Source organism: Pygocentrus nattereri, chromosome 18, assembly GCF_015220715.1.
Source record: "Pygocentrus nattereri isolate fPygNat1 chromosome 18, fPygNat1.pri, whole genome shotgun sequence".
Taxonomy (NCBI): domain Eukaryota; kingdom Metazoa; phylum Chordata; class Actinopteri; order Characiformes; family Serrasalmidae; genus Pygocentrus; species Pygocentrus nattereri.
Window position 1 is genome coordinate 9,517,508 of NC_051228.1, and position 144,179 is coordinate 9,661,686.

General features: G+C 40.0%; 5 protein-coding genes across 8 annotated transcripts; 2 read left to right on the plus strand and 3 right to left on the minus strand.

Moving 5' to 3' along the window:
* Nucleotides 1–7,111: 7,111 nt before the first annotated feature.
* On the plus strand, nt 7,112–44,790 carry glis3 (GLIS family zinc finger 3). 2 transcript variants are annotated; one of them, XM_017710749.2, is made up of 11 exons: nt 7,112–7,332; nt 10,637–11,027; nt 15,877–16,045; nt 16,162–17,329; nt 24,885–25,046; nt 29,694–29,801; nt 32,211–32,352; nt 32,501–32,636; nt 35,365–35,522; nt 38,246–38,425; nt 43,175–44,790. In XM_017710749.2, the coding sequence occupies exons 2-11, from the start codon at nt 10,688–10,690 to the stop codon at nt 43,306–43,308; spliced, it is 2,697 nt and encodes an 898-aa protein (XP_017566238.2). In that variant the 5' UTR covers nt 7,112–7,332; nt 10,637–10,687; the 3' UTR covers nt 43,309–44,790. The 2 variants fall into 2 exon arrangements, with proteins under 2 accessions (XP_017566238.2, XP_017566239.2); XM_017710750.2 differs by lacking the exon at nt 29,694–29,801.
* A 7,282-nt stretch (nt 44,791–52,072) lies between these two features.
* On the plus strand, nt 52,073–84,923 carry rfx3 (regulatory factor X, 3 (influences HLA class II expression)). 2 transcript variants are annotated; one of them, XM_017710751.2, is made up of 17 exons: nt 52,073–52,222; nt 65,671–65,795; nt 66,289–66,377; nt 68,977–69,244; nt 70,605–70,679; nt 71,270–71,451; nt 71,544–71,663; nt 72,491–72,612; nt 72,693–72,808; nt 73,581–73,696; nt 73,801–73,955; nt 75,545–75,642; nt 76,021–76,170; nt 76,610–76,818; nt 77,084–77,237; nt 77,739–77,781; nt 80,015–84,923. In XM_017710751.2, the coding sequence occupies exons 2-17, from the start codon at nt 65,676–65,678 to the stop codon at nt 80,284–80,286; spliced, it is 2,289 nt and encodes a 762-aa protein (XP_017566240.1). In that variant the 5' UTR covers nt 52,073–52,222; nt 65,671–65,675; the 3' UTR covers nt 80,287–84,923. The 2 variants fall into 2 exon arrangements, with proteins under 2 accessions (XP_017566240.1, XP_017566241.1); XM_017710752.2 differs by lacking the exon at nt 70,605–70,679.
* A 788-nt stretch (nt 84,924–85,711) lies between these two features.
* Nucleotides 85,712–95,280, minus strand: smad4a (SMAD family member 4a). Of its 2 annotated transcripts, XM_017710753.2 has the most exons (12): nt 94,939–95,280; nt 92,699–93,053; nt 92,123–92,297; nt 91,998–92,027; nt 91,101–91,310; nt 90,772–90,897; nt 90,399–90,506; nt 90,265–90,315; nt 89,471–89,654; nt 89,224–89,392; nt 89,001–89,139; nt 85,712–88,173 (listed from the first exon to the last, which is right to left on the minus strand). In XM_017710753.2, the coding sequence occupies exons 2-12, from the start codon at nt 92,936–92,938 to the stop codon at nt 87,962–87,964; spliced, it is 1,644 nt and encodes a 547-aa protein (XP_017566242.1). In that variant the 5' UTR covers nt 92,939–93,053; nt 94,939–95,280; the 3' UTR covers nt 85,712–87,961. The 2 variants fall into 2 exon arrangements, with proteins under 2 accessions (XP_017566242.1, XP_017566243.1); XM_017710754.2 differs by lacking the exon at nt 90,772–90,897.
* A 4,486-nt stretch (nt 95,281–99,766) lies between these two features.
* Nucleotides 99,767–102,636, minus strand: LOC108435142 (bone morphogenetic protein 10-like). Its single transcript, XM_017710755.2, has 2 exons — nt 102,056–102,636; nt 99,767–101,044 (listed from the first exon to the last, which is right to left on the minus strand). Exons 1-2 carry the CDS (start codon nt 102,411–102,413, stop codon nt 100,038–100,040), a joined length of 1,365 nt encoding a protein of 454 aa, XP_017566244.1. The 5' UTR covers nt 102,414–102,636; the 3' UTR covers nt 99,767–100,037.
* Nucleotides 102,637–116,227: 13,591 nt separating this feature from the next.
* npffr1l3 (neuropeptide FF receptor 1 like 3) lies at nt 116,228–132,296 on the minus strand. The gene is made up of 4 exons (XM_017710728.2): nt 132,285–132,296; nt 128,629–129,009; nt 126,088–126,187; nt 116,228–117,540 (listed from the first exon to the last, which is right to left on the minus strand). Exons 2-4 carry the CDS (start codon nt 128,996–128,998, stop codon nt 116,598–116,600), a joined length of 1,413 nt encoding a protein of 470 aa, XP_017566217.1. The 5' UTR covers nt 128,999–129,009; nt 132,285–132,296; the 3' UTR covers nt 116,228–116,597.
* Nucleotides 132,297–144,179: the final 11,883 nt, after the last annotated feature.

Genomic DNA, 144,179 nt, shown 5'->3' on the forward strand with positions numbered 1-144,179 from the left:
GGGCTGAAAATTACATGTGAAAAGATCTGGTTCCATTGACTTACATTAAAAGTAAAGTAGGTTTTTTCCTCCTCCTGTAAAGTTACCACTTTGGACATACAAGGTTTTGTTCTGACAACATCAAAGTGCTGTTTATCTGAGGGTGTTAGTTTTGGTGGTCTACCAGGTTTGGATGGTTGTCCCATTTTGCAGGAAACTCCTGTTTCCTTCATGTTTAACTTTCTCCTTATGTAAGTGGATGTACCAGTCACAAGTGGCCCCTCCCAGTCTTGTCCACGTGTTCGTGTTGTTTTGGTTTAGCCCATGTGCGTTTGTTTTGGTTTTCTAGTCCGGCCCCTTGTTTTGGTTACTCTGCCCCTGATTGTCTCCACCTGTGTTTCCACCTGTCCCTCGTTGACCCTTATGTATTTAAGCCCTGTTTTCCCCTGTCTGGTTACTGGTCTTTGTTTGAATTGTCTGAACTGTTGGATGTATTGTATTCTCGCGGTGTTTGGTGTTTGATTCAGTGTTCATTTCGTCATGTCTGTCCCTCCTGCTCTCCGAGTTGGATGTTTGACCCTGGACTGGCTTGACTATGACCCTGGATTTGCCCTTAATAAACGTCGCTTACCTCAGCACATGCGTCCACCTCCTCGCTCCCAACCGTTACAGTACCTATCTGACCTCCTCAGAAATCTCCAGAAAAATTAATAACTAGTACTTTTGACTGGAAACTGAACAAACTGAACTGGTGTCTAACTTATCATAGTGTATGGCCTGTGTGTGGGTAACTGAACACCTGAATCCACTAATTAAAGGAATCTGGATCATTCTGATCATACAATGTATGACATTCATTATTAGCAATGCTAGCATGATGGAGGTGTTCCTGGACAAATAAGTGACAAAGAAAAAAAGGTGAAGAAGTGGAACTCGTTTTCCAGCTTCGTTTCTTCCTTGATAAGGTGGCTGAAACATGCGGCGGGCAGAGCACCGCTGCTCTGTCTCCTCATTACCTTGACATTCACCCAGCAGGTGACATTAGCCATGCTCGAGAGAAATTAAGCTCTCTGAACCTTTAAAAGCGGGGGTTGCTCTTACTGCTAATCACTTTGAAACCCGGTACTGTTTCTTCAAGGCCTGTTTTTGGTGCCTGTAGAAAATCTGCAGGAGACATACATTACAAGGCCTGCAGATAATGAGGAAGAGACCTTTGGCTGTGAAAGGGCACAAGCTTAGCTGACAGCAAGCGAGGCAATTGAGAGGTCAGTCTGAAGTGCTATTCGTGGCTTGTCTCTGGGCAACTACAATGTCTTTTGGAGCTTTCCTACAAATCTCAACCCACAGTCCTATCAGAACCACATCTAAAGGGGCTTACGGCTCAGATCTGATGAAAGAGACTGAAATGAAGAAATTAATGAAATTGATTAGTTACCCCTTTGGTTGAAATAGGCAATTTGAATTTGATGCAGACAATAGTTCAGACTAGCCATCTTCATTTGATGCAGACCAGAGTTGGATAATTACAGCCTACATTTTTGAAGGGTGTAGATGCCCAGTACTCTGGGACATATTGCCAATGGCCTTTTTCATTAACACAGGAATGGACAGGCAAGATGACCGGCCACTTATAGAAATAACACAACCAACATAACACCTCTATCTCTCTGTCTCTCACCCTTTCTCCCTATCTAACACAATCTCAGTGCCATAATCCCCTGCTGAGGTATGTGTGGACTTTAGCAGGTGATGAGGTGGTCACAGGGTACCCGTTCGATTTGGCTTGTTTCTGTACTTATACTGCACTCTGCTGGACAAGCCTTTTAGTGTCAGCCCTGAAAAAGCATGGCTGGGATTCTTTGTGTGAAAATATTACGTAGCCACTAGCAACAGAGAATCAGGCTACTATCTTTCCAAATTTCAGCAGCTTAAAACATAAAAATGTATGACTTTATGACTGACCTATAGCAGGGCTGTCCAAAGTGGGAGGCTTGGAGGTTTGAATAAGCCATAATTAAACCATTTTTGTGCAGCTTCTAATTTGTAGCTTATTTATTTTCTTTAATTATTGTTACTAATTTTAAGTACTGCTACATACGTGCAATGCTTTAAAATAAAATGTGAAAAAATGTATGACCCTCAACAAAATATGATTCTTACTGACTGCTATGCAAATGTAACAACATATAGTTAGCAATTACAAGCTGATAGAGCAAAAGGAGATTTGGAGACCACCAGTGTGAAGAATATTCTTTTCACTGAATTATTTAAAGGATGCAGTTTCTCCATTTATACTCACAAAGTCTGAAAATGTGAGGTTAATAAGTCCCTTTTTGTGTTTGGAAAACAAAGCTAACACAGTCTTTTTGGAAAATGTAAAGTTTACAAGTAATTTGTCTTTTAGGGAAAGTATATAAAGCTAACAAGTTGCTAGCTGTATTGTACTTTTGGAAAACATAAAGCTAACAAGTAATGACTGCTTTTTTCTGGAAAATAGAAAGCTAAGAGGCAAAAGCTGTCTTGTCTTCTAGGGAAAATATGTATAAATATAAATAGTATAAAAATATATAGTATAAAGCTAAAAAAATCACTAGCAGTTTTGTCTTTTCAAAAAATGTGGAGCTAATAACTAACCAGCTGTTCTATTTGGCAAAATGTAAAAACCTAACAAGTAACTAGCAGTTTTGACTTGCTACCAAGCTATTTTGTTTTTTGGACAATGTAAAGCAGACAATTAACTAGCTGTTTTGTCTACTTGGGAAAATGTATAAAGCTAACAAATCGGTAGCTGTTTTGTCTTTTCGGAACTAATAGTTAACCAGCTGTTCTGTCTTAAAATAATGTACAAAGCTCACAAGCAACTAGCAATTTTATCTTCCTGGTAAACAAATCTAACAAGTTGTTTTGTCTTTTTGGACAATGTAAAGCTAACAAGTACTAGCTGTTTTGTCATCATGGGAAAATGTATAAACAAATTACTAATGGTTTAGAATTTTTGGCAAGCATAAAACTAACTACCTGTTCTATTTGGAGAAGTGTAAAAAGCTAAAAAGTAGCTAGCTGTTTTGTCTTTTTGAGAAACATAAAGCTAACAAGTTGTTTTGTTTTTTGGACAATGGAATGCTAACAATTAACTAGTTGCTTTATTTTAACAATTAACTAGTTGTTTTATTTTAACAATTAACTAGTTGTTTTATTTTAACAATTAACTAGTTGCTTTATTTTAACAATTAACTAGTTGTTTTATTTTAACAATTAACTAGTTGTTTTGTATAGATACCAAACAAAGATCTTTGAAATACATACAGATAACAAGTCAATATCTGTTTTGTTTATATAGGAAACATAAAGATAACAATGTAATGCTATCATTCATGAGCTATTTAAACGTTTAGGCACCCCAGTCTATAGTAATACTGCAGGAACTTCTGCAGGATTCTCATTATCATTCTTATAATAATAAATCTTATAAATTCAATGCAATTACTATAGTCTACAAATTATAGATTACAGACAGTATGACAGGAATAGTTTAAGAAGACAGACATATTGAAGTTTATTATAGAAGTTTAAATATAGAAATCTTATATTTCTGTATACAGTGAACTGCAGTAAGTGGTGACTACACAGGCCTGGTCTGCGGCATCATTCATTCGCTGCTGTATGAAATTATACGGAGGCAGAAAAGATAAATCTGCTTATTTTAATGATTGCTACTGAGTGAATCCTGACACATAACACAGGGTGGGTGGGTGACTTTGCACTGCTAAGGAGCATAGATGGATCATGGTTTTCCAAGACATCTGGGGAAATGTGAAAACTGTGATTAATGTGTTGTGGAAACCTGTTCTCGTCATCTGTATGTGCATTATTTTGAGATATTGAGTCAATATTTTGATGTATTGCTGCCAGAAGCATATAATGATTATCATTGTTATATACAGGATGAGTCAAAAGTGACAGGACAGCGTTTTATTTTATTTTATTTTTTATTTTGTTATCGACTTTTATCTCTGGGGTCATTTCACATGACAGCATTTCTTCAGAGATTCTCATGCGGGTTCGTAACGATTGGATCCTGCGCCTTCAGCTCTGTGTTCAGCGCCAGGGACAGCACAGTGAACACATCAAATAGCTGTGCATCACAGGCAATGTTCCCAGTTGTTGTTGCAACTTTCTGTGTTGATAATTTTGAACCACAAGAGATATTGAAAACCTGATTGCGGTAAATGATTTCTGACAATTCTGGACTTCTTTGATATGCTACATGACCAACTTCCCATTGGAAAAACTTGCCCAAGCCAAGCCAAGTCATCTTAGTGTAAAATTAAAAAAATAAATAAGGTTTAAAAATCCCTCGAATTGATAAGTCATATGTAGTTATTTCAACAGTCAGTGTTATGTAGGCTATTCAGGGGCTATTCGCACATGTCATGTTTACATCATTGCAGTGGATGGTCCTGGGTATACGGCCCACCTCCACTCTTGTGCTGCAAGGCCCCCTCGGGCCCCCTCGTGGCCCCCTCGTGGCCCCCAAGGCCTGGTCAGCAATCCATCCCTTCTGATATGACACTGAATTAATGATGTAATCCCTCAGCTGTAGCCCTCAGCACTTTCCACTAGAGACTACCCTTCATTTCAAACACGGCCATCAAGCTTCAGGGTTTTACAGCCCATGGTGTGGTCAGTCCAGGCCCGTCCCAGGATCTGCCCACTTTTTTTGGCCTTCATTCGCATCAAGCTCCTCTCCATTAGAGTCACGCGGCCGGTGCTTCACAGTTTTCTTGCCCGTTTGCTGAGCAGGTCCTCCCGAGTCACCCTAGAATAAACAATGACGTCGCCATGACAACACGGAGCAGCGCTCGCTGTGTAAACACTCGAAGCGCGCGCAGAAAGGCCGTTCACAATGTGGCGCGCGCACTGCTCGCGGGCGGGCCAAGGCAAAGCGCCATTAAAGCAGGTAGCCGCTGAATAAGACACAGCGTTGCTGCTCCAACTGCCTGCAGCCCAGTCAGAGCTCAGCACAGCCACGTGGCAGCCCGGTCAGAGCTCAGCACAGCAGCCCGGTCAGAGCTCAGCACAGCAGCCTGGTCAGAGCTCAGCACAGCAGCCTGGTCAGAGCTCAGCACAGCCACATGGCAGCCTGGTCAGAGCTCAGCACAGCCGCGCGGCAGCCCGGTCAGAGCTCAGCACAGCAGCTCGGTCAGAGCTCAGCACAGTAGCCCGGTCAGAGCTCAGCACAGCCACGTGGCAGCCTGGTCAGAGCTCAGCACAGCAGCCCGGTCAAAGCTCAGCACAGCAGCCTGGTCAGAGCTCAGCACAGCCGCGCGGCAGCCCGGTAAGCGCTCAGCACAGCCGCGTGCCAGCCCGGTCAGAGCTCAGCACAGCAGCCCGGTCAGAGCTCAGCACAGCCGCACGGCGGACAGAGGCAGGGAAGCTGTCAGACCTGCCTGCTGTACCTACACCTGACTGTCCTGTAACCTTACATAGGAAAAACAGCGTGCAATTACTTTGTCTCACATCAGTTTGAAGGATACTTTGAGGGCATTTTAAATAAAGGGGATGACATGAGGAAACGCATTAGGCTGATAAGTATAGGCCATATCTGTAGTTGAATGCAGCAGGTACTCCTGCAGTATGGTCGAAAAAATGGACAATACCCTGCTATTGGCAACGTCTAGGCTGAGAAAGCTCACATACACACACGCTTCACATATATATGAGCACAGTGGTGCTTGAAAGTTTGTGAACCCTTTAGAATTTTCTAGATTTCTGCATAAATTTGACTTAAAACTTCATCAGATTTTCACACCTAAAAGTGGATAAAGAGAACCCAATTAAACAAATGAGACAAACATATTAGACTTGTTTGGTTATTTACTGAGGAAAATCATCCAAAATTACATCTCAAATACGCCCCTCTTTACATTTACATTAAAGGTTAGATGGCTTGATGTGAATTGTTATATATAAACAAACACGTATACATATGTGTGTGTGTTTATGTGTGTATATACATACACACACACGTATATATCACTGTTGTCGAAAGAAAACCTTATATCTCCATTTTTGACATTTTTCAGTTTTTGACATTTTTTGAAAATGCCTGTTTTCCCTTTACTTTGTGTGTACATTTCACGACGAATGGACTAAATGAAATGACCCAAAATGACCTGGAAAAAATTCTGGTTCCATTGACTTACATTAAAAGTAAAGTATGTTTTTTCCTTCTCCTGTCAAGTTTCCATTTTGGACATACAAGGTTTTGATCCGTCAACAGCGATATTCATCTTCATAAACTTGGTAAGCAACGGCCATTACAAACAACATTCATCAAGTTTTCCGAACCATCAATCAAAAATATCATCAACCGAAGGAATAAATGGACCATAAACAACTCTATCTGAAAAAGCTAAATTGAGCTCAAATACACAGCCATGTAGATGCCTTCATTATTTCTATGAAGTACTGTTGAAAAGTTTGGAGTCAGTTGTCAGATTAAGAACTGCCATTATTTTATCCAATCATTCCAAATGGTGTTTTAAGATTTTATTTTTCAGTATTTTTAGTTTTTTGGTGAGGAACATCAACAATATATACATATCCATCGTTTTTGTGTTAATGTCTTTTACATTAATGTTAACATGTCATGATGAATGGATCCAGAGAAATGCTCCAGAACTGCCCTGTGGGGGTCCAGTTTGTGCTGGTCATCCTCTAGTCCTTCATCAGTGGTCCCAGGACGCTGTTGGCTGGATATTTTTGGCTGGTGGACTATTCTCAGTCCAGCAGTGACACCAGCGCAACACACACTAACACACCACCACCACCACGTCAGTGTTACTGCAGTGCTGAGAATGATCCACCACCCAAATAGTACCTGCTCTGTGAGGGTCCATGGGGGTCCTGACCACTGAAGAACAGGGTAAAAGGGGGCTAACAAAGTATCAGAGAAACAGATGGACTACAGTAACTGTAACTGTAGAACTACAAAGTGCTGCTTAAAGTCGTAAAAGGGCAGAAGGGGTAAAGGGTAGAGAGAGTGGACACCCCCCCCCCCCCCCCCCCCCCCCGCCCCCCCGCCCCCTGGCAACACCGCGCGCTCCTGTAGTGACGCAAAGGTAGAGAGCGCGAGCTCTAACTCCCAACTTCAACTCAGCGCCGTTAGCACAGCAACTTCTTTCCTTCTCTTTTCCCTGAAAGAAAATCCTTCCGTTCTTTAAAATAACGCTGCAATCCCACGACTGACATGTCTAACTCGCTGTCGGCGGCATCTTCTCCCCTCCTTCTCCACCAAGGTGCGTCCACTCTTCACCTCAACTCCTGCTGACGACGCTGAAGACTTCTCAGGTGAGCGGCTCGAACTTTTTACCTCAGAGTTTAGCCGAAAACACGAGGGACATGTCGCTATTTCTGAGGAGAAACTTCTAGATTAGCTACGTTTTCTTTTTCTCTACTGAAACTCACTGAGACTCTGACAGACTAAACAAAACGAGAGGACGCTGAAGTTCATCATGAAGCCAGCTTGTTCGAATTTCTCCGTTCCACCTTAAATGGTGCAGCAGTTACGTTCTGGCGCCTGAGGGGCCAGAACGTAACTGCTGCACCATTTAAGGTGGAACGGAGAAATTCGAACAAGCAGCTAGCGAATAGCAAGCCAACTTTATCCTCGTCTCAAGAAGATACTTTCTACTGTTTAAAGCACTGAAACGGTCTCATGTGACGGTCTTCACAGAATCTTCTCAAACGTGTGGAAACCCCCTACAGATCATCTACAGATGTTCGAATGATTAACAGGCTGGTGCTGATTCTCCAGAACATTACAGTTAAAGAGGAATCTGACTCAGATTTCCTTACAGTGGTGCTGATAGGAACCAGAAGTCGTCATCACTGTATATCCATTTTATTTACTATCCAAAACCACCTGTGAACCTACATGCATCAGCTGAGTTTTAATAAGTAATGTTGATGATGGTAACATATTCGTAAGCGTAAAAAAAAAGTTTTTGAGGGGGTCTGTTTTGAGGCATTAAACTCTTCAGACGTCTGGTTCCTATCACCACCACTGTAAAGAAAGGGGTTGAGTTTCTCTAAGATACACCACTTCACACCAAACCACACTGAATGACTCTGTTTACATTTAAACCTGTTAATTATGAAGAATCTTAGGGAAAAAAAAATAATTCAGTGGTTGAGATGTTAATAAAGTCATTCAGGGTGGTTTGATGTGAAATGGTCCAGTGGTGGTGATAGGAACCAGGGGTCACAATGTCTACAACACAGATATAGCCATTTCATCTACTGTCCAGAAGGACCAGTGAATTTACACTCTCACACCTTCATGTTCCTCTCCATCAAAATTCAGTCGAATTTAAGGTTAGATCAAGGATTGAGTTTAGGTTTTGGGCTGAGGATTGGGTTAGTGTTAGAGGCTTAAATTAAAGTGATATCAAAATATTTTTACCTGGGGCGCAACCGCCTAAGCGTTGGCTCTATCATCAGGAGATCGTGAGTTCGATCCCTGGTGATGCTACAGCCGTCCGTAGCCGGGAGTCCAAGAGAGCACAATTGGCCTCGCTCTCTCTGGGTGGGTAGGATGGCCCCCCCTTTTCCCCCAATCACCCAACGCGATGATAGTCAGCTCAGGCGTCTGTTAGCTGACGTAACAGATCTGGCAGTTCGGCTGTCCTGTGACGTTGCATGAGTGGCAGATCAAAAAGAAGTGGTGGCTGGTTTCACAGGTCTCGGAGGAAGCCTGTGCTGGCCTTCACCCTCCTAGCGTTGGTAGTGTCTCGTGACTGAGGGAGTCCTAAGTAGCAGGTGGAATTGAAGACGACTAAATTGGGGAGAAAATTGGGTTTTTACGTGAGTGTAAGTTACAGACAAGGTAAGCGTCTACAGAGTGTCTACATTGGACGATTCAGATGCAGTTCTATCATCTGCTGGTTTGTGAAAGGACATTATTTGACCCCTTAAAGGGGAATTCCATTGAGTTTTTAAAATGTCGGTGTAATTCTCTCTTTGACATGTAAACAAAGTCATTCAGGGTGGTCTGATGTGAAATGCTCCATTCCAGAGAAATTTACTGCCTTAGAATTTCTTTGAAATGGTGCTGATGGGAACCAGAGCTCACAATGTTTACAACACAAATGTAGCCATTTAATTTACTATCCACACCATCCAGTCCCTGTATGTGCCTCTTTACCATAAAATGGATTTAAAAAATTTGGTTTTAGGCCAAAACCTTTTGCAAACTGTTATAAAACAGCGAGTGTGTTTACATTTACTTAATAATCTGATAACTGCAGAAAATCAGATTTTGTCAGTAATCCAGTCAACATTTTTACATGCACTTGAGTAATCAGATAATGGGAAACTCCTAGTCTACATGAGTCAGATAGTAATCAGACTTCTGCTTTGCGACCAGCCAATAAACTCACAGAAGAAGACGTGACGAAAAACATAGTGTAAAACTCAAACTTCACCTTCCACTTTACCTAAAATATGAACAGACATGATCTAGAAGTTAAGGAATGTTTGAATCCTTCATTTCGTCAAGCATGTATTTATTTATGTCGCTCCAAAAGTGTTTTCCTGCCATCTCGTGCCAACACTGCTCACTTATTTCCAGTACCACCATCTGTTTCGCACATGTGCAGACTCAGAAATCTGAAAGAAATCAGAGTAAGAGTTCACATGCACTGAGAAATCTGATTACTGAGGTAAAATCCAGCCTCTTTATCGGATTTCTAGACCTGAATATCTGAATATGATCGGATTAATAAGTGCATGTAAACACACTCAGTGTCTCAGGAATCAGGTAAAGTTTCTGTACTAACTGCATGTAGTAACTTTGTGTGAGGAAACTGTCCCAGTAGCTTTGTTTAGAATAGAGCGATTTGCATCAAACCCCTCTGAATGACTGCTTAAAGACTGAGTTATACAGACATTTTACAAGCATGTTGGAATACATATTGTCTAGACATTGATCCTAAATGTGCACTTAATCTCTTTCAGCCTCATCTGCAGCATGTGGTTGGTTACAATCAACTGCCCATATATATATATAGACTTCAATAGTACAATAGTGCTTATAATAATTGAGTTCTACACTACAAATTATTATTCAGTATCTAAAATGAAACTAAAGTGTAAGTTCTATAGTTATGAGCACCAGCAGAGCTAAAGAAAGATTGCGAAAGTAATTTGGAGAAGAATTGGAAATGTAATCCCAAGAAGAATGCTGAATCTGAACTGAGGGTCTTTGAGGAAAAGCATAAATAAGCTTGTATCTTATTCTAATAATGTTACTTTCAGTGACGCAAAGCAGAGCATAATTAAAAAGCCTGCGTGTTGACAGTGAACTACTGAAATATCATGGATGTTTGCAGAAGCATATTTTTCATTTTCATGTATGAAAAGGCTTTTCCTTTTCTCATATCCTGAGGTTTAAATTATACCAGTATGTCAGCTTTACCACCAATCGCAATAAGATCACAGGCATTGAGGGGTCAAGGGTAATATGAAGTTCTGGCTGAACTTCACTTTAATGCCTTTTTGTTCATATATAAATTTATTTAGTCATAACTTGTGAAAACCCACAAGCACAATGTCCATTCTGTGTTATTTTAGCTTTGTCATTTTGTCTTCACAGCATGTTGCCTCTGGCCCACTGGTATATTTGCCTGAAGCAGCACTGAGAGAAATGAATGGAAAAGCTTGCAACCTCCTGGTTTCTCCCTCCAGCATGCCTCAGTCTCTGGGGACTATTACAGGGCAGCAGGTTCCTCACATCCGAGTGCATGCTAGTAGCTCGGGGGTTTCCTCAAATCATGGCACCCCAGGCCCAGGTACTGGAGTTTCGACATCTGGAAGCACAGTCCTTCTACCTGCCCTGAGTCTGCACAGGCAAGTGTTGACCAATGGGAAGCACCACAGCACCTTCAGTGTTCCGCAGTCGTCATGGAAACAAGCAACGTCCCCTCCTGTTCCTCCCACCAACCCCAGTGCAGTGAGATCCAGTGGCCTACAGAGTGGTATCAAAGGTAATAAACATAAGCGCTGATGCTGAAACTACGCAGTGGTACTGAAAAATGAATGAAAAGCTGTGCCACATGTTTCAGTCAGCTGACCTTTACATCACGTGAGCATTTCAGGACAAATGGACCTATAGAGATTCAAGTGTTACATAAAATAAAATAAAAGTTACATAAATAGATGTTAAGAATGTTTATTACCTTACTTTATTAAGTTAGCAATTTGGTGATACAAGGTTTCATAAGTTAGTAGAACTAAAAATAATAAGTTCATAAAATCAAAAGCCAGACATTTGTAGAACTCAGAGGTTTTGGGTTAATTACATATACACTAATGAGCAAAAGTCAGAGGCCCTTAATTTATTTCATTTCCAGTCAAAACGGCAATTAAGAGTAAGTTATTCATTTTTCAGCACCTGGAAAAAAGAAGAAATGTGAACACAGAAGCTTCAGCAACTAAATATAATTCAAAAATGTTCAGCGTGTAGTGTGTCCACCTTTTGTCTTTATTTCGTCCTCTGTTCTTCCAAAGAAATCTGCAGGGAGACCTGTCCCCACTTTCAGGTTCAGTCTTATGGTTGCATTTTCCGAGTCATCCCAAACACATTCAGTGATGTTGAGGTCTGGACTCTGGTGTGGTCAGTATATTGTTCTGAGAAACACCAGCAGCTTTGCGATTTTTCTTCTGTTTTGTTTATTCCCTTTTTTTCTTGACAGCTACACATCCTTTCAGACCCAGAGTGTTGAGCTGTCTTCTCACAGTGGTGAAATGGCCAGAAACACATGTGGATTTCTTCAGATCTGATTGCACAACGATGAAAGCTTCAAGTGCTGTTTGTCTGATAGGGACAGTTTTGTTCTTTTACCTAGTGTTCCAGGTGGTTGTTAGGCCTCCCATTTTCTTTACTGAACTGCAGTTTTAGAAATTCCCTTTTTTTCAGTTATTTTACTTTGACTTTACCTTTTCTTACTGGATTATCCTTTATCTAATCCCCTCAGAAATGTCTCCTAAATAATAAATAACTTATGTTAATACTCATTTCTGACCAGAAATGAAATAAAGGAAGGGTGGCCTCTGGCTTTCGCACAGTGCTATATCATTTAATTAGCGCTACATGTACATATCGAAGAACTCTAATTAGTACATTACTCCACAAGTAGCAACCAGTTGGTCAACTAATATGGTGTTATTGAAGAGTCAGTAGATCTATCAGTTCATTTTACAAACCCAGTGGGTTTGGGTTTACAGTGTATAATGTGATGTGCTTATCAGCTGTGGAGATTAAATTTGCCATTTCTAAGTTAAAACGACCCCAACAACCCAGCACAGTGTGATCCAGTCATCCAGAGTGTGGCATTAAAGATAATAAGCATAACCACTGATGCTGATATTAAGCAGTAACACTCTGAATGTCATCATCATCAAATTAAACCGTGGTACTTTGTTTGCTTTTTAGAACTTGGGTTTTTTAACACCACTCCAAAATGTTGCCTTTTATAAAGTGTGAACATTTCATGATGAATGAACAAAACAAAAATTTGAGAAAAATTACATTAACAAATAAGTTTAGGATGTTTTTTCCTTCCATAAAGTTACTGTTTTAGTGATTAACAGAACAATGACACGTTTATAACGTGGAGATGAAATACTGCACGTCATTTCTGAATTATAAGCCAACATTTTTACATGAAAGATTGACTTTTTACACACTCAAGTTTTTCTTGCTCTGTTCATTTAACATCCGTTTTGAAATACATAACCGTGTTTGCTTGCAAGGGTAGACAATGTTCATAATTCATGAAAAGGAATACATCAACACTGTCTAGTTTCAAAGAAAATGGGCAATCTCCGTGCCTTTGCCTATGCACCGCACTCTCCATATTTCTCAGCCCAGTGAGCTGGAACATGAGACATGATGGTCCTCGAGAGATACGGAACATCCCCACCCTTTTTAAACACAAACCTCACCTCTCAATATGTCATATAAAACAGTGTGAAGATTTATGCTTTGACCGCCATCAGGTACAGCTGCTGGTGTGCTTTAGCAGACTTCCACAGATACCAGATACTGAAATCAGCACTCTATAGCTGCTCGATATGGACATAAAATGTGATAATTGATAAAGCTGTTGGATATTGTGATCACGACGTGAAGATCGATCAATTAGTATTAAACTGACAGGCAGGATTCCCTTAACAGCTTTTGCTATTCGTCCTTGTAAACACAGTTTTGATGAGTTGGACACACATAAATTCATAATTTTTTCATTAAAACAAAAACAAATCACTAACTGCCGAAGAAATGTGTTCGGGTAGTGACAGTTCTTAATGTTCCCCTTGATTTTAGACTTTGGGACACTTTTACTATAAAACAGTGGGATCTAACCACTCTCCATGTGGTCATGAGGGACAGAGATGCAGTCTTACTTCATGCTCTTAAATAAAGGGGTGTGAAATAAGCCTCTGCCTACTGACTAAAACTCTGTTTCAGTAGCAACATGAAAATGTCGGAAGCCAATTTTTGAATGATGTTTTTTTTTATTTAAAAATTAAACTCATAATGCATCTAAATAAGCTTGATGTCAGAAGATATTTTCAAAAATGACGTTGAAACAAAAGATTAATTTCAAATTATTTTCAGTGCAAATTTAGGGTCTTAGGCTTTGGGACAGACACCTCCCAATAGAAAGTACCATATGAATGATGATTTTGTACATATTTAGTTTCTTACTATCGCAGTTAACGCCTTGGATTTAACTCCCTACCAAGCCATTGTTGCACACTTCTATAACCTAAGAAAAGCTCCATTAATCTGCAATGAAGTTCCTGTAGTTAATGATAATCAGATAATAAGCCACAGTGTGTAATAAGCCTGGAATGTTAAGGGGTTAAAAAAATCACAACAAAAGTTTGAATACTTTATTGTTTCTTTTAAATAGTTTCATTTACTCTGGGACTGCAGTTTTAACTCAGTTTAGTGGAATAGGTCATATATTTATTCCTAATACCAATATTACTGCTGTTAATATTAGTAATATAATCACTTGTAGGTAGTTTGACCAGAGGAGGATGGGTCCCCCCTGGTGAGCCTGGTTCCTCCCAAGTTTTTCCTTGCCACTGTTGCCCCTGGCTTGCCCACTGGGGGGATCTGTACATTCTTACAGTTCTCTTGAAACTTTTTCTTTTCTGAAATTCTGTAAAGCTGCTTTGTGACAACATCTGTTGTAAAAAGCGCTATACAAATAAATTTGATTTGATTTGATTTGATATATTTAAAAAGTCCCTTATGATGATGCAGGTTTGTTGGAACAGTGAACATTACTGCTTCATACATTTTACCATACACTCTACTTATTTTACAAACAACCTTGAGAGTGAGAATAGTAATCATGTTTAAAGCATTTTTACAGGCTAGTAGTTCGGGATAGTTTAGAGTGCTGCATGTGCCTGTTTTATAAATGACCATTTGGTTAAATGGTTAAGTTGGGGTTCAGGCTCACCACAGGGAAGCACTTGCTGGGCTTTTAATGCTCTGTCCCCAGCAGTCTATTTACTTTACTTCAAAGTAAGGTAATTTGATCCGTTCTGGCCATTAACAATGTGTTTATGGCATTCATATCCATTTATTGTGTTTTTTTGGGGGGTTTTTTTGTGCAGGCCTGTTGCGCAATGAAAAGCATATCTTTGACATTTTAGCATTAATCCTGTAAAGCACTGTTCCATCTTAGTGAAAGATTACAGACATAACCAAAGTGAGATATCTTTATAAAGACCTCTCTCCAAACATCTTCTTGTCTTATCTTCTCAGAATAAGCGCACTGTTGATTTACATACCGGAGTTCATACTTCACTTCACTTCAATATTGTCCGGCGGCCCCTACCTTGTCTTCTCCCTGAAACCCTTTCTTTCATATTTTTTGATAATTAACCAAGCAGAAAGCTTGCTCCTAAACGAGCTATGGCCCAGGCAAAAGAGAGAAAGAAAACTCATTAGTAATTAACAGAGCAGAAAGTGTTTCCAAGCTCCACAGGTTTGGGAATTTCATGAGTATTCATGTGTTTCTTTTAAGGAAGACAAAAGGCATGTTTATATGTGGAGAAGACAGTTTTATAACTCTGCCAGCAAAAGTTTTTTGTAGATGAATTGGGAGAAATATATATATTGAACATAAATCTAGCAGCAAGGCCAGCTGAGTCTAGAATGGAGATGGCTAGTGAATTAATGTGCTGGCAGTGCGACACCATCTGTGCCTTAATAGAAAAAGGTGTTAGCAGTCCTGTAATCATGCTGTATGGCACAAAGTGACATTATTTAGGCTAGTACTTCACTAAACGACTCGAGCATGACTTTAAAAAGGATATTGCTCTTGATGCTTTCTTTTTATTCAAGCAGTGTGAAGTTTAATATTAACTTACAAAGAGCAAATGGGTTGCTCTGTCATAGTCTGCATTCTTAATCATTAATCTGTGGAAACGCAGACAAGCGTACACAAACTGTAGTGTGCAAAGTAAAAAAAAAGAATGCATAGATCTTGATAGGGAAGAGCAGGGTATATATAAATAAATTCTGTCAGAATCGAATGAGAAAATGACAAATGACTGCTCCATCACAACAAAGGTTATCAGGTCTCTGGCATGTTCTTGCTCAAATACACCTGCTAAACCAGGACCTACCAATGTGATTAAACATTTTTTATACACTTTTACAACCTAAGAATAGTCCATGTAGTTACTGAATAACATCTGAGTACATAACATGCCATATTTAAAGGCATATTATTGATTAGTTGAATCACTAAAACAATTAAACTGTCCTTGGCCCCCCAGGCCAGATTTGATGACTCTACTGCTTTGCAGGTTCTCATAGAAAACTACTGGGACAATGTGGCAGATCAAACCTCCAGATGACGAGCAGTGCTATGGTAGTCCAGAGTCTGAGCCCAGTGTCTACAGCGACTGTGCAGTCCTCTGCTGGCCACTGCCCTCCTCATTCTCTGGGCCTTTTTGTACCCTTCACAGATGCCAGGTAAACTAGTCCAAAAGGCCTGCAAGCTGTCAAACAAACTAGCAAAAAATGGCAGTCACAAGCATTTTTTTAATGTTGTGGTTCTGAAAGTTGTTTATGGACTTGTGCTGATATAGGTCCGTGCTGTCCAGAGAGTCCCTGGCCTCCACCACCCTCAGCCTTGCAGAGAGCCAGTCGATACGCAGCAGCAAGCTGGACTGGCCTTACGGCTACCGTGTTTTACCACCGCTGGGGGAGCAGAACAGCATCAGTCAGATGGCTGAAGGGATGGAGCTACTGAATCTTCCTCCAGGCACGTCCATGTCTGGAGCCACCAGTATCTCTAACCCGAACTCTCTCCCTGCTTATCTGTTTAAGGAGGACACCAACAGTCCCCGCCATTCTGGCCGTTGCAAGAAAAGAGCCCTGTCCATCTCGCCTCTGTCTGATGGTATCGGCATTGATTTGAACTCCATCATCCGGACCTCACCCACCTCATTGGTGGCTTACATTATTGGTTCCCAAAATTCTCCAGCTTCCCAGCCCACCTGTTCACCCCTGCAGTCTGATGTATGTGGACATTTCCTTGGAGTCAGAGGAAGCTGTATTCCCAATGCTAGCTTTGCTAACTCTAGTGCAAAAGTCAGTTCTTCACGAGGCCAAGGCTTAACCACTAACCCCCACCCCCCTGACAGACTGAGCGCCTGCATGCAGAGATTGGAAGAAGGGGGTGCATGCAACAGCCAAAGAGGAGGGACTAATCTGGTAGTGGAACATCAGCTTCTACCTGAACAAGAGATTATCATTGCAACAGCAGAACATGTTCCTTATAGTAACTTTGCAAACTCTCCACATCCCCAGTTTGCAATGGCAGCCATTGTCAAGGCTTCTAGCCCTCCTAGGGGTCCTCCACCACCATATCACTCACACCATGTACATCGATCACCTGGTGGTCACCTGGGGCATGGTCAGAACCTTGCAGATCTACACTCTGTGCCTCATATGGACAATCCCAGTGTTCTGGGACAGTCCCAAGCTCTATGCCCTATGCTGGAGGAAGAAGAGGGGGAAGTCGATGATTTTAACGGTGCACACTGCTGCCAGTGGTTGGACTGTAGCGCCACCTACAGCCACAAAGAGGAGCTAGTCAAGCACATTGAGAAGCTGCATGTGGATCAGCGCAAAGGAGAGGACTTCACCTGTTTCTGGGCAGGATGTCCCAGGAGACACAAGCCTTTCAATGCTCGTTACAAACTCCTAATCCACATGAGGGTACACTCTGGGGAGAAGCCAAACAAATGCACGGTATGCACAGTACAGCTTACTATTGAAAGAGTACATCTAATACCATGCCAAAATGGGTAGAGTAGCTGAAATATCAAGTAGAGATATTCTTACTTAAATGAAAATAATGATTCAAGTAGAAGGTTAGCTAAAAATGGTCCAAAAATTTCTCAAGTCCTGTGTTCTCCATAGAATTGTGTAGAGTTTCTTATTCCATCCAGGAACTATCAACATAGGGACTAATGTTTGTTAGGTGCCGTTCTACTTTAGTAATACTAAAGCTCCTAAGTTCAAAAAGGGTGAATGAACTAAATTAAACCAAATTTGAATGACTAAAGTATAATTTGACATTTTTACTTACTTACTTTACTTTACTTACTGTTAAGAAGAACCATTTTGTCCTTTCCACAACATTTTATGTCCATTTTACCATCTTGGCTCTAAATGTGTCTCAGTAAGTGTTAATGTACTAATAAAGGCTAAAAAAATATAATGAATAAATAAATATAACAAAAACACAGACTTCCTTGCTCTGTTAGTTTTAGCTCAGATATAGCCACTTTTCTCACATCTCCAGCAGGAAACTTTCCCTCAAAAGTAGAATGTTTACTTGTAAAATGGCTCTTAAAGTTTGACTTTTTTTTACGAGACTTAAGTCAGCTTCTCATTCGCCAGCTTCTTGTTCGATTTCTTTGTTCCACCTTAAAAGGTGCCCGAGGCAACAGAATGAACAGAACTGCTGCACCATTTAAGGTGGAATAGGAAAATTCAAAGAAGCCGACCTCAAGCTTTGCAACTTTGTAGTGTTTGACAGTTTCTTGCTGTGGATTAAACATATTAGGAAACCAGCTGGAGTGCTTATTAAAGTCCTTTTGTGTCCAAATTATTGATGTTCATCTGGAGTTTTTCTCTGTGCCTTTTCATTAGCTACTAGCTAGGCGAGATTGTTGTCTGTGTGGGTTAAAGGGTGAATTAGCAGTTATTCATTAACTCCAGCGTTTAAGACCAGGTACAGTTAAAACCATGTTGGAATGATCAGCAAAACTTCATTTTACTGCAAAGGAGGATTCTTTTATTTTCACCTAAGAATCTAATTCTGCTGTGGAACAGCAACAGGGCAGTACAAGAGCTGCATGGAGCTGAACCCCAGCTCTTGAGTGAGATTTACTGGTTTAAAGAAAAGAAAAACCACTTTCTGATGATGTATCTTGAAGGTGGGAGGATCTTTTGAAAAACTACAACCGATTTGAGGTGGATTTGGGGTGATTAAGGTGTTTTGAAATGCTTTTTGAAATGCAGAAGGAAGGCAGATTGCTGCTAGGAAGCCGTGTAACTGTAATAACTGTCTTTAAAGCATCCTTGCAATGGAAAGAATGAAAAACTCAAACGACAAAAATTACTCACCAGATGAGGAGGACGACTTGCTAAAAGCTAAAGATAGCAAGGTAGGGTATCTAGACTCTTTACCTCATTTTGTCTTCCTTTCTCTGGCCACAAACTGGTGTCCATTTGGTTCTAAGTAAGGAAGGAAGGTTTTTTTACTGTTCAGAAACCAGGGCAAGAGTAAAACTATTGCTAGCTGGCTGTATTTATTAGCCTATAGATCAGTGGATTTGCTAGCAGTGACGATCAGGTGGCACCACAGGGATTCTCAGTGATGTATTTGCATGGTGCATGCTGGGTATTGTAGTGAAAGAACATTTGTGAATGAAAACATAAAACAATATAAAAGTGGTCATTCTTCATTGTTGCACTACAGAATACTGCATAATACAGCAAATGGCCTAATCTCTAGTTTTAGGCCAGAATGCCCATTGAACTGAGTAAATTTAGCTACCCAACTCTGTTACTATCTATCTGCAGCTCCTCTGTTTTTCATATTGAGATATTTAGCATCCAAAGGAAAAAAACAGATTTAACGTGCAATCATCTCTTCCACGTTTCTTAACAGTCCAGTGGAAAACAGTCCAAAGGAACTCAAATTAAATGGCCTTTTTGACAACGCTGCCAAAGCATCTCAGTCCGTTTTTAGCAAAGAAAAAAGGTGGCAAGCAGTTTAAAGTCCCTTGTGTGCTTTGATATGTTTTCATGCTGAGGCTAGGCAGAACTTTGCTTCAGCTGCGGAGGTATTTTCCTCTTGTAGCGCTGGCCGTCAGCTAATTAGTAAAAGTCTCTGATGACTGACAAGGGAGTTTACACAATTATGCTGTTATTAAAGTTGCACAAAGGGCCTACACTTAAGCGCTGGCAGAGAAATGGTCCACTTCCAGCCACCAACTTCTCTCAGCTGGACAAGCTGTCAGCAGTCAAGAGGCTGCCAGCAGGCGTGGCACAGCCTGAGATGGACTGCTAGGTACAATCCGTATGGCGAGCTTAAAGAAGCCTTAAAGAACAGACTGAGCTATTTCTGTGGACAGAGCTTCACCCTGCCTAAGAGGCAGTGGCCTACGAGTCTAGACACCAGAGGGAGGAGAGTGACCCTCTGGCTTAGTACCTGCTGTGATGGTACAGGAGTTCAGGTTAGCGAAAGGGCGATCTATGGCCATTCCTCTTCTCATCTGATCTTGGCAATCATTAATGGTGCACATACCTGTGGTCGACCTTTCACTCCAAACACTTACTCATTACTTAAAACCGCTCCTGTTGCCATGGAGCCTGGAACAGTTGGATGGTTTTGTTGAGCACATAATCATAGACCAAGAAGGGAAGAAAATGGTCACAGCCTCTACCCAAGCTGAAAAATTCTCTGCTTGCTGCTTGTTGTTCATGGAGTTTTTCCTTCACCGTGCAAATGCCACCATCACTTGCCTTAGCTTTGCCAAAGTCAGGCCACTTGGAAGACTGACAGACAGACGAGCCGTACTGGAACAGATTTGCGCTCTTTGAGATCGTAATTAAATAGATCCTGTTACGCTTCACAATCGCAGGACGTTAGCACAGCGTGCCTGAACCTGTTCCTGTTCCGAGCGTTGATCTGAGGATGAAGGTTTAAACGTTTACATATGGATCCATGTTTTGTTACCGTTCAAAGAGAAAGGCTATACTTTCTACACAGTACATTTTCCTCACGAGCTTCACTTTGGAATCGTTTTTGTAAAGATAGCATTTCTGATATTTCTTAGTAGATATTATCATATCGATTATTGGGTCTTGTTCTTTGTAGGAGTCATTAATTAAACTGTATAAAGACAATAGGCTGCAGTGAAGGAATGACAACTCGCTTTCTTTTTTTTTTAATCAAAAGAGCAGGTATTCGTGTTGAGGGTTACCATGGAAGCCAGGAGAATTGCTGGGCTGGCCACCAGAAATAGCAGCTACAAAAGCATGCTATCAGGAGGTTTGGCAAGGATCTTTAAGTGTCGTTTTTAAGTTGTTTGTCTGATCCAGCAGCTGTTACCTTGTGGTTTTAAACTGCCTTTGCTCTCCTTCAGCAACTCAGGCGTGCTTTGTTTCCCCTGACAGGTGGACAATATGAACTCCTCATCTTGCATACTTCTAAAAATGTAGGTGCAAAACAGGTTTTTGGAGTGAGGAAATTTGCCTGTTTTGGCAATTTTTGTGCATAATTAAATGGTTAAGATGTAACTAAATGGTCATTCAGAGTGGTTTGGTGTGAAATAGTGACCAGAACCAGATAGGAACCAGATGTCTTCTAAAAGCTCCCTTAGAGAAAGCTGTTACATGAAATGGTAACAAATACATGGCACAGTAGCTGAGAGATTGTTTCGTAATAGTTCTGAGATAAAATTGTAGCCTAAAATATATATTTTCAGTCCATTCATGGCAGAGAGGTACATGCAGGGTATTGCAAGGCAGAATGGTACCACAAAGATGGTTCTTCAAGGGTCTTTAGCAAAGAAAATGGGTGTATACAGAATCATGAGCACCCTTTTGAAAGATTATATGGTTCTTTGCATCATGAAAGGGTTCTTCAGACTGTTGGAATATGTGCATCAATGTGTTACAAATGATTCTATATATAGAACCTTTTTTGAAAAGGGATCTAGATAGCACCCAAAGGGGCTCCTCTATTGTTTCAAGCTCGACACCGTGTGTTATATAGAATCCTTTTCAAGAATGTTCTATATGGAACTATCCACAGCACATTCTCCATCCATCTGAAGAAGACTTTCATTATGCAAAGAGCCCTGTATTCTTGCAAAAGGTTCTTTGAGTGCTCATGGTTCTGTATAGAGCAAATGTCTTTACTAAAGAACCCTTGAAGATCCATCTTTTTGAGAGTGTGCCCAGTGAAAATGAATAGCTTACACATATAAAAACCATGGATTGTTAAATTAGATGCTGCATGTTTATTGAGAAGTCCTGAAGTAAAAGCCTTTGTTGTAATCTGGCCAGTTAGTCCATCCAGAGAAACTTGAAATTCTGGCTCTCTGTCTATGGTACTGAATACTACGCTGATCACGTGACCCGCAGGACTTTTGGCGGGTAAGGAGGGAAACTGCACTGGCATCTACAAGAGGGCTCCTTTTGTCTCTGTAGTTACGTGCCTTTGTTTTTGCAAGCGTGGGTGTAGGTGTGTAGGTCTTCTTGCTAAACTGAATGAACCTTACTTTGAAACACTCTCATATGACAGTTCTGATTACACTAGCTTGTCCTGTTTGCCTCTGGATGATTGATCTTGACATTGCAATCCATTACTTCATTTTCCATAAGGGAACATTAACTGTCTACTATTGATGGGACATGTCCAAAAAACCACTGCCATGGCAATGAAGGCAGAGAAGAATAATATAAAAAACAGCATTTGTTGTTGTTGTTGTGCTGGAGATGCCAGGGCTTTGCGTAAGAAAGGGGCAAACAAAAGGGGGAGGTGAGGGAGAGATGTTCGCAGCCTGACTGCTGGCATGGGACGGAGCTGCCATTATGTGGCGGGGCATGGCGGGCTGCCACGGCCTGTCAGGGGCTGGCTGCGGCTTTGAGGCGCGCACAGGAGCCGCGTTGCTGTCTTTTTAGTTCCTTCGGCCTCTCTGCGGAGCCAGCAGGGTCCGGAGCTTTATTAAATAAATCTGAAAGGCTACTCCAAGTGCACCGAGGCACTCCCGTCTGATGTTGCGTCTGTTGTTTTCTCCACAGCCCTGAGCTGAATGCTTATTGATTTGGCTCCTTTTCTCCCGCCTGGTGTTCCTCTTATCCTCGCTGGGCAGTCACGATTGTGCAGGGCTGGTTTAGCACCCTAATGAGTAAACGGTGATTAAAGAAGACAGCGGTTGTAATTTCTGGCTCTAATGGCTCTTGTCGTGCACTTAAGAGACGTTTGCAACAAACATGACAATGGATAAAAAGCTCAATACAGTGGGCCTATTATATTTCTTCTTTTTTGACCTTTTTTGGTGACTCAATGCAAGCAAACATGCAGTGCAATCAATAGCTTGCAGTTGTCATATACAAGCAGACATTAGCAGAATATTTGCAGGTTTTATTCAAAATGGGTATTTCTGAAAGATAATATTCCATTGGCGTGAAGCGACTGTGAAATAGCGTTGCCTTCCTCCAGCTCCTTTGATAAGCAAGCGTTTAATCCCAGGCCCAGACACTCAGCTTCTTAAACAAACCCCGTGTAATTAGAGGCTGATCTAAGGGAAGCCACTGTGGATGGCGTAGGAATTGAGTGGCGACTGTTGGCCAGAGAACTAAATGCCAAGCTATAATAGTACTTGCTTTTAGAAACACATCCAACAGGAGAAAACAGTATACAGCGCCGTGCAAAAGTCAGAGACCACCCTTTATTTATTCCTTTATTTATTTAGTTTCCAGTCAAAATGGCTGTTAAGGACAAGTTAGTCATTTTTTAGCGTCAGGAAAAAGCAGAAAACATATACTTATGACAAAATTACACAGATGCCGTTTTCCGTTTTTTTAAAGAAACCCGGAAGGACATTTTTCCACACCTCCAAAATTCAGTCTAAGAAGTTGGTTGTATTTTCTGAACCTCATTATATAATCCCAATTACAAGTTTAGACACATCGGTCCATATAGCCTTACTTCACATTTCAGCCATCTAGATTCAGTGTTTTCTCAGTGAGGTTCTTGCTACACATCCTTTCAGACTCATAGTGTAGAGTTGTCTTCTCACAGTGGATGGATGGACCCAAACGCCTGTGGATGTTTTCAGAGCTGAAGCAAAAGTGGAGCTTGATTTTCTCCTCTGAAATCTTTAAGGGCTGTTTTTCTGGTGGGTACAGTTTTGATGTAATACCAGGTCTCGTATAGTCGTTATGAGTCAAATTTTTGAATAATTTTTTGGCCTCCAGTTTTGGAAACTGGTTTTTCCACTTGTTTTCCTTAGACTTTCCTTTTCCATATGCAAATGGCTTATCTTATATCTAATCTCCTCAGAAATACCTCCTGAAAAAATAAATAACTTGTGAGAAACAAAAAATACAACCACCTTCTTAAGACTTTGGAGGTGTGTAAAAATATCCCATGCAGATTTCTTTGAAAAACTGAAAACAAGTCTCTTGAAAAGAATAGAAGCAGTCATGAAGGCCAAAATGCTGGGAAAAGTCTATACTTAGTGTTGGAGGCTTGTGTATAATTTTCTGTTAAATATGTTTTCTGCTTAAAATGAAAAATGTGTACTTAATGGCCATTTTGACAGGAAATTATGTTTATTATGTGGAAATGATGTGGTCTCTGACTTTTGCACCATACTGTATTTTTTTAATATAATAGTAAATGTGGACATAATAGATTTGTATAATAATATAATTTGTATAGTAATAAAATATCTGCAATCACAGCCAATCGTACGGAAGCCTACTCTCACAGTCCGAAGCACTTACTCGTCCTTAGCCAGCTGAGCTGAACGGCCTTTGGGGGAAAAGGGAATCAGGAATATTTGACTAAGGATCAAAGCGCATACAGGGAAGTAATGAACGTTTCCAGACTTTGAGGACCTGTTTCCTCTCTAGGAAGGGGGGGGGGGCAGTGGTGAGAGAATCTCAGCTATTCTGGTGTCATCACTCACAATTGGACACCAAAAATCAATGGCTTGTTCTTAAAAATGAAGTAAGGTCACCAGTTCTGTTAGCAACTCACGTAATTTCAGCCAAGTTGTAGACCTACGCATTCCAGACTTGGCCATAGAGAGGACAAAGGGCATGGGACATACATGCCTCAAGGGTGAGCTCATTGGGAAACAGTGCTGAAGCAGTTTTTTTTTTTTCAATGCTTCACTAATGAGGCACAACGAGACCTTCTGCTTGGCATCATTGTTTAAGGCTGTTTCTGTGCATTAGCAGCAGCGGAGGAATAAAAAGGGACTTTTTATTCCATTCTATGTCAGTCACAGTGGTATACATATTCAGAACCTTTTAGATCTGCAGGGAGCAGGTAATGGGCTCAGGGAGGGTGTGGAACCAGAGGAGTCATGGAGAGATGGTTGATTGACTTGAGCAGTAAAACACTGACCCCTCCTGGTTGAAGCATGCGGATACGCTGCTTGGCCCTTGGGTCCAGCTGGAGCGCTCCCTCTGTTCTATGCATAATTGACGTGTATCCATATTTGAAATAACAGTCTCTCTTTCATCGTCTCTTTTTTATCACCCCGGACAGTTCGAGGGCTGTCAGAAGGCGTTCTCACGCCTGGAGAACCTGAAGATCCACCTGCGGAGCCACACCGGAGAGAAGCCTTACACGTGCCAGCACCCAGGCTGTCAGAAAGCCTTCAGCAACTCCAGCGACCGAGCCAAGCACCAGCGCACACATGTTGACACAGTGAGTATATAATAGAGCTGCAGGATTAATCAGACATTATGAAAAAAAGCACAGCACTACTATTTCTGTAGGATTCTAATAGGAATCCTAAAGTAAAGAGGGTACAATAGTACAGGTATTACACAAGTAGTATAGATTATTGTAAGTCAGGGATATTGCATGGATGGGAAAACATTCACTATTTGCAGAACTATAGAGATTATTATAGGAGGCATGTGCCAATCTAAAAAAAAATGAATGTCACTGTAATTACTCAACCATTTATACCAGTTCACGTTATTATTGCATACTGTAATTAGAAATAAAAGGCTGCATGTTCAACTACTGTTCAAAAGTCAAAGCTCACCCCTCATTTATTTAATTCCCAGTCAGAACAGCCATTAAGAACCAGTTATGAATTTTTCAGCATTAGGAAAACATGTATTTCACACAGAAACCTCAGCAACTAAATATAGCTTCCATTCTGTTCATGTGACTTGCTTTCATATTCTTCTACATCTCCAGAGTCCTAGAAATAGGTTACTTTTTTCTGCTTCTTGCAATCCAAGTAATTACAAACTTAGTCTCATCAGTCCATGAAACCTTATTCCAGATGTCCAGTTTAAGTGTTCTAGTACAAATGTTCTTCTTTTTAGTCTGTTTCCTTTTTTGTCTTGACAGCTACTCATTCTTTCAGACCCATAGCAATAAAGCATTGTCAGTGAGTATTTTCAGATCTGAAGCATAAGTGGAGTACTGCTTTTCTGACAGTGACAAGTTTGATGGTCTACCCAATCTAGCACAGCTGTCAGAAGCTCCATTTTCTCTATATCCTTTAGGAATTCTGAAACTCCAGTTTTGGAAACCCTTCTTTTTTCCATTTTAGTTACTTTCAGTAACATTTTATTTGAATAGTTGACTTTAGATGCACTGTCATTACTTCATTTACTTTCAAGTTACATTCATCTAAATTATCTACTAAATTCACCATCATTTTCTTTAACTCTAAACCTGAGTCTAATCCTAACACTAACCTTAACCTCAACCCAAAACCTTAACTCAAGCCTCACCCTGGTCCAAATCCTAACCCCAACCCCACCACTGTGTAGAATCAACAGATCATTTGTTAACAGTTAGAACATCTGTAGATACTCTGTAGGGGACTATAGTGGACTGGTGGTCTAAAGTGAGACCTTACTTTCTTTTTCCTTATGCAGGTGAATCATTTTATCAGAATCTCCTCAGAAATATCACCTGTAAAATGAATGACTTGTGCTTAGTGTCTATTTTGACTGGAAATAAATCAAAAATGAGTCTGATTTTTGCACAGTACTGTACACGTCATATAGTGTTGAGAATGTCATATTTAAAGGGGACCTATTATACTCATTTTCAATGCTCATAATTTTATTTCTACAAAGATTTACATGTTTCACTGTTTCAAAAACACATACACTTTCTCATACTGTAATCTCTATTCACTGTCTGTCTGAAAAGCTCGTTAGAGCTCCTGTGTCTTTAAGCCCCAACTCCCAGTGAGCCCAGTGTTGTCTGATTGGTCAGCTGTGGCTAGTCTTACAATGAGGTCAGCTGCATGAGTTTGAGTACATCAGGTACGCAAGTGAGTGCACGTGAGTACGTCAACCTCTAAGTCAGGTAGGACAAGTCAGTAGACCTGATTCACTTTCACGAGGACGTTTCAGAGCAGTTAGTTATTACTTTGTAGCTCTCTTGTGTGAAGGTGTGCCAAGCTTGCCGGAAGGCGGGTAGTAAGGATTGTATTACGAGATTACATCATCTTGTAACAAAGACAGAGGACTGGAATTCCTACAAGGCATTTCAGACAGCTGAGAAAAGTGGTTTCTGTAGGAGAGAGTTTCTCGCTCTGGCAGGAACTTTGGGCTTTGTGACACTAAAGGAAAGGAAAACGGATAATAGCAGTACGTTTTAGTGGTTGTCCATTTTGTCTTGTTGGCACTTTGTATAATGGCACAGCAGAGTCTCCAGTCATTTCTGAAGTCTTGTTTTTTTACTGTTTTAATAGGCATCATGTCCTTGGTTTCTACTATGTTTCAGTCCAGGTGGTAGATAACACCCTCTGGTGTTCTAGATAACACATGGAGTGTGAAAAGACAGCATTGCAACCTTTGCCATGAGCTGTGAAGGTGTTCAAACCAATAACACACTTTAACAGCTGTAGAAACTTCGAAAAAAGCTTGAGCTCCCAATGTGACAGTGTGGCGGGATCTTATTAAACCAGGCTACACTGCATATCTAAAAATCTCAGAGTAATAATATTGTGTGTGTTGAATATTTTGGAATACCTCATTATTGAATATTTGGCACATCACTACTACACTATAGCTCGTTTTATAAGGGGTATTTTAATTCTGTTTGCTTTCCTCAGTTAATTAAATCAAAAACAATTACATAAGCAGCTGGAACAAGGATGAAAATTTAGTCTGACAAGCGGAAGGGACTAATGTCAGGAGGCTGTAGTTTACAAATAGCAATTCAGAAATTCAAGCTTAAACTGTATAAACAAAAAAAGCACACATTCAGTTACACTTTTCATGTTGATATAACACAAAAAGCATATATATATATATATATATATATATATATATATATATAGTTTGTAGATAAAATTTTGTTGTTTTTTAAAATGCCATTGTTTTGAATGTCACAAAATTCTTAGGCTGATCTGCATATTATTATAAATATTTTAGCAAAATACCCCAAAAATACTAAATATGAGGATAATTAATTTAAAAAAGGACAATTACTAACTGTTTGACATAAATCAACACATAAACAATTTGGGGGCAGTCGTGGGCTGGAGGTTAGGGAACTGGCCCTGTGATCAAAAAGTTGCCAGTTCAATCCCCTTGGCTGACAGTCCATGATTGAGGTGTCCCTGAGCAAGACACCTAACCCCCAACTGCTCCCCGGGTGCCGTGGATAGGGCTGCCCACCACTCTGGGCAAGTGTGCTCACTGCCTCTCTCTTGTGTGTGTGTGTGTGTGTGTGTGTGTGCGCTCACTAGTGTGTATGTGGTGTTTCACTTCACGGTTGGGTTAAATGCGGAGGTGAAATTTCCCCGTTTGTGGGATTATAAAGTATCATTTGATCTTAAACGGTCAAAGTATCAAAGTGTTGAAAACGATTCCAGTCATGTACATTTTTTTAAACCGTCTTGCAACCCGCAAATATATCTTGTGCAATTTTAAAAAGGTGGGAGGGACATGCCCCCCTTCCCTGTCTTTTCACCAAGGGTCTCTATTGTTAATAAACTTAGCTAAAGTTAGCTAATAAGCTGAAGTTAGATTGTTTTTATTGCACCCTTTATTGCAGCCGTCGCTGTACAAAGGAAAACAAGTATCTCCAAAATTGCAGCTTAACAGGAGAGGATAAAAATTTTCCTAACCTTTAGTGTAAGATTTTAATTCTGTTGGTCCATCATGAAATTTTCACACAACGTGAAGGACGGCTGATGAAGAAAAATGAAAATCAAAAATGGAGATACTTGTTTCTGGCAGATAAACCTGTGAATGTTTGGGTACATACTGCGTTGGCACATTTTTTTATATGTAGCATTCAAAACTTAATGGCTAAGCACTTGTTTTGATGTAAAGATGTACACTTATAATGTGAAAAACAGTTCTGTAGTACTTGAGACTGGTCTTGAGACAATAAACAAGCGGCCTCTGTCCTGTCTTGTTGTAAGGTGGACTGGGGAATTGTTCTTGAGCCCAGCCGAGTGTGATGCCTCTGTTTGAGGTAACGGGAAGCTGAACTATTATTGAATATCAACAAAACCAGAATAAACAGATTAAAACAGTTCTTTCTCTGTATCAGGAATTCCCAGACATTTTCAAGTCGCCCACACAAACGGCCATTAAAAGCTTCCGTGGCTTTAAGTGATCAGATCGTCTTTTTCTGACTCACCTAGTGAGAAGACTGACTGGGCAGCTAAGAGTATCAGGCTGAACAGAGGGAAGAAAGTAAAGCTGAAAACAGGGCTGCGGCTCGATTCAGCAGGTTTAGATAATGAATGGTATTTGTCATCGTTTATTAAACAAATCAACAGTATTTGTCATATTTTAAGTTACATTTGGTTAAATGTTTGTATTGTAATGATTTTTTTTTTTTTGCGTTTAAAAAAAAACCTGCAGTACCACCGCAGTCCACAGGTAGAAAAACACTGCTGTGTATTTTTTAATAAAATACTGTTCATTTTACTTTAGGTGGTGATTGTGAATATGTTTTAGAGAACAGAATAACAGAGAATAACATCACCACTGCTTTCAGTTACAAAGCAAATAACAATTAAGACGTTTTAGTTTCTATATTATTTATTAATAATAAATATTATTCACGAAAAAACTCATAAAAATCTTAATCTTGTCCGGATCTTGGTTACAACTTAGAATTGTAGCACTATGAATCTGCTGTATTTTGTTGGTTTTGTTCTAAACAATCACAGCTTCAGTGCAAAATAATCGTGCATCCATAGTCTTTGAAAAAAAGACTGTGAGCATGCAGTGAGCCTGTCATTTACACTAACATCTTCATTGCAGCCCACCCACACAAGACGCCACAAAGAAGCTGGTGCAGGTGCACTCCTGAAAATACCGCACTGCTACCTGTGTGTTTCTATCTGTGCAGAAACCGTACGCGTGTCAGATTCAAGGGTGTCTGAAGCGCTACACAGATCCAAGCTCCTTGCGCAAGCATGTCAAATCACACTCCACAGAGCAGCAGGCCAGGAAGAAGGTGAGAGTCAGTGGAGTATTACTTTACTGTCACCTCAGCAATGCATATGTTCCAGTCCATGTATATGTAATATAGAATATATAGAAGACTATGAAATCCTTTATAGGCATACGCAGAGAAATGAGTTTCCGTGCTACTAGTGGTTCCTTCTTAGCACCATTAACCAAGAAAAAGCAAATACCCATCATACAATGAGGTGCAGACAATATAGAATATACCATGTAGTGCAAATATGCAATTTTGTGCAATGTTTACTGAACAAATACATCATTTAAGAAGCTCTTTCTCTCTTCTACAAAACAATCTGATCATTCAGACCCTATAATAAACACATTACTCATAGCAAGATAACAATCCAGCATCATTTTCCCTTAACATATACGATTATGTGCTTATGATACACAACATATGACAGTTTACAAGAGCGTTGTTGATAAAACTGGTGAACTTGTAACTGGTGTAGGAGCTCATTACTCATTATCACAGAACGAAAACAAATCACATCACCATAGATACCACTGCTTACTGTGTGCTGCTTCTTGACTGGAAGAGGGAAAAAATAGCCAGAAATTATGTGTAGCATCTGTTTTATGCATTTAATGCCACTGATGTGATTAAAATACATCAGCATAATTCTAACATGAGCGCTACACCATCTATTTGGCAGACTATATATGTACACGCACTGTAGATGTAGCTTATGTTGAACAGAGATTAGTTGAACAGGTTTTGGATATATCAGTAACGCACAGTATTAGCGTTATATATGAATAGATTGTGTCTGTATATACGCCGATTTCGTTTTTCTCATGTAAAAGTGAAAAAACTACAAATTCTGACATTCATTCTGACACATTGGTTTAAACTCAGAGTGGAAAACACATTGTGGACTTTTAACTGACTTGGTCTTTAGACTAAAATCCTTTGTCATGAGTGACTCTATATCTTAATCATTTTTATTATATCAAAAGAAATGATTTAACCTTGTTGTCACTAAACAATGATGTTTTGAGCACAGCTCAAAAAACGCTACACAAAATGCAGTTTTTTAAATGATCGCTCCCTTTATTAAAGATTTATTGAGATTGAGGATTTATTCAAAACCTGTATCATCCTTGTGAAAATGTAATTGCCCCCTTGCGATGAGTCTTTTGCATTGCTGTAGAGAAATTTTGGCCCACTCTTCGTTTTAATTTGGCTAAATTGGAAGGTTTTCAAGCATAAACCGCCTAAGGTTTTGCCGCAGCATCTCAATAGGACTGAAATCAGGACTTTAACTCAGCCACTCCACTCCACTGTTGGTATGATGTTCTTATAGTGGTTTGTGGTGTTATCTGTAGATGTCAGACGTAATAAGGACCCATGTCAAATGTAACAGACCCCATGTCTTCCAAAAACTTGCAACTTTGACTCATCAGTCCACATTTTCTTATTGTAGAATCGTGTACATTGACCTTAAATCAAGTGTCAAGTGAGGCCTGTAGTTCTTTAGATGTTCTTTTGTGACCTCCTGGATGAGTGGGTTATGTGCTCTTGGTGAAATCTTTGTAGGCCGGCCACTCCTGGGAAGGTTCGCCACTGTTCCAAGTTTTCTCAATTTGTGGATCATGCTTCCCACTGTGGTTTGAGTCCCAGAGCCTCAGCAATGGCTGTCTAACCCTTTCCAGAGTGATAGATTTCACCGACTTTGTTTCACGTTTGTATCTGAATCTCTTTAGAACGTGGCATCATGTGCTGCTTTAATGAGACCTTCTAGCTGCTTCACATTGCCAGACAGGTTCTATTTCAGTGATGTTGGCATTCAGCAGGTCTGGCAGTAATCATGCCTGGGTGTGGCTAGTGAAATTGAAGCCAATTGAAGCAAATTGAATTTGGTTAACTGGTTGATTTAGTAGCTGAGGGGGTAAATATTTTTGCACATAAGGACAGGTAGGGCTGAATGGCATTTTTCGCTTCAGTAAATGAAGTTATCATAACAGCATTTTGGGTTTAATTGCCTAATTTTGTCCAATATTAAAAGTAGTTGGTGATCTGAAACATTCAAGTATGACGAATATGCAAAAATAGAAGAAATTGGGACTGGGCAAATACTTTTTCACAGCCCTGTGTATATAAATACATATAAACGGCCCCTTAACATAGGCCCCAGTCCCCAGTTTTAAAAGCAGCATTAAAAGTATTCTCACTATTTATTAATCAAATGGGTCAATTAATGTCCACCAGGGAAAATCCTCAGGCTAAATGCTCTGGTTGCATACTTAGCCCTAAAGAGGAATTATATTTGTTCAAACAGCAGTTTGATTAAAATCCATTAAGCAGAGCTACTTACACAAATTAGAAACCACAACTGTTATAACTATTTGGGCCAATATGATTACAGTTCATTGTGTTCTCTTTTCTGTTAAACAGCTGAGATCCAGCACAGAGCACTACCAAGACGGACTCTCAGAGTGTTTAACTATACAGCCTTTGCAACACAGTCTGTCACCACTGGATGTAGTTGATAGCAAGTTGTACCAGTCTCCTGGTCTAGCCACTGAGCTGTATACAGGTACACTGCTTCAAACATTCCATGAAATACCCATATCAAAATGAAAAATACAGCATGTATTTTTATATTTTGTAATATACTGACATGTTGCAATGCATTCCATTCTAATATGGGTAGGCACTTCATTTCATTTCTGTCTGTGTGGCAGACGTGTTCTCCCTCAACCAGTCCGGCCAAGTGACCAGTCTACAGAACCCCATGCAGTGTCCAGCGGTAGGTCAGGCTCATCCCCCTCCCAGCAGCTCCCATCACCCACTGCCTCCCTTACCTCCAGCCAACAGCAGGTACTCAACTTATAGCCTTTTTTCCATTGTAACATGTCTCTTGATGGGACATCTCAACCAAATAAAGAATAAAAGTTCATATTTCTACACCTATAGCTTTGGGTAGCAGTGTGACAAAAATATAACACGATACCTGAAAATATTTTTACAGTATACAGTTGGTTTCATTTGCAGTTATTCATTTGGAAGATGCTCTAATCCATAGTAACTTTCTATATAATCATGTTACAAAAGGTTGGAAAGTGTACAGTCATATGCAGGCGTCTGGGTGCTGAATCTAACAAGAAATAAATAAAACATTAAATGTGGCCTGTGCAATAGTTTCTTTTTTATGTTTAATTTTCATTCAGTACGTTAAACTCATAAACTGTGAAATCAAATTTGCTGAAAAATTCCTTGAGTTTGTTCCCTATAGAGGATGTGTTAACTTATTTCTTTAGAAAATCAACAAAACATTTAATCTTGCATGACTGCAAAGTTAGGAGTCTTGCCCAAGGACTCTACACTGATACAGCATATTATGCTTGGCCAGGCACGGTATCGAACTCCAGACTGCAACATGGGGAGCAGCTGGATTAAACATTATGCTGTAACTTATATTATAACTGCTAGTATCGTGATATAGTTTTTATGTGGTTTGTGAGCGATTTGTAACACATAACATGCACCAGAAAGTGGGGGAAAACACAAAAACTGGGCTCCTGAATGGTGCAACCATCTTAAGTGATGACCCTGTCATCAAGAAATCATAAGTTTGATTGAGTGCCACAGCTGCCCATGGCTGAGAGTCAAAGAAAGTATAACGTGGTCTTGCTCTCTCTATGGGAGGGTAGAACATCCCTCCACCTCCCCCATGAAAGCCAACGTGGGAGTCTGCTGTAACGGAATTGGCAGTTTCTATACCAAGTGTGTTGTGCTGTTTGAAAAGATGCAGTAGCGTTTCACGTGTCTTGGAAAAAGGCTTTGCTAGCTTTCACTCTCCTAGCTTTAGCTTTGTAGTGTTGTGTGATAGCCAACAGGTGGGAATCGGCCATGAATACATTGAGGGGAAATTGAAGCAAAAATAATGATTAGGAACAATGATTTATTTGTAAATTGAGTGTGTGCAAATGGAAAACCAGAACTAAATAAAAAGGTTATTAATGATATATCTCTCTAAAATTGTTCTGTTGTGATAAAAACGCTGTATGATATGTTGAATGTGATAGCTGTGACCAAAGAATCCTGAGCTCACGTATAAAGGTGTAATGTCTTGTAAAAGCTTGTTTAAACTTAATATTCCAACCATACCACAAACTAATTGTCAGTGTCAGACAAAACAATGTGTAATGGATTTGAATCCTGCACAATTCTCTCATTTATTCACCAACTTGTCTCAAACAGGAGAAAGAGAACACTTTATGTCATGGTGACCATTACAGTAAATTATAATGAAGCTTTTTAATCGAGTACCCTGAGAACCGCAGTAGTCCTATTCCTCCCAGGGGCTCCTGCTGGGCCTAAAATTGGTCGCTTGTTCACAGGAAGCCTGAAAGAAAGTAAAAAAGAAGTGTGAGAGAAGAAAGACAGCTCATGCTAACTCTCATGTATAAGTAGAGAAAATGAAGGTACATTTGTACTCGTTCAAAACCACATCGGCCCAAGCCGAGCAACGCTAGCCGCCACGTTAAGTTGGCATCACTTCTATACGCTTGTGTCTGTGTCTCTTTGCAAAGGGTGATGAATTGGTTCGCATAATCCTTTGCCGTTCTCATCAATGCAGTATGTTTCTCCCCTCTCCCCCAAATTCTATGTTTTGGTCTGCTCTCAATGCAGAAACCTGCCGTGGACTGAATCGCTATTTAGTTAGCATTCATTTTGAGTTCACCTTGGCAGAGCAGGTTGCTATGACTGATTTAAATGCTCCAACACTCTTTTTCTTTTTCTCTGATCTGCAACAAATAAGTCCTTGAACATTGGTTGTCATGGTTTTATGGCTGTAAGCTCATAGTTGAAATAATCTGATTAAAATAAAGCACCATTTTTCCCTCCTTGTGAAAGACACCAATGGGCCTTTGTGAGTCTTACACGTCTGCTATGGCAAAGCATTCGGGAAGAGGTTTACAGTTTTGGTTTGCCAGCAACACTGTCGCACGGTCAGCCCATAGAAACCCATTCCTTCAGTGCTACACTTCAAAGGGCAGAGGGAACCGTCTCTGCAATGCTGGAGCCAGATGCTCATGGCTACGCGCTGCCCGCAATTGTTCCAGTAGCAGCAGTAGGCGCGCAGCGCACCACAGGAATCCACAAAGACAATCGGCTAGTAAGAGCAAGTTGGGCTCTGCCTCATTGGTCTTAAGAGTCTGCATTAATTGATGCTATAGCCACCAACTAGAGGGGAAGCTGAAATTCAAAGAATCGGAAAAATACTATGAAAGTCCAAGGCGAGTGGCCTGCTGTAATTACCTCTCTTTGTGTTAAATCAGTTGTGAAATCCTTGTGGCCTCTTCTCTTTCCCCACGATTTTCTATAAAGTGTAGTCTTTCTGATCTAGTCTCAAAGTTTAGACGTACTTCCATGAAATCCTCTATTTCTTTTAAAGCTGTAGACGATGTGATGAATCAAAAGGATAATTATTCTTTTTATATTTTTGTCCAGTTTAAGCCAACCTTTAATTATGGATCATCAAACTTATGAAGATACAATACTCTTCAGTAAAGGTAATTCTTCACTTTGTGCAAACTATTAGGTTTGATGCCCCAGCAGCACAGCAGCTGAACTGCAGGCCAGCCCACCAACCATCTTCAGCTGCCCACTCACATCACCACATGGTGGCAGCCCAAAAGACCAGCAGAATTCCAAGATACTCAGAACGCTCCACAGCTTCCCTCCCTCCTCACCAGGATGGTATGTGTGGCAGTTAGTCTCAACTTACTTACTGTAATAAACATAGACACTTTATTGGTTAATAATAGCCAGCAATTACTTTAGTGCTTTTTTAGTCATGCCATTGTGCCATTATGTGAGCTATAACAATACATACAGTACTGTACAAATGTCAGAGGCCACCTTTCATTTCTTACAGTGACAAAGACCACTAAGTACGATATTAATTTTTGGCAGCATAAAAAGACAAATATTTAACAGAAAATGACAAAAATGGCCTCAAAAACTAAATGTAATTTAATTTTTTCAGTATTTAGTGTGTTCCGAATTTGCCTTTATTACAGCTTCCATTCTTTTCAGGAGACTTGCTTTCAGCATTTGAAAGAAGTCTGGATGGATATTTTTCCACAGCTTCAAAGTTCAGTCTTGGAAGTTGGTTGCATTTTCTGCTTCTCACCAATTAATCCCAAACACATTCAGTGACGCTGAGGTCTGGACTCTGGGGTTACCAGTCTGTTCTTCTGAGAAACAGCAGCAGCCTTTTTGATTCATTTGCAGATCTTTTTCTCAGCAAGAGCTTCTTAACAGCTACACATTCTTTAAGACCCATAGTTGAGCTGTCTTCTCACAGTGGAAGGATGGACAGATCTGAAGCAAAAGTGAAGTTTGACTTTCTCTCTCTGTGATGAAAGCTTTAAGTACTGTTGATCTCATGGGGGGTTCATCTACCAGGTCTTGCACTCTGTTTTTTTTTCTCCAAGCTAATTTAGTTGCATTTAAATGGATTTTTGGGCCAGAAATTAACACCTTTACACAGTACTGCATGCATATAATATTCACATGCATATATATATATATATATATATATAATTTTGTGTGCTCATCATTTGAACATTGCTTTGAGGATTTGATTGCATTCAGACACAAAAACAGTAATGAGGTCAGGGACCAATTTTAGTGGATGGTTTGTTCCGGATCACAAACACCACTTAAACTCATCCCAGAGGTACTGGATGGAGATTAATAACTCTAGAGAACACAAAAGGAATGTCTCAATACTTTTGGACAGATAGGGGCACATGTAGGCTTTGCCCCTGCTTTAAATATGCAGTTTATCTAATATTAACAGCTTACACTACAGGCTTGTTTTTCAGTGACTACTACAAATTACTAAGTAATTACTAGAAACCTAATGTGAAATACTTTATACTACGTTATGCAGTTATGAGAGCAAGGAACTGAAACATGTGGCCTTTTATGGGCCCTATCAGTTTAAGGGAGCAGTCTGGACTAAAACTAGAGTTTAATATCACTGCTGTCGGAAAAAAAACTCAAAAATCTCAATTTTTGTTGTTAGTTTTTGACACTATTTGAAAGTGCTTATTTCCCTTTACACTGTGTGTACATTTCATGATAAAGTGGCCCAAAATTACTGGTTCCATTGACTTACATTAAAAGTAAAGTAGTTTTTTCTCTCCTGTAAAGTTACCATTTTGGAGATATAAGGTTTTGTTCTGACCACAGCGATTTTATTTGTCGAGTTTTGCAGCGTTCTATAGCTCAGCATTATATCTCTCAGGTTCATTGGTTTGAAAGACCTTCAGAACTTTTTTCATGTTTTTGTTCATCTGTGTTCTCACTACAATGCTCACTACAAAGTATACAAGTATACGTTGTACTACCATTGGGAATCTCTGCAATGTCAGCCAATTCTGACTGCTAGCCTGCAAAAGAAAACAGCACAAAAAAAAACATAAAGAAAACAGCAAGTCTTTGTTTATTCAGCAAAAAACGGAGGCCCAAGGCAGGTTTTTACCTTTCAGCCAGAGATAAGGAACTAAAGGTAAGGTATCTAGATAATCACCTCACTAACTTTAGCTTTTAGTTTGTTGTCCTCTTGATCTGATGAGTTATGACAATTGACTGATTAATCGTGCATTAATAATAATAAAAAATAATAATAATAAAAGCAGTTGTAGCTCTCACCTTCAAGATACATCATCAGGAGGTACATTTAGCCTATAAAGTCGAAAATATCGCTTTAAAGACTGCTGCAGTGCTGCTGTAGGGTGCCAGTAAGAATGTTTTCTACAGATGTAGAGAGGATTAAGCTTTTTATTTAGGCAAGAGCGCCTCTTTAAGTGATTTATTTCACTTACATTTTCTTTCTCTGATCTACATCACGTCCAGACACAATATCTCAATAACTGAGGGTGGTGTTTGCAGTGAGGTGAAACCAAATGCATATGTAAGCCAGTGCTACCGATGCATATTGACTGTATTGCCAGGGAAGAAGTCCAGCTGAATGATTCATGAATCTGTACTTCCATTTCAGGAGCAACAGATGGCTGTCTGTTAGAGAAAGTCAAAAATAGATCTGTCTAATGCAGAGCTTATCTTGCATTGTGTACGGCTGCTCCCAATGTTTTCCAAGCTTACCATCTTGCTATAAGTAAATATCACATTCCACACCATGCTTTGCTTATTTGAGAAGCACTGCAGGAGGAGTGGTTAGATATATTGCATCCTCATATCTGAAAAAGCAACATATTGTAATCACTGAAGTGACCAGCTGCTGGGTCCGGGCATCAAGTCCTTACTTTTATAACAAAAATAACTCGGGCAGTCAGCATTGTTTCTGTACAATTGCTGAATAATAAGCCTTAGGAAGTAATACACTTGGGAATTTAAGTAGTTAATGACCAAAGCCTATTTTGTGTGTGTGTTTTTGGCAAACTACTCAGGTTTTCCCAGTCATGGCCAGACGGTGTGCTCCCCTTCATACAGTGACTCACCACAGACAGCGAAGCAGATATCCTCCTGTTCCATGATGCATTTGGCTGGCTTTGAGGACAGTCTGGGTCCTTCAGTCACGACTCATCAGGAAATCGACCTGATCCACAGAGCTCTGTCCAGCATCACAGGTGCAGAACCGCTCATGCCGTGTTGCACAAACTCCACACCCTTAAGAATAAGGATTCCTAAATGGTTCTTGGCTTGGACATACAGTCTGCTCCATGGTAAAGATGGGTAAAAAGTATAGAACATGTCCAGATCTTCCAGGGGTCCTAGGTCCTCTCATTTAGACTGTTGTCTACTGCCCACTTCACAGCTTTTAAATGGGGGTTTGCGTCAGGGGACTGAGAAGGACATGTCAAAAGCTTGATTCTGTGGTCACTGAATCGTTTTTGCGTGAATTTGTGTTTGTTGTCTTCTTCCTGGAAGATTCCATGGTGTCCATGAAGCCATGTATCTTAACAAGGTTCTCAGAGAGCTTGGAGGAAAAACAGCCCCATCATTGGGCCTATACTTAAAAGATGGGCTGGGGCTCTTTTCTGTGTAACCGTCCTTGTTCTTACTCCAGTCCCACCATAAATCTCTATTTTTGTCTGACAGTAGAACTTTGTTTCAGTTCTAATATCGTCTAGCAAACTCTATGCACTTACGTTTGCGGTTAAATGAAAGAAAAGGCTTTCTTCTGACATGCCTTGCAGCTAGTTTGTTGACATGGAAGTAGCTTCTAATTGTAGTTTGGGAGACTTGGTGACCCCAAAATGCCACCAGTATTATTCACAGCTATTATTAACCAATTTTATGAACATCATTTTCAGACTTCTCAAAAAAAGAAAGCAAACGTGCCGATGGCGAGGGTCTGTGTGAATAATCCGCTTCTCACTGGCCACCACCACTGTGTGCGTTCTCACTCGATTGTAGGTGGGAGTGGAGAGAGGGGGAGATGAAACCTGTATTAATGGTTAATATTGTTCCCCACCCACTGAGGCATGGTGACAATTTAGCAGGTGATCTACCGGAAGGTCGCCAGTTTGATCCCCTGAGCAGACAGGACGTGACTGAGGTGCCCTTGAGCAAGCCACCTAACCCCCAACTGCTCCCTGGGTGCTGCAGATAGGGCTGCCCATCGCTTAGGGCAAGCGTGCTAACTGCTCACTAGTGTGTATGTGGTGTTTCACTGCATGGATGGGTAAAATGCAGAGGTGAAATGTTTGTGTCTTAATCTTATGTATCTTTTGTTCAGGTTCACATTTTTCAAGATTTTGACTATAGTCAGAATAATTATCAATGCAAAAAAAGAATATATTTTCTGATTTGATTCATTTTTGTCTGGTGGATGAGCTGAGCCTGAGTTATTTCATCAGGTGATAATATAAAATCCATGTTTAATTTCACTGAGTGCACTCAGACTGGGAATGTAAACTCTTACCTACGTGCAGTACATCCAACAACACCAGTGACATTTCTGCCACAGTGTGCACATAAACCACAGCCCATGCGGAAGCCACAGCATGAAGGAATTACAATGGAGTAGCTTTAGTAAAGCAGGGATCTCAGAGTCACAGAGCTTCAGTATGTACTTTTAACAATCATGTGGAAAAAGAGAGGCAGAAAGTGCACAATGTTTGAGGAAATAGCCAAAAAAATAGCCAAAACATTGTTTATAAAACCATTTGGTTTTAACTTTTAGAATTTCCTTTACCACACTAGGAATAATGTAAGATGACAGACCTTTTTAGAGTTGAAAAAAAAGAAATGTGATTGAAAAACTACTTTTTTTCTCCAAGTATAAACAATTGCACCTATGTAAGCAAAAATAAGACGAGCTCCTCGCAGGTGTTAAGATGTGCTCATCAGTTTTAGTGAATTAGAGCAGATGCTTCATTATATTAATCTCCTCACAGTACCTCCTATAAATGCATATGTAATGAGGCAAAAGTGCAGGAACCACCCCTTTTATCTTATTATGGCCACTAAACGTGCCTGTTTAGTTAATTACGACACTTTTTAACACCAAAACGGAGTTTGTGGTGTCGCAATACGTTAAATCTGCCCTTAAATGTTTATTGGATTGAACACAGAAAAGATTCATATTTTACAGATTAATTAACAGGCCTGATTTTTGGATTTTCCTTTTCAATCAAGTCAAAGCTCTTCAAATGTTTAATAAAACACAGTAAATGTTTTAAACGTAACCTTGTAAAGCATGTTCTGATGTGAAATGAAGAACAGCAATGTAGCCTAAGCGTTCAGCACCCTGTGTTTCAAACAGATACAAAACAGCTTATACCTTATGTCGACTAATTCTAGGAGCAGAAGACACACGTTACTGAATAAAAGACTTCACCTGCGTGTGTTAGATATGCTAATGTACATGTCTCTGCCTGTCCAAATAATTTAGCATGCACAGTTTGATTTGCATATAGTTCTTAATGGTTCTTGGCTGGGATGTACAGTTCCAGGAAAACCTTTAATTGGTATAGAATCTTGGCACCATATGGAGGTTCTTCATGCCCAAACACAATTCATTCAAAGGTTTTTTAGGGAAGCAAAGTGGTTATTCTGTGGCAACGTTTATAAGAACTCTTATTAGCACACATACAATGTCAGTCTGGTGGGACACCCTTCATTATTGATTTTTATTATTCAATTATGAAATAATTATGACACAATAAACGATTAACAAAAAGGTTTATTTACAAAAAAAATAAAACAAAACTAGCACTGCTGCATAAAAATGCTATTACATGAAGTATTGCATTGCAAAACAGGATATCCACACTGAAAACTATGGATGTATCGATACCAGTACTGGTGTTGAGTATCACCCTGATACCTTGCTTATTTACTCAAACTCAACTTCATAAAAACTCACCGATACCAACATTCGATACCAGCTGATACCATGTGACGTGAGCCGAGTGTGCAGTGCTAATGAAAACAACTCAAGCTGGCAGTGACTGAAGGTCTGCTTGAACAGTTACTGACTCCATGGAGGTCGGACACAAAGCTATTGGTCACTTCAAACATTCTGCCATGGTATATTTCCGCCAAGACTACGCTGTGTGATTTTAACCTGTTTTTAAACAGACACAATTACAACCGTTTCCCCAATACAGCTGGAGACACACATGCTAACAAAATAGAGGCGAAAATAGATAACATTTGCTACTAAACTCTGTCTGTGCCGACTTTACTCTGATTGAATAGAATTGCGAGGTATAAACGTGTCTACTGTGATTTTTTTTAAACTGTCTTTGTAAAACAGGCTGTAGAGAGACTGAATTGCTCTACCATTTATATGGCAGTGCGGTGTGGTTAGCTAAGCTGCCCAGTTTCTCAGCATGTTTGCTCAGTTCTCAGTAGTAATTGTTTTTAATGGAACAGCTTTATTTGTACAATTATACAATTGCAAACAGCCAAAAAGATTACAACACAAAACGGGAGCTCCTCACATTAGCGTAGGATGTGATTCTTACAGTCACTGTGCTACGGAAAGTGATGTTTAAAGAGACAAATGAGGATCAAAACTATGAAACAGATTTTACTTACAGCTATACAGAGGAGCTTTTCTGATTTGGAACAAAATCTGCTCTTCTCCACTGCAGCGCTGCTCAATTAACTAACAGCTACCTATTTCTAAATAGGTAGGTTAATTCCATATGGTATCGGACTCTGTATCAGCGAGTACTAACAACTTACTGGTACTCAAAACTTAGTCGTATTCTATCTGAAAAAAAGATATGACATCCTAAAATGTCAAGTCTGATCATCAAGACAAGATGTAATCAAAGTACAATACATACAACTTCTAATAGCCTGAGAGAACTTAACATATTTTACATTGGCCTAACACATTTAAAAGCAGTATCAGTAGCTCACAGCCGATTAAAAACATGGTAATACTAACGGAAACTTCAAACAGGCTAGCAATGTCCTTATACAAATTAGTGGAAGTGTCATACAGCTGACTTTTCTCCACCTCATGGAGTTGTTTCTCATCCGTTTTTGGCTAGTTTAATCATGTTTTGATAAAAGGTAGCTGGCTTAACCACAATATTTAAAGCTACACTATACTAGCGAAATGTGTAAATGCACGCAACCTGCATAAGACAATTTTAAAACATAGGTTGTGTTGTGGACCCCTTCAATGGCCCTACGAATCTGATGATTGAGCCTTGAAAGCATTGTATTCAAAGAACTCAGGCAAAACTTTGTGTAGGACGTGTCTTCTGAGGATGTAAGCGAATTATCTACTGTTATCATCGTATCTTCATCAGTATGTTGATTTTGCATTTGAGGCTTAAACATCGAGTCAGATCTTCTTTTGGAGTCTGTGACGTGTGACTTTAATATGTAAAGACAAATGACGTGCCCCAAAAACCTCCCACGAAATCCAACTCGACACCTCTGACTTTTATATTATTACAGGCTTTACAGAATGACTCATATCAGCACACGCACATCCTATTTTAGCCTGCTTTTTATTCTTCTGATCCAGTAATGCTACTTCTTACAGTTTTAACAGTCTTAGGTAAAACGCCAGCGCAACGTATTGTGACGTGTCAAAAATAGAAACGGTGTCCGTCAAAAACCGAGCTCTGCCAAGTTTTGGTTGTTGTTGCTATTTTACAGGGGAAAGGGGCGGAGTGCCATTTTTGGGAGATATTGGCACTCATAGAATGCCTTGGTGAGGTCGGAAGACAACCGAGTTAAAGCTTTTTAAATTATACATACTGACCAAAGTCTTTTTTATAGGTTTGATCCAGCCAATATTATATTTTGTCAGAATGCACGTCCATAGCAAACACATAACAGATGTTCTGAACACATAAACAACCTATGACTCTAAATAAACTGCGTATGTCTCTTGACTGCAGTGTTGGATCAGCAGATTATATCAAAGGATACCTTGGAGGATCGGGACCCTTCAGTGTCAGAGGACAACTACCTTCACATACGCACTGTGGATCGATGCCCGAGTCAGCTTTCCTGTGTCTACACGGAGGGGTGAAAGCCAGCTGGCGAAATCTTCTGTCCACTTGATCATTTGTTTATACTGATGAATAATTTCTGGTTTTCTTTCTGTTGTTTTTTTATTGATCACAGAGTCAAATATGTGAAAAGATTTTTAAAAGAACTTGCTCCTTGAACCTACATCTTTAATTCTCATAACCAAAAGAGCCAGTGTATAAATTTCAGTCCCATATTGCCAACATATTTTTTATGTAGAGAATATGATATACATACATACATCCATACATACATACATACATACATCCATACATAAGTTTATTTTGTTCATACTATGATCAAAGTTGCCATAATGTGAGAGAAGTTACTCCAAATGTGTCTGGAAAAGCAGGGCATTCCGGATTTCATTCCCGATTTTCACAGTGTCCCCTCTCAGCTGAGTATGTGAATAAGAAATAAAAAATGCCTCAAGTTTCCACATTAAGTGGTAAACCTGTTCATAATGAATACTAAAATATCACAGGCTGCTTATTCTGGTTAATTTAGGCCACAGTTGAGATTTCACAGCTTGGTATCAGTGTATCCTTTAAAACACTGGCAGTGGTTCTAAATGCAAGGGTCAATAGTCAGGAATTGAAAAGGCCAACAGAAAAAATTGCATTGAAAAGCTGTAATTACTATGTTTAGCATCACTGGTAGTCATGGAGCCCATTTTTATGGTGGCTGCTAATGGAGTTTACCAGTTTAATTTGGGAAAGGAGGCGTTGTAATCATCAAGAATCAGTGGGGATGTATCAAGAGGTTCGGCTTCTTCGCTCTGACCTAAAGAAACCAAAAGTCCCCACTTAACCTGTGCTCCTTTTAACATCCATTCATTTTGAACCACTTCTGAAGGTCACATAATTTTGGATTTCTTTTGTAAGTACCTCTGATGTGCTTTACAACCTCAAGTTGTGTTCCATCACACCTATCAGCAGCACAACAGGAGGTGGAGGGCTAAAAATAAGGAGTTTATTGACAACAGCAGTTTACAAGAAATTCCACCAACATCTCTCAAGTTATGCAGTAGTCATGCTTTGAAAGGGATGAGGCATTACAGGTAGTCTGTCTCATTTTTACAGCTGTGTCTATATTAATCAGTTCTTCCCATGTCTTCTAACTCACGTTAGGTGTCTTATCGCATTTATAGGCCTGTATATACCCAGAATTCAATGCACTAGACACCTGTTGAGCTGTGCATACATCTGAAAAAGCGGGAATCTACTGGATTGGGTTCATCATGAGCCAAAAATTGACTTAGAAAGCATTGTTTGTGGTTTTAATACTGAGTAGTTTGATATCCTATAGGTCTCTTATTTCCATCTAACATGTTTAACTCTACGTCTTGGCATTTTCCATTGTCTGTAAGTGTTTTCAAACTATTTCTGTTTTGAGAAGGTAGGCAATTATTTAATCTGTGCAACTGTCACAGAACAAAACACATTAAACACTATATTAAACTTTTCTCACTGTGCCTTAATCACATCCTGGTTGGCTGTCCTGTATTGTGCCTCTTTTGAAACGCAGTCTGGGCTACAACACTCCATACAACTTCATTGTGAATGGGCAGAGCTAAACTGCTGGTGGCTAAATAGAAATAGAAATATGAAATCTCAAAAACACTGAATTCATATGGACTGTGGGATGAACAGTACATTTTGAAACAGTACTCCTGCACTACATTAAAAGCTTTTATTTAAAACATTCTAAGAAATTTCACTTCAGAATGATATGGGCCTATTAACACTAATTAGTTTAGCAATATGGTCAACCCACTACCAAAACGAGCAGTCAACCTACAAGTGTCTTCTGAGTTTTTATAGGTAATGTTGATCATAGTAAAAGTGATACATCTGGGCAAAAAAAGATTTGTGTAATATTTTTTCTTATAACAGGCTGGATGTGCTCCTCCGGCATGAATGATGGATTTGGATGCAAAACCTCTGCTACACGTTGCTTGACTTCTTTTTTGTACTTCAAATGCATTTGCCTCATTAAATTGGAACTGAAAGAGATATTAAAGATTCTGCATTTAAACAGTGATATGTAGAAAATGTGACAAAATGAAAAGTAAAAGAACCACAGCGATGGGATATAATGGAATTATAGAGTTATATTCAGAGTTATATTCAGTCCAAGTAATACTTTTGTAAAGTCAGCATTCAGAATAAAGTTACTTTTTACATTTTTAGCAAAATACTTTTAGAATACAAATACAAAAAAATCTATATTCAATACAACAACAAATACAAAAAAATTGTATTCAAAAGAAACGTCATGTTTATAACTATTTTAGAATTATTGCATAACATGTAGCAAAGATGTTTCTTAGACAAATTCTAAAGAGGAATTCGATTAAATGCTTCTTAACAATGAAGTTCCTGCTAAACTCTGATCAGTTATTAATCTCAGTGTTACTGAGCTCTGCTAAAGCCTGAGTAGACTGATAAATCAATGTGATGATCAGTTATTAATCTCCGTATTACTGAGCTCTGCTAAAGCCTGAGTAGACTGATAAATCAATGTGATGATCAGTTATTAATCTGTGTTACTGAGCTCTGCTAAAACCTGAGTAGACTGATAAATCAATGTAATGATCAGTTATTAATCTCAGTGTTACTGAGCTCTGCTAAAGCCTGAGTAGACTGATAAATCAATGTGATGATCAGTTATTAATCTCAGTGTTATTGAGCTCTGCTAAAGCCTGAGTAGACTGATAAATCAATGTGATGATCAGTTATTAATCTCAGTGTTACTGAGCTCTGCTAAAGCCTGAGTAGACTGATAAATCAATGTGATGATCAGTTATTAATCTCAGTGTTACTGAGCTCTGCTAAAGCCTGAGTAGACTGATAAATCAATGTGATGATCAGTTATTAATCTCAGTGTTACTGAGCTCTGCTAAAGCCTGAGTAGACTGATAAATCAATGTGATGATCAGTTATTAATCTCAGTGTTACTGAGCTCTGCTGAAGCCTGAGTAGACTGATAAATCAATGTGATGATCAGTTATTAATCTCAGTGTTACTGAGCTCTGCTAAAGCCTGAGTAGACTGATAAATCAATGTGATGATCAGTTATTAATCTCAGTGTTACTGAGCTCTGCTAAAGCCTGAGTAGACTGATAAATCAATGTGATGATCAGTTATTAATCTCCGTATTACTGAGCTCTGCTAAAGCCTGAGTAGACTGATAAATCAATGTGATGATCAGTTATTAATCTCAGTGTTACTGAGCTCTGCTAACGCCTGAGTACACTGATAAATCAATGTGATGATCAGTTATTAATCTCCATATTACTGAACTCTGCTAAAGCCTGATTTGATTGATAAATCAATGTGATGATCAGTTATTCATGTGTTATTGAGGTTTTGAGGGATAATCTAATGAACTAATAATCTCAGTAGTGGATATATGTTTGTGAGTGGTAAGTTCAGCGTCAGTGTTAGACCGGACTGGGCAATTGTGAGACCAGCAGTGGACAAAGAGGAAAAAAAAAGTTACTTGTAAAGGAATTTTCATAAAATGTATTTACAGAATAACTATGTGAAGAAAACTGGCAACCAGTAGCAGCAAAAAACAGTGTGAATTAAGCAAAAAAATTCTTGATTCACACACATGATTTTTTTTTATAGCCAATTTAATTTTATCAAGATGGATGTAAATGTATTCCACATGAACACTGAATATGTTACCTTTTTATATTGTAGAGGAATACATTACTGAATACAATGTATTCAGTATTCACCCATCACTGCTTTTTCAAAGTATTTTGCCCAACACTTTACGCATTGCATTTCATGCTTTTCCACTGTAGACAATTTGACATGAATTCTCATTATATATATATATATATATATATATATATATATATATATATATATATATATATATATATATATATATATATCACTTTTACAAGAGTTCAACAGTTTGTGAACCCTGCAGAGTTAGTAATTCAGTCTGGTTATAGCAAAAACCAGAAATCCTTAAGTTGTGGCTGTTTTGAAGCTGCACACATGCAAAAGTGGTACAACTCTTCACACTTGGGGTTTGTTGCGGTCACTTCACCGATGAAGACTATTCAAGACCAGTGAAAAAATATTTAAATGCCAGCTGCTAAAGAAAACTGCAGTTGTTTTTTCCATCACAGAAACCGGAATGAGGGTAATTTGTCAGTGTTAAATCTGTCAGTGTTAGCCTTTAGCTTGCAGACTGTTCAAGTAGGCCACAAAATAAAATAACTACCTCACTATCGTACCCCTTGTAAGCAGAGTAGCATGTAGCTTGTTGTTTTTTGCCACTGGTTTCCATTCACCCTGGGTGGTTCTACTTCAGCGCTGACAGGCTCAGCTTCTCTCTCCATTTTGGCTCTTTCTTCTTCAAGCCGCTGCAACTCATTCGTGTATTCTGCTTCGGATTGATATGGCTCTAGGACAATTTGACAAGATAGGACAGGAGCTGCTGGTGTCGTTAGCCATGCTGAACGGGTGTAGCTACAGGCTAATAACAACAAAAGCATGTTAGCTCTCGCACATTGGTCTCAATTCAGAATGTAGTTGTGAGAGGAAACAAGGAAGAAATCCTGGAGTAATAGTTTCTACTAAAAATACGTTTTAGGCCAAAACTTTGACAAACTAGCACAAAACAATGTCTCCAGAATCAAGCAACGCATTCACCCATTTCATGTGATAACTTAGCAGGATGTAGTTAGCTTTTAGAGCAGAGGGCACTAATAGATGCTGTCCTGTTCAGACCTGAACCCATAATCGAGAAACTATGGAGAATTATTTAATTTTGACAGGGGACACTGGGTTCGATTCCCCGGCTGGGTGACTGGGGTCCTCTCTGTGTGGAGTTTGCGTGTTCTCTCCGTGTCTGCGTGGGTTTTCTCCAGGTTCTCTGGTTTCCTCCCACAGTCCAAAGACATGCAGTCAGGCCAACTGGACATGCTAAATTGCCCTTGTGTGTGAGTGTGTGAGTGACTGTCTGTGTCTGTCTGTCTGTCTGCCCTGCGATGGACTGGCGACCTGTTTAGGGTGTATCCTGCCTTCCACCCAATGGCCAAGGATAGCCGACCCTGAGGGAGAAGCGGCTTAGAAAACGGATGGATGAATGGATGGATTGACGGGATGGTCCTACTTTACTCGGCATAACTTCTCTAGCCGTTATTGTAGCTTTAGCGTCCAGGAAACTCATTGACCAATAACATGCTCAGCCAATCAGATGTGTGCACGGAGACTCGAGTGAGTGACGCGCACGGCGCGGGGATGAGGCGAGACACAGCAGTCGGAGAAGAAAGCGAGTCAGAGGGAGGTTATCTCACATGCCGCACTCTAAAAAGAGAAAACTGACAATAAAAGTTATTGAACTCTGACCGAACCGTACTTTATTTGATTCGGCGTTCAGTAATTGACTGTATACGATGCCGATGTACCTACTAGGCTATTTCAGTTTACAGTACATGGCACTGGATCATGATGCAAGTCAGACATTATGATTTTCCGGACCTTCGAGGAAATTTTCTTAAAATGCCTTGAATTTGAATTAAAGACCCCTGTTTTAGACCCAATAAAAGCTTCGGATGTCTGGTTCCTAGTACTACAATGGTGAACAATTCTGACTCTGTAAATTTCTCCAGAAAGGGGCGTTTGACACCGAACCACTCTGAATGGTTTGGTTTACATCTAAACCACTGAATGATTAAGTGATGTTTGCAAAATCGGTGGACTTCCACTTTCAGTCATTCGCCTCACTGAGGGGTTTCAGCCCAGACGCGCTCCTTTCTCTGCTCTCTCCACCTACCTTGGCTTGGTAGGCGCTGTCTGAAGAGGAAGTCCCGCCCTGACGGCGGTTTGGACGGAGCTCATGAATTATTCGGCCACACGAAGCGTTTCATTTCTTCTAATATCAGCGGTTCATCTCCGCCTGCGTGGCTCACTGACCCGCTGAGTTATCAGTTCAGTGTAAATGAGCGAGCCATGACTTGCAGAACCAAAAGAAGCCTATAAGCTATTAGAGTGTCTGTCTCCTTTACAGAGAGTGATCAATTTTACTGAACTAGACTTAATTCAGACTCAGCCCACGTGTCAGCTCTGACCGGTCACGTCAGTGGGCGTGGCTAGATCGTTCAGATTTGGGGTGGCAATTCTAATATTTTGGTAGGGTGGCACTGCTGAGACACCATGTGTTGGTTTTTCTCTGTACATAATAAACCTCTACACAAATATCACATCAATACAGTCACCTCCGTTTGGAGGGCCATGCGGCCCTAACACTTCGCCCTACCCCTCAACAAATAATCGGGACACCCTACCACTATGTGTGAATGCGTAAAACGAAGGGGTAAGGGCTAAATGGTAGGGGCAAGGGTTGAAATGCAATTGGGCCTAAATGCATCAATGTTAAATCTAAGTACCAAACATTTCATAAAGACAGGTTATAGAAGCTATTCGTTTAGGGTGCATTCACCATCGCCAGCCAACCAGCAGTGTATAAGGTAACCTACAACACATGCATGTATTCAACTGTAAAAACAGCCCTGTGATTGGAAGATTGCCAGTTTGATCCCCCTGGCTGACAGTCCTTGACTGAAGTGCCCTTGAGCAAAGCACCTAGCCCCCAATTGCTCCCCGGGCACTGGGGATAGGGCTGCCCACTGCTCCGGGCAAGTGTGCTCACTGCCCCCTAGTGTGTGTGTTCACTAGCGTGCATGTATGTGGGTGTTTCACTGCACAGAGGGGTTAAATGCAGAGGTCTAATTTCACAGTGTGCAAACACAGTGACAAATGGTTGTTAATTCTAATTCTAACTGATTATAGCTGACGGTTTTGTTAGTTAACTCCTCTTACCATCACCTAGCCTACTTTACAATGTAACCAGCCCAGCTGAGGAGACCCAGAGCACATTTTCTCACCAGTTGATGAGCAAATTTGTCTGTCACTAAAATATGATAACTGTTATATGCAGCATCGTAACTGATCTGTAACTACTGGTACATTTTCACCATAAAGCGTTATTGATGTTTTTTGATGCTGGTTGACTGTTTCACTGTTTAAAATGGGGTGGCCAGAATGGTGACCAGCCCAACCCCCCAGGCTAAGCCTGTGACCAGAGACACTCGGTTTAAAAGTCTTTTGTATTTTCAGTTGTTCTTTTTCTATCAGTCAACTTTGTGAATCTAGACAGCAGTTTGCCTACATGATAGGATTCACAGAATCACCACCATACATTCCCACCATAAATTCAGTATTATAGTCAGTACAGTGCTCAGACTGGAGCTCTGTTTTAGTTATTGGAATGATGGACGTTGGATGTTAAAGGGGAATGCCACCGATTTTTCAAAATTTCTGCACAATTTAGAAATGGTTTGTTGTAGAGAAGCCAGGAGTCGCAATGTCTATGGCTCTTTTATTTACTATCCCAAATGACCAGCAAACCTAGACAATCCTGATCATTTTATATGATGTTGATGATAATAAGATAATGTAAAATGTTTTTAGGCCTTGCAACAACTTGCATGTACCCCTCCATATGCTAAAAAAAATGTACTGTGAGTACATTTGAGTGCACTTTTTTTATTTTTTCATAGTTTTAAAATACTTTTTACATTCATGAATAAATAACTGTTTAACATAACATGTATTTGCTGCTGTCTTATTAATATTTTCTCATTTTCCTACATAAAAAAACACCAGAGTGTTTGAACCAAACCTGAAACTTCCATTACATACATTAAATAAACACATTAATATATCGCAATTCATTAAATACTGCAGCATTTTTATTTCAGAAGTATTTCTGGTTCACTGAACATAAGCCCACTCATACGGTAAAGAACGTGCATTTATCAAACAGTTGAAAATACATGCAAATGGACAAAAAATACCACTGGTTCTATATATATATATATATATATATATATATATATATATATATATAACCATAAAAATCTCAAAGAACCTTATGCATACTTAAATGGTCCTTTGCATGGTGAAATCGTTCCTCAAATTCATGGAAAACATGTATATGGTTCTCCATAGAATCTTTTTGAAAATAGTTCTGTATAGAACCAAAATAAAGTTTTGCTATTGTTACGATGTCAAGTCTGTAATGACAGAAAAAAAAACCTTTTTGGTGCCATACAGAACAATTTTCAAAAAGGTGCTGTATAGAACCATATACCCACTTCAAAAGAAGGTTCTTTGAGGGTTCTTTAGTAAAGAAAATGGCTTTATAGAGAACCATGAACACAAGAACCCTTTGCATGATTAAAGGGTTCTGTGCATCATGAAACGGTTCTTGAGATTGAAAAGGGTTCTTCTATTGTTACAATGTCAAGCCTGTAGAATACCGTAGAACCCTTTTCAAAAAGGTGCTGTATAGAACCGTAAACACGTTCTCCATCAATCTGAAGAAACATTTCACGATTGAAAGAACATTTATCCATGAAAATGGTTCTTTGCGTGTTTGCGGTTCTATAAAGAACCATTTTCTTTACTCAAGAACGTTTGAAGAACCGTCTTTTTTAAGAGTGGGTATGGCCCGTACTCACCAAGCCTCTCCGACCCGGAGTGCTGATCTAGGATCTGCCCCTCTCTGGAAAGGCGTGGTAAATAAGGGAGGAATCTGATCCCAGGTCAGCGCTCCTCCTCTGAAACGCTTCGCGAACGCGGGCCAATGGTCGTCCTTCTAGTCCCGCTAGCCCCGCCCTATTTTGTGCTCTTCCGTCCGCTCCTTGGTTTTGGGGTTTGGTTGAGGCGGCGCTTTATAGCAACCGTTGCCCCGTGATTCAGCGCCATAGTCACCGTAGTCCTGGCGACTGTAACCCACCAACAACAACAACAACCTCGCGCTCCATCCTCACCGCCTCTGCCATCCTCATCCTCATCCACACATAATACCGCTCAGTCCAGGTGAATATTACAGCTGCTTGTTCTTCATTATTTATTAAACCCTAACTTACCTGTCGGGGGGCTTTTTGTTGCCGATAAAGCTGCTGCTTCGCACTTTTTCTCCCTGCTGCTGCACAGAAAACGCACCGTTTGAGTCTTTTATTGTGAGCTGTGTCCATCTGAAGGCTAACCAGCTGTGCTAGTCCGCTAAGTCAGCTAGCCATCTGGAAGTTATTTCATTGTAAATTAGCTTAACGTTAGCTCGGCGCTGCGTATAACGTCTATATCTACATTTATAGCTTTCTCCCTTTCTCGCTTCGGATATTTCACCCGTCCGAGTGCTAGCTAGTTACCTTTTAAAGGCTATTTTCGCGTTGCAGCACGGAGCTTCTTATTCGCCCGCTTCTTATTCGAATTTCCCCGTTCCACCTTAAATGGTGCAGCAGTTCCATTCTGGCAGCTGAGGAGTCAGAATGGAACTGCTGCACCATTTAAGGTGGAACGGGAAAATTCGAATAAGAAGCTGGCGAATGGAAAGCCGACTTCAGCCTCGTCGCTGCCGCCGTATCAATGTTGCCTCGTACGAACTGCCATTTTGATAACTCGCCAGAAATGGGAGAAATGTTCTGATTGTCTGATTTTATCTAACATTATCCGTCGCCTTCGTTTTCGTGGCGTAGTTCTTCGCCAGCGTCCTTTTCTCCTGAGCCGCGAAGCAGGTGTTTCGCTTCGGCTAGCCGACAGATAGAGGTGGCCGGCTCGGAGGCTGCTAACTGCTATGTAACCCGTGTTAGTCGCCTCAGCTCCGTTTGTAGCTCGTTAAACTAGCCCGCCTGTGCCGTCAGTTTGTGTTTTTTCTTTTGTGTTTGGTTTCTTCAAGAAAAAGAAATGTGTAACTAGCGCTGGCTAACTTGGCTGGGCGAGCTAGGTTAACATTCCTAACGCTGGCTACCAGTAGTCCTGGTTACAGCTACGCTAATATTAATTGTCGTAGCTAGTAGTAAAGCAGGGTCTTGCTGCAACGTCTGTTAATTACATTCATGAGTATTTTAAGGGTTAGGGAAATTCAAAGGGTGTTGAAATATGCCTGAAATATTTTTATTATTAGCCATTTTAAATGCTAACTAGCTGCCTTTGCTGCCCATCCATTGTTACAGCTAGCAGTGGGAAAGCGCAGCTAATGTTGGTTGGATAGCCGGCCAGCTAACGTTAACGTTAGTTGCTAGAGTTGCACACTTGGCTACCCCTCTTTGTTGTCGCCTTGAATGTTTGTACAGTTGTACCTGTGGAATAAGCTTTGTTGGTCTACAGCAGTCCTTCCAAACTAATTAAAAAAACTGGTGTGGCTAGGTCCGAATAGCCAGCCAGATGACCATCATCTTATATTCTTTAAACAGGTTACCTTTTAAAGGGCAAATCCACCAGATTTTCACAAATTCTGAATACATAGTCATTCCTTGAGATGTAAATAGTCATCCAGAGTGGTTTGGTGTGGAATCACTCATTTGTAGAGACTCACAGCACAACAATGGTGCTGACAGTAGCCAGGGGGTCACAATGTCTACAACACAAAGTCATTTTATTTGCTATGCAGAACCACCAGTGAACCTGCACCTGCCTTCTGAGTGTTTAGATGGTGGTACGTCAGGCATAAATCTGAAAAAAGAAGTTTTCGTGGGAGTGCATACTTCCCTGCATGTATTAATAAATGGATTAAAACACATTTTAAGCCAAAACTTGATGTCCCAGACATCATGCACTTAATGTAATAACATTCTATGAGGAGGCATTAAGTTCTTCAGATGTCTGGTTCCTACCACCGCCACTGTGAACAATTCTGACTCCTGAAGTTTCTCTAGACCAGAGCATTTGACACCGAACCACTTTGAAAGACTTTGTTTACGTCTCTTTAATTATATAGAATTTTTAAAAATTAGTGGAGTTCCCCTTTAAACTGTGATGTCTCCTTTATTTACACTGTGTGTTTCTGATTCACCGTGTAATGCAAAGTAGAATGCATGTGAATGAATCATTGGCCCATTGTCAGTATGCTGCTGCTGGAATTATTGTAAGCTTTTTCAGTTCTAGTAAGTCATTTGAAATTTTGCATAGAAATGACTGAAGTGAAGTCTGTGGCTCCCTACTCCTCATACAGCTCCTTCACCCAGATAGTGCTCTGTATGTCCAGTAGGGCAATCACAAATGGTTCTTTGTTAGGTATATTGTGCACTGTTTGCATGCAAGAGCCATTATATTTAGTAGTGGTAGTTTAGTTTGAAATTTGGCCACAAAAGTATTGCTGTTAGACCTATATGTGTATGCCTAAGTTGGCTATTAGGCTGGCACCTTGGACCTGTCAGGTCACAGTTGGCACACTTATCAGCTGCCCCATAGAACCAAGTGTTGTGTTTAGTTTTTTTTTGTTTGTTTGTTTTTTACCTGATTTTCTGATGCAATATGCAAGTTCCCTGTTTCGACCCCAGAGAATAAATGAGGAGCTCACACTCAGCTGCTTGTGTTGAGTCTGAGGACAACATTTTCTGTGGACTAACATAACAGGACACAGCCACCTTTGTAATATCAACTCTGTGACCAGGGCATATTGCTTGTCTCGTGGTGGGACAGCTATAGGTGCCTTGCTCGTTCCTAAAATTGCAACCGAACGGCACAATTTCTGCGTCCCAGCGCGTAAGCGTATGACATTGACGGACACGATGTTACAAATCCACATAGTTAGTCGTCTCCCCTTTACAACTTTGTAAACAAAATGCTGACCGTTTCTTAGAATTGCATCAGAATCCTCTGTGAGACGTGCCGCTGCCTCAGTCCCCCTGTTGTCTTCATTAGGCAGAGAAACAGCTGTGCACCATGAGCAGGTTGTGAGGACTCGACAGGTGCTCAGTAGGCTTACCTGGAGGCGGTGAACTGGGAAACTAATCATTCAGGCCTGTGTTTCATGTCTTGAGTATTCTGCTGGATATTCAAGACTGATGCTGGATAGTAATGTTCACCTTTGGGGGTGCTTTGCGTTATTTGTTCAGGTTTGGTCAGTTTTCCAGAGAAATTGTAGGTGGGGGTGGGGGGATCGGGGTGGGGGGAATTCCAGTGCCAGCTGTGGTATCACTGGTGGTGATTTAACATCAGTTATAGAAAAGTGTTTAGAATAAATTTGCTGTCTTCATATTTGTGTGGTTTTTATGTAGATTCCTGAAGGTTTCTTGCTCTCTTTATTTCTTTATCTGCTTAGATTGTCTTTTTATGGTTTCTTTTTGGGGTCGTTTTCAGTGTCTGGCCTTCCAGCACATGTTCACAGCAGAGGGCAGGATGTCAGAAACGACTAGTTATCAGATCTCATTACCACTTATCTAAAGGCAGGCGGAGAGCAAAAATAGGGCCATGCCACCTGTTCTTTGTATCCTGTTCCTTTTCCAATCACTTTAAGAGACGATGTCCAGGTAAATAATTCATATCCATTTTCACTGCTTTTCGGGCTAAAGTCGGCCGCTGGTGCTTTTGTTTACGAAGGTGGTGAAATAAGAACCCCTCAGAGACGGGGACTGTTTAATTAAGACTTATTTTAGTTCACGTTTAATTGCTTTTTTCTGGGAGGGACTTTTATAACATGGACAAAACACCATATAGCGATTATATTGCTACACATTGTGATGGCAAAATCCAACTGCAGTATACTGAGAACAGATTGGTGTGATGTGTCAAGATTAGGCCTGTGTTACTTACCCAAATGATTTACATTTCTTGCATCATGTGAATGCCTTGATTCATCCAGACTCCCACAGAAACATCTATAACTGCTTCGGATGCTCACAGCAGACAATAAAGCATTTAGTGATTGGTTAGTGGCGCATTTGCACATTGCAGCCTTCTGCGATATTAACATTGCAAATGGAAATATTGTGATAACAGTTAGCATCATAAAATAGGGATATAAGTTTGGGCAAATTCTTTTTAATGATAACCAACCATTGTTAATATGTGATTAACTTTAAAATGCCAAGCTTCAAAATCAAGGGCCCAGCAAAATATCACTTATAAAATGGATAGTTTTGCTTCTGAAATCTGCTTGGCTGAACTGTTATAATATGATTATTAGACATATAAATGAATGAGTTGAAACATCTACTGAATTCTGTTTAAGAATATAATGATCCGAGACGGTATTAAACAAACCCTACATAAAGAATGTGGCTTTGATGAAACCGACAAGATGTTCATGATTATATCCCCAAAACCTAAAAGGTTATGATGAAATAACTCGTTCTAATGTCATATTTATGAACAGAAATGCTACGTTCGGATCTAGCTTTAGCTCAGTGTGCCGAAAGCCATTGCTGTCCACCACGTCTTTCTCTATAATCTTGACCACCCATGTGTGATTTCAGCACACCACCGAGCATCACGTTCTCTCTGAGAACATAGACAGAGAACTGTGTTTCGTCTTGCAGATGTTTGCTCTCGATATGGTTTGTTGTGCTACAAATCTCCTGAGAAGTTGTCACAAATGCCACTTTTTTCCCCAGAGACAAGCACATCATTTTTTAGGAGGCTTATCTAGCAGTTGCCTATTGCTCACTTGTGTGTTCGGTTCAAAAACGTTCCTCAACTTGATGATAAAATGATAAAACCTGCCCTCTCAAATACGAACAGTTGATTGTTGGAAGTTAAAATAAAAAAAGAAGTGAATTAACAGTTGTAACAACCCTTTTATTTGCCAGTTAACATAAATGAACCATTTATATCTCTAATATACAGTATATTGTGCAGTGCTTAACATAGACCAACATATAACAGCAAATAATCATCTCATATATAATGGATGCATGTGCTCAAATCAATGTAGCTGCAATGCTGCTTGCAGTACCAGCAACCGTGCACTTAACAGGTGTATCTGGTAGAAGCAGGACAGTTTGACATTAGATCTGATTTAACTCGCATGGCTAACGGCTTAATGATGTAACAGCGCTTGGCTCCACTTCCCCAGCTGTCTGTGGCACAGCATCAGGAAGGAAGGAGGCTGCTGATGGACGCCTTCAAAAGGGTGTGGATTTTGGTGTGGAAGGGTGGGGGAGACGACAAGTGCTGCCCTCCGTTTAGCCCTTTGTTGCCGCCTGGCTTTTGAGGCTTCAGTTGGTCTGTGGAGTACAGGCCTTAAGTGGGCCACAGGGGAGGACATGAATGCAGGGAAGGTGCGGAGGGCCTGGGGGGTGGGGGATGGGGGTGGGTGGGTGTGTGCTAGAGGAGGCAGGCAGGTGCCTGTTATCACAAGTTTTGCCACTCCTCATCAAGCCTCTCCAGTGAGGTGGGCCAGCAGGAGCAGGTGGGCTTTGTTTCAAGGCTCTATTCTGCATGAGAATTTGCTGTTCAACACAAAACACAATAAATATTTGGGCTCTTTGTCATTGCAAAAAAACTCCACATTAGTTTTACAGCATTGCAGTCATATTGCTACACACATTGCTTTTTTTATCAGTTCTGTTTCTTTCACTTGCTAATGGCTAACCAGTAGCTCCACATTTAATACTAAGTCCTTCTTTTTTCTTCTCATAGATTTCTAATATTAGTCATTGGTTTTCATGGTTTCATCTCATCAGAACTCCCATTGTTATTATTTATTATCCATTATAAACCAGAGGATGTTGAGTTCTCCTTTGTTCTTCTCAGTGTTTTTGTTTGTTTGTTTGTTTGCCGTCCCCCCACCCCCCTCCCTCATCATGCTCTTTTTGAATGTCTTTATCTCAGTCTTGGTTCCTGTAGGTGGTTATTCCTCATGGTCTTAGAGGTTCATCCTTTTAAGCTTTGGTTACTCCTAGTGGTTCTTCGTATGCTTCTAGCTCAGGGGTCGACAGTATGCAGCCTTCTTATAAAATGGTCTTAAATACTGGAGGTAATGTAGCAGCTAACGAAACGGTAAAACGGCTGCAGTTACGTTCCATTTAAGGTAGAACAGGAAAATTTGAATAAGAATCTGGCGAAAAGTAGAAACATAGTAAAAAGTAGAACATTGAGGGGCATTTTACGAGAAAGTATTCTAGTTTTGTGGAAATGTTTCCTGCCAGAGTCCCGAGAAAAGCGACTATAGCTAAGCTAAAGCTTAAAGCAGGGCAAAGTAAGTGCGTTTTTGTGTGCATCATATTTATTAGCCTATGCTAGGAGATTAGCACATACTGAGACACATTTCCAGCCAAGATAGTAAAATGGACACAAAATGTTGTGGCTTAGATTTTTGTTGAAAGGGCAAAATGGCTCTTCTTAACTTTGGGTTGCCGACCCCTGTACTGAGTTTTTTCTTTTGATTCTTGGTATGTTGTGTGTGTGTGTGTGTGTGTGTGTGTGTGTGTGTGTGTGTGTGTGTGTGTGTGTGTGTGTGTGTGTGTGTGTGTGTGTGTGTGTGTGTGTGCATAATTATACATGCTTTGTGAAAACATGAGTTGTTAAAAGCACTACACAGAAAAAATGGAATCGAATGTTCTTCAGTTGACAGTATACCATTTATTGATTTGGAGAACCCTTGATGTGGCCTGGTTGTTTTGCTGCATGCACACCAGTAGCTGACAAACAATATGTTGTGAGGATGTAGTTAGTGGTGTTGCTGTGATTTGGTAAGTTGGAATTGACAAAAACCCCCGTACAATTTTTTATTTTTTTATTTTTTTATTTTTTTTTTTAAATTTTTTTTTATTTATTTAAATCAACAGCTATGAATACAGTGATCCTTATTCAATATTTGCCAATTAAACTGGCTCCCTAAGCTTTCTTTGACATGAAACATGAGGTTGATCAGTGTTCTTTAAATGTTGACAATATCTATGATGTGCTCAGAAAAGCATATTGTGACGTTTTATGATAATTACAAAATTTTGTCATGTTGCACACCCCAAGCCTTGATACATATAGAAAAGACAAATCATCTGTTGCTTTTGATATCTCTGCCTATTTCTGTGGTTTTTGCTTGTGGTCCTTGAGTATCTCTACCCTTTGTTGTTTTTTTATGATCCAACTTAACTGCTCATTAAAAAGCTCTTTCAGGGTTGAAGTATGTGGGTTGGAGCAGAAAAACACAGTAGAATGTGCAGGGCAGGGGTACTCAGGACCAGGCTAGTGGTCTGCAGCTTGAGTCAGTAGTCAGAAACACCCCAAATATTTCTCAGATGCTTAAAGTTAGGTTGATCTCACAATTAGTGTCATGCACTACAACAGCAGGTGTGCTTATGATGTATGTTAACTGTTGGTCTAATACAGAAGCCTTAATATGTAGACATTGAATCCAGTTTCCAGTTCAGGATTTTGTTATCACTGGTGGGTGCGGTACTTGGTAGCCAATCAGTGCAATCAACAGTTCTGTTGACTGCCAGTGATAACAAATTGCTGGACTGGAAACTGGATTTAGGGTCTGAATTTGAGGATCTCTAGCCTAATCCATAATGAGATCAGTTGAACATCTGTCATGTCTGAAATTTGGCGGGTACCTGAGTTCTGACTCACTTTACAGCTGAAATCAACATGACACAAATTTATTTGAAAGCTTTGTCAGCAGATTACTCTAAAATGATGTGGAATTAAAACACAGCTAGTTTCATAAGCCTGTGCACAGAACTCCCCAACTTCATTTGCGGAAAAGGGAAAAAAAGCAAACCCAGTGTTATAAACACAAGCACCCTCTGTGATTTCCCCAAAAAACAGTGAGCCTAATCAAGCCATTTGTGTGCTCATTGGAAATGGCTGTGATTATCCCTGCACCCTTAGTGCATGCACACGTTGCTGTGTAATCAGACATTAGGTGTAAGAAGGGGTGGGGGTGGGGGTGGGGGGTGGCAGAAATGCACCTGAACACAACACCACCTGTATCCTCCAGGTAAATGAGGAGCAGGAGGTGAGGAGGAGGCGTTTTGCCGTGCGCAAAGTCTCTGAGGAGAGCCTCTCAGCTGTCAGGAGGAACAAGTATAATTAGCCAGGAGAGACCGCATGACGGAAACTTAAGCCGGAGCTCAGGATGGGGCTGGAAAGCCTTATTCACTGTATGTGCTGCTCTCTCGCTCTCTCTCGGTTTCTCTCTCGGTTTCCCTCTCTCTCTCCTCTTCACTCTCTCATTGTCACCTACTCTTTGCCATCTTGCTCATATTTTCTCTCTCTCCCTCTCCCTCCCTCTGCCTCTCTCCCTCCCTCCCTCTGTTTCTCTCTCTCTCTCTCTCTCTCTCTCCCTCTCCCTCTCTCCCTCCCTCCGTTTCTCTCTCTCTCTCTCGCCCTCTCTGCATCTCTCTTTTCCTCTCTCATATTCTCTTTCTCCTTCCCTCTCCTTCTCTCTCGTTCACTCTCTGTGTGCTGTGCTGTGTGTCACATATATTTTCTGTCACATACATTCTCACTTACTCTTTGCCATCTTGCTCATATTCTCTCTCTCTCTCTCTCTCTCTCTCTCTCTCTCTCTCTCTCTCTCTCTCTCTCTCTCCCATCGCTCACTCTCTCTCTCTCAAAATGCCTGTTGTATTTGCATTGGCTTGGCAGGTGGCCAAAGAAGACTGGAGAAGCTCACGTGTGAAGAACACAAACACTTTCTCGTGGAGACGTGATGCGTCTCTCTCCTCCAGCAGAGCGGTGTAGGCTGATTGATGAATCATGTCTATTCTGACTGTGTGGTAAACGATTAGCTAGATTTATAATTTTGGTCAGATGGCAGCCGTGTTCGCACAAGGGGTTGAAAAAGGCCGGAGCGTGAGACCTGAACTATTAATTATTAACCGCCTTTATTACTGAGGCCACCGTGACGTGCTGCATTCATTGTATCACTGTGTTCGAAACACATGAAGGAGCTCGGGTCAGTTCACAGAGTTTATGTAAGCAGAGTAATCCTACTTACATAAACTAAATCATTACAGAAAACTTTACTATTATTCAGTCTCAGCTGCAACTTCTGACTGATCGCTGTCTACAAGATCTGCTGCTTTCCGCCAGTGATGGGGACAAATAATCTGTATCTGCTTTTGCTGTCGCACAATAGTATTGATTTGTAGTTTAAGTAATGTTGATAAAGAATGAGTATTATGTAATGATGTTCTATTCTATAAAATAACCCAGATTTGTTTGGTGGAAATGACACAGATCCTATAACATTGTGAAATGAGATGTTACTGTGTTTGAGTACTTTGAGTAGGGGTGCACAGCTCTGGTCCTGGAGGGCCGGTGTCCAGCACAGTTTGGTGAGTTACTTGCTCAAACACACCTGATTACACTCATCTGTTAATTGCTAGGTTTAGTGGGTGTTTTGAGTTGGGAACAACTAAACTGTGCCGGACACTAGCCCTCCAGGACTGGAGTTGTGTACCCCTATCTTTGAGCATGAATACATTTACATGGTTCCCAAACATCCTATCCTATCCTAAAGTTTTCCAGTCAGAAAATTGATGAGATGTCCTGGAAAAGTATCAATTTGGGTCATTAATGCTCAAGATTGCATATTTCTATCAATCCATTCATACTTGATTTGGAATACTGCAATACTATCTGTCAGATGTGGACAGATGGACGCAGTGTTGGAAAGCACGGTAGAGTGAGGTTATATTAACACGTTCCAGCTACTTGCCGTGTGTAAGTTATGATTAAATGATGATTGTATATCATCATTTAAATATATAAGATATCAGTAAGGCATTGTTAGGCGTTTTATTGTCTAAAGTTACAACCCCAATTCCAATGAAGTTGGGACGTTGGGTAAAATATAAATACAATGATTTGCAAATCCTTTTCAACCTATAGTCAATTGAATACAAAGACAAGATATTTAATGTTCAAATGGATAAACTTTATTGTTGTTTTTTTTTTTTCAAATATTCACTGATTTTGAATTTAATGCCTGCAACACGTTCCAAAGAAGTTGGAACAGGGGCAACAAAAGACTGGGAAACTTGAGGAATGCTCAAAAAACACCTGTTTGGAACATTCCACAGGTGAACAGGTTAATTGGAAACAGGTGAGTGTCATGATTGGGTATAAAGGGAGCATCCCTGAAAGGCTCAGTCATTCACAAGCAAGGATGGGGCGAGGTTCACCACTTTGTGAACAACTGCGTGAGCAAATAGTCCAACAGTTTAAGAACAACGTTTCTCAACGTGCAATTGCAAGGAATTTAGGGATTTCATCATCTACAGTCCATAATATCATCAAAAGATTCAGAGAATCTGGAGAAATCTCTGCAAGTAAGCAGCAAGGCAGAAAACCAACATTGAATGCCCGTGACCTTTGATCCCTCAGGCAGCACTGCATTAAAAACTGACATAATTCTGTAACGGATATTCCCACATGGGCTCAGGAACACTTCAGAAAACCACTGTCAGTGAACACAGTTCGTCGCTCCATCTACAAGTGCAAGTTAAAACTCTGCGATGCAAAGCGAAAGCCAGATATCAACAACACCCAGAAACGCCGGCGACTTCTCTGGGCCCGAGCTCATCTGAGATGGACTGATGCCAAGTGGAAAAGTGTCCTGTGGTCTGACGAGTCCACATTTCAAATTGTTTTTGGAAATCATGGACATCATGTCCTCCGGGCCAAAGAGGAAAAGGACTGTCCGGATTGTTATCAGCACAAAGTTCAAAAGCCAGCATCTTTGATGGTGTGGGGGGGGTGTTAGTGCCCATGGCATGGGTAACTTGTACATTGATGAAGGCACCATTAATGCTGAAAGGTACATACAGGTTTTGGAGCAACATATGCTGCCATCCAAGCAACGTCTTTTTCAGGGACATCCCTGCTTATTTCAGGAAGGCAATGCCAAGGCACATTCTGCACGTGTTACAACAGCGTGGCTTCGTAGTAAAAGAGTGCGGGTACTAGACTGGCCTGCCTGCAGTCCAGACCTGTCTCCCATTGAAAATGTGTGGCGCATTATGAAGCACGAAATACGACAACGGAGACCCCGGACTGTTGAACAAATGAAGTTGTACATCAAGCAAGAATGGGAAAGAATTCCACCTACAAAGCTTCAACAATTACTGTCCTCAGTTCCCAAACACTTATTGAGTGTTGTTAAAAGGAAAGGTGATGTAACACAGTGGTAAACACGCCCCTGTCCCAACTTCTTTGGAACGTGTTGCAGGCATCAAATTCAAAATGAGTGAATATTTGCAAAAAACAATAAAGTTTATCCGTTTGAACATTAAATATCTTGTCTTTGTAGCATATTCAGTTGAATATAGTTTGAAAAGGATTTGCAAATCATCGTATTCTGTTTTTATTTATGTTTTACACAACGTCCCAACTTCATTGGAATTGGGGTTGTAGATATGACTGTAGTTGTGCATCATTTTAAGATGATCTTTAATGAGCAGCAGCTGTAGTGTATGTACATTATGGGAATCTTGGAAAAGCCTTCTCAATATGACTTCCTAAAACATGTGGGAACCCTTTTTTGGATCCTCCTCTTAAGTGAAGTGCTTCCCTTAAAACTAGCTCTTTTTACAGTTTGGTAGGTTATAAAGGCAAACATTAATAAAGAACAGTACTGTGGAAGTGAGAGAACCCATTTCATTCATTTAATTTCTCCTTTAAATGGCCATAAACAGACTTACCAACTTGTACTTATTTTGCACAGTAGGTACGTATTTTGACATCAAAGTACACAAACAGTTGGTGATGCCTGTGAGTTCAGTTGTGCACATCTAGTACTCAAGTGTAAAGCTGTGTTCGCATCTTTGGTGTAGACAGATGACTATAAAAAGGATGTTCCATTATTTTTAACAGAGCTACGCTGGAAAATTCTGCCTCCACAAGCGGCAGCGGTCCGCAGACCGCAGCAGTGAGCAGAATGCTCCCTCAAGAATTTTTCTCAACTTTTGAGCAGAAGTGGTAGTAGTAATGTTTGATTTTGTTGGAAGCTGACCTGCCAACCTCAGGAAAATGTTTTAACGTTAACAACGTTCGCCTAATGTTACATAATTTGCAAGCTAGCTTGCTTGTTCGACAGGCATTTAATATGAATAGGGTTTGGAGCAAAATAATATTTAAATATATAATTAGAAAGAGAGAGCGATGGAGAGAAAATAGGACTTGTAACAACCATGCAAGACCTGGTAGACCACCAAATCTGACCCCAATTTTCCAGATATACAGCACTTAAATCTTTTCATCTTTCAAGAAATCAAGCTATGCTCTTACTTCAGATCTGAGGAAATCCACAGGTGTTTGTCCACCCTTCCATTGTGAGAGGACAACTCAACACTATGGATCTGGAATCCATAGTGTTGAGTTGAAAATAAAAAATAGAGACAAAAATACTGTGACAGTGAAACTGGACATTGGAGATGTGGATGGTTTTATGCACTGATGAGTCTGAGTTTGTAATTGGAATTACTTGGATCTTGAGAAGCAGGAAATGCAGCCAACATCTTAAGAGTGAACTTTGGAGGTGTGGAAAAGTATCACTGCAGATTTCTTTGGAAATGCGAAAGCAAGTTTCATGATAAGAATGGAAGCTGCAAGAAAGGCAAACAGTGAACACCTTAACTGCTGAAAAAAAAAGATAGATAGGTATTTAACTGTAATTTTCTATTAAACATGTTTTCTGCCATTTTTACACGGTTTTTAAAATATTGTGATGCTGAGTTTTATCAGTACTGCCTGGCACTAGTTTACACACAGATTTCGTATCTCTAGCCTGTTGAATTCTTTCTGTCATCCTATATGAATGTGCTGAAATATTTGATGATGGATTCTGAGCTTATTATCATGAAGTAATGGGTGAGTCACAGCGTCCTGCATGCTGGAGTGGCACAGCTGGGCCAGGTGTCTCCGTATCAGTACGTCACAGATGCGGCGATTTTTCTGGGCTTGAGCAGATGGATGCAGATAGATAAGCATTCTTTCAGCTTGACGTGATCTATTCTTTTGTCCTTTTACACATATTTACGTTGAGGATTTGAGTTCAGTCAGGAGAAGGCGTGGGAAGTGTAGGATTAAAATTTGATAGTCATGTTTGCCCAATTTGAATTTTGGATGCAAACCATTTCTCCCATGCTTGTTTTTAGTTAAAATGCTTTAATGATCTGGCATGGTATCTACAGGTTTATGCAGGATGGTTTAGATATGGTTTCCTCTGTATTTCCTATTTTGGAACATAATGAATTGAATTCTTTTAAATGTATACTTACATTGTTCAGAAGTGCGGTGTTCTAAGATAAGTAGGGCATTATGCAAATAAAAGCACGGCTGGTATAAATGAGGTGGTTAAAGCTGTACTGTAGCCAGGATCTGTACTGGTCTGCCAGTTCTCCCATTATCACCCACTCATGCATTGAGATTTGCTTTTTGGAGTAGAACTGTATTTTGGCTGTTCTATTCCGTTCGTTTTGAGGTATGAGTGTATGACATTATTTTCCAGGTTCGTATCATGCCTGTCATGTACGCCCACTGTACAATTCGGTGACTGTCTGCTTCTTTTTCTCCCTCCTCTTCTCCTGAAGGCGCCATGCAAACCCCAGAGGCAGGCGCTGACTCTGCGTCTACAGTGCCCCTCCAGACCAGCGTGCCTGTGCAGCCTGCTGTCACTGCCCAGCAGGTGGCCTCTCAGGTGCCCGTCCAGCAACAGGTGAGCCGGTCTCTGGAGCCCCCGCCGCCAAAGCTGCAACTGTTGATGCTGACCTGAGCATGCTGTTTGTGCATTTTAGCCTTAAGTCGAATTTATTTAAGGCACTAAAGGTCTGGTGGCCTGTCTGATGTATTTATCAACAACTTGTTCCATGTTATCTTTTTTTGAAGCGGATTTTCAATCACAAAATCAGAAAATAGATCATTTACATATGTCAAGTCTTAAATGCACAGCAACAGAAACAGCCTGTCTTGTTTTAAGGAGTGGAGAGAGGTTGGACTGTAGTCATGTATAATAATAATAAATTAAAGCTGTTTTGGTTACATAAACCTACACAAACAGTACAAGTGGAACCAGAACAGGAAACAAATGAAATACAAGAATGTAATGTTGGATATAATCTCTTAAAAATCAGACCTGTTGTTTGCCTAAACCTGTAGATACCCTAGTGTTTACTAAAAGAATACACTTGCTCTGTCCTCTGTTGTCGCAGGCCCAGACTGTTCAACAGGTCCAGCATGTATATCCAGCACAGGTGCAGTATGTGGAGGAGAACAGCGGTGTCTACACCAATGGAACCATGTGAGTCTGTCTTTAGATGGAGAGAGAGATCAGGGACAGGGTTTGTAAAACACGGTTCACATAAGGCTTCTTCATTTTTTTTATTTTTTTTTTAAAAAGCTTCCACTTTGCTATGCACAGCTCCAGCAGATGGTAACATCTCACAATTTGAACCACCATCAAACTCAGGGCTTGTGCGGGGTCCTTAACATGGTCTGCTTTAGAAGTGGAAACAGCTTAGTAAGTTTGGAGAGTGTTTGTTAGTGTTAGCAAGCTCAAGCGAATACGTTAGCAAAACTGATAACGAGCTGTTGTTCAGCACCCAGCTCGGTTGTGTATTTGGTTGCCTAGCAACAAAAGAGACACAAATGTGGCCACATTTTGCTGAAGCGACCTGCAGCGAGGTTCCTTACTTTTTCAGCTTCTTCGGAGAGTGAAAACCTCTCAGCTACCTCGAACCTCTCAGCTACCTCGTGGGCCACTTACCCCAGTCATGTCACAGAAACCTGTCGCTCACAGGCTTCTTGCTTTTGATGGCATTTCAGCCCCAGTGGGGGTGTGAATTGTGTGCAGTCACCTGACTATGACTACAAGTATCGATAAGTGGCCCTGAGAAAGAAGTCATCCTCTTGCTCTGCTGGGCTTGAGAGCCGAAGAGCACTCCACTAAACTCTCCTGCTTGTCGGGGGCGGCTAGACGGGCATTAGCGAAAGCCATGTGGCAGCTACATGGACTGTACAGTGAAACGCTTTCACATCTGCCAGGTCATCTGTCCCAGCTCTGTGTAAGACTACCCAGTGGCTCCTAAAAGTTTGTTCACCGTATGAAACAAAAATGTTTTATGTTTGGAACATTACCCTGAGCAAGTGCCATATGTCATATTTATTGTATGCATAAGAAAAAGGTTGTCATCATATCAGATGAAAGAACACGTTGCTGAATGACTCCACAATTTGCACAATTATAATTATATCCTGTTTTTCTTTTCTGTATGAATTTTAAAAAAGCAGATTTAAACAAAGCTGCTGGTAGATGAAGCCATGAGAAGTCATTTTGTTTCAAACCAATTAGGTTTTTTTCCTTCACTGTTACATTTCTGCAGACTGAAGATAATGTGCTAAAATGTTTAACACAGCTGTCAGAAGAATTATTCCCATGACAGTAATGGAACTATTTTTCCTTTCTTTTATACAGATTTCAAAACAGTATTTCTTGTACAAAACAATACTTCTTGTACTTCACAACACAGTGGAGTGCAAATTTTAATCATTATCGCATTACTTCTGTCTAATTAGATAACAGAGACAGAGTGTGAGCTGCAAATAAAAAATGCAGTGATTTGTACATCTCTTACCTATGTTTAAGCAAAATGGTACAAAGACTAGATGCTCATTGTTTTACCTTATTAACTTCATTGCTCTTTGCAAATATGTACATCCTTCTGCAGCTCGTTTCAAAAAAGTTGGAAATGGAGTAAGGACTGGAAATGTTAAAACATCTTAAACAGGTGATGCAGTCATGATTGCATATAAAAAGAGTGTCCTGGACAGGCCTAGTCCTTTATGAGCAAGGATGGGTTGAGGCTTATCACTTTCCAAAAAATGCATCAGCAAATAAAACACCACTTTTAGAGCAGTTTTCCACAATAGGCAGTTTGGATGATTTTTGATATTTCACCCATCTATACTGTATATCATCAAAAGTCATCATCAATCATGCAGTGTAGAAACATCTGAATGGTGTATACATATGTTGGAGCAACATATGTTGCCTTCTATATGACATCTTTTTCAGAGACGCCCGTGCCTGTTTCTCCATGTCCATGTTGAGCCACATTATGCATGTGCTATAGTCGCATGGCTGCCTGCAGTCCAGATCTGTCTCCCACTGAAAATGTGTGACACAATGTGTGTGTGGTGCAAAATACAACAACAGAGGCCTGGTACAGTTGCCCAACTGAAGAATGGCAAACAATTTTCCTTTCAGAACTGGGTCAGTTGGTGTCTTCACTCCCCAAAACTGTTTAAAAGTGTTGTTAAAAGGAAAGGTAAACATAGTCCTGTCCCAGCTTTTTTGGAATGGGTTGAAAGCATCAAATTTGGAATGAATATATATTAATAAAAAAGAAAATAGTTCCCAAGTTAAAAGTTTTTGCACAATTTTCAACAGAATTAATTAATCATTCCTGATTTATTTGCATTTTACATTTTGAAATCGAAGTTTGTGCCATCATTTTATAAAGACATACAAAATAAACATTTACAATAGATTCAAATGATATAAAACGATTCAGAAATCAGTGAAGTTCTTAGGATTTCCATCAGTATGTTGTTATGAATCTTTTTGACTTTAAAAAAAAAAAAAAAAAAAAAAAATTCAAGCCAAAATGTAGTTGAGCTAATTTGCAGTTATGGCTTTCTGTGCTGATATAGCTTTTGGCTAAAATGTTTTATATTTGGAATATTAACACTGAGTGCACATGCTATATTTATTGTATGGTAAGGAAAAATCTTACAGTAAATACTTTTAACACATATTTGTACAATTATAACAATTATACACAATACAAACATCATGTATACGGTTATTTATGTTTCAATGTGTTTTATTTAAAATCCAGACGGACGTATTCCTACTCCGAGCCCCAGATGTATAGCCAGAACAGTGCGGGGAACTACTTTGACACGCAAGGCAGCTCATCTCATGTGACCACGGTGGTGACATCTCACAGCATGGCCAACAACGGCAACGGAAATGGCGGGCTGCCGATGGGCCTCTCCGGCAGCCAGATCATCAGCAGCTCAGGAGCATATCTGATCGGGGGCAACTCTATGGACAACTCAGCCCCTCACACTGCAGCCCAGACCACCAGGGCCTCCCCAGCTACAGTAGGTCCCGCTTTCTGACCTGCTTCTCACCTCCAGAAGTGAAAGACTATGTGTGACTATGTGCTGTTTGGGTGGTTCTCAATGTACTTAGAATATTAGTGTTTTTTAACCTCATATTTTCAGTTGTCATGTATATTCATTTTGACCCATTTCCAAGCCCATAGAAAATAAACAGAAAACCTAGCAACTTGAAACACACTGTAGGCATTATGGTTGTGCTTTATGCCTCGCTCAGCCTGTCCTTGAAGCACAGTTCATCAAGGACTGGCATCTCAGCCTGCGCTGATGCAGTGAAATCAGCAGTTTGAAATGATGTCGTTTGATATGATCACAGATCGCATTACCTGTGTTTTGATTTGCTGTTTCATGAAACTTGTTCCACAGAGACACATGCAACTGTTGCTACTGTGTTTCAAGTGAGTGGCAAGGCTTAACATTATGCAACTCAAGTTTAATTTAATTAGCCTAAAGGTTCTTATATAAATGGTGATCAGGCTGAGCCTGAGAAAACTCTACCCTCTACATTATGCTGATAATAGTCCCATCTCTGAAAGAACAAAGTACACAGTTTTATAAATACTTTTGACTGACTAATTGGTGAAAATGTAGAGAAATACGTCTTTCGCACAAATGGTTCTTTCCAGAATTCAGCAACTGCTCTATGACTTCTGTTATGAGTTTCAAGTGGGTTTTCTGTTCTTTTCTGACTGCAGGGAAACGCATTAAAAATTATTATCCATGTTGACTGTACAGCTGTAGAGGTTGAAAAACACTACTAAACATTTAAATGAATAACAGGAACAATGTATCTAAGACTTGATTTGACCAGCCTAAAAAATCAAAAGCAGTTCACCTGTATAGCAGTTCCTAGATCACTTTTGACCTCTGGTGGTAAGGTACGGTATTGTTCTGTGATGTGGCCTGTTCCGTGCTTTGCACCTTAGAAATATTGTATTTCTCAAATCTCTGTTGGAAAGGAATACTTCTCCCAAACATACTAATGCTGCTAACAGCAAGTGAGAGCTAGTAGGGAACAGTTGGCATGTTTGCTTTTGGATGATGCTAAAAGTCGCTACAGGCCTGTTCCACAATATTCATATTGTTGGATGAATTATTCCTTTACAAGTCGCAGGCCTTGTGTGAAAAAGTGTATCTGCTGTGCTGTGTGGTCTCGCGCTGTGTCTGATTTGGTGGTCGGGAGGCTTGAGGCAGTTGATTTATTTTCTGCTAATCTGTACTGATTACTGCATATCTTGGTAGTTTTCAGTATAGGTCTCTGTCGCTACAGCCGTTTTTATTTCTTTTCCTCCTTTTTTTTGTTCTGTTCCCCTGCCTTTCCTTTTGCTCTTTGGTCTATCAGATTGAAATGGCGATTGAGACGCTCCAAAAGTCTGAGGGTTTGTCCAGTCAGAGAAGCTCACTGCTCAACAGCCATGTAAGTTGCAACCATGAAATCAATGCCTTCTCCTATTCTTTACTGTCTGCTTGGATGCACACTTTTGCGCTCTCTTTCTAAGGCTTTTTCTCTCTGTTATTAAGGTGTTGGGGCTTGAGCAGTTGTCTTTCTTTTTTTGTTTTTGTGACACCTTTCCAGTTGTTATTAATTGATTTAGTATATGTAAAGTTCTAGGTTTTAACAGTTTTTAGCATAAAGTGATTACATCAGTGGTCTCCAACTCCTGGAGAGTTACCTTCCTGCAGGCCCTATTTCCAGCTGTAACTTGCCACACATGTTCCAGCTAATCAACCTCTTCCCAAGACCCTGATCAGCTGGAGCAGAAGTATTAGAGTTAAGTAAGGGGAAGTATAGCTTATTAGATAAACATTGAATTAAACTCTGGAAGGTAACTCTCCAGGACCAGGGAGACCACTGGCTCAGATCTTGTTTCCAAAACTGCTTCTTTCCACATGTAGATTTTGGTGTTCAAGAGTATTATACCATACAATGTTCTACAAATGGCTGTTCATTAAGAAATGGCCCAGATTTCAGGTTTGACAGATATGATAAGCTGTGCTCTTCCACAGCTACAATGGCTCCTGGACAACTACGAGACTGCAGAGGGGGTGAGTCTGCCTCGCTCCATGCTTTACAGCCACTATCTGCGCCACTGCCAAGAGCAGAAACTGGACCCAGTCAATGCTGCATCATTCGGAAAACTCATCCGCTCCATCTTCATGGGGCTTCGTACTCGCCGCCTGGGAACCAGGTATGTCAAAATTGGTCTTCAGTGCCCACTTTTTCTATTGTTAATGAAGGCAGCATCATACTTGGTCACTATGCCCCTTGTTCTGAATGCAGAGGGAACTCAAAGTATCATTACTATGGTATCCGGGTGAAGCCAGACTCGCCTCTGAACCAGCTGCAGGAAGACATGCAGTATATGGCACTGCGACAGCAGCCTGTCCAGCATAAACAGAGGTAATTGATTCTGGCATTTTCACAAATGATGTAGGGCGTCATGTAGCGCTAAATGCTTCTCATTTTTGTATCAAAATCACAATTTTAAGGAGTACAGTTGTCAACTCACAAGAGCTACAGTTTTGATTGTAACCTATATTCTTAACAATGTTGTTAAGGGGTTGTTGAGGGGAAACCCAGTAACAACAAGCCCAGTAACAACAAATGTGTTCAACTGCCTTTAACAGAGTTTGATGAAGTCTGAAAAAGTTTAATGTGCAAGCATGCAATTCTTCCTCTGTTTATATTTTTTAGGCTATGAAAAATTGTGATTTTATTGTATTAATTATTGTAGCTGAAACTACGATAACAGACAAAAAAGTTGTTTTACTATATTATGTAAAAATTGCGATTAAAAGGGGAGCACTGCATGGTTGCGCGGAAAGCCTGATGATCGTCTCAAATGTGTAGATATAGTGATCCTTATCCGAGCACCACTTGGTGGGCTTCGTGCCTTACATCATGGCTTATTTCATTTCATTTGTCACTGGTATACACTGTTAATTTGCTAACACACTTGCTACCTACTGGATATGTTTTGAACTGCAGTAATGAAAATAATTAAGGTTGGGATTAATTATGAAACGTGAACAATATTGTTTTTAACAGCGGGGTTGAGTGTTTATTTGAGTACTTGTTTCTAAACCCCTTCACAAACTTAAGCCTGTAATACTAATATGACTTGCAAGCCTAGTGAATGGTAGCTTTCCGTTATATGATGTTAAATGAGTGAGTATACTCCCTACAGACCCTGACTGCATGTCCTCGTGTGATTTGTATCTTGTCAGGTTCAAGCCAGTGCACAAAATGGATGGAGTTTCAGGTGACTATTCCAACAGCGGCCAGCACAATCTCATTGCTGCAGAGCAGACTATCCTTGCACAGAGCCAGCACCATCAGCAGTTCCTGGGTAAGGTTGAAGCCTCGCTTTCATAGATGTATGAATTTCAGTAATGAGTGATGTTAACCCACTCTGCTGTCATTCTGCAGATGCCTCTCGAGCTCTCCCTGAGTTTGTAGAGCTTGACCTTGGAGAGCATGTAGTAGAAGGCGTCAGCATGGAGGATATCAAAGCCCTTCAGACACTGTACAGAGAACACTGCGAGGTTAGTGTTTTTCACATTGGCCATAGAGCCATCCCACTTAAAAGGCAGATTCTTTACATCTTAATCGTTTTTTTATGCACAAAGTCATGCAGCAAGAAATTCAGCAGAAATAACTGAAATAACTGCATTAAAATGTGCAGAGGTGTGTTGAGGATATGCACATTTTTCAACAAAATATGGCCAGAGAAGACCAAACTTTTCATGCAGCTGAATTAGTCTTAAATAGCGCGAAGTGCTAGTTTCATTTTGTGTGTATGTGTGTGTGTGTGGCATTCTAATTTAATTTCTTTATTTTTAATGTTTCACTAATTAAATACATTGTGTTTTTTTGTGCTGTTGCTAAGGCTCAGTGGAGCATGTAAATGCTCTCCACCTCATTTAAATACAGCTATTAAATGGCAAGTTCTACTTTGACTCTCTAGACAAAAATAAAAAGTTATTTCCAGCCACTGCCATGCCGGGACTTTATCACCAAAGTACATGGAGTCTGATGTATATTTACAAGCAAAACATATCACTGACGCTGCAGTATCACTAACTCAGCTGACTGAACTGGACAGTGCTTACAGATGAGGAACACTCTGCTATTTTTTTTAAAGTTATAGAAATGAGTAATCAAGGTTGTTGATTGGCCATTGAATGTTAATTATTTTTTAAAAGTTCTTACATTTCTTGATCACTTTTTATCCCAATTTAGACATAATTTGGCTGGAGAACTGTCCATGAGTGTTGTGTATATTTCCAAATGGCTCACTGCGTTTTTTGCCTGCAGGCCATTTTGGATGTGGTGGTAAACCTCCAGTTCAGCCTGATAGAGAAGCTGTGGCAGACGTTCTGGCGCTATTCCCCTTCCAACTCTGTAGAGGGCACCACCATCACGCAAAACAGGTCTATTGCCCTACCACTACATTTGCACTGATAACTAAAACCCGGTGCTGCATACCCAGACAGAGAAAACAGTCTTAAACTTTTAATGGTTTATTTTGGTGCAGCGGGGTGAGCGAGATTGAGAGCCGTCTACCGCAAACCAGGCTGCTGCTGCTGTGCCGGAGTGAGGCCGTGCTGAAGTGGATGAGTGCCTGTGATCACCTGATGTACCAGGCTCTGGTGGAGATCCTCATCCCTGATGTACTCAGACCCATTCCTAGTAAGTTAATCTAATGTTTCTGAGATGGAAGCTACAACACGTCCAACATGACTGATATTGATATTAACTGGATAGTTGGGTGAAAAATCAAATTTGCATGTTTTTCCACTTAACCCAAATGTAGTGAATTAGCCAAGGCAAGCAAAAGTTTGCTTCCTTAGGCTGGCTTTACAGGATGACACTTTCACAGAACTAGTTGCAGGTTTTGAGTTGCCTACAGCACAATTTCTGTGCAACTTGACAATTACATGAAGCAATTTAAAAACAAAGTTGCATGCAACACTCTTGGTTATTCCACTAAATAGTCAAATTAGCAGCTCAGATTTTTTGACACATGAAATCATTCTTGCTATAAAATCATCCATGAGGTGTAACTTACACATTTACAGCTTTTTTCCATTTTTCTATATATTTTTAATCTGTTCTATCTGTGATGAGCCTTTGAAAAAGAAGGTTCCAGTAGTCATTACGGTCTTAAAAACACTTGAAGTTCATCACAGACTAAATCTGAGCTCTTGTAAACTTGTAAACAAGGAGAAAATGAAGCAATGAATATCACAATAACAGCAAGCTAAATAAGAATAAATGCTGGTGCAGGCAGCTGTTTAAACAGCTGTTTGTGTTATCTGGTTAGTTAAGGTAGCTGGTTACACAAATGTTAAATTCAAGAAGCTTGTGTTTGTTTTTGTGGCTCAGAAAACCGACTAGATGAAAACCTACCAATCATGAGTAAATCAGGAGGGGGTCTCCTTTTCGACAAAATAAAATAAACTTCTGACATTTTCTTATGCATTAATCCAGTGAAACCAGTGATTTGAGCGCTGATTGTTCACCTTGATAACACGATGCGTTATTGGGGTTTTTATCAAATTAGTTCAATGAACTTGCAATGCCTGCAACTGATATAGCTGCATTGTACGATGCTTTAAATTATGTAACTCAAGTGCGGTTTAGTATCATGTGGGTTTTACCGTGTAAAACCAGCCTCATAATTGCACTGGAGCTAGAAGGTCAGTGTAGCTAACAAGTAATCAAAGTTTGTACTCAACCAAGTGTTGTGCAAAGTCACCGTACAACTGCATCAAACCACGTTAAGTAATCTCAAATAGATTTGCTTATGTGGTGTCTGTGTCAATGTCTTGGCATGTTGTGAGGCAGGTGGGTGATGCAGTTTTCATGTTACTAATTCTTGGAGTATAATGTTGCTGTTGGAAGAAAACCTCGTATCTCCATTTTTGACGTTTTTCAGTTTTTGACGTAATTTGGAAACGCCTGTTGCCCTTTACATTGTGTGTAAATTTCATGATGAATGGACCAAAAGAAACAGCCCAAAATGACTTGGAAAAGATTCTGGTTCCATTGACCTTACTTAAAGTAAAGGAGGTTTTTTCCTTCTCCTGTAAAGTTACCATTTTGGAGATACAAGGTTTTCTTCCGACAACAGCTTCTATTACTTGTTACTTGCGTCGTAGATTCAGTGCAAAGCTACAGAAGATTGGCCAACTACATTTGGAGTTCCAAACTTTCACTTGAACGTTAGATCTGATACATTCCCTCATGAGCACATTGTCCGTTTCCGTCCCTACCAGGTGCCTTGACTCAAGCCATCCGTAACTTTGCCAAAAGCCTTGAGGGCTGGCTCACCAACGCCATGAGCGCCATTCCCCAGAAGATGATCCAGACCAAGGTTGGCTCAGTGTGCTATGAAATCTCTGTTTTCTTTATTTCTGTATTTGGTGCTCAAGCAGTGTTGAAAAAAGATCAAGTTAAAAAAAAGTGCATTTGGATCCGTTCAGCCTTGAAAATAGTTCTTGTTATATTATGTGCTTTTGGAACTGTTTAGCTAAGTGCTTAAATGTCGAACTGTGAGTAGAATGGAGAAGTTATGGGTGAGCATTTAAAATGACCTCACTTGGACAATGCTGCTGCCACCACTCGTTTTGCAATGATTCAAATGTTTTAGTTACAGTTGTTAAGCAAGTCAGTATGTTATGTGTTAAGATCAGTATGTTGTATAATATTCATTCTCTCCTAACATGGGTGCATTTTTAACCGTTATGTTCAGGTATCCGCTGTTAGTGCCTTTGCTCAAACCCTGCGCAGATACACGTCTCTGAACCACCTGGCCCAGGCAGCGCGTGCAGTTCTGCAGAACACCTCCCAGATTAACCAGATGCTGAGCGACCTCAACCGTGTGGACTTCGCCAATGTGCAGGTCTCGTCCCGTTCAACCCTTCACCAGCTCAGGGTGTCTATTTCCAACTTAAGGCTCATTTGTTCTTGCCAGTGGTCCACTTGAAAAAGTTTGTGTGTAGCATTCGTCAACAGCATTGACGGCATTATCTAAAACTAATGTTTGATTGGCATACTGTGTTGAGCCTCATTGTTATAAGCACTTCTTTATTTATTTTTGTTTATTTAATAATGTTTGTACATTTATTTATCTTTGTATATTTAATAATAATAATTAGAGTATTCCCTTTTCAACACTTTAATTATTTTTTTTTTCTCTGATTTTTTTTTTTTTTTGTCAGCTGCTAGAAGGCGCTGCATGTTCCAGTGGTTAAAAAAGACTGCTGTAGCTTAGGTTTACAGGGACGTTGCTGGATGGGCTGTAGTGGTACTGATGTTTGTGCCCACATTTCGCTGTACAGGAGCAAGCTTCGTGGGTGTGCCAGTGCGAAGAGGGTATGGTCCAGCGGCTGGAGCAAGACTTCAAGGCCACACTGCAGCAGCAGAGCTCCTTGGAGCAGTGGGCTGCCTGGTTGGATAATGTGGTCTGCCAAGTCCTCAAGCCCTACGAGGCTCAGCCCACCTTCCCTAAAGCTGCCCGCCAGTTCCTGCTCAAGTGGTCCTTTTACAGGTGAATCTCAGCACCAGCTAGTTTTCCTCTTTATATTTTATATTTTCTTTTTTCAGCATTTACAGATAAAAATGTCTTTGAAATCTTCAGAATAGCTCCACTTTACACTTCAATAACAGTTTCCAACACATTAACATCTTTAAGCTTTAAATTATCCAAAATTCACAGTATGCATACATACATATATGTATACATAGTATATTGGAATATCAAGCTTTTGTCCAGCAGCATAACTGTGTATGTTTCTCATCCTGTGAACTTGCAGCTCAATGGTGATCAGAGACTTGACCCTGCGCAGTGCCGCCAGCTTCGGCTCCTTCCACCTGATCCGCCTACTCTACGACGAGTACATGTTCTACCTGGTGGAGCACCGTGTTGCCCAGGCAACAGGAGAGACGCCCATCGGGGTTATGGGAGAGGTAAGAATAAGGACATCTCCGCTGAAATAGCTTTCTGTAGTCTGTGTGCATTTCTCCTGCACGACAGGGACTCTCTTCTTTGTGTAGCCCAGCATGAACAGCAAAGCCTTTTAAGAAGCTTTGAAATCACGCTTTATATGAAATGGCCTTCTGTTTCTTCTCTTTCCTGAAAATGTTTTATTGGTTCTCAGAAAAATGCAGTGATCACACATTGGCATTGTTGTAAGCCTTTCAAGTCTTACCCAGTTACATTTATCCATTGCTCTGTGCTGGGATTGTTCTGCTATGCGACTGCATTCATGGCCCTAATTGTTATTGAATTTACATTAACGGAGAGCGCGATTTGTGCTATGGTTCTATGGCCATTATATACATTAGCACTTGTAAGCCCTTTAGACAACGTTTAAGAAGCCGCTGACTTGGACCAGCCCGGTATGGATATTTTGGAGAGTGCTGTTTGATTTGATGGTAATTATTTCCTTGTGTTGCCTTTTTCCCTAGTTTGCAGACCTGAATACCATGTCACCTGCCAACATTGATAAAGGTGAGCACTTCACAACACGGTTTACAAGCTGTGATTTCATCTACGGTAAAGCCACTGTTACCATGTAATTTAAATCCTTCTTGCCTGTTTGGATCCAGCGGGGTGTCTGTTCCTTGTTCTTATGACTGTGGTTTCTTGGTATACTATTGAGAGTTGTGAGATGTTGTCTCCACAACACTGTTTCACAGTAAGCTGTTACTCTGGCTAAACATCACTGTTTCCTGGACATGGATTAAGCCTAGTATTAGGCTTAAATTGCATTGAATACTGAAGCACACTGGAAAGAAATGTATAGGTTAAAATCGCAGCCAGAAGTGGTGAGAATAGCCACGTTTACATGCAGCCTAATAATCTGTTAGTAATCTGACTAATAGCTCAAGTGGAACAAAATAGGTCCATATATACACGTCACTCAGAATAGACTAGTCCCATTGAGGCAATTCGGAATCCAATTTCTATCTGATTGAACGAGGTGGATAATCCTGTAAATCCTGTGTCTGATTACATTCCCAATCGGAGAGTTTAAGTAGGTTCTGCGCATGTTTGTTTGCGTCATAGCGACAGTTCATAACGTTCAACATGACAGGAGCAGAAACTGGTCTGCAGAGGAGACAAAGTTTATGCTTTGAAGACAGCAGTGGAACGGACGTCTATTGTATGCGTCTCAGAACATGACGTCTTCTTCTCGTCCTTCTTTAATGAGTACATGGGAAGTGTTTTTACTTGAGTCTGACATGATTTTAAAGCGCATAATTTTGGACCTGATTACTCGTAGTGTTCATGTAAAAGGAGATCGTATTATTGAGTCGAGTGAGCATATGAACACCTCAGTCTTAATCTATAATCGCAATGTATTCAATCGGATTGGCATAAATCTTTGCATGTACAGGCAGCCAGTTATATACTGTTGTCCATAAGTGGCAAATGGTTTTTTAGCTTTTTGTATTCCTACATTTGTATACACTTGGAAGCTAGAGGTGGGTGATATGCTAAAAGTGAATGTAGAATATGTCATACCTGTTGAGCTGAAATATAGTAGTGCCACATTTGAAAAATATTATCAGAAACTGTGAATACAGTGATTTTTATTCAACATTCCATAATGAGCTGCACTGAACCTAATTAAACAAACTAATAATGCTCTGTTTGTAATGAAACATGCAGTTGGGAAGTGTGTAAGTACTGACAATATGCTCAGAAAAGCACACTGTGATGTCATTTTTCACAGTAGTGATAAATATTGTCGTTTTGCCCAGTCCCTGTGGAAACACCTAAAAATAACTTCAACGAGAGAGGCGGGAAAGATGTTAAAAGTTGTGGGTGGAGCTCGTGCGTTAGACCATTAATGTAGCCAAGCTGGCTGCATTGCATTTACAGACACATAGATCTGATCTCAGTGAGTGCTTGGCAGTCTAGCGCAGTGGTGCACAGCTTTGGCAATGGAGGGCCGGCGTTCAGCACAGTTTGGTGATTTTACCTGTTCAAACACAACTGATCGGACTCATTTCTAAACTGGCAGGTTTAGTGGTTGTATTTGAGTAGGGGGATGGCTACATCCAAACACATTCCGATTACAAACACAATTACACTTGTCTTTCAAAGGTGTATATGGGCAGTGACCAGATACAGGTTGCATGCAAGGTGTACATGGCTCCTTAAAAACAGCTGGAGTGGATATCATCAAAGTCAGTAGTCTTGACCAATGCTTAGATGTTAGTCTGCAACTTGCCACTTAATTGTTTAATTCAGCATTTTTTTATTTCCACTTTTGCTTTAATGACGGCATTCATTTGAGCTATCATGGAATCCAAGTTTGTGCAAAAGCCTCTTATGTGTAGATCATATCTCGTCTGAACACGAGCTTCAGTGGAAGCGACGAGACTCAAAAACAAATCTGACCCTTTTGTACAAAGACTTTAACATGGTCATTAATAAAATTTGAACAGCGACCTAGAAATAATGCAGAATCTGGAATCTTTGACCTGTTTACAGATATTCACTGTGGTCATGATCAACACATTTGACCATCAGTGGGTGCTGCAGGCAACTTCTACATCATGGTCAAAGGATATGAAGATTTCTAAAAGCCAATTGGAAAAAAAATTGAGTGTATCTTTCATATGTATCAAAGTAAAAGTGTCAGCAATTTTGAAAAACTTGCCCAACTCTGTCTGAAAATGACATGACTGTGTGATGATCTGGGAAACTAAAAAGTGAGAATTGTTTGTTCCAGACGAGGTGAGCGAGATGGGCAGCGACCTGGACGAGGAGATGGAGGACTCGGAGGAGCCGCTGACCAAGCAGGAGAAAAACGAGACGGAGGTGATCCAGGTGCTGCAGGTGGGGGCCATGGAGGACGGCAGCAGCGCCGTGGTGGGAGTCGTGCAGCCGGGCTCGATTCAGCTCACTTCAGCCGCCCATGCCGACCACATCCTCAGCTCACCCACTGGACCCAGCACCATCCGCCACTGCAGCGGTGCCGGGAACGCATACGCCTCTGTGTGAAGAGGCCAAGACAGAGCTAGTCGCTCTTTCTGCTTCGCTGTCTCATGACTCATTTTCCCTTCTCTCTGCACACAGTGCACTCTTTCAAGTTCCGTTATGTCCGCTTTCTCCCTCCCATCTCTATCTGTCAATGTTTAAGGCATTCTCTTGTGCTCACCAAGGTTGAATCACACATATGATAACACTACACCTAATGGCTTAGTTGCAACATGCATAGCTACAGCTAGAGTCCTGTCTGCTATGTGAAGTTTGTGTGATCAGCTTATCCAACTCGGAGCAACCCTTGAAAGAGAAGTTGGTGCTGATTAAAAAAAAAATGGCGAGTTTTTAACTATTTTTGATGACCGAGAGCTCAAATCCAAGCCACTAGCTCCACAAGGAAAACGAAAACAATTCTAGAAGTTTATTTTTGACTTTGTCTTGTCACTTTTTTCTATTTATTCATAGTACTGGTCATTGTTTACGATTTTCTACGTGGCTTTGTGTTGCAGTGGGAAACCTTGCTGTATACTGTGCTGCTATAACCTCAGGCAGGCTACTGAACTTCTGAACTTCTTAAGCTTGCTTATTCATCAGACTGTACCTTGCCCCTTTGCCTTCTGTTTGTGGAATTAGTCGCTTGGTAGCTTTTTGGAGAGGATAAGTTTCATGTACACTACATATACAGTGCTTATTGTGGTAGTAAAAATAATTTGTAGTGATTATTTTTCCAGATTGGACCAAAAATGAGTGGCGATTGGCTGTTCCGGGCCGTTTGTAAAGCTTTGTTTCCTCTCCCACCTGTGCCGTGTTGTAAAACAGAGCGAATGTCAGGGATTTAATGTACCTCGGGTTCATCATAGTGCCTTAACAGCTTTTCATTTTGTCATACTGACAGGGAGGCAGTTTTTTTTTCCTTTTTCTTTTTTCTTTTTTTGGTACCGGTAGCTCACTTACCAGTGTGTGGTCATTGCTCTTACATTGATCTCTGGAATTGGACTTGTGGCTGGATTTGTGGTCTGTCATCAATGTGAGAAGGTACAGCACTGATGATTCAGGAGTGCAGTTTATCCACTATGTAGGGCTGGCTCGAACAGCGTTTTCCAGGCTTCAGATACTCTTGGTCTTTACGAATGAATACTCGATTACACGTTGTCGGTAAAAACGCTGAGCCTCATTCACCAATATCTTCCCAAGAAAAGGTCTACAAATCCCAGATAAGAAAACATTAGTGGATGTCAGAATCTTTGTGGAAACTGTGCAAGTTTTAAGTTTCTCCTTAAGAATGGTCGGTGAATGAGGCCCGAGAAGATTCACATTTCATGACTACCTGTAATTTGAAATATGCAAATACATCTGGCTAAATCGAGAAATTCCAGATCATTGCAGATCCCTTTTTTGCAATGGATGCCTCAAAGATTCCCTGAGGCAGACATGCTGTAAAGTTACGTCAGACATTAAGACAGTCTGACTGGATTTTTGCTTACCTGGATAGCAGCGATGACATGAAGTAAATATTTTACAATCTTTGTTTAGAGATTTGTTTTCATAGCTAGCTTAGTGTTAGCTGGCTTACTGAATCGGCTTACTTGCCAATTCAGCCATCGTGAGTGAAACAACTTTGATAGATGAACATAAATCTTGTTAAAGCAACATTATGTAGGATTTGGGGATTTGGAGCCCTCTCTGGTGGAAATATGTAATTGCATGCAACACATGGGAGAATATTATGTAAAATTTGTTGTGCTTCGGACCTCCTCACTCAGGCAAAGCTATGTGAAGGACGTAGCTTCTGAGGATACTATAGCCAACATATCTACATCAGTTTAATGCTGATTTTGCATTTGAGACCTAAATATCGAGTTGGACCTTCTTTTTAAGCCAGTGTATGTGACGTTACTGCGTAAAGATGTATATGAAACTCCCTCAAAACGCTTTAAAATGATTATTTCAGGCTTTACGGTGCAGCTCGCAGTGCATGTACATGCACATGCATCATATTTTAGTGTTTTCTTTTTTTCTACACAGTAACTACATCTTTCAGTTTTAACAAAAAATATATAGTGCTGCTTTATAGATTCAATACTATGTTACTGGATTCTCATATATGTAAAGTTGCAATCCCTTACAACTTATAGGAATGAGCTAAATCTGTTAGCTACCACCTGTTTGCCTCTAACCGTTTTGCCTAGATTAATGGGTTTATACGTTTTTTGCCATTTTTTAATATCTTCCACTGACTTGGCTTCTTGATCTAATCCTTTGTTTAAATCAATGATAAATATACCTGTAACTCTGAATTATCAGGCATCCACAAGAATGTTCTAGAAATTCTATTCAGGGTCTAAAACGTTAACAAAAGACACAGTCTGGATAGTAAATGAGGCAAATACCAGCGTGACAAGCGAATATTCGAATGATTCGAGCCAGCCCTACCAGAGATTCTTATTGTGGTACGATGCGTCTTATTTACTTCTGAAACTGCTCAAGGCCTGCTCCCTCCCTCGCCTTCTGTGGTTAGGGCAAGGTTTGTGTGCGTGTGCGTGTGTGTGTCTGTGTGCATGTATGCATGCACATGAGGGCTGGAATTGGGCTTAGTTGTGTTTTTGTTGATAGATTGTTTGTGTAAACGTCACCCTACCTCACACCAGTGGTGCCAGCCCTTGGATGCAAAAGCCCTGCAGTTCTGATGTGTTACATTGTGTTGGTCTCATCCAATCACACTAATTCTGTCCACACTCACATCCTATTCATTCCTATTGTTAGACACTGGATATGTGTATAGGACCAAAAGAGAGATATAAATATATATGAGGGTGAATCAGTTCATACGTTTCTTTTAGTGTGGAATAGCTGAGCTGGTGGTGTTGCTTTTGTAGCTTCTTTTGTCGATCGGTTGATCCGTTAATTGACTGTGAAAGGGGAGGGGGAGGTCAGTCTGTATCATTGGGAGAAGACACAAAATTGGGTGATTTTGGACCAATGATTTTGCAAAACAAATGGCTCCCTTTCACCCGAGAGCACCAGCGACATGCATTTAAAAAGAGGATCTCCGTCTGGTGTCTAGTTGCTCCCTGGTAATAGGTGCTGACTACACATGAACTCCTTTTTTTGGTACTTGTTATTGATTGCTGTCATGTAATGGGAAAAACGAAAACACTGGAAAACCAGACGAACTGGATCCGTTTTGTCTTCACTACTGACGTTTAGTTATTTTTATTCTTTTATCTGACTTGGGTAGCTGCCCATGGATGCTGTTTCTTCTTTTTTGTGTTTTTTCCATGGACACTGTTTACGGCACTGTATTTCAAGTGTAATTTGTCTGCCTGATTGGCTTATTTTTAAAATTTTCCTGAAGGTCCTCAAAAGCCCTGCTTTCTGGAACCTAATCACCATTTATTGGACTACAGTTGGCAAAGTAGAAGTCACTTTTTCATAGATTTGAGCCGTTAGCCACTGAATGTGGCACAGTTTGCTGAAAAAAGAAATATTAGAGGTTATGTAACTGATCTATTTAGCCCCACCTCCCTGTGTAAAGTTAACCATGTTTTTAGTTTAGTTTCTCGCTATGGATTTGTCATGTTTTGTTGTATCCTCTTGTGCCTGGAGTGAGAACAGCTCTATGCTATTAGTTAGTTTTAAATGAAAGTGCTTTTGGTCTTGCATGCCTTTTTTTATTGTGCTGCTAGAATATCATTAATTTCCTTCTTCTATTTCTTTTCGGACTGTGCCACAGTAATTAATGATTTTACGTATTCATTCCAATCTGCTTGCCTGTTTCTGCCCCCCCCTTTTTTGCCAAAATGATGATGATGATGATGATGATAAAATGCCTGATAAGTTCATTTGAACATATGTTCACTGTTTATTCCTGAGATATTAGCTGGCGTGCCCTATTTTCTTTGTCCCACTCCACTGAAGTTGGCCTTGCTGCAACCTGAACCCTAAAAATGATCCTTTTGTCACCAAAGTATGGTGCGCATCAGGGCGAGGCAGTGAAGGCAGAGAAAACATGACCTAACATATCAAACCCCTGAGCTACTGCAAACAGGAGAGGGAAGGCTCTCCTAGCGAGGCAGCTTCACTGACAAAAGACTTCAGTGCCTTTTGATTTCACTAAGACCTCCAGGACCAGAGGAAGCTCACCGCTTTGCTTGGCTTCGTAAAGCGGACAGCGGTCGAGTTTCGGCTGGCCAGTCTAAGTAAGGTCTACTCTTAGCCGTGGTTCAGGTGTCCCTGCTGTCCTCTACGTAACCCCCATGACTTGCACCGACCACAGATATGCACATGTACACGTTTAGGGGCGTAACCGCTCCATCTCTCCATCATGGCGACTGATAAATGTGGGGAGTCTTATACTGATGGATCCCTTGCATAGGAAACAGTGATGTAAGTAGAGCTGTATTGGAATTTCACCAATAAGAACACTGCACTATCATAATCATGACATCCTTTTTTCCCCCCTTTCTATTGTTCGTGGAGTGATGTGCTCTTTTTTTCTTTTCTTTTTTTTATGCTTTTCGGAATATTTTAAGTGCCATTTGACGGTTTACTTAGTGAGTCGTGGCCTGCTGTAGCGCGTCCTAATGCAAGCACAAGCATTGTGGTACTCCCTAGCGACTCAACACTGGAGGGGGAAAAAAAAAAAAGCAGTCTTAGTTGTAAATATTGAAATAAAATGGAAGGTTATTTATTTACGCTCCCTTTCGTTGACTGGTTTAATGACTGATGTTTTTGAAAGTGTACATGGTGATTCTTTTCCCCTCTTTCTCTTTTCGGACAATGTATTGTACTTTACATATACATACAGTATGTATTTTTTTTCCCCTCTCCTTTTTCGTGTGTTGTTTCAATTTATCTCTTAGTAAATTATATTCTCTGAAAAATTGGTAAGAGCTAACCAATATGTGTAGAGTGATTTGTATTGTGTATTTTACATGAAGGATAACAAAACCGGGGAACTTTTATATTTATAAAGGCATATATTAACATTTAGTGTGTCGTTATGAGGAAAATAGAGGAAATATCCAAGACACATGTAGTTTGTTTTTTCTGAATATTTCAGACTTGAGCTCAGGCTAGCTTATTAGTGTTGTTTACTTACTTGTGGCTGTCTTTCAATTAATAAACTTTTTTCTTGTTGAAAAAAAAAAAAAGTGTACAGCTTTTCAAAATTAAACCAGTGTAAACTGGCATTACAGGGTTGGATTAAGCCTAGTCCTGGATGAAGATCTCCTTTCCATAGAGAACCTCCTTTCCAAATGCTGTACAGTCCACTACTAGATTTGATCACTGTCAAAGAAACTGGGCTACAGTGTCTTGGATTCACTGGCATTCCCAGGTCAGGCTCATTTTGTTTCAGAAGCTGGAATGTTCTGAATTCTGAAGAGTGAAAATCCTGAAATGTAAACATGTGACAAGTACAAATAAGAACCACAACACAACGTTCTACTTTCAAATATATTTCAATTAATTGATAAAACTGAAGTTCTACCTGAAAGAGCAAATGCTGTCACAAGTGTCTGTATTCCTATTTTAAAGTAATCCTATTTCTTTTCGTACAAATAGATATAGGACTTTATCAGGCTGCTTATAATAAAAGTAGCAAAAGGAAACTACATCTACATAAGAACCTCTAAGACAGGCCATGATAGGATTGTCTAAACTCCTTTACCCTTCACTCGATACATCAATCTGTACTTAAAGCCCAAAAAAAACCCACATTATAAGCTCCATGTAATACTAACATTATCCTCGTCTAATGTCATATGGCTTTCAGTGTTACATACACATGGTTTCCAGTTCATTTCTAATCAAAACATTATTGGAATTTATTACATTATTCACTGTTGAACCTGGATATCCTGCATTGGGAATTAAAATGAGAAACCGAAATAAGGATTCTTTTCCCAGTGAGGTATCTCAAGTCTTACTTTCCTCAACACGGAGTTAAGAGCAGAGTTTGTTTGAGGCTAAGAAAACATCACAAGCCCTTTTAACATGTATTGAGACATGAGTGACATTGTGGAAAAAAGTAATTTCCTGTCAGTGATTGCTGTGGATGCACCCTAGCATGGTTTTCATGTCCTGTCAATGGAGCATTAATTAAACAGGAATTCCACTGATTTTTCATCACTGAGATCTAAAAGTTTACATGATGTGAAATGTAGTGGTTATGGGACCCAGGGGTCATTTTATCTGCTATCAAAAATAACCAATTGAAACAGTTTATTTTGGTATTTGGCCCTTTGCCATAAAAAGACTTAAAATATACATAATTTGAGCCAAAAGCTTCTGACAACAATTATAAAACAATGTTTCAGGTGTCGGCCAACATATTCCTAACCATTTCATGCACTTTGACGTCTGGTTCCTTTTACCAGCACTGAACAAGCTGACAGATTGGTGGATTCCATTTTGAAAGACTTGCATCCTATCAATTAAATCATGCAGAGATTTAAAAAAAAAAAAAAAAAAAAAAAAAATCAATGGAATTCCCTCTTAATTCATTGAAGGTACAGCCCAGGTTTGCTGATTGATATATGGGGGGGGGCATCAATAAAGTGCTACAGTAATCAATCATGGCATTTAGCTAAAAGGAAAAAAGGGAATATTCTTATTGCCCATTCAACTGAAGCTGGACACATCCTACCTACCTTAACCGCTGTATATCTTACAGAACAAGAGGGGTTTAAATTACAGGCTTTCCAACCTGACCTAATACAGTTCATCAATGTACACATTTTGTAGCAAATACTGGGGATACAATAACTGCCTCATTCTCGTGCCACAAGGGGAAAAACAGTAACTGCTACATGAATTCTCTGATAAACTAAAGGACTGATTGACTGAGCAAAATGGGTTAACATCCCTGGCTGTTGTATAAAAGCACAGGGAGCTTTAGTTGGTGACCAAGAACAGCCTAGTTCCAGCTCAAATGACCACATTAATACGCAGGTCAGCAACTTAATGGTGGACCAATAAGTCATTAATAATTCATGAAACGTTACCCTGTAAAGCAGTGATACTCCTCTGGTAACAAACTTGCATCGTGTCCCTGAACAGGTTTGTTCAAAGGCCCAAATGTACATCCAACTGAAAAACGGCATCCATGAAATTTTGCCAAGATACATTAGTCCATATATAGAAATCACATCACTTGCTATAGCCACAACAGCTGCATGTGAGGAGCTGAAACCATTTAATCACACAATGCTCAGAATTCTCTGCTCAGTTTCAGACTCCTCATTTGTTGCATCGCTTTAGGTCCTTCCCCCAGTGCATGGTATATGCCACCACTGTGGGAGGACTTGTGTACTTAGGAGATGCAAAAAGCAACATGGTATGGGTGCCTCAAATAAAAAAACAAAACCACAACTTGATGTTTCTGTGAAATCCTGCAGCAGCTTTCCATGCTTGTCCCATTAAAAATTGTATTGACTTTAGGAAAGTTGAGTCAAGTTCTTGCACCTTGCCTTTTGTTTTCAACACAGGGATAGAGGTTGGCTAGTACTACGAATTTACCCCACTGTTTACACCAGGGGCTCATCCGCACTGGCTTACACAGTTCAACGGCATTAGGCATTAGGCTGCATTTCATAAAAATAAAAAAAAAAGGAAAACAATAAATGGGGGCTTGGAAATCCACTTCAGTGCCTCAAGGTCCTAAATAAACAGGGGTACAAGTGAAAAGCTCTCAGTCCAGGGGCTGGGGGTCAGCTATGGGCATTGTGTGCAGCACCTCGTCCAGCAGCTGCAGGGCCCGGTGGAGGTGGATCTCGATCCAGCACGGCGTCTCCTTAATACTCTGCCTGGGGTAGTCCGGCCCCCAGCCCTTCACAAAGCTCATCCGCAAGATGCACAGCCTGCGCAGGTCATCCACACCAATGCCAGCAGCTGCAGATAAACCTGGAGTGGAGTTTAACAGTCTGTATCAGGGATGATCAGCACAGCCTACTCGCCAAGAGTGACCACTAACTAGTTTTATATCCTCTTTATACTCATTTGTGCATAATATTTCCCAAAAAGATAGATAAATAAAAACCCACATGCTGTATCTAATGAAGCTGTGAATTTAATTTCACAAACGTCATGCTTCTATGATTTTTTCCAGACTCTAATCATAATATATATGGACAAAATATACAAAGGACTTTTCAGTACTGATCAGTCTCATTATACTTTTGCCTCAGCCAATAGCCAGAGGCATGTGATGAATAGGAGAGACATAAGTGAAATTGCATAATGTGTAACTGCATCATTTTGTCTGTCCTGTTAAAAAAATTCTACTACAGTTTTTCACAATGTTTTAAGTAGCAAAAAACATTTTTTCTGCTTGCCTCCAAACAAAATGTTGTTTGCTAGAAAGATTTTTCCATCACCTGCATAAACATTTCAAATTATTAAAGTCAAATGAATTAAAACTGAGCTGTTGCTTCACATAGTCAGGTTAAGCATTAGTCATCACATGATACCATTAACAAAATAAATAACAACATGTTGCATCTCCATCATCCACCAATCATTGAGCAAAAAGTTCAGCTAACTGGGAGACCCACCCTGATGTGTTTCACTCAAAAATGTGTCACGTTACAGATTTATGTTATGTTATGATTTCCAATTCGCACATAATATTTTCTGTATAAATCCCCTGGAAGAAAACCTGCCTCCTGTCTCACGGCTCACAGCAGAGATCACAGCTGTAAACTGTGGAGATGAGAGAGGGCTGTACTCACTGATTGCAGGTGCGATCCCCCCCACAGATCCAGGTCCAGGGATGTTTCCAGCCACCGCTGCCGCCTGGGCCGCAGCCGCTGCTTGAGCTGTGGCTGCCTGCTGCTGCATCTGCCGGTGGCACTGCCGCAGGTCAAACACCTGCCATGGAACAATTGAGCAGATGAAACACACAGTAGTGTGTACTGAAACCAAAACAATCAAAGGAGCAAAAATCAGGCTCACCTTGATATATGCACTTGGGTAGATCTTGTGTACAGCGTCTCCAGGGGCACGTCCAGCCTCTCGGTCTAAATAATAGCTCTGTACGAAAACGGCGTGATCACTCAGGCAGCGCACCCACACGTCACCTTCACCTTTGCACTCCAGCTGGACACCCTTACCAATGTGCAACCTGTGAGCCGATTAGAACAACCAATGAGTGCACAGACAAACTTTTAATGCAATTCAAAACAATGGAATTAAATTATACCTTGCTCTCTCAATGGCTTCAGTTCTGTGCACGTTACTCAGCTGGCCCAGGCAAAAGCGGTCGCCACCTGATGGGTCCACATACCCATCCACAGTGACAATGGGGCAATTTGAAGGAACCTTAAAAGTTTCCCCAACCTGTACATCCATCTCAAAATAGGCAATGGAGCACCAATACTCAGGAGCTGGTGAAAACATACATATGCAAATCTAGGTTTCATGAAAAATGCTCAGACCTGCCAACCTTGAGAAAAAATATATTTTCCTTAGCATAATAGAGTAACGCGTAAAAACAAAACAAAACTTCACTTAGTACACAGTCGCTTTCCCATTCACCACCATATCATCAAGTTTGGTTATTCAACATGTCTCTCTCTGCCTGTCAGCATCCTCCTCAACTCATGCGCATGCTCACACAAACAGACACTTCTCGTTAACTTTCTGGGTAATGTAATATCTGTGGGACGTGCATTTGCTCTTTTTGCATCCTGCCATGATCTGCTCATTATTATTACAGTTTTGGATGCAAGAACAATTTAGAATACAGTACTGTGGAAAGTCACATTTGACAAACTGCAACAGACAAACAATATAACTTAAATTTACTTTGCCAACTTAAAAGCCTGGTGAATTTTACTGTTTAGCGGCAAGATACATAATCAGAAGGGTTCCATAATAGGAACATTTTACAGCAAATGTAATAATGGTTACATTTTAAAATTTGGCCTTATTTGAATCTGAACTACGCAGCAAGTAGTTCTTTCTGACAAAAGTCCAAGAAAGAATAAGACGTACCCGGGTGGTTGGAAATAGGTGGCTGAAATGCAATTTCATTGTGAACAGGCCCTGAGGGAGGAGAAAGAAAAAGAAGTGATAAACAGATTTGGGATAGACTCATTCACCATAATCTACCAGAGAGTCAGACTCACAGTAGTGTCCTGGATGGTGCATGGGTGGATGGTGCTGGATATGGCCATTTTGAGGGTGAGGCACATTGGGTGTGAAATTGCTGTTTCTTGTCCAGGTGGAAGTGGCATCTACGAGACACGAGTAAAGCAAATGCAGGCCTTGAGCAAAGTGAGGCAAAAAATCGTCTAGCCTTTATGAGTTTACTGTGTCCACTAATGGCAACTCAATCTCAAAAAGAATGTCTGATGAAAAGACAAGGAAGTTTGTGTACTTAATGAACTGCAGAGAAATGAAGATAAGTAAGCAAGGCTGGTCTAGGAAATGCTGAAAAGCTTTCTGGCTCTGACAGCAAGGCCACACGGTGCAGGGACACTTGGTTCGACAGAAGCTTACTGTGGTGGTAAGTGGAGGTCTGGCCAGGGGGGAAGCCATTCTGCTGTGTTCCCTGCCCTGTCCCTGAAGCAATCTGTAGCAGACCCTCACTGCTATGGCTCCCTGAGAGAAGACTATTGGAATGAGCTGAGGAAAGAGCAGGGAAAGGGTGGGTGTGGGAATGCACACAAACACATACATAGACATACACAAACCATTAACACATTACTCCACCTCTCCTAATGAGAAAGCTTTTCAGCATGGCCTAAACATTCATGACATGATGAGAAGTAGACTAATAACAGCAAAATGACAGCCTACATGAGAAAATGTTGGTAATTAAGCCTCACTTGTAGATCCCACTGCAATACTTGAGAAGGCAGAAGTGGAGGCTGAGCTGCTGCCATCTCCTGGAGGAAGCAGGGCTGGTGTGCTGAAGGCCTCCTGACCCACAGGTCTAGAGGGAGGGTGCTGGATAGTCTGGATGTGGCCCTCAGAACTGGGCAAGGATGACGGACAATCATAGTCATACTCGTCTTTGACCATGAGTCCAGATGAACCTGGAGTGGTGAAATAAGATGTGGGCAGTATAGCAATATATAACAGCATGACAAATTGTCACAATATGCTTTGTGGTTATTACCTAGGGTTGGGCAACATGATGTTTATTTTTACTGAAATAAATTACACCACAACATGTAACTGCATGCCTTTCTAAGCATATCATGTATATGCAACACAAACATTTTCTGACTGCATGTTTGATCACAATGACAGCACAATTAAGTTTTGCATAATTGGATTTGATGAAGCAGTGTGTGAAATGTGGAACATAAATCATTAATTACAAAGTCTTTGAAAGTATTTTGTGTATGTTGCACTACTTTCTCTCTTCCAAATTATCAGATAACAGAAAAAGATGTAATGTACCGTGTATTGTGAAAAGTTCCTAAAGTATCATGATACTAAAGTATTACACCTTTGCCAAATCGCCCTCTGTTATCAGTACTTCAGGAACAATGACCTGCATGCATCCTTTAAAAAAAACACCTCCTTTTACTCCTGTTTTTTTTTTTTAAATAGTTGTTTGTAAATGTTGCATTAAATACAATAAACCATTTTTCAGTCAGTTATTTATATACAAATTTTGTGTATTTTATGCACCCAATTAGATGAAATGGGGGGAGAGAGAGAAGAAGGGAAAAGAGAAAAGAAAAAAAGGGAAAAAAAAAAAAAAAAACACTTACCAGAACCTGACAGTGTAAGTCCAGACAGGTCTAAGAAACAAAAGGTACATTAGCTCGAATGAACAAAAGATGACAAATGGTTATAATGGTTACACACTTGTTATAAGCTGAAGTCTTTAACTGACCTATGCCTGCTGAGACCACCCGCTCATAATGGTAAGGGTTCACACAAACGCTGTCACACTTCAGGTCAAAGGCAAACTGGCAGTATTTGACATGCTTAAGCTCGTTTTTGTGGAGGTCTGGCCATCGCCACAGTCGCGCATAGATCACATGAGGAAAACCTTTGCGGCCCGCCACCTGGAAACATCCAAGTTGGAGGGGACAACTCATAACCAAAACTTCAGAGCAACAAATGAAGAAAGTGAACTTGGGAGAAGAATTATGTGAAAGAACACAGACAAACTGAGATAAATAAGCAGATGGGAGCTTTTACGGCTGGTTAGAAACAGTACCTAATTTGCCAAAATGGTATCATTAGCTTGATTATACAATAACACATCGTTTTAAATGTGTAACAACCTAAATTTATGCATTACGATAAAAACTGAGTTGTGCTATTTAGCTCCTCATCATGTTGAATGGGATTTTTGCTGTCAAACTTCACAAAAGACCGATGGGTCAATTATTCTGCCTCCATGGTAAACTTCAGTGATCATAGCTCTACTTTGTTATGCTCGTCATGGGCCACTCCACCTCACCTGAAGTCGACCATCCAGGGTGCGCTGGATTGTGACACATTTGCTGGGGTGAGCTCCATTGGTAGTGATGGCGGTGATGAGCGAGTCAAGCTCGTCCTTCTTCTCTTTCAGCTTTTTCACCAGACTCTCGATGGCCCGCTTAGCGAAGGTCTCGCTCTCCCCACCCTGCCTGTGACACATCAGACTGTGCACGATGCTCAGGCAAGCGTCATTACTGGTCGGCGTGTTTGTGATTGACATGTTGACCAAACTCTGTTGTCTCCGCCTTTGTGCCTCTTCAGATCTGTCTCACTAGATGTTCAGGCAGAAGAAAGCATCAGTGTAACGTCCAGTCAGTGTCCTCTCACTCTGTAGCCTGAAAAAATGAAGAGCTTAAGTCAGCAAAACCTAAAAGACAATGGGAATCAGAAATCATAACGGATTTTCCTTCCACACTGTGACATATTTCCAAGAGAAACACAACATCAGGAAGGTCTCTGTGCTCTAGGCGTTGTTGCTTGGTTATAAGTGGGGATGGTGGGAAGAGGAGGGGACACACAATCAAGTCAAGCAACAATCTCTACAGCTAAAGCCACAACATTTATTCAATAACATTCAATTAATTTAATACAGAAGAAGTCAAATGAGTAACCAAAAAGTCTTCCACATTTATAAACCTAAACTTTAAGAATTTCCCTGTTGTGGGACTAATAAAGGATTACCTTATCTTAAATGTTTCTCAAATTCTAGCTTGTCATTCACAGTATGTAGTTGCCAGCTTGGCACACCTAATTAATTGGACGTTGCCTTGTATCTGTCTTAACTTCAAGTGGCATTATGTAAGTTGATTTAATACCAAGTCATTTAATTACCAAGAACAAACGAAGGACTGCTGGCTAGCTGTGCACCAACAGGTCTTAACTATGGCAGACTTAACTGCTATGTCTCTAACAGCCAAGACCGTTTTTCTGGGAAGAAAAAAATATCCAATATCTAACATATATTCGATATATTATTCAAATATACACAACACACACAATATTAATAAGCTCCAGGGCAACAAAGATGAAATAAGTACTGATCTGGGGGGGGGGGTGCTGATCCTAGACCACCCACTACTGTCCACATAAACCTAGCATGCTGTTCAGCAGTTGCCAGATAGGGAAGCATCCCTAGTTTAGTTGCAGCCCAGCTTAGAGAATGTTGTCTCTTGATATCATAAAACATGATGAATCACACTCAAAATGACCAGGGACATTCAGGTTAACCAGAAACCAGACTTTAAGACGTTAAACAAGCATACTGTTATAAAGACCCACCCAGCACCTTCATACTTCATGATACTTCGGCATAACACTAAATATTAATCACTATATTATGTTTACATAAATTTGGTTAATATTTATAAAGTTGCGTGTAAAACCTTTGAGCGAAAAAGTTGTTTTTTTCTTTCTAAATTAAGTCAAATGCGCCTGTACACTTTACTGTACACTGTAAAGTTTGCGTGTAAAGTTAAACGGACAGTTTCAGTGTATCGTTAAACTGACGGTGTGCGGAGGTAAAAGAGGACAGTGACAGTGCAGATTAAACTTTGTAAAAGAGAGGAAAAAAAACACATTTTCTTGAGAAAACAAAGCTTTTGACACACTGACGAAGAAGCACAAACACCACCGATCAAGGCGTAATTTGCTGGCCGGTATCTGCGAGTCGGACGCTGTCAAACCTGGACAGGGACGTAAAGTCAGCTAAGAGGAAGCTACGGGGCCCGAAGAGCAGAATAGCAGGTAAAACGGATAAAATGTGTCCGAATTTCTTGAAACTTACGGCTTTTCTCTAATATCCAACGCACAATTTGACTTTCTGCTTTTTATTTCGCTAGAAACTATAAAGTGCAGTTAGCTTGCGTACGGTAGCATCGTTAGCTAGCTAGCTAACTAACGTCATTAGCTGCTCTGCTAGCTTGCCTCCTCCACACACGCACTATGAACCGGCATATACGAACGTAAGTCAGTTTATATGCTGTTTAAAACACGTTACACGTTGGATAAACAGCTTATACTTGCCGCTGATAAAAGTTTCGGAATTGCAGTGGAAACTACAGTTAACGCAGCTGCTGGCTAACGTCTAGCTTATCTAGCTAGCTAGCTTAGCCCTCGCTTAGCTGCGGATTACAGACTGTGCGGACTCGGTTCTGTAGCTAAGCCAGTTGTTGCAGCTATAGGAAGGGAACAAAATATCTTGAAATATGGAAACTTAATTACCTTGACAGTTCGTTGTTGTTTGAGTAACGAGCCAGTCAGCTAGGAGTCCAGCCTCGCTTACTAGCCAGGTCGAGCCACTCCGCTTAGTTTCGAGCAGGGCAGCAAACGCGCCGCTCAAACTTCAGCCCCAGTAGCTGTTCAGCGAGCTGTTCGCCGTCGGAGCCGCGGAAATATAAGAGGACATAAATTACATTCGTGCAACAGAACCTTCGAAATGCATAGAATATTACAGGAAAAACAGCGTTCGACGCAAAGGCGAGTGCGAGCGTTGCTTCCAACAAAAATAAACAGAGGAGCCTCGGTCCGGAGGCACCATCTTAACGCCCTGCAGCAGCTGCCCTGATTTCTTAGCGATATGGCGAACAACGCCTGCGCAGACGGAAAAGAAGAAACGGGCTGCGATCCGATCCGAGTCTTTGTGCCCTAACCCTAGAACCCTACTCCAGAACCCTACTCTAGATCACTACTTCTAGAATTCTGACAGCTTTCTTGATAAAGAAAAAAATACTAGGGATATTAAGGAAGAATCCCATCGATATTTCACAACTTCTGTTTAATTCATTTGCCGAAATGTGAACATTGTAATGTAATGTAAACAGAGTCATTCAGAGTGATTCGGGGTGAAATGGTTCATTGTTGAGACTCATTTCTTTACAGTGGTGCTGGGAGGAACCAGGGGTTGCCACGTCTACAACACAAATACAGTCATTTTACAAAACTACCAGTGAATCTACAGAGTCTTCTGAGTTTTATATGTAATGATTATGATGGTAAAATTGTTGCAAATCTGTAAAAATCACAATGCAATGTGTGTACCTTTCCGCCAGGAAAGGATTTTACAAATATGTTTTAGAACCAAAAACTATCGTCAAACAATGTCTCAGACATCGGGCTAAGTATTCATAACCATTTCATGCAATAACTTTCCTGCGAATGAGCTTTTACAGTTGGACGTCTGGTTCCCATCAACACTACTGTGAACAGTTCTGTATCGATGGGTTTCTCTATAACTTAGCATTTTTGACTTTGTTTACATCTGAACCATTGAATTATGCAGAATCTTTGAAAAATCGTTGGAGTTCACCTTTAAGACAATCACTAAGAAGTTATTAAGAATATTCCTGAATGCTGTTCTCTTAATAGGCTGTTATTTGTGATGAAGTTTATCAATATCAGTTTTTTTATAGGTTGACATAAATGACATATTTTGAATTTGGATTAAACATTATTTGCATTAATCAATCATTTAATTTAATCTCCTCTGCAATAGGTAGGAAATAAGAATGAGAAGTGATGGTGGATGAAATAAAAAAAAATCCTGCTTTGTCTTTTTTAAACAATTATATTTTGTCATACTTGAAGCACAAACGATGAAACTGAAGCTCTAGTAATTCATACATTATTTTGCTTGGAAAAGACAATTACGCCTAGAACTGTTGGAGATAAAAGAGGAAGAGCAAAAAGACGAACGGACAGGAACCTGAACAGACTTGAATAAATATATAAACATTAAAGAAATAAATGTTATAATGCCTTAGGAAAGACTCACACGTGGCAAGTGTGAGGCTGTTGAGAGGTTAAGGAAATAATTAAGAACGCTTTTTTTAAAAATACCATTTGCTTTTAGAATTGAACTTTTGAACAAATGAACTTTGAAGATATGAAGTTGAAGGAAAATCACATTTAAGACGTTTTCTTCTAAGGGCACTTTTGTGAATCCAACCCAAATCCAAATTGGTGTGGATCATGTTGGCATACAGGGGGCCACAATAACTGGGCCCCCTAAGATTTATATTCGACAATATGGACAGAGCCAGAGTTCTATACACTAGGGTGCAAATTGGAATGCTTCCAAGCCCAAGTGGTAAGGCGATTGATGGCCACTAGATGGTATTGGTGTGGTCTTGAAAGAAAAGCAGTCGGTGGTAACTACTGGAGGGGCAATCGCAGTGAGTCTCATGGCAAACGGGGGCCCAGTCATTGTGGGCCAAAATCTTCACAGACTATATCTGTTTATTTTCCTTTTATTCACAGTGCATCTTATCCATGCTAACCATTTCAAACGGATTCTTCACAACCTGCAACATGATATATTCATTATTATTTTTAAATCTCAAATTTAGTCTAACATAAAGATTTAGTTTGACATTCGATGCTAATGGGTGGGTGCATCATAAACAAATTAAATTGAAAGTTACATTCAGTTATGGGGGTCCATTCATTTTTTTGCGCCACTGGTAAGATTGTAGGATGTGCTGATCTTGTTGTCGTACTTGTTTTGCTTGCATTTCCAGGCACTCCACCTTCATGTCCATGGGTGCTTTACATACCTTGTCTTGTCGCAGTGTGTGAAGGTCTACATGCAAACCATAAGTTCTCTGAAACTCTGCACTTCTTGCACTTCTCCAAACTAAAGAAATTAACCACCATTTACCCGTAAACCATAAACCGGTAGTATATAAAAAACTAAAAACAGTGCTTGGTTTCATAACATAAAATGCAACATTCTCATGTGTTTTGTGGCAGTTATTAAGATCTGAGTGTTTAGGTAATTGTATGAAAGAACAGGAGCTTTGAAGATACTTACTATCATCTAAAAATACAGGTTTAAAGTTGATTCCTGCCGTCTTGAGTTTCACAATGATGTCTGGATTCAGCAGAGCTTCCGTATTTCCATGAACAGGAATAGAAGAGCTTTCTAACGTCTACACAACACGTGTTGTGTTTGTGGTTATTTCTGCAGAATCAATTTAGAAGCCTAAACCCTTCTAAAAGTTCAAAGGGTTTATTTTGTTGATGCTACATATCATGCAGGCTTCAGAATGCCAAACATTTAGCAGCGGTAAAGCAGCAAAAAGCTGAGAAAGGCTTGGATTGTAAAATTCATGATAGCTAGCTATTAGACAAAGAAAAATAGGTCTTTATTTGCCAATTGATATGATAAGCAGGCCTATAGTTTGCATATGCCAACCATCAGCGCTCATATCCATGTTCAGTGAAAAGAAGGGGTTAGAACATTGGGTCAGACACTTTATTAAGTGCCTAATTCAAGAGTGCAAGGTTTGGCATGCAGAGCTGAATGGTGCTGGGTGACTTTGGATAAAGGTGGGAAGTCAGGGTGTGGAAGGCCGGCCCAGTCGAGGTCAAAGATGAGGATTTAGAAGAGGAAGGGCCTGGAGGTGTGAGGATCAGTGAAAACGAATTGCTGGAGCTCAGGAATCTGACAGCTCTCTTTCCCAGCTGCACCCCACTTGGAATGAGGTCTCATCCTGAGTGATGGCCTGTAAGCTTCCCAGCTCTGACACCTCCTTATCACAGCTGTGTGGAAGAGAGTGTGGCAGTGGCACGCATGGCATGTGGCACTTGGTGACCATGGAGGACCTTGGGCAGATTATGCCCATTCAGAGAAACTGGTGAGAGACGAAAACTTGAGGACCCATTCAGCTTTATTTCTCTGTGCAGGTAGACTCTTTGTGAAACTGCTTCAGACCTCACATCAACGTCAAGACAATAAATTAATACCAGTTATCGAGCAATATACAATAACTCGAGATAGCAGTGACCCTGGTTTTGGTGGATTGTTTGATCACCAGGAGTTTCCTTGATAATTTTTTTCTTCATGAAAAATGCTCAAGAACTTTTTATGTAGAATACTTTACAAGAGTTAGAAAACACCCTTCATTTATTTAAGTTCCAGTCAAACTAGCCAGTACATTGAGTAAATTTACTTATTTTACACAAAATAAAATATAATATTAACATTTTCAGTGTTATTTTGTAGTGTGTTCACATGTTGCCTTTATCACAGCTTCCATTCTTTTTGGTAGTTTGCTTTCATTTAAAAAAATATCTGCAGGATATTCTTCCATACCTTCAAAGTTCAGTATCAGAGGTTGGTTGCATTTTCTGCATCTCACAAACAAGGAGATCCCAATCATAAATGTAGACTCATCAAACCTTACTCCACAACTAATTTTAGGTGTCCTAGTGGAAATTTTCTTCTTTTTGTCTGTTTTCTTTTTGAACGGCTTCTTGTCAACTACAAATCCTTGTAGACCCATAGCATTGAGTTGCGTTCCCCAAGTGAAAGGATGGACAGTAGATCTGAAGCAAGCGTCGAACTTGATTTTCTCCTCTTTTGGTGGTCTACCAGGACTTGCATGGTTGTTAGGGGTCCCATTTTCCCATCTTTTGATCTTTTTTAAAACTATTTGGAGACTCCACTAATATTCCTTTGGATTTCTGCTTTCTAGGTGAATGATCTTGTTTCTAATCTCTTCAGAAATGTCTCCTGAAAAAAACGAATAACTTGTTCTTAAGGGCTGTTTTGACTGGAAATTGGATAAATTAAGTGTGCTCTTTGACTTTTGCACAGTACTGTCAGTGTTTATAAATTTGAAGGTTGGGCAATGAATTAATTGACTCTAGTAGAAATGATCAAATTCTTTGGAATTTAACGTGAATAATTTCAAGTGCATTTCACTCCAAGTTTCAAATTTATTGTGGTCATACTACTATATGACTTGTATCTAGTAGACCTATTGACTAGTTCCCAGCTGAAATGCTGTCAGTGTATCAATGGCATATGTTCTAGAAAAAGAGGATCTCAATTATATCAGTTTTTTTCTGCAGTTTTCCTAAAATATTTGTATTAATAGCTGTGTTTCTTCTACTTGTCTGTTTGGTACTGCATTGCTGTAATCCAAATCCATGTAGGTGAAGGATGCTGGTATCTTATGAATTATTTTTTCACTTATTACGATAAAACATTGGACAGGCACAGGAAAGCAATGTGTTCTAGCTTATTATACAATAGAAAAAGCGTTAATTTACAAATAGCAGATCCATTGCATTCCTTTAATTCCATGATAGTGTTTGGATATTTCATATAGCAGCATGCTACTGAGCTACTGCATGTCTTTTTTTTATTACACTTTTAATTAGAGTTGCTAGATAACTTGTTAATTATCACACAAAGGCAACATCATTGTTTATTATGCCGTGATGTTCTTTTGATACGCATCATTCACTTGATCATATCTTATCACTTGATCTCAGCTTTGATTCAGGAGAGAGTTCATGTGTCTTTGGCTGTGAAACTATCTGCAACCGCACTCTGCCACAACCATACCTTCGTATTTGTGCTGGAAAATAACATGGCCGTTTTCATTTATATACAGAAGTGAGATCGGTTCCAGCTTGGTGGGCACACAGCAAGCTTGCGAGACCTTCTGAGGGCTTTTTAAATTGACCAGTGTTTGGATTATAGCATGCTTGGTGGGCGTCACTTGTGGAGGCATCGGATAAGTGCACACCCCTTGGCACGTGTAAGCCTCAAAGCCAGGTGGGGCCAGAATCCACGAGTCCCAGCCTATGTCCTTAAATTCCACATAGAGCGAAGTTCGCTTGCAGTGGCTCCCCTTGGCATTGCGACGGGTTCTGGGGGCATTATCGTAGATCACTTTGGACCGCATTTGCATTAGAAGGGTCTCGTCCTGTTGTTTCCCATTCTCCTCTTTTTCATCTACCCACAGTCCATTAAGATTTGGCGGGTTATTATGCCCCTCTGTGATCCTCTCCCCTATCTGCCTTGGCTGATCCTGATGGTTTTCATTCTCTTTATCTGAGAAGACAATTAGCACTGGTTCATGCTTTCCTTCTGGTCTCCTGTCAATGTCCAGGTCAATTAAAGTGCCTTCTCTCTCATCTTTATTCTGCAACTGGCTCTCAATGGCTGCATTATTCATGCTTTCAACATGGAGCTCTAGCCAGTGGCTCGTGCTCTTAAACTTTCTCCAGCGCTGAACAGCATCTGTCAGAACAAACACCTCCCATCCGCTGTCTTTGCGGTGGCCATGCCTCGCCACAAGCTCATCCATTCCGATGATGTTGGTCTCCTTTTTGCCACTGTCCCCATCTTCATCCTTTTGCACCTCAAAGACGGTGACCTTCCAGTCAACATCACCATAGAGACGAGGATCTCGATGGACCAGCAAGTAGAGGCGGAGCTCAGCTGCAATAATGCGTTCGTGACTTGGGACAGAAATGTTGAACATAAGCGGGTATGTCCTCACACCTTGGCTTGTCACACTGTGGGGGGAGGAGTCTGCAAATCAAATACCAACAGGGATTAACATTACAATATGCTGTACAGTTTTGGCTTATTTGTCTGGAGAACACTTTGAGAAATTGGGTTGAAAATGTTTAAGTGCTTTTTGGTGTTTGATAATCTGATGCAAAGAAACAGAAAAGATTCAATTATTACTCAAATAGTGCTAATGATGCTATAACAAGAAAATTACAGTGAAAATCAGTAATTACTCAATCTCAAAAACAAATAAATTGAGTCTTTAATAGAACATGCTGAGAAATATCAATGACATTAAACAAAGACAAGCTAAGCTCTGTGAGCATTAAATCAGTGTGATTAACGGCATTTAAGTCTAAGTCAGAAAAATATCTTCCGCAGAAAACATTACCTAACTACCTAACAATGTTGCATTCATTCAACACCTACATACGATATCCAATTTTCTGACCATGTCTTTTTGGCATTGATGATCAAAGCAGTTTAAAGATCTAACTAATGTGCATTTATTAGTCTAGTTGAACGTGCTCAAAATATCTTCATAATTTAGTGGTCAGGATGTAAAAAAAGTCATTTAAAGCGGTTTGAAATGAAATGGCATATTATAGAGATGCTGAATTTCTTTACAGTGAAGGTAACAGGGACCAGGAGTTGGAATGTCAGCAATGCAAATACAGCCATTGTGCCTTATAAATCACTGCATGCACCACTACACTATGAAGGCATTTAAAAAGTGCATTTAAAGCGAAAACCTTGTCACATCGTAACTACTGTAAAAACTCTCTGGCATCAGACAGAATCATTTCATGTAATAACTTTCTATGGTAAAACTTTTAGAGGCATTAAACGCTTCAGACATCTGGTTTCTCTCACCACCACTGTGATCAGTTAGGACTCTTTTCACATTTCACATCAAATCACTTTGACTTTGTTTACATCACAACAATTTAATTATGCATTAACTTTATTTTAGAAATGTTGAAAAGATGTTAAAGGCATTTAAACATGATAGGAAATGTGAGAGTGTACCTTCGTTCTTGAAACTGCGTGCAATATTGGCTGCAGGCATGGTGCTGCGGTCATTAGCATAGTGGTTGTACAGTTCCAGCATGTACTCTGGTGGCTCGACGTGAGCAGCCTGAGGCCTTGGTGCTGGCCCTTGCTCGGTCAAGTTTAACATGTAGAGGAACTGGCCCAGCAATGCCTGAACATCCACATTTTCATCTTGGTCCAGCAGAGATGGATCCGCTGCCCCAACAGCTCCTGAAAATGACCGGGGCTCCTCAAGGGACGGAATTGGACTCGCCTGACCCCAACGAAGCAGCAGTGAGATACAGAGGATTATGGTCTGAACATACCCAAGTGTGGCCAACTCTGTGACAGCCATTGGCTAGATAAAACCTTCTCTGCCAGAAGGTATGAAGGAAGAATATGGAGATAGGACAAACAATACCAGGCTCCAGAAACCTGTGGTGGTCTTGTGAATACGTCCCACAATTTCTCGCCCTTTGGGGCAGGCAGATTGATCTGGTTGAGGTTGGGGTTGGGGGAGGTGGAGGGTGGAGAGGAACAAACAGCCTTGTCCTTGTTGATCTTGTGATCCAGCACAGAGGGCAGGACTATATGCTGTCAACCTTGTTGTGCTGACAAGTTTGGAGATGTTGCCACTCGGTTGGTCCTGGGCCCTCTTACAGTGTGGCTGGTGACAGCCATAGAGTTCACCACTCATCCTGTATCTTCTTTCCATGCATGCCTTGCTCTTCGACTTTCAGTACAATCCTGAGATTCCACTAGAAAAGGACAAGCTAACAAACTGCTCGGATGGCCCACATAAGGATTTCTTTATCAATAGCCTCTTCTCGTATAATAAACATGTTATACATACAATGTCTACAATGTCTTTCATGTTGAGGTATTTGATTTGGCCTTGCTTTTCCATCTTAATTCCTTTATATATTAGAAGAGAATGTCATTATACTTTGGCCCCCCTTGTTTTCCGCCGTGCTTTTCGAGCAGCATATGGATAAATGGCAGCATAATCTATTGCAGTGTAATTTCTAGCATTAGTATCGAAGTACTTCCACAAGAGGGCAGATAAAAGCTAACACTGTCCAGGTCCGTATATACTGTATGTACACACATAACAATACTGTTCTAACTGTGCTAAATTCATTTGAATCTGACAGCACACATTATAATGTTATATACACCGATCAGGCATAAGATTATGACCACCTCCTTGTTCTTTGTTAGCCCCCTTTTACCCTGTTCTTCAGTGGTCAAGACCCCCACGGACCCTCACAGAGCAGGTACTATTTGGATGGTTGATCATTTTCAGCACTACAGTAACACAGATGTGGTGGTGGTGTGTTAGTGTGTGCTGTGCTGTTACGAGTGGATCAGACACAGCAGTGCTGCTGGAGTTTTTAAACACCGTGTCCACTCACTGTCCACTCTATTAGACACTCCTTCCTTGTTAGTCCATCTTCTAGATGTAAAGCCAGAGATGATAGCTCATCTGCTGCTGCACAGTTTGTGTTGGTCATCCCCTAGTCCTTCATCAGTGGTCACAGGACGCTGTCGGCTGGGTATTTTTGGTTGGTGGACTATTCTCAATCCAGCAGTGACACTGAGGTGTTAAAACTCCAGCAGCACTGCTGTGTCTGATCCACTCATACCAGCACAACACACACTACCACATCACCACCACATCAGTTTGACTGCAGTGCTGAGAATGTTTCCACCCAAATAGCACCTGCTCTGTGAGGGTCCATGGGGGTCCTGACCACTGAAGAACAGGGTAAAAGTATACAGAGAAACAGATGGACTACAGTCTGTAATTGTAGAACTACAAAGTGCACCTATATAGTAAGTGGAGCTGATAAAATGGACAATGGACAAGGCTTGAGATGGCGTAGAAACAAGAATGCGGTCATAATGTTATTGAAAGCAACATATTTGACCATCTGTTGTGAACATGCATACTTCCATCTTACTCCAGTGCTGCAGCAGTCTCTAGAATGAGATATTCTGTTTTAAAGACTAGGACACCCCCATTTCTGATGATGTATCTTTAATGTGAGAGAAACTTTTGAAAAACAGGTGCTTTGAGGTGAATTTATGGAAGTGTTTGTATTTTTTTAATTGAGGTGAATGCAGAAGACAAACAGGATGAGGGATATAATGTGGAGCAGAATATGGCATAAAACGACAAATAACATTAAACTCTAGTTCTCTGTGTATCTAGTTTTATTTGTGGTTGAATGAGTGATAACGGCCCACTCTTGCATGACACATATCTAAAATGCTAACAAGCACGAGAAGAGAAACACAAAAGCAAAAGAAGAAGCATTTATGAGGAGCAGAGCAATATGAAGCATGAAATCAAATCAACAAAGTTAAAAATACTGCAAACAAATAGCAAAGCAACTAGAAGATGACAACAACTGCATATCAGCAAATACTTCTTTGCAAGGAATGAGAGTAGCAGTCAGGAATAAGTGGGCTGCCATAACAAGAATGAATGTGCTAGAAAATTGGGGTGAGGGTTCCCATTGTGAATCTGTTTTGCAAATTGGTTTGTGGTTCATGACAGTGATTTTGCTAGACAACATGAAAGGATTCTATGAGAGAAGATGACACTTTTAGAACACCTGTTCCATTGTTTTTCTGCTAAAGTCTGAAGTCTACAATTAAACATTACTTGTTTTGAGAAGTTGTAGTCACCTTCCTGTGGGTCTTCCATATTTACTTTAATTTTTATGATTTGTCTGCTTTTGGCTTTGCGTTTCCATTTGTAGCAGCCACATAACTCTCTTTCCTACCTTTCTTTGTACATGACCCAAAGATATTTCATGTTGTCAAATTAACTGCATTATATCTCCAAGCTGGCCTGGGAGAGGCTTGGGGTCCCTGGGAATGAGCTGGAGGAAGCTGCAGGGGACAGGGTCATTTGGGATGCTCTGCTCTCTCAACTGCCCCCGTGACCCTATCTGGACTAAGTGGTTAACGATGATGATGATGAAATTAACTGCAGTTCTGGTAGCAGCTGGACTTTCTGTGAGAAGATCTAAATCCTACTAAAAGTCAATGAGAGACGTGAATGGAGAAATCTAAATTTGTCCCTCTGATTATGTCCTTTGGCTCAAGTGTGGGCACTCCAGAGGCACTCACCTACAACAATAGCAGAACTTATTCAACACAAATAGGTTTTATGGTCCTAGACAGATTGAGTTACACTGTTGTCAAAAAGAAAATAAGTCCTTACTAGAGATGGCACTGATTCTATACAGGGGTTCGGTATTGGGTTGTTATCCGTGGAAAATGCTGGATTGGCTATCTGAGGGAAAAAAAACAGTGAATCTGATTCAATCCTGAAGCAGCACGTGTTCATATTGTTTGATGCCATGTTGTTAGCTGCATATTTCGTCCTGTGGGGTCATCAGGGATGGATTACTGGCAGGGTCATGGGTACAAGCGCCCAGGGCCTTCTGACTGTCAGGGGCCTTGAGTAGGCCTCAAACCACAAGGCTTGCGATGGCTCAGATGCTTGGGACAATCCACTGCAGACGCAAACATCCAATGAACAAATAGCTCTTGAATATGTACAAATGACTAATTAAATGAAGAAATGGTCGGTTTTCAGGTTCAGTTTCTATTTCCAATTATTGTTGACTCTTGGGACATTGTTGCTGCCATTCAGATGGATATGCAATTACTGCTCCATTTGCGTAGGCTTGCTTCTCAAATTTAGGATCAGATTAAGGATCAGGTATTGGTATCGTGGCCTGCCTTCTATATAGTCTATTCTGTGCTGCATAGTACTAAAATTCTGGGTGAGCAATATGACAATATTGTCTTGTTATTGTGATACATTACACCACAGTACATTTTTCCAAATATATCATGGATATCGTCATCCTTAAAGAACACTGAACAACTGCATGGTTCATCACAAGGAGCACATAATCAGTCCTGCTGTCCTGGTTATTTGTATTTAGTGCCTTAAACAGAAATCACTGTATTCATAGTTCTTCATACTATTTTAAAATGTGGCACAACTGACACTGTTTTTTTTCTGTATCAATCTTATCAAACCTCAGAAAAATGAAATGCTGTGGTAACTCAAGAACTTTTTCAGTGCCTGCTGTGCCCACCCATTAACAAAGTAAGCCCCCAAAATTGCAACTAAATTTTGTGTGACTTCATAGGAAAAGCCCAGAGATTTGGCCGTCTTTAAGTTTAACAAAGTATTTGTCTGGGATATGTTTGTATCATTGCTCTCAAAGGAGAAAGCAACATTAAAAAAATTCAAAATACATGTAAACAAAAAAACAAAGCAACAACCTTCAACCTGAAAGTCAGAAATGTGAAACACATTATAGTCTTCATTATAGTAATAGCACTGACACTCATGGCATATCACTGGCTCTTCATGCTCACTCCAGCTGTGCTTCTTCCTGACAGCCCCTCTGGCAGTGCTATTTAGGAGCAGAACGCAGCATCTACTGAGGAGCACTTCTCAACATCAACAAAATGCACCATAGATAGATACCACTCCAGGGCAGGAGAACGTAATAAGGTGAGAATCATGATTTCAGGCATTAAACTGATGATTTGAATGTCGGCAAACAAAATGACTTTCTACCATCCCAGCCATTTGTCTTTTCTCTGCACATACGCAAACGTGTTATTATGGGTTTGTCAGTCTGTTCTACACCTGTACAGCCTCTGTTATTATTTTGTCAGTTCATCTGTCATAGAGATCCAGCAAATGCAGGCTTTATAAGCCTCTAGTGAAGGTAAACAAATGCAGTCCAAGTGACTCACAGATTCTTCCTAGGCAGGAAAGATACATTTTGCCATCATGTAATTGTTCCTGTTTGATTCGAGCAATCATGATTGCAGCTGTTGGAGTTCATCAGTCTCAAGGAGTTTAGCTTTGCTCATTCTAGAGAGCGCACTCAGTGTCAGTGATTTAAAAATCTTAAGGAACACATACAGTGGGGTCCTATTCTGCGTTCCTTATAATTTAATATGGTTTTCATTGTAAATTCTGTTATCAGCATAATAATCTGAATTTAAAAACTGGATACTTAACGAATTTCAGAATTTCTATTTGTCCTCCTTTTGCTTCAGTGACAGTTGGCGCGGACTCACTAACAGTAAAAGAAGGCTTTGATCAGTAGATCAACTCCATCTGAGAGTTATCAAAACACAAGCTTCAATAAAAGCAGTAAGACTAAAAAATCAGACCTTTTTTATACAAAGGCCTCAACATGGTCGATGTCACAAATTTGGAGTAGTGAGCTCAAAATAATGCACAAAAGTGAATATTTCCACTTCATTTTACTTGCATTGACTGTTCTGTTATCAATAGTTCAAAAATGTATTAATCTATTAATCCTTTATTTACAAGTTTAAATGAAAAAAATCTCAAATCTTCAATGTGGTCTCACATTTTTGGACCCCACTGTACATTAAGTCAGATCAATATCACATTCAAACAGTTCAGTGAGTTCTATATAGAACCATTTTACGCTGACCCTTGCATGGTAAAATGGTTCTTCAGATTGATAGAGAATGTGTTGAATAGGGTTCTCTATAGAACCTTTTTAAAAATGCTTCTATTTAGCACCTTTGATAGAAGCATCTCCATCAATGTGAAGAACCATTTCACCATGCAAAGAACCATTTAAGCTCCATATAGAATTCACAGTAAGTTGAACCATTCGCTTTACTAAAGAACCTCTGAAAACTATTGTAAGAGCTTTTCTTTGAGCCTGTTAGAAAAGGCATCCTCATGAAGCTGCTGGTGAAAATTTGCATTAAGATATATAATAAGACTTATGAAATGTCAGATAAAATGCTGTTGTTTTTGTTTATGTAACTCTTTTTAGTCGCTGCATAATGCATTTTTTATAGTTATACTATTATTCAAAAATGTGGAAATTATTCCACAGTATGTGTGTCAGAGCTTTCAACTGCTGGGGGAATTGGGGAAAAATCCCACTTATATCTCTGCATGAGTTTAGCATGTGCAGTATGATGTTTGCTGGCCCCTTTTCAGCTCTTTTTCATGTCACATGTTACTGAAAATAACACGCATATTTTTATAGCATTAAAAATGTGAATTTTATGGAGGCAAGCTGTCCCCCTACATGGAGTAAGAAGACCCTTAATGGAAATGTATTCTGATTTTTATGGAACGTTGAATCATTTCTTGCCTTTACATTCTTCAGATGGAAGAATATTAGAAAAAGAAAAAAAAAAAAAAAAAAAAAATATATATATATATATATATATATATATATATATATATATATATATATATATAATAGAATTGATTGACACTCACAGCGAGGGGGGCCTGGGTTCGATTCCCCGGCCGGGTGACCGGGGTCCTCTCTGTGTGGAGTTTGCATGTTCTCCCTGTGTCTGCGTGGGTTTCCTCCGGATTCTCCAGTTTCCTCCCACAGTCCAAAGACATGCAGTCAGGCCAATTGGACATGTTACATTGCCCCTAGGTGTGAGTGTGTGAGTGATTGTGTATGTCTGTCTGCCCTGCGATGGACTGGCGACCTGTCCAGGGTGTATCCTGCCTTCCGCCCGATGACCGCTGGGATAGGCTCCAGCAAATCCTCTGACAAATTAGGTAAAACAGACACCCCCACTGTGCCAAACAGAAAATGTTCCATGCCATAATGTCATAAAGTTAAGTCTAATATTAGCAATATTAATAAGAATATTAACAACAATCATTGTTCTTAATATTAAAACAACAGTAATAATGATAACATAATAAAGCAACAGCATTCAGTACTTCGTCGATAAGTGCAACTGAGAAGTGGCAATGATTAACACTCATAATGTAATAAACTAGGTGTGGAGTGGAATATGGTGAACTGCAACTCCCCACCAGGGATGTTGATTAAGTGTGTATTTGAAATGACACTGATGATACTGCACTAGTCTGTACTGCACACTGCATGCTACTCTTCATAGTAGCACACAGTACAAAATCCATTATACAACACAAGCTGTATTATAGGACAGGGGCTCAACTAGCCTAGCCCTGTTTTATTTTCCTCAACTCTCCAGTCACTGCTTAGCAACTGTTTCTAGCCCCTTATTCAGCTTTTTTAGGTCAGTGCCCAGTTGCATAAAACATCTTAGGTTTTTCCTTCATTTTTTATTCCTTAGGGTTCTCTCTATCTGATAACTTCACAGGTACATTCTCCTCTTCAAACATCTCTAAAAGGCATATCTTCTGCTTTTCACATTGGCCAAAAATCTTCACCCCTTACTGGGGTGAAAAGTTTTATTACACACTTCTATAACCTAAGTCTTCCTACTTCCCCTCCAAACAGGTTTATTGAAGTAATATCAAAAGGCCGAATCAAAGCATTTGGTCATATCCACAAATTCACTTGCCCACTTTAGTCAAGACGAAACCATGATTGATAACGTCCAGTTACAACAGGCCCATTATTTCAATGTGTCTTCAACTGGCTAATACTACTCATTCATTTTATCACTACTTTCTTAAATCTATTATAATAAATATCCCAGCATCTGGGTTTTAAAAAAACACTTGACAGTGTTTTTCTGCATACTGAACTAAAAAGCAGAGGTGCTTGTTTCTTAGCAAAGGTCAGGCTTTTTTGTGTTCCTGACTGCTGCTGCCAAATGCTACTATTTAAAGTGGAACAGAGGAAATGAACCTTCTTCCCCTACTGAGACCATGTGTGTGTTCTCGTTAGACCGTTGTGGCAACAGGCGGTGTGCTTCCTCACTGAGCACTGGGCTGGAGAGGGAGCAGCTCTCATGATCATTTACACAGAGGAGGCTCAAGGTAAATGGCAGCCGGCTGTCACTCAGCCCTTCCTACAGGGCAGTGACTCATATATATGTGTGACAATTATCTGTTCAGTCATAATGACAGAAACAGATTAGCTCCACTTAGATGTAATCTCACCTGGCATCAATTAAGATCTGACAAGCATGACTATAAGACAACTCAATATTTATTCAATAATCTTGACAGGTGAACATGTATGTCATTGCTGTCCAATGAAAACCATGTATCTCCATTTTTTGTTGATTTTTAGTTTTCTACATCATTCCAACACACCAGCCGTCCTTTACACTGTGTAAAAATTGAATGGTGAATGGACCAATAGAAATGCTTCAAAATCACTTGGAACAAAATCTCTTTACATTGACTCACATTGAAAGGTAAGAGTGTTTTTGCCTTCTCCTGTAAAATTTATATTTTTGAGATACTTGTTTTCCATTGGATGTATATATTTGTTAGCACGACAATCATACTATGATACTATGTACATGATCATTTCAGACAGATGAAAAACTACCACATGACTGCTTTTTTAATGTGAAATACCAGCTTCAAGGCAATTCACACATATAAATGTCACCAATGATTCAAATGCTAAAAATACCTAATTGGAAATCACATTTGTGAACATTTAATGACATCTCCATGGATACAGGATCACATTCTTCCTGTCTTTACTTCTAATGTAGTACCTCCATTAGATGACCTTTTATAATCACGATACACAAAGACTTTTGATACATAATATTTATAAACATGATATACACTGCTCAAAAAAAATAATAAAGGGAACACACAAATAACACATCCTAGATCTGAATGAATGAAATATTCTCATTGAATACTTTGTTCTGTACAAAGTTGAATGTGCTGACAACAAAATCACACAAAAATCATCAATGGAAATCAAATTTATTAACCAGTGGAGGCCTGGATTTGTGAAAAAAAAAAAATTCTTGATTTTGTTAAAGTGGAAAAACGCACGACAGGCTGATCCAACTTTGATGTGATGTCTTTAAAACAAGTCAAAATGAGGCTCAGTAGTGTGTGTGGCCTCCACGTGCCTGTATGACCTCCCTACAACGCCTGGGCATGCTCCTGATGAGGTGGCAGATGGTCTCCTGAGGGATCTCCTCCCAGACCTGGACTAAAGCATCCGCCAACTCCTGGACAGTCTGTGGTGCAACGTGGCGTTGGTACCAGCATATGGTCTCACAAGGGGTCTGAGGATCTCATCTTGGTACCTAATGGCAGTCAGGCTACCTCTGGTGAGCACATGGAGGGCTGTGTGGCCCTCCTAAGAAATGCCACCCCACACCATTACTGACCCACTGCCAAACTGGTTATGCTGAAGGATGTTCTAACCGTTTGTGCAGACACATGCACATTTGTGGCCTGCTGGAGGTCATTTTGCAGGGCTCTGGCAGTGCTCCTCCTGTTCCTCCTTGCACAAAGGCAGAGGTCCTACTGCTGGGTTGTTGCCCTCCTACAGCCTCCTCCACGTCTCCTGGTGTACTGGCCTGTCTCCTGGTAGCGCCTCCAGCCTCTGGACACTACGCTGACAGACACAGCAAACCTTCTTGCCACAGCTCGCATTGATGTGCCATCCTGGATGAGCTGCACTACCTCATCCACTTGTGTGGGTTGTACAGTGCGTCTCATGCTACCATGAGTGTGAAAGCACCACCAACATTCAAAAGTGACCAAAACTTCAGCCAGAAAGCAGAAAGGTACTGAGAAGTGGTCTGTGGTCCCCACCTGCAGAACCACTCCTTTACTGAGTGTGTCTTGCTAATTGCCAATAATTTCCACCTGGTGTCTGTTCCATTTGCACAACAGCTGTGAAATTGATTGTCAATCAGTGTTGCTTCCTAAGTGGACAGTTTGATTTCACAGAAGTTTGATTTACTTGGAGTTATATTGTGTTGTTTAAGTGTTCCCTTTATTTTTTTGAGCAGTTCAATTCAATTCAAGTTTATTTATATAGCGCTTTTTATAAATAAACTTGAATTGAATTGAACTGCTCAAAAAAAGCAGTGTATATATGTATATGTATGTATTTAATTTTTTTCTTGAGGCTTGATAAGTTGGAAAAGACTGAGTGCCCCAGCAGTGCTATATTTAAGAAACACAATAAAAAATGTACATTTTTAAAAATATTTCACACAATGTACTGCACAAAATCCTGTTAAACAGGACCAGTTCTTTTTAATGAGATATGTACAGTGCTGTGCCAAACTTAGCAACTGCCGTAAGTAGGAAACATCTATTTAATAAAAAACAACATAAAAGCTTCCATCACTAAGCATAGAGATCTAAGAGATTAAATGTAAGAGAGTCTACTTGCATAAGGAAGGGGGACCTCTAAGGAAAATAAGTGGAAAAACATGAGTTTCCTAGGGATTATAAATTATTAAAAGGAGACAATGATACTAACAACCGTGTAAGACCTAGTAGACCACCAAAACTGTCACCGCCAGATCAACAGCACTTAAGGCTTTAATCTTTGAGACAGAGGACCATCAGGCTCCACTCTTGCTTCAGATCTGAAAGCATCCACAAGTGTTTCTGTCCATCCTTCTACTATGATAAGACAACTCAACACTATTGGTCTGAAAGGATGTGTAGCTGACAAGAAGCTCTTACTAAGAAAAGGAAAGAAAATTTGCACTAGAACACATTTGAGATGTGGAGTAAAGATTTACGGACTTACGAGTCTAAATTTGTAACTGGGGCTGTGAACAGCTGGGAATGCAACTTCTGAGACTGACCTCTGGAAAATTCTTTGAAAAGCTGAAAGCAAGTCTCATGAAAAGAATGGCAGCTGTAATAAAGACAGGCTAAACACACTAAAGACTGAAAAAATATATATATTATGTAATTGTTGAGGCTTCTGTGTAATTGTCCTATGTAATGTGTGATGTTTTCTGACACTGAAAAATGAATGAATTGTACTTTTTGCCCAGTCTGACTGGAAATTAAATAAATGAACGGGTGCTCTCTGAATCTTGTGCAATGCTGTTGTTGGTCATTGTTCTTTAAGTATGTGTGATATGCACAAATCATATTGTGGCATATAGTAATGTAATTGATAAAGATAAATGTAATTGTCTATTGCCCCTCCCTATAACGCATATCTGGCTTGTTAGTTCTAGTATCATAAGCAGTGCGTGCTACATCACAATGAATATAATCCAAATTGACCAACCACAAAATCAGAGACAAATCACGTCACACATCTTTATATATGTAATATGCTGCCATGCACTTTGCACATGCAACTATTTCAGCATATTGCAAATCTAATAAATACAGTACCTAGTACTGTTGTTAGTAGAGAGAAAATGACTTCAGTCAGAACTTTTCTTGCACAGTCACTAGCAATGTGTGACTAGTCTAACAAGGCCTTCACATCCATCATGGCTCAAGAGCACCAACTTAGACTGGATTATTAGGTCCTATATTAAGACTTATTTAATTAATACTTTCCTCACTTCTACGGTGATATTTTAACACCTATCTTCAACGTCAGCCAATCTATAACGGTTCCAGACAGTCTGCGTTGGAGGACAATCCAGGGACAAAGACATAATGAGGTATAAAAATAGGTTTTGTTCCACTGTGCTACACAGGGGTCAAGATAAAATGTGCAAATGTGCAAAGCACAAAATGACACAACACCACAACCATGTGAGGAAACAGAGCCCCCTGAGCACTTTATCTCAGATGTCCATTCTGAAGCTGATGCAAGAGCAATGAAAAGTAACTCCACTGAGCATACATCCCAGCCAAGCTACTAGTTCTATCAAACTTTTGCCAACTTACCCCGGGAACAGAAACATCTCACACAGCTTGAGAGTTGACGGTACAGTAAATATTGGAAAGTAACTCTGCTGCTACAAGTAATCAGTAGTTGCTTGGTGCCAAAGACAAGCAGCACATGTACATGTCTGAACCTCCGAGATAAACAATTTGGTCATGCTGATGTGACAGTCCACTCATGCCGTTTGTGCTCATAAGCTTCCATACAAAAAAAAAAAAAAAGTGACTTTGCACTGTTATACCTAAGAAAGCAACACGTGTTCATTTGCTGCTGGTTCTTTGTTGTAGGTTTGACAGACGAGCTACAGCAAAGCTGCAAAAGTTACTAGGTTGGAAAATGAAAGCTGGCAGAAGCTTATGGGATGACAGCCCATGAGTAATGAGTCTCAAGAAAGTAAGCCTGAAACAAATGGCTGCATTAGCGAGGTAAATACGCTCATTCTGTCCTCCAGTTGCGAAAGTCTGGACGTTCATTGTGCATACTCTTTTAAACAAAGTTCACAGGATATTTATAGTGCTGCAGCTATGCAAGCTTTTCTTCAGTCCTGTAAAGCTGCCATTTCAAACTCATGTTGCTAATATTCTATTTATTTCCCCTTTTTGTGCTACTTTATTCACAAATTACTTGACAAATTACCTGTTTCTCCAGAGGCCATGTAATAATAAGTTAGGATGGGTTTGTTATCTACTTTCACGATATGAGACTTTCATGTAAAGGTCACCCAGAAAATTCAGGCTATTTTCTCCTTGTTTTCGCCTGGTGGGTACCATCATATCTCACTTTAACTTGCAATCTCTTTCTCTCATTGACATTCAGAGTATTGCTTGTAGCAGCACAGCATCCGTGGATATCACAGATATTTTAATGATTTAGCTGCAGAGATCACCCTATGATGTTCACCACTGTGACAATTTGCAAACCTTATGAGGTTTCCTGGACATGGAAGTCTACTCTTGGACTTGAACTGTGATATCCATGGCGATTCACCAATGAAAGTGCTTTTTAGTCTAGGCTTAGGCTTAAACCTTAGAAGTTGAAAGTTATCACTATCACTATTTCAATCCAATTATAATCCATAATTGCTTTTTGAAGTACATAGAAAGTGACAATGAAATTACATTTACATCCCATTTACATTCTATACCAACTTTTTTGTTTGTTTTAATGTCAAGCAATGACAGAAGCAAGGTTTTTTTCTCTCTTCAAAACTATTAAGGGTGAAATCAACATTCCAACCAAAATGAAAAACTTAACGCTATATCTGTTGTAAACATGCCTATTCGCCTCTTCCAGCAGTGCTGCAGTATTCTCTAAAGTGAGTTTCCAGCTTGAAGACTGAGACTCAATCCCATTTCACCCCTCACCCTTACCATTTAGCCCTTAGCCCTCCGTTTTGTATGCTCAAGCCTAAAGGTAGGTTGGCCTGGGTTTTATTGAGTTAGAGGGGTAGGGCGAAATATTATTCATGTGTTATCTTAATAATTGTTTAATATCATATCAATGTATTATTGTCCTTTTCTTCTTAACAAGCATAAAAATAGCTAGTATTATGCTGTTGACTTGGTAGCTAGTTTGCTAAATTTCCTGTTCCACCTTAAAGGGTGCAGCAGTTAAATTCTGGCATCTGCACCGTTTAAGGTAGAACGGGAAAATTCAAACAAGAAACTAACAAATAGCTGACTTCAGCTTCATATTACTGAAGAATTAGGGGCAGGCGATAATAAATAACTATCACATCCCCCCGTCTTTGAAGCCATATGATCTCCTAAATTTAACTAAAGCCCAGCAGTGAGGAGCTAAACTTTACCCTCCTCTGCTTTCACAACAGACTCACAGGGTCGTAGGGTCCTACGGAGCGGCACTAGTATCCTGTTAATGAAGGAATGCTCTTTTTTTTTTGAGGGTCCCATTTCATAGAGGAAGATATCAACCACTAACTCACTTCCAAGCGGCAAGGTGACACTTTAAAACAAGGGGTAGGGGTAATAATAAGAAATGGGATTGGGCCTAAGAAAACCCCTTTTCTAATGATGTCTCTTGAATATGGATGTAAATTTTACTACAGGGGCTGTATGAAATTTTGATAGCTGGCTAATTATTCAACTGAATTTTTCCTTTACCAGTATGTGACAACCAACTGAGGTTGTATTGAGGTTGACAACCAACAGATGTATCTGTCAGCATCTGGATCAATGGCAAGCAGTCAGGAATTGTTGAGAGCTGTGGGGATTCCCACTGATGTATTCACATTATGCACACTCAGTATTGTAGTGAGAGAACACTGATGGAACTGATGGATGAATACACAACAAAGCACACATGATCTGAATACTGTTAAGCTGAGGATGCCGAGGGATACAATGCTACAGTTCAGAATATTACAATACGTAACTAATAGCATGCTAAATACTAGTTTTAAGCAAGAATACCCATTTAATCTTGGTTTGGGAAATCAACCCCCTATGTGTTTAAAAAAGCACCATGCAAGTTCAATCCCTAGTGATGCTACAGTCATCCATGGCTGGGAGTCTAAGAGAGCACAAATGGCCTTGCTCTCTCTGGGTGGGTAGGATGCCCCCCCTCTTCTGCCCCCATCACCCAACGCGATGCTAGTCAGCGCAGGCGTCTGTTAGCTGACGTAACAGATCTGCCGGTTGGCACTTTCCTCCGAGTGCATTCGGCTGTCCAATGACGTTGCGTGAGTGGCAGTTCAAAAAGATGCGGTTGCTGGCTTCACAGGTCTCAGAGGAAGCCTGTGCTGGTCTTCACCCTCCTAACATTGATAGTATTGTTTGATAGAGGGGGTCCTAAGTAATGGGTGAAATTGGAGACGACTAAACTAAAAAAAGAAAATCGGGGGGAAAAAATGCACCTTGACGTATGATGCCAATTCAAAGTTCCCACGCTTGATAAACAGTAGCTCCTGTTGGAGAAACCCTCTCGATGTTTTCCAGAAGCTCCCTTTTGATTAACATTCCACCATTTCCCCCTTCAGCGCCTGAGCTTCTCATCTCCATAGACACCCTCCTGTGCTCCATCTCAAGGCGAACGCAACCTGTTAAGTCACTGTCTGTGTAGACTCTGTTCCTCAAACCCATGCTTAGGGGGATTGAGTTAAGGGCTCTATCCAGGTGTGCACAAGCCTTAGTGCCTCTTTTAGACTTTCTGAAACGAAACCTCCTTTTGCTGCAGCAGGACGTCTGCTGACAGGCGGCCTGAAATCCTCTCTTGAAGTTCTCGTTGAAGTACCCGTAGATAATGGGATTGACGCTTGAGTTGGCGAAGGCCAGCCAGTGGGAGAAGGGGAAAATGTAGCCCGTCAGGAGCTCCAGCTGCTCTCCTTCAAGTTGTGCATAATCAGTCAACAGCATAAGAGTCCACAGGGGCAGCCAAGATAGCATGAAAAGCAGGGCCACGACAATCAACATCTTGATCACTTTAATCTTCCTCTGCGATACAGGGGATTTTCCTTGAGGGACACCATTAGATTGGTCGATGTTGACCAGCACAGTGGTGGAGTAAAGTTTGGCTCCAATGCGGCCGTACATAAGGATGATGAGAATGAGGGGAACCAGGTATATGTGGGCAAAAAGGACCATTGTGTACACCTTCCGCATTTGTGGCTCCGGCCAGCTCTCGTAGCAAGAGTAAAGCAAGTAGGTCAGGTTGTAGTTGTTGTTATAAACCGTGAAGTGGCCTCGCTCTTGCTCTACCGTCAACATGAGGGCTGAGGGGAACATGATGACCAGAGCCAGGAGCCATATCATTCCAATGGTTGCCTTAGCAACAAACAGTGTAAGTTTGGGCTTAAAAGGGTAAACAATGCAACGGAACCTTAGGTGGGAGGAATGAGGGAGGAAAAAAAGAGAAAACTGGATTTAGTGTTAAGTCATATGTTATCCTGTAACCCTTTACACAATATTGCTACATACCAAATCACTGGTTCTCAATCGTGGTCCTGAAGTACAACTGCTGTGCACATTAGCATTTTCTCTGCTCTAACACACCCACTTCTATTCAGGAATGGCTTGATAATTAAATGTTTGAGCAGGAAAAATGCCAAAACATGCAGGGCAGGAGTGCTACAAGACCACAGGTGAGAAATATTGTGCAAAAGCTAATATACAGTACGCAGTCAAACAGGACATAGTAATTTATATCATTTCCAGTAAAACAGTCATTAAGTATAAGTTTTTTCTGTGTGAGGAAAAAGTAGAAAAAATGTATTTAACCTTTTCAACTCCTTGAGACCAAAGGTTCCAAAACGCACTATCACTTTCATATTTCATAAGCTACATTCAAAAAGTGTGTCTTCTATTAGAGCTGTAACTGTTTTCTTTCCAGTGAAATAGATGGGTGATTTAATTTTAAACCCTTATAATAGAAGAAGCTGAACTCACAATTTTTTTTTCTTCTGAAAGTCGACCCATTTTTCCACAATTCTGGGCTATAAACTATAAACAGACGGCATCTCTTCAGTGATCTGCTCTGTAAAAATTATTTTTATAAAATAATACAAAGAGCGTCAGAGATTTTTGGATTTCAGCAGTAAATTGTAAGAATATAGCACATTTTCTGTTCATTTGAGGAGAGCTATTAAAAAATAAATAAATAAAAATGTACATACACACACACACACACACACACACACACATATATATATATATATATATATATATATATATATATATATACATACTAAAAATGTACCCTGGTCAAGAAAGTTCTGCAAAAAAAGGCTGTTATCTGTAACGCTGTGTTGCGTTGTGAGCAATGATGAGGTGTGCGCATGTGCGAAGAGAAGCAATATTTATTATGGGCAAATCCATTATCAGGTTCAAGATGGTCCAGGGTCACAGAGCCAACACGGAGAAAAGGGACAGACATAATGAGGAACACAGGATAAACACAACGGAGGCCAGAGGAAACAAACACCAAACAATATCCAACACTTCGAACAATTCAAACACTTCAAACAATACAAAGACCAGCAAGGGACTAGGGTAAACACAGGGCTCAAATACAACAGGGATAACAACGGTTAACATGACACAAGTGGAAAACAGGTGGTTACAATCAGGGGCGGAGTCAAGAAACAAGGGGGCAGGACAGGGAAGAATCAAAACAAAGAAAGCACATGGACAAGTGAACAAAAGCACATGGAAGACAGGGAGGGGACAATTGTTACATTATCAACTAAATATATTTTTATCAGCATTTAGCGAGCCTTTATTAAAGCTTCCATTCTTTTGCATTTTTCTGTTTTCTACGATCCAAGTAATCCCAAACGCATTCAGTGATGTTGAGGTCTGCACTCTGGGGTGGTCAGTCCATTGGAATACCAGCAGCTTCTTTGTTTGATATGCAAATGTTCATCTATTTCCTTTTCTCAGTAAGAGCTTCCTAACAGCTACACTAGCTGTAAGCCTCATAAGCGTTCTTACAGTGGGAGGCTAAAACACATGTGGATTTTTTCAGATCTGAAGCAACTGATTTTCTCCTCTCTCTCAAAGATGAAAGCTTTTTGATGAAAGTACTGTTTGACTGGTGGCTACAGTTTCCGTTGTCTGGCACAGTTGTTAGAAGTTCCATTTTGTTTGTATGTTTTTGGAAACTCTTGTTTTTTTCCCATATTTTCCATTGACTTTCCCTTTGATCTTTTGTCAAATTTCCTCAGAAATATATCCTGAACAAAGTACATCCTGAACAAATAGGACTGTTCCATTTCTGTACTTTGCAATTAAATATTTTAAAATTCCCTATTGTTGGGAAACTACCTCATCTCTAGTCACTGATTAAGTCTATAAAAACATCTGCTCCTTTTCAATGCCTTAAAAACAAGGTTTCAGGTATGACAAAAACCAATCTTCAATCAATTTTAATGTATGTAAAAATAATTTTTCATCCAAGCTTCTCTAAACAATAAAAATGAGCTCTGTTCCATTTAAATGGGCAGACAATGTGCCAAGATGTTCACTTTATATATAGAAAGGCACTGAAGCTCTTTGGCTTGCCAATCTACTTTAAAGTAATCCTATGCACACACTGGCGTATTGAGATCCATTCCCACATCTAAAATAGCTGTGTACGTGTGCTTGTGCTCCATTGTGTTTTCTGTTTAATGAGTAATGCTCATGATTCAGCCCATGAAGGGCTCAAAAGAATCTAACATTTTCCCTCCAGTTTTTAAAGTTTACAGTATGTTTTTTGTGAAATACATGCTTTTATAGTACAAGCGTGCATCCATGCCAAAAAAGCACAGAATGCAAGACTGCAGAATTGCTCTGAGAAATAATTCCACTAATGCAGCGACACAAAATGATCCAACAACTGTGCAATTATTTCCATCTGATGGTAAAACCTGATAAAGAATAGAACACTTTGTACATTGTGACCTTATTAGCACACCTGGGACTATTTTACTGCTTCACACATATTTGACTGGTGTGAGAAGTGATACATTTCATCATCACTGGCCATAATTCTCCTTCTCACTGTACATTAATATAGGAGGCAAAAGTAATGCCATAAACATTGTGGCTGCTCTTTTTGCTACATATTAGTGTGTACACTGTCCAGCCTCTGAAGAAAATGAGAAAAACTGAATTAAAAGGCTATGTCATTGGTGCAGTAAGCATTTATTTAGTCCTACATAAAATTTGAATAAATTCAAATAATATTAATACAACTAGTAGTGGTTTTATGTATGTAAGCATGTTTCTTTAAACATTTTCAAACCTCTTCTTATGGAAGAGCAGTAGTATTTGTGGTTGTGTCATCCAATACTTGGTTCAGCTCAATAATACTCTATTACATCAGGTCTGCTGCTGATGCAACTGAACAAATCCATATGATTGCTGGAGATGTCCAGAAGAAATCTAGAGCCAAAGTAGCTCAAAATATATTGACTTTGTTTTTCAAAAGAAGAAATTCCTGTTACTTATTACTGTATTTATGTTTATTTGCATCTACTCTAGCATTATGTGGTGTTTTTACCAACGCAAACACACTTATTGTGTTTAAGTACAGTACTTTAGCACAGTGCCTTATATGGCTGGGAGGTGTGATGGTAATATATCAGGTATCAGGTATATCACGAAAGCTTATTACATACTGAGGCTTATTGTTCAGCAACTACAGAGACATCAATGCAAACTGGTAGAGCAATTCTTATTATATAAGTGTGTTTTATACAACAGTCAGTTCTGACCACGCAAGCTGATTGGTTGAAAGGCGTTAACTGTGCTGATATTTAACCATAACATCACAGGTTTTTTACAAACACTGTATCACTCCACTGAGATGCCGCTGCTAAGCAATGACTTTGACAGCTTTAGGAGACGCTCAAGCCATTTGAAAGTTTTTCCTTCTTCAGACTCTGAAGATGAGACTACACTAAATTCCCAAACTGTCATCACCACTGAGCAGCTTTTTAGTTGGCAGCTGTAACAAAAGAAAACCTAAACAACTTGGAATCAGCCAGAAATGAACCGAATAGCATTCACCAAACGTGTAGTCTGATCTTCAGAGTCTGACCAAATCAGACTGAGCCATAAAACTGGCGAAACCCCCCCCCCCAAAAAAGCTGCTCAGCGGTAATGACAGTTTGGGAATTTAGTGTAAGGAGATGGAGAACATACTGCCAGCTAGCAGCAAGTGGGTGGAGCTTATTACTCTGACGTAGCAACGAGCTGCTTGTTAAGGAACTATAATTTGGAGGAAAGAGCTGCTAACATTAAAACGTATTAAACGTTCACGGCCCAGTTTATTTCACTTCTTACTTTATTTATTTAACTGTTGTTTAAAAGCAATAGAACTAACAGTGAGCTATTGCTTAAATAACACTTTGGGCCATCCGTGGGTTCTGGGTGTATAAAGGGTTAAAATGGTGACAAAATTCTACAATTTTGATGGCAGTTTTTCAAATTATATTGAGTCAAATTTCTATTCCATGACTTAGCTAAGCCTGTGCCGTGGCACATTTGACATGCTAACTAAGCTCTCTTCCAAATACCACACAACAGGATCAATTTTGTGTGCTTTACAGCCAGAATCGGACATGTTCTGTGGTGGGCAGAGTTGTTAGCTCATGCTCACTAATCTAATACTAGCTCCTCTCTCCTAGGTAGCTGCACTGTTTTACATGCAGTAATTCTTCGATGTGCTGACATTTATTGTTGATGGTTGAAAATCACAATGTTTACTTCTTTGGTAACCACATATGCAAATTACTCTTTTTTATGCGCTTTTATATCATTTAAGTTATTTATGTTACTTTCGACCTCCCCATCACCCTTGTCACCCCAGTAATATTGTATATCACAGTCATTTTGGGCGATGGTTTAAAGGTATACTATATATGAAAGGGGATGCTGCCCAACACTAGTATTGCTGTTTTGTGTAAAATATAAAATGTGGTTATAAGTTTACAAACTTATAAGTTTCTCTTCCATTTTTATGTGAGTGGTTAAGTTACATATCAGCTATTACAATATCAGCTATGTTAAGAAATATAATTATTACATTTATTTCCTTTCAGCATACTATATTCCTGAAATAATACATGAAATCAAAATATACTTTTAGTATTCTTTATATACTTATATTATATTGTGGCACGCATGTATTCTGTTTCGATAGTTAAGTAATTTTTCTACATTTATTTACTGGGTTTACTTCTGCTGGGGCTTCTCAAGCACGGAGCTTTTATTGTAGCCTAGACCAGTGTTTTTCCCTTTCGTTCTATACGCTGTTCCTTTGGAACAGTAACTCTGAGCTCTGACCAGAACCTCGACTTGTCTAAAGTGAACGCCCCATCAGGGGACAGAGCTCCTCTTCCTCAGTGTGCAGATGCTGCAGTGAGCAAATTCAACATTGTGCAGCAGAGGAGCTTGATAACGGGGAGACCATGGAGTCCCTGAGTACATGGGGGTGCGGTGGGGCAACTAGTGTGCTGGCAATGCAGGCAGAGGGGACACCATGCCAGTCAATGCTGCAAACCTAAGCTGCCACCATGGACAGCATAGATGTCACTGACATTGGCTCGTTGCTGTTGATTTTACGTCCTTGCTATGTCCAAGAGTGCTCCCTCACACTGAAAATGTCACACCTGCTGGCTTGGGAGGACCAGAACACAGAGTGACAGAGCCAGACAGACCATTGGTGGCACGAGCAGCACATTTACTAGCATCGTCCATGCATTGGACGACAGAGAAAGGGGAAGTTTTAGCCAAAGACAGAGTAGTAAAAACAGAGTCTCAGCTCTCGTACATCAGGAGAAATTAGTTGTTTCAAATGACCTCAGATGAAATGGCTTCAGAGAAGAAGGCAAAGGGCAAAGCTAAGCGGCTACAAACTTTCAGACAGTGAAGTTCGTGAGTTATTCGCACTTCTCCTCTTTACTTATTAGAATAATTATAGATTTGTGGACAAATTAAAAACAACAATATACTACAGCCACACCATTTACTAGTTTTACTACACTTTGAGATTTGAGATTATAATAGCTTACATGGTATCATTTTGTTTTGTCCTGCATCCACCTCCCCAAGGATGTGTGCTTAGCCCCCTCCTGTACTCCCTGTATACAGATGACTGTGTAGCCAAACACATGTCTAACATCATCTTCAAGTTTGCTGATGATACCACCATCCTAGGCCTCATCACTGATGGAGATAAAACAGCCTGCTGAGACGAGGTCAGCGCTCTGTCAGAGTGGTGCCATGACAACAATCTTTGTCTCAACATCAGCAAAACAAAGGAGATGATCATGGACTACAGGAAGTGGCAGAGGGGTGGTCACTCTGCCCTATTCATCAATGGAGCGGAAGTGGAGAGAGTCAGCAGCGTGAAGTTTCTCAGCGTACAACTCACTGATGACCTCACCTGGTCCCTCCACACCAACACTATTGTGAGATCTGCCCGTCAGCATCTCTTCTTCCTGCGTAGGCTCAGGAAGTTTGGTCTGCCTCCACAGATCCTCACCAACTTCTATAGATGCACCATAGAGAGCATCCTCACAGGCTGCATCACTGTCTGGTACAGCAGGTGCACTGCCTGTGACCGCAAGGCCTTTAGAGGAGAGGTGAGGATGGCAGAAGCCATGATAGGCAACAAACTACCAGCCTTACAGAACATCTACCAGTCCCGCTGCCTCCAGAAGATCAAAAAGATCCAGTCAGACAGAAGCCACCCAGCACACGGCCTGTTCACCATCCTGCCATCAGGCAGAAGATTTCACAGCATCCAGGCTAGAACAACCCGGTTAATGAACAGTTTCTACCCACAGGCTGTCAGGCTTCTGAACAAGCTGTGAAGCTGTGGGTCCATCCTCAACTACCATTTTCAGTCAGTCACTTTGTCAGCATTATTATTATATCATATCATCTCTGCTATGGACAATAACACTTTAACACTAAGCCACTTTATAGAACAATAGCACAGAGTCACTAAAGTCACTTTAAAATGTATATTGTCTCTATATTTTGTGTATATTGTCTCTGTACTTTATGGATAATTCAATTCAACTTTATTGTCATTATACAGTACAGGGTAGTACTTTTCCAGTGCAGTAATAAAAGATAAATAGCAAACAGTGCAAAGACAAAAGACAGTAAAAGACAAGACAAAATGTTCATAGTCAGTAAGTACAAGTATCGAACATAGACAAAATGTGCATAGGTTATAACAGGTGTATTGGACGTATAGACAGTATGTGCATAGTCAGATATTCAAGTGTATCAGATATATAGACAGAAATGTGCATAGTGAATTACAGTACAGTACAGTAAATGCAGAAGTACTAGTGGTGCAAAAAGAGATGTAAGCAGTGATCTGGATATAAAGTGTACAGTGCAGGTAGAGAGTAGCAGCATGATGTTCGGTTAACATCTTAAATAAACAGTTACAGTATAAATATATAAATATACTACAAATAAGGCTTATTCAGAGATGAGGTGCACAGCATACAGTCCTCTGAGCTTGTGGAGCTCAGTGTGTAGTGTGCTGGGTGATCAGGCTGATCAGTAACTGTAGTGTTGTTGTTAAGCTCAGGTCGATGCTGCCGGTGTGACCAGTTTGATTTATATTGATTTATATTGATTTATATTTCATTATAATTGTGTATATTGTCTCTATACTTTGTGTATATTTCACTATATTTTGTGTATATTGTCTCTAGATTTTGTGTATATTAAAGAAAACTTTACGGGAGAAGGCGGAACCATTCTTAACTTTTAATGTAAGTTACTGTGAAGAGATTTTATTCGAAGTCATTTTGGATCACTCATTTTTGTTGATCCACTCATCTTTAAATTTTTACGTAACGTAAACTACAACTGCCAAATGATGTTCAAATATAAACTGTTCAAATGATGTAGAAATATAAAAATGGACAATGGGGATATATCCTTTTTCACTGGACAACAACAATATTTTAACAATAACCGTTCAACCTAAAGGTCTTTGTTGATGAAACGTATTGTAGTTAAGGCAGTTTTTGTGGTTTGAAAAAGACAAAGCGTCCAAATACTATACATGAAATCAAAAAAGCATTGTGACGAATGAATATTTAAGAATTCAAATTATTCTGGCCAGTCCTATTAACTGGTAAAGAGTGAGGGAAAGTTTGCTATAAGCACTAGTGTTTATGAAACACTGATGCACGGGTTGTAATGGATTCTGTACATACAAGTCTCTTTGAAATTGTGGGCTGGGTTGTCTGTAAATCCATCATGTGCATTTGCAAGTGAATCATAACAACAGGGACTGAAATATATGTGTCATATAAATTTGAATACGTAACCAATTCACTCGCCTCCCTTTAGCAAAAAAAAAAAATCAGCATATCATTTGTCAAGATTTTGCTAATATAAACATGGATCACAGCTGGGGTCTGACTGCACCATTTGATGGACGTACAGACACAAAATAATGGCTTGTATGTCGTGTACTGGTGAAAAAAAAATTCTCTCAACATTCAGTACAGCAATGGAAATATTCAGTGTGAATATTCCAGTTCGGTCATTACTCATGCTCTTTGCATTTATCAATGAGACAATCTCTCATTTGTATCCATCTGGTTTCTACCCATTTCCTTTTTGCCAGTTTAATGTGATTATTTTCTCCTTTTACTTTTGGGGAGACTTTTTGGACTCCATTGAACTATCAAACTATTCATGCTTTTTTCATTAAAAGGATTTTTAGTACTTCCTTCCACCTGTGCAATTATGCCCCTGTGGTAAGTGGCGTACAGATCAAGCACTGACCTATTAGGAGCTATTAGTTCCAAGTGTTGAAAATTACAGGGCTAATCAAGGATCTACGTTGGTTTGCTCCTGACATTTGTCAAAAATCCACTGTAGGAATAAAAGGGGTACAAACCTGTCCACCGCAATGGCAACGAGCGTGAAGACTGAGGCACAGACAGACATTCCTTGCACCAGGCCGCTCAGTTTGCATATCATATTACTGAAGGGCCAACCTGTGTATTGACAGAAACATTAGGAGTTCATTAGAAACGGACAATAATTATACTCCACCAAATACCACTGCCTTTGCAGACTGCAGGTTTGTGTAACATCATTTCAGAGAAGTTACTTCAATGCCTGCGTATAAAAGAAGAATGATGAGCACCATTACTCTTCCACTACTCCTGACAGCACTGATATCCATTATTTTTTGAGAGACCAAATTGATATAATCTGTAATATAGAGCATTATTACAGAGAGGCTAAAATACTGCGACTGAAATGTCTGCCTCATGTAACAGATGTAGACGTCCAACATAAAACAGGATTTATCACTATGAATAACGACACTATGTAGATCATTGATTATTTTGGTAAATGTGTCTGGTGCTTAGATATTCATCACAAATATCACTGCCTCCCACCCTCACGCAGTGAAAAAATGATTATGTCAAGAGAAAGAATGTTTCTGCTGGGTAATATGACACTCTGACAATATATGTCTTGCGGAGTTAAAGTCAGGATTTTCATAAGATGTAATAATCTGCTTGGTTATTTTCTTCTCAGCTTCTAAAACTCACTTGCAGAAAACTACTATCCTTCAGAGGCCCATTCCAGCTCCTGTCTCACACAAGTAGCTCTAATATTCAGATTCTCCAGAAGATCTTGATGTGTTAGAGCAGGTTGCAATAGGTTTGGATAGAACCTCTTTAGGGCTGTAGATCTTCAGGAGGAGGGCTGAGCTCCCCTGATCTAAACAACCCCAACTGTGTAAAAAAAGCAGAAAAACCTAGCTAATTTTACTAGAAAACTTTTATTACCCCCCTGTGGTGGTCCGCATTATGTGGATGATCTTCTTTGAAAAGGTTATTTATTATATTTTATGTTTTATTATCTTTTGTTTATCTCACATAGAAAACAAGCTTAGACCCACAGTATCTTATATAGGCATGACTGTGAATGCAGAAGGACAACATGACTTGAACAGAAACAAAAACACAAAGAAGTCTGAGTAACTCATGTATTTATATTATTTAAGACTGTGGCTTTTTGCTGTGTATTGGAGTTTAAGAAATGTGACCAATTAATGGACATATTTCATAATACAAAACTTAAAAATGACAATAGTATCAGCCAGTATTTGAGTATGAAATTAAAATATTAATTTAAATATCAGTTTCAGCTTATATTATAATGTAATTTTTAGTAAATCTGTATCATGTCAGTCACAAAATTTCATATTGATTGGGCCCTAAAGTTTAGCATACACTTTTATACAGAATGACTTAACACAGAATATGGTTCTTCAATCATGAGTTCTATATAGAAACATTCATACTTTGAAATGTCTCTGCATATTGATAGAGAATGTGTTGTAGATGGTTTTTGAAAATGATTCTATGTAGCATCAAAAAGGGCTCTTCTATTATTATGACGTCAAGCTTGTAACAACAGAAGAAAACTTTTTGTGCTATATAGAACAATTTCTACACAGATGCTTTACAACACATTCTCCATCACTCCGAAGAACCATTTCACCATACAAAGAACCACATAAGCATGAAATGTTTCTATACAGAACTCTTGGTTCTAAACAGAACCACTGCCTTTACTAAAACCCTTGAAGAACTATCTTTTTAATGTTAGGAACTTAGTCCAAAGACTCCTATTGCTATAGCATTCCTCGAATAAGATATCAGCCACCAAGTTTGCAGCCCATACTAGTGCTGGGCAATATGACAATATTATCATTATCATGAAAGCTTACATTACAATATGTCACAATATGTTTTCTAAATGTACGATAGACATCATCAGTAATTAAACTGCAAGTTTGATTACAGTGAGAGCATAACTGGTCCTGTTAATTGCATTTTGAACAGTACAGTATGTGAAATGTTGAATACAAATCATTGCCTTCACAGCTTTGTGGCACTACTTTGTTACAGCTTCAGACACCTGACCTGGCTTTTTCAGAAAAAAATCAATATTGTGAATATTGTAAAAAAAATCATGACAAAAAACTTTTTGAAGTATCATACAGTTTTGCCATATCGTCCAGCTCTAATCCATACTCTCTTAAAAATAAAGGGTCTTCAATGGTTCTTGGATTAGATGTTAGATTCTAAGAAAACAAAACCTTGAATTGGCACTTAAACTTTACCAGATGTGGAGATTAAACTTTAAAAAGAATCTTCATACTCCACACATTTTTAAAGAACCGTCCACTGAAGCATTTCTGAAGACAGTGCTATGGATGTCTGGTGTCCAGCACAGTTTAGTAACTGGCCTACACAAAAAAATGCCTACTAAACCTGTCAGTTAACAGAAGAGTTTAATCAGATGTGTTTGAGCAGGGAACTCGCCAACTGGCATAAAGAACACTTTATTATTAAGACCCTTTATTCTTTTGTTTCCAGCCTTCAGGCCTGACTTTTCAGACAGTGGCACTTGCCTGTGATGAGGTTGTCCACTAAGGTTGTGGGTATGCAGAAGATACCCACAAGCAGATCACTGATGGAAAGGTTGAGGATGAAGACGTTAGTGACCGTCCACATGCGGCGGTTCCTCAGGACTATGAGACATACCACGCCATTTCCTATCATGCAGAGCAGGAAGATGAAGAGGTAGGCCAGGATGAACACTGCCGCCATGCCTAGCGAGTGCTGGTAATACGGAGAGTATAAGATCTCCTCCACTGGAGTCGAGTTGGTGCTGTTGGTGATGTTGATGTCATAGGCTGAGATCATGTATAGAGTCGACAGTTCCCAAGATTCTCCATCCGTACCAATTTTGTCTCTCTCAAATTGACCCTCCATGGGCATGTGTGGCAAACCTGAGGGCAAGTGGCCACAAAAAAAAGAGAGTGACAGAAAGAAATAGAGGACAGAAAGACAGAAAGAAACCGAGGGAGAAAGAGAGAGCTCTAAGGCACTCAGCCAAACTCCTACAGTGCTTTAAAGCAATAACTTCTCTCTGCCATGCAAAATTAGTTTAGTACATCCAAATACTAATGTAACTCATTATGCATAATCATGAAGGGAAAGTTTTCATTTTTCAAAATTTCTGTATAATTCAATGGCTGAGATGTAATTCAGAGTGTTTTAATGTAAAATGGTTAATTGTGGAGAAACATACTGACTCGTATTTTGTGACAGGATCCAGAGCAACTACAACACAAATATAGCCATTCTGTTACTATCCCAAAAAAACAGTGAACCTAGGAGTTTTGGTTATTGTAATAAAGTGGTAAATCTGAAAAAAAGATTTTTTTCAGTTTTACTCGGGTACTAATTTGCCTTATAATAGTCTGACATATTACTGCTGTCGGAACAAAACATTGTGTCTCCATTTTTGTCATTTTTCAGTTTTTGACCTAATTTTACAAAGCCTGTCACCCTTTTTTGCATTGTGTGGTGTGACGCGGAACGATGAGGCGGACGCATGTGCTGAGATAAGCGAGTTTAATTTTGGGCAAATCCAGGGTCGTGGTCGAAACAGTCCAGGGTCAGTGAGCCAATACGAAGAGAACGAGAGTCAGACATAACGAAATAAACACAGGATCCACAGGGGAGTGGGAGGAACCAATCGTGACATTTGGAAATTTCATGATGAAAGAACGAAAAGAAACGGCCCAAAATGACCTGGAAAAACGTCTGGTTCCATTGACTTACATGAAAAGTAAAGTGTGCTTTTTCCTTCTCCAGTAAAGTTATTTTGGAGAGTTTGGAGGTTTTGTTCCAACAGCAGCGATATATGTATATATAACCATTTCATAAGATAACTTTGTGTGAGGGAGCTTATAGAGGCATTAAACTCTTCAGACATCTGGTTCACCACACTATCACCACATCACTATCACCACAACAATTCAGTTTCTTCTTCAAATTCTCGAAAACAGCAGTCATGAAACCAAAAGATTTGGTTTACATTTTAATGATTTAATTATGCAGAAACGTTGAAGTTCCCCTTTAAATCTGGCTGACAGACTAATGGTATTGATACTATTATAAATATTTTGTAGATCATACTGTTCATAATGGTCCCTCAGAGCAGAGAATACCGGGTTGCATGCAATCAGAGGCATAATTACAATGCTATGCCACATTCCTTATAATTGGGGTAAAAGCTCTATCAAATTGATGAATCATGAAGTCAGGATGCAAACAAGGCAACAGTTAAGCAGCTGATGCAGCACTAGAATACAGATAAAAAGCTACCACCACTGTGAATTTCTATTCCACTTTTGCAAAAGCTTCAGTGTTAAGTGTACAATTACAACTTAGGACTATTCTGATATTGTTTTAGATGTTGTAACAGTGACAGTAGCAGAAATTTACTCTGTAAAGTACTAATTTTACTCTGTTCATATCTACACCAATCAGCCATAACATTAAAACCACCTCTTTGTTTCTACATTGTCTACTTATTGTCCATTTCATCAGCTCAACTTACCACTTAGGTGCACTTTATAGTTCCATGGTTACAGACTGTAGCCCATCTGTTTCTCTTCCCCCCTTTAACCCTGTCCTTCAATGGTCAGGACCCCCACAGGACCACGACAGAGCAGGTATGAGTCTGGATGGTGACTCATTCTTAGCACTGCAGTGACACTGACACTGATCCACAAGGTGGATCAGCAAGTTAAGAGTGTCTGATATAGTGGACAGTCAGTGGATACAGTGTGTACTCCAACTACTCCAACTACCCAAATAATACCTGCTCTCTGGTGGTCCTGTGAGGGTCCTGACCATCGAAGAACAGGGTAAAAGGGGGCTAAAAAAGTATCTAGTGAAACAGATGGACTACAATCTGTAATCACAGAACTAGTAAGAGCACCTATTTGGCAAGTGGAGCTAATAAAATGGACAGTGATTGTACAAACAAGAAGGCGGTTTTAATGTTATGGCCGATCGTTGTATGTGACCACTGTCCCCACATTTACATATGATTACAGTGTAATCAAATCTAAGAGCATCAAAATATGGCTAGATTAATTCAGGTTATTGTTCACCTCTGCATCAAGAGTTTGGTCTATGAATGTAAAGGAGGTTACACATGCCCACCATCATTAGGCTTCACAACAAATATAGACTGGAGGGTTACACACTGTAAATGTAAATCATACAAACCTTTGTAAATTTGTCCATACAAGTTCTCCCTGAAGTGCTCAACAGATGGAGTGAGTCACAATATAAACCCAGAGGACAGAAATATTCTAAATGAGATCTCCTGTACCTCTCCTAGACATGGTTAGGTCTGGTGTGTAATCAGAGTGAGACCATTTTCTGAGAAAATGGCTGCTGAGAAAAAAACCCTGATTTTCTCTCTTTGCTCAGAATTTTACACATACGGATGAACTCTTCTGTCTCTGACTCGTCTCAGCCCAGCCTTAGCTTAATAGTATTTCCATAGCAAAGGTGTAAGACCTCATTATTTTCTTACATAGCTCTGTATCCCTGAACTCTTTCCGCAGTCTATCGGTGTAGAACTCACACTTTTCTCATTCATCAGCAGAACTTATGATGATGAAATGCTGCTGTTAATCTCCTATTTTCTCCTAAAGTGGGTTTTAGGAGATATAATTCAGAAATCCTTCATTAATACAACACAGAGATCTGCTTTACTTCCTTGAGACAATCTTAGGAAAGACTTGTTTTCCTGTGGGAATTCTCACTGTCCACTTCAACATTAAAAATAATGTACTAAATCTATGTTATGGCTGGTTTGATACCCAAAAAAGTGGCCATACACTGCATAAATTTGAATTGTCAGTTGTCTTTATACCGCCAAAAAAAACCATACATTTTAATTAATGATATGTTATTGTGTTTGTTTCATTCAACTTTAATGCACAGCCTGTAGACGACTAATGCTGCCCATTACTACAGTGACAGAACTGAACACAACCTGTGTGAAAAAATGGCCTAAAATGCTCTAAAAATATAAACAACCAAAAAAAAACTCGTGTGAAAAAAGATAGGACGAGGCAAAAGCCAGCTTACATATTCTTCTTCGAATTGTCCCGTTCCACCTTAAATGGTGCTACAGGTACATTCGAGAAGCTGACTTTAGCCTCCTGTATGGAGAATGATGAACGCCGGTTCTTACCTTGGAGTGAAAAAAAAAAAACAGTAGCCCCTCAGAAAAGCTAAGAGGAGAAAAATGGGAGTAAATGAACAAATATTGCCGCTTAATATTCGTCTGTTTCCAGTGTTTTGCCCGTTTTAATATCCTTGGTTAGTTTACGGCTCTAAACTGAGTTTTTGTCCTTTTCTCTTCAGGTTGTTGGAGGCGAGTCCGTGTTTCTCCTCCACACTCCTCCACATCAGCTCAGCAGATGGAGCCAAACACAGTGACTAAAATCTCTGTGTCAGTCCAGACCAGCACAGCGCTCAACACGACCACCTGTGCGGACCACACTGTAGTTCATCACCTCACTGAGACGAGTACTAACCAACAAACTGACCGTCGAGTCGATTCGTTTATGTTGTTACTTTTTCCTCTGTTAGCATGTTGCTCGACGCCATGGCTAACAAAGGAAAAACTCTTATTTTCTGTTGTTCAGCGAAAGAAATATTAATACTAGTTCGACTGATTTAACCCTCTACTTCATGGATTATGAAAAAAAATTATATATATACATATACATATATATATATACATATATATATATATATATATATATATATGGGGGTGTAGCTATCTATATATCTAACTATCTACCTATATATGGGATGATGTGCAGAATGTAAATCATGTAAACCATATTTTTAAAGGAAAATACTGCAAAGACAACACATCAAATGCTGAAACTGAGAAATTTGATTGTTTTTTTCATGCAAACAATGCATTCCAAATAAGTTGAGACGGGGGCATGTTTACCACTGTTTCATCACCTCTTCTCAATGGAAACAGACTTTTTTCCAAGTAATATTAGGTTATTTCTGTTGGACCATTTATCATAAAATGTATACACAATGTAAAGCACAACAGAAAAAATGACAAAACAAGATTATGTTTTGACAGCAGCAATATATAGTGGTATATACATACCATGACAGCTCTGCTAAAGCAAAAAAAAATGGTATAGGAATTACACTGATATATGAAGTACTGCAGTTACAGTTAGTGTTACAGTGTTATAACAGTAAGTACCCAGTACAGTGCTGCTGTAAAGTACATGAAAATGATGCATGAGGACAAAATGATTTAAAGTGCACACTTGTATAGCCTGATGGCTGCAGGAAGAAATGACCTGCAGAAGTACTCCCTCCCCTGCAGCGAGGCTGGAGCTATCTGCTGCTGATCATGCTTCTCTTCCCTGTAGTGTTTTTTGGAGTGGATGGAAGGGGTCCTACATGATCAGCATCCTCCGCAGCATCTTCCTGAGGTGCAGCATCCTCCTCTCCTCCACAGAGCCCCATTTAGCCCCCGGGACTTAGTTGGCCTTTCTAATGATCTTGTTCAGTCTGTTAGTGTCCTTCCCTGTAATACTGCTGCCCCAGCACACAACAGCATAAAAATGGAACTTGACTTCACAAACTCATAGAAGGTTCTCAGCAGCTGGCCTCACATATATGTGGAGAGTGATACTTTGCATTTTGTTGCCATATGACGACAGCATGCAGCAATGGCGCTGCAATCCACAATTCACAGAATGGAAACTATTACACTGATACAGGACATATTCATCATTCACACATAGTAAAATTGGAATGTAAAAAGTGCATTCATTTACTCCCAGTGATTTCAGATTGCAGGTGCACTATTACATGCTGTTGCCCCAGGGCGACAATAATATTTTATCATTTTGTTTAAAATCCATCAAATCTAAACCAATTTCCTTTATGTAAAAGACATTGTAACCTCACACAGATTTTTATTTGTTTTTTTTGTTTGTTTATAATTTGTTGGATATTGAATTATGTACACACTTGGAGGGGGCTTCAGAACCCTGGCCTTACCATTCATCAGAGATTTTGGGTGGTTATTTGAGTTACTGTTGCCTTCCTATCATCGCGAACCAGTCTGCCCATTCTCCTCTGACCTCTCACATCAACAAGGCATTTTTCTCCACACAACTGACCGCTCACTGGATATTTTCCCTTTTTCGGACCGTTCTCTGTAAACCCTAGAGATGGTTGTGTGTGAAAATCCCAGTAGATCAGCAGTTTCTGAAATACTCAGACCAGCCCGTCTGGCACCAACAACCACGCCACGTTCAAAGACCCTTAAATCCCCTTCCCCGTTCTGATGCTCGGTCTGCACTTCAGCAAGTTGTCTTGACCACCTCTACATGCCTAAATGCATTGAGTTGCGGCCAAGTGATTGGCTGATTAGCTATTTGTGTAAAGTGGCCAGTGAGTGTATAGTAACTATATATAAATGGACAGAGTAGGTGTGAGCCGAGTAGGATAGAATAGTTAACCGAGAAATAAAATGTACATAGTTTTCCCCTCATCACCTACATTAGCCTCGTAGCACCTACATTAGCCCCATAGCACCAGTGCAAAACTAAAAAAGGCAACTCTGGACACCAAACATGTCTTTGCTATGTTTGAAGAAAGGGAAAATCTGCGTAACATAGAATTTTTTTTCCGTGAAACATTCTTTTAACTCAGTGCTGGATGTCAATGGCCTCAAATCAACATGCAAGCAAGTTCCATTGGCTAATTTGACAACTGCACCTGTGCGCAACTGCACCTCTCAGAAAACTTCTCAGACATTATCACACAACAGATTTAATTATTGTGCAGTAAAACATGCTCTGCATGACTTTGTGTTGTCATGTCCGAAGAGACTGCGACAAAATGGCTGGAACACATGGCCTTTCTTATCTCCATGACTACAAGACTACCAAGGGGGGTCCTATATCATCAAGGAATTTTCTCCAAGTTATTATCTCTTTGTAGCTTCTATCAAACATTAATTAATGTGCCATTGGGATCATGCCAGAACATGAAGGTCACCTTTTTAAGGGGCTTATGCTCACTGTTAATACAAAAGTAGTTACTATCTCCGTGATTGAGCTAGCGAGTGGGATTTAAGCAATACTTGAATATAGTGTGGCCTTGGCATAAACTGTGTTTGATTTCCTCTGTTCATCTCTGTTCAGTTCGCTAACTTTGGCCCCAGGAAATTTAGTGCTGCCAGCTTGTAAGTACACTTAAAGCTTCCCTATGTCTAAATGCTCAGTTTGTGATGTCAAGTAACATATGCTCAACTAGAAATACATTTTTAGTGTCATATGTTGATAGCTCCACTTTCTTAGGAGAAAAAAGTAATGTCAGTCTGGGTAAATGTTTTAACGCCGGAGTGGGTTTACAGCTGTTATTAGCTACACAACAGTAACTAGATGCCAAAAAGGCATCTGATTGAAGTGAATGCTCTTTTTCTTTCTCTTTTTCCTTTTAAAAATGTGTTTGTGGACATAGAAATTTATACAGAATAAATCACAGCTACTTTCCACTGCACAAAGTACTGGAAGGTTCCAGTTTTATGTTTCTGGCACCTGCTCAAAATTAGTACCAACAGAACTTAATGCAACTCAAAGGTGTTTGCCTCTTTGTTATCGCTTCTTTGCTACCTCTTTGTCTTTGTTATCAATTGCAGCTGATGCTAATGAGAAGTAAGTAAGTCGATTAAGTAGAGTCAATTCTAAAAAAAGATTCTCAGGTTCTCCAAGTCGACTCTTTAGCCTTGATTCCACACGTTTGTGAACACACGCACAAAAAACAAGACAAGGTAATTGTCTTCTGGGCATCCGTGAAGCATGGTGGAGGTAGTGCAACAGAGTGGTACTACTTTGCTGTTTCAGGGTGCTGGGTTGCAATCACCAATGAGGTTGTATCAGGAAACAGGAAAACGATCCAAAGCAGGAGTAAATTAACAGAGTGACTTAAAGGGGACCAAGTAACAAACCTGCATTTGTCTTGCCAGTTGCCATATACATTACTTGTTGTATATTCCATTCGAGAAATCATGAACTGCAACGTCTTTGCTGTTTTGGCGTTTTTCCTTTCAATAAATGGCAGGAGATTCTATAGGCTGTTGTAGGATTTTCTTCCTATTTCTATATATAGAAAATTATAAAAACAGCAAATTAGTGCTGCATCCTCCACCAGAATAACCACACCACAAAACTCATAGTCATCGCTGCCTCAACATGATTTTGCAATAGATTGGCTTAAAGTCAACATGAATCAGAAATCACATATTTTCCTTCCATGGCATATCATATTTCAAATATAATGTATATGAGCTAAATAGAGACAGGACGTGTCCTCCAACAAATACTGGAAGAATTAATGAATGACCATAAAGCTGAAACCTAGTGACAGCTTAAAGACATCTAGTTTAACCAACAACACACGCATACATGGGTGCCAAATAGAGTTAAATATCAGGGGGGGGGCAAAAAAGAGACTTTTAAATGTACGTCCTAATCTAATGACAGATGTTTATTTCATGACAGACGTTTTAATAAAAAAATTTTATTTGAGTGCTGTCATCTTGTAATATTATGAGCAGATCAGTATTATTATTATTATTATTATTAAGTGAAAATATTTTTAATATAAAGCATTACCTCTGAGTGGCACAGGCAAAGTGGAGGGGCTGGCTTTACATTTCAGCACCTGTGTTAACATGTCAGACCTTTCACACAAACAGTGTCGAGCGACAGGTGAGTTCTAGACACTCACTGAAGTGTGGAACATCTACATAATAGACAAGGAGAAGGCCAGGATCATCCAATAGGTTTGATAGGCGAGTGCCCAGGGACCCAAGCCATTAGGGCATATTGTTTTGACTCGCGATGGAATTTTTGGATTTTACTAGCTGCAGAGTGTGGAAAAAAAGGCATGGGTTATGTTCTTATGTTAGGTTCAGCACCTGCTCAAAATGAATACCAACAGAACCTAATGCAACTCAAAGGTTGCCTCTTTGTTATCGATTCTTTGTTTCCTCTTTATCTTCGTTATAAATTGCGACTGAAGCTAATGACAATTAAGTAGGGCCGGGAGTTAATTCTAAAAAAAATGTTTCTCAGATTCAAGTTGACTCTTTGGTCTCGATTCCACACAGAGACAAATGGACTAATCTGTCGTTGTGTTGTAGCTGCTCATAATCCTCACTCTCTCAGTGTCTTTCCTAAACATCTGTATCATTTTCTCCACCGATCACTGCTGAGCAACCATTACACTATACGTCATTACTTCAGTCAAGCTTTCAGAGACTTTTAGCAGTGAGCTAGTGCTTTTTTAATGTACTTTGAATTTGAAGTTCCAGATATTCAATAGATGTGCCTGGAATATCTGTAAAAATGAGACCTGATACTTCGTCAGAGTAGAGGATGCTCATTTCCAAGCCAAGTATAAAATGTCAGCTAGACTGCTTGATGGTTTGGCGTTTTAAGCTGCTGTTTTTTATTGCCTTTATGTACATTTCAGCTGTCTGGTTTTCATCTACGTCATCTTCATTGGGGTGAATGTGGGGTGAAAGGCATATGTTGTATAAGAAAGTGTTGCATTGATTGTTGGGTTTATATTAACCTGTGCCATCATTAATGTGTACATAATGTGTGGTTAGTGTGCTGCCATCATGGTGCTGCACAGTCATCGTGTAACCTGCATTAATATTGTACGAAATTGTTGGCTCCGCCTCACATTTATGCCCAGTGCCTGATAATGGTGATTGATGACCCGGGCCTGATGAGAAGCCAGATTTTTCAGCATGCCACAAGCGCCCCACAACAAAATACAGTAAAATAAGCCATGAGAATAATTAAAACTAAAAACCATTAATGACTGCTATCAAACTGCATGCTAGTTCTGTGCTGCTGTGAAACTATCGCCCAATCACAAGTCAGAATAATGTTGAGGGTAAACCAGCGTACCAGCTTTTATATATATATACATGAGCGAGCTGTAGCAGTCACACAGCCACGTCTCTCACGCCCCACACTGTGAAACGTAACAGACAGTCTGCCTACAACACATCAGATGCTAAAGCTGACCAAATCTGTGTCCACACATAAACATCTGAAACAGTATAAAAAAAACACAACATATTTATCAAAACAATCCCTCTAGATCTTTTATCAACCCCAACACTTGTGTGTGTGTTGTTTATGTAAAATGATCATCGATGGGCTTCATTCACCAACTGTTCTTTAGAAGAAATTTATTCTTGAAACTTGCTTACTCAATGGCACAAAGATGCAAACAGCTTAAGTGTGGTTTAAACTGTGGTTTAAGGACACATCATAAATCCGACGTAGACTTTTTAGGACCATTCCCAAGAACAAATTTAACGAAAAAGGAAAATATTGGTGATTGAGGCCCTTTGTCACCTTACCGAAATCTCTCTTTGTGATATTACATGCATGTTTGTCCTTCTTTAGGTTTAGAATGGTCCGCATCATCAGCAAACGAGACGCATTCTTCTGTCACCTCTCTTACTTACGGTGCCTGTGTGTCATCAGGATGTCAGCTATTCAACACTAGGATCAATATACATTCATGAGACAATTGTTTTTCAATTTCAAACCCTTCTTCGCAGGTGCAGTACCTATAGAAAGAGGACCAAACAAAAACACACCCTGTGACTGTATAATTCCCATCCACACTGAACATTCAAATCAGCTTGGAAATCATGTTGTATATTTTTTGAACCAGATGTCACTATCTAGCAGACTGATGGATGAATCTGGATTTGGCGGGAAAACTGTACCTTCTGGAATGCACAGTGTCAAGAGTAAAGTTTGGCGGAGGAGGGATAATTGGGGCTGTTTTCGGGGTTTGGGCACGGCCTCTTAGTTCCAGTGAAGGGTAATGTTAATGCTTTGTGCCACTTTGTGGGAACAGTTTAGGCAAAGCCCCTATCCTATTTCAGCATGGCTGTGCACAAAGTGAGGCCCATTTGATCAGTTTGGTGTGCAGGGACTCCAATGGTCTGCACAGAGTCCTGACTTCAACTGGACACATTTGGTATTAATTGCGAGCCAGGCCTTCTCATCCAACACTGTTGACTGACCTCACAAATACTGTTTTGACTGAATGGGCACAGCTTCCACAGACACACTCCAGAATCTTGTGGAAAGCCTTCCCAGATTGGAGGGTGTTATAGCCACAAAAGGGGGCTAACCCCATATACATTCCCATAGTTTTAGAATGGGATATCTAACAAACTCATATAGATGTGGTGGTCATACTTTTGGCCATATAGCATAGATACATTGGAACAAGATGCCCCCTACCAGGGGTAAAAAGATCCTTAATGTGTCATCTGTTCTACCCAAAATACCCAATTAATGAATCAAATAATTTCTAGTGTTATTAGTCAAATTAGAACACTAAAAATGTAATATTTTAAAATAAAATTGAGGCCTTGCATGCTTTGGACTTTATCATATCAGCATCAATCCATGATACATTCACAATGCAGTTCTATATATTTACATACATTAATATATAAGATACAAGGGTCAAATGGCCTAAGAGAAACCATTTTATTCCAATTTACCAGGCTGTGGTAATCTCCTGTGGTCTGTTCAACTGTGAAGTTGAATAGAGGTCACAAAGCAAGGCCTGGATGTCTGAGAATAGATGAAATGAACCTTTGAGCTCTCAACCACTTAAATACACGTTCATTAAAATCACAGAGGAGGTAGCAGTCAGTGAAAGCCAAAACTGTCAGTAAAGATCCAAGCATTTCTACAGATGAGCTGACAAAGGAAGCCATTTTTCAGACACTAACAGATGCCTTTACTGCTCAACAGGCGAAATACCTCAGCTGTTCTCATTACCCTTTGTGTGCCAAGAGCGTACCAATCAGTGCTATATCAAAGAAGATCCTTTACACTCGTTTTCAAGGCAGCCACGGTGTATGCAAGCAAAACTTTCTTAACGGAATGCTTTAAACTGGCAAAATATAGGCTTTAAAGAAAAAATGGATTCTCAAACCTCATTTTTACGCATTCATATTGCAATAAACTGTACAGTCATTTGAAAATTGCATCCTTGACTTTCACACATTTTTGCACTTTGACCATTTGCATTTCACATAGATGATGTTCTTTAACATCTTTTTTTGCTTTACATAAAAACCACCAGTCATTTACTTATTATACTAAATGCAAGTATAAAGGAATGGAGTTTCTTTGGTGATATATTTGAGAAAAAAAAATCTTAATATCAACCGCTGGGATAGGCTCCGACATCCCCTCCCCTCCCCCTGCAACCCTGAGGGAGGAGCAGCTTAGAAAATGTGTGTGTGTGTGTGTGTGTGTGTGTGTGTGTGTGTGTGTGTGTGTGTGTGTGTGTGTGTGTGTGTGTGTGTGTGTGTGTGTGTGTATTCTTAATATCAGGAGTGAACTGTGACTATTAGAGCTAGGCCATTAAATGTCAAAATACTTCTATGATAAAAATTATTTCTGCTATCACCCCTAAGGGGATTCCAATGGTATTGTTCTGCACAGCAAATGATGGTGAGCATTAATATTTGTTGGCCATTCCAAAATTAAACATGGACCTTTGAAGCTTGTAACTCACATTTGGCAGTTTTTAAAGACTAGGGCTCATATTTAGTGACATATCTAGGACAGAAGGCCTCAATATTGTTTCCTCCAATGTGATTTCTCAATCCCAATACAACTCCTGAGAGCACTCCCTTAGCTGTATCATCCAAATACCATGATTCAACAGTATTTCCACAAGATTTTAACCCTTTTCTTTAGAACCATAAACAACTTGACCATAATAGCATGAGACCATAATACTTACAGAGTTCAATTGCATAGCTGAATTGTAGTTTAATAATACAGTACATGCTGATTCTAATATAGTTCATGATGATTCTATTAATTAAAAATGAACAAGCATGCATTTTTTTAATTTATAGAAGTCTTTTCTGAAGGCCAAGAATGTCCTATGGGCTCCCTGCTGTTTTATCCCTGGTATAGGCACCAAATGTTTTTTGGGAGCAGCAAATATTTTACCAACATCATCAGTATCAGAATTTATTAATGATCTAACTTTCCACTTTCCCTCAATAGGTTTTCGTTTGTAAAACTTTTTATAAAACATAGGTTTTGAAAATATTGCCACTTCCGTTATTAGTATTTGGTAAAGCCTCCCCTGACAAGAATAACAGCACTGAGCCGCTTTCTGTAATGCTTAACAAGGTTGACATGGACCATTGCTTCATGCAGAATCTTTCCAGTTCTTTGATATTCCTGGGCCTTCAGTTGGGGACTGACTACTTCAATACACACCACAGGTTTTCCCTTGGGTCTAAATCTGGAGACTCAGCAGGCAATCACAAAACTTTTTTTTTGTTCTCACAACCATTTCTGTTTGGATTTTAAGGTGTGTTTGAGGTCATTATCTTGCAGAAATGTCCACCCACGGCCAAGTTTTAGCCTTCTCACAGAGGCAGAGCTTGGGAATTCGTTAGGCCATTGATTTTTACAAGAGCCCCTAGACCACTAGCAGCAAAACAGCCCCAAAGCATTAATGATCCATCACTACATTTCAAAGTGGGTGCTTTTCATTGTATGCAGTTTCTTTTATTCACCAAATGTCACAATGATGTGCATGAAAACAAATACATTTCTGACCATATCTTACAATTCCAGCTGTGGTTCCAATGCCATTTTGCAATTTTCAGGCACTACATTTTGTAGCTTGCTCTTAAGGCCTTTAGACACTGAGCACAATTTAATTATATGATTTATTTGGATGATAATAAATTAAATGGAGATTGCATATAACTGATGATGGGGTCAGGGCCTTCCTAAAATCTGATTGGCCGCACCAGATGCCACCCCAAAATTTCTGCTACATAATTGGTTTCCACCTCGTAGTGGGGTGGGTGTTGCACCTTTAAGAGGAGCATTATTTTGTTATCGGCGGAATAACTGTCCAGCCAGTCTCAAACGCATCCACCCACCCCTGACAACCTGCCCACAGATTAGGAGCAAAAAAAAAAAAGGTTTTTACCTTGTATTTCTTTGTTTGGTTTTATTTGAAACACTCTTTGGTGGTCAATTTGTTTTTGAAAAAATACACTACTACTATTGAAACTGAATCTTTCTATTAAATAACGTGTGTACAATTTCTCCAAACATTTTTGAGGAACATTTGAATTACTGTTTGTGTTTTTATATATATATATATATATATATATATATATATATATATATATATATATATATACACACACACTGCTCAAAGAAATAAAGGGAACACTCAAATAACACATCCTAGATCTGAATGAATGAAATATTCTCATTGAATACTTTGTTCTGTACAAAGTTGAATGTGCTGACAACAAAATCACACAAAAATCATCAATGGAAATCAAATTTATTAACCAGTGGAGGCCTGGATTTGGAATCACACACGAAATTAAAGTGGAACAACACACTACAGGCTGATCCAACCTTGATGTAATGTCCTTAAAACAAGTCAAAATGAGGCTCAGTATTGTGTGTGGCCTCCACGTGCCTGTATGACCTCCCTACAACGCCTGGGCATGCTCCTGTTGAGGTGGCGGATGGTCTCCTGAGGGATCTCCTCCCAGACCTGGACTAAAGCATCCGCCAACTCCTGGACAGTCTGTGGTGCAACGTGGCGTTGGTGGACGGAGCGAGACATGATGTCCCAGATGTGCTCAATCGGATTCAGGTCTGGGGAACGGGCGGGGCAGTCCATAGCTTCAATGCCTTCATCTTGCAGGAACTGCTGACACACTCTAGCCACATGAGGTCTAGCATTGTCCTGCATTAAGAGGAACCCAGAGCCAACCGCACCAGCATATGGTCTCAAATGGGTTCTGAGGATCTCATCTCGGTACCTAATGGCAGTCAGGCTACCTCTGGTGAGCACATGGAGGGCTGTGCGGCCCTCCAAAGAAATGCCACCCCACACCATTACTGACCCACTGCTGAAGGATGTTGCAGGCAGCAGATCGCTCTCCACGGCATCTCCAGACTCTGTCACGTCTGTCACATGTGCTCAGTGTGATCCTGCTTTCATCTGTGAAGAGCACAGGGCCTGCTGGAGGTCATTTTGCAGGGCTCTGGCAGTGCTCCTCCTGTTCCTCCTTGCACAAAGGCGGAGGTAGTGGTCCTGCTGCTGGGTTGTTGCCCTCCTACGGCCTCCTCCACATCTCCTGGTGTTCTGGCCTGTCTCCTGGTAGCGCCTCCAGCCTCTGGACACTACGCTGACAGACACAGCAAACCTTCTTGCCACAGCTCGCATTGATGTGCCATCCTGGATGAGCTGCACTACCTGAGCCACTTGTGTGGGTTGTAGAGTCCGTCTCCTGCTACCACGAGTGTGAAAGCACCACCAACATTCAAAAGTGACCAAAACATCAGCCAGAAAGCAGAAAGGTACTGAGAAGTGGTCTGTGGTCCCCACCTGCACAACCACTCCTTTATTGAGTGTGTCTTGCTAATTGCCAGTAATTTCCACCTGTTGTCTGTTCCATTTGCACAACAGCTGTGAAATTGATTGTCAATCAGTGTTGCTTCCTAAGTGGACAGTTTGATTTCACAGAAGTTTGATTTACTTGGAGTTATATTGTGTTGTTTAAGTGTTCCCTTTATTTTTTTGAACAGTGTATATATATACCCACAGTATGCATATTTAAAAATGAAATGAGAACTCACCATCAAAACTCGTTAAAACCATTACACTCATTAAAGACTCTTTACTACAGAAGGTCTACCTTTTTCTAATAAACAAAGGAATTTCAGGTCTGTTGGGCCTACACATGTCCTTGAAGAAACTTTTACCTACTTCCTTGCATTAAAGATGAGTGGAGTGATGGTTAAGTTTTACATTTAACATGCACGAATGCACAAAAAGAGATGCTTTCATAAAATATCTTTGGATAATTTAGTCTTTGGATGACATCAGAGTATTGTAGAAAAGCCCAGAGCACAGTCTGTATGAAAAATATTTTAACCACTACTGCTCAAAATGCTATTTAGAA

Bases quoted from the DNA above. Each gene is read 5' to 3' on its own strand.
- rfx3 (XM_017710751.2), top strand. From the start codon at position 65,676: ATGCAAACCCCAGAGGCAGGCGCTGACTCTGCGTCTACAGTGCCCCTC. The intron at 69,245-70,604 runs GTAGGTCCCGCT...TTGGTCTATCAG, and splicing joins CCAGGGCCTCCCCAGCTACA to ATTGAAATGGCGATTGAGAC. The intron at 70,680-71,269 runs GTAAGTTGCAAC...GCTCTTCCACAG, and splicing joins GCTCACTGCTCAACAGCCAT to CTACAATGGCTCCTGGACAA.
- smad4a (XM_017710753.2), bottom strand. From the start codon at position 92,938: ATGTCAATCACAAACACGCCGACCAGTAATGACGCTTGCCTGAGCATC. The intron at 90,898-91,100 runs GTGAGGCTTAAT...CTCTTTCCTCAG, and splicing joins TATTGCAGTGGGATCTACAA to CTCATTCCAATAGTCTTCTC. The intron at 89,655-90,264 runs GTACGTCTTATT...TGTTTTCACCAG, and splicing joins ACCTATTTCCAACCACCCGG to CTCCTGAGTATTGGTGCTCC.
- npffr1l3 (XM_017710728.2), bottom strand. From the start codon at position 128,998: ATGCCCATGGAGGGTCAATTTGAGAGAGACAAAATTGGTACGGATGGA. The intron at 126,188-128,628 runs GCAAGTGCCACT...GTCAATACACAG, and splicing joins AGTGGACAACCTCATCACAG to GTTGGCCCTTCAGTAATATG. The intron at 117,541-126,087 runs GTTTGTACCCCT...CTCCCACCTAAG, and splicing joins GTTGCCATTGCGGTGGACAG to GTTCCGTTGCATTGTTTACC.
- glis3 (XM_017710749.2), top strand. From the start codon at position 10,688: ATGAATGGAAAAGCTTGCAACCTCCTGGTTTCTCCCTCCAGCATGCCT. The intron at 25,047-29,693 runs GTGAGTATATAA...CTATCTGTGCAG, and splicing joins AGCGCACACATGTTGACACA to AAACCGTACGCGTGTCAGAT. The intron at 29,802-32,210 runs GTGAGAGTCAGT...TCTGTTAAACAG, and splicing joins AGCAGCAGGCCAGGAAGAAG to CTGAGATCCAGCACAGAGCA.
- LOC108435142 (XM_017710755.2), bottom strand. From the start codon at position 102,413: ATGGCTGTCACAGAGTTGGCCACACTTGGGTATGTTCAGACCATAATC. The intron at 101,045-102,055 runs GTACACTCTCAC...TTTGATTTGCAG, and splicing joins ACGCAGTTTCAAGAACGAAG to ACTCCTCCCCCCACAGTGTG.